General features: G+C 33.8%; 6 protein-coding genes, 1 long non-coding RNA gene and 1 pseudogene across 8 annotated transcripts in view; 4 read left to right on the top strand and 4 right to left on the bottom strand.

Moving 5' to 3' along the window:
• The first annotated feature begins 15,960 nt into the window (after positions 1–15,960).
• Positions 15,961–24,640, top strand: LOC128181134 (4-galactosyl-N-acetylglucosaminide 3-alpha-L-fucosyltransferase 9-like). The gene is made up of 2 exons (XM_052849404.1): positions 15,961–16,073; positions 21,623–24,640. The coding sequence occupies exon 2, from the start codon at positions 21,634–21,636 to the stop codon at positions 22,747–22,749; it is 1,116 nt and encodes a 371-aa protein (XP_052705364.1). The 5' UTR covers positions 15,961–16,073; positions 21,623–21,633; the 3' UTR covers positions 22,750–24,640.
• Positions 24,641–33,173: 8,533 nt separating this feature from the next.
• Positions 33,174–36,082, top strand: LOC128180926 (glycoprotein 3-alpha-L-fucosyltransferase A-like). The gene is made up of 2 exons (XM_052849131.1): positions 33,174–33,457; positions 34,594–36,082. Exon 2 carries the CDS (start codon positions 34,605–34,607, stop codon positions 35,724–35,726), a length of 1,122 nt encoding a protein of 373 aa, XP_052705091.1. The 5' UTR covers positions 33,174–33,457; positions 34,594–34,604; the 3' UTR covers positions 35,727–36,082.
• Positions 36,083–38,460: 2,378 nt separating this feature from the next.
• LOC128181870 (proline-, glutamic acid- and leucine-rich protein 1-like) lies at positions 38,461–52,637 on the top strand. 2 transcript variants are annotated; one of them, XM_052850422.1, is made up of 18 exons: positions 38,461–38,598; positions 40,144–40,205; positions 40,799–40,904; positions 41,435–41,581; positions 41,737–41,808; positions 42,342–42,395; positions 43,419–43,575; positions 43,840–43,936; positions 44,134–44,209; positions 44,497–44,588; positions 44,726–44,833; positions 45,315–45,453; positions 45,826–45,964; positions 49,114–49,169; positions 50,579–50,785; positions 51,167–51,389; positions 51,906–52,354; positions 52,522–52,637. In XM_052850422.1, the coding sequence occupies exons 1-18, from the start codon at positions 38,482–38,484 to the stop codon at positions 52,573–52,575; spliced, it is 2,355 nt and encodes a 784-aa protein (XP_052706382.1). In that variant the 5' UTR covers positions 38,461–38,481; the 3' UTR covers positions 52,576–52,637. The 2 variants fall into 2 exon arrangements, with proteins under 2 accessions (XP_052706382.1, XP_052706380.1); XM_052850420.1 differs by having other exon boundaries at positions 44,134–44,221.
• A 463-nt stretch (positions 52,638–53,100) lies between these two features.
• On the top strand, positions 53,101–64,517 carry LOC128181314 (importin subunit alpha-4-like). Its single transcript, XM_052849674.1, has 14 exons — positions 53,101–53,284; positions 55,190–55,234; positions 56,009–56,172; positions 56,815–56,910; positions 57,064–57,149; positions 57,450–57,536; positions 57,617–57,831; positions 58,399–58,530; positions 58,843–58,971; positions 59,562–59,666; positions 60,300–60,371; positions 61,341–61,503; positions 61,909–62,000; positions 63,073–64,517. Exons 1-14 carry the CDS (start codon positions 53,219–53,221, stop codon positions 63,166–63,168), a joined length of 1,548 nt encoding a protein of 515 aa, XP_052705634.1. The 5' UTR covers positions 53,101–53,218; the 3' UTR covers positions 63,169–64,517.
• A 3,272-nt stretch (positions 64,518–67,789) lies between these two features.
• Positions 67,790–72,750, bottom strand: LOC128181124 (tripartite motif-containing protein 3-like; annotated as a pseudogene).
• A 6,813-nt stretch (positions 72,751–79,563) lies between these two features.
• On the bottom strand, positions 79,564–82,608 carry LOC128181252 (uncharacterized). Its single transcript, XM_052849586.1, has 2 exons — positions 82,537–82,608; positions 79,564–81,434 (listed from the first exon to the last, which is right to left on the bottom strand). Exon 2 carries the CDS (start codon positions 81,399–81,401, stop codon positions 79,764–79,766), a length of 1,638 nt encoding a protein of 545 aa, XP_052705546.1. The 5' UTR covers positions 81,402–81,434; positions 82,537–82,608; the 3' UTR covers positions 79,564–79,763.
• A 12,485-nt stretch (positions 82,609–95,093) lies between these two features.
• On the bottom strand, positions 95,094–97,642 carry LOC128181750 (uncharacterized). Its single transcript, XR_008243361.1, has 5 exons — positions 97,128–97,642; positions 96,035–96,101; positions 95,742–95,879; positions 95,465–95,543; positions 95,094–95,199 (listed from the first exon to the last, which is right to left on the bottom strand). It is a non-coding gene; the product is annotated as an uncharacterized LOC128181750 (long non-coding RNA).
• A 3,757-nt stretch (positions 97,643–101,399) lies between these two features.
• LOC128181960 (probable E3 ubiquitin-protein ligase MID2) overlaps positions 101,400–102,345 on the bottom strand; it is a gene marked incomplete at its 3' end in the record, with an annotated part of 1,671 nt that continues 725 nt past the window's right edge. Inside the window, exon 1 of the mRNA XM_052850545.1 lies at positions 101,400–102,345. This exon is cut by the window's right edge and continues 725 nt beyond it. Coding sequence (XP_052706505.1) covers positions 101,400–102,345 — 946 coding nt within the window.

The raw sequence follows: 102,345 nt of genomic DNA, 5'->3' as shown, positions 1-102,345 counted from the left end.
GGGGTGGTTCAATCTTTGAAACCCATCCCCACCTCTTTAGATCCGCGCATGAAAATGATTACTAAGATATCTTCTAATCTAAACTAAAATTTGTTAGTCGAGTTTTACGAAATAAATGAATATAATCATTACTTATTGTTTTTGTTTACAAACTATGTGATAATAACCAAGAAGCTTAAAAATATAAGAATGTTATCTTCACATATCGTTTATATGGTACACGTAATTCTTAATTTCAATGTGTTCCATTTGTCCCATATCGGAATCGCCGAATTTATACGCCGGTTTATAATTTAAGGTCCGCCCCGTAAAATAGTCCGGCGGATCTTTAATGTTAACATTAAAGGTCCGGCTTTCCCCTATAAGAAAAGGTCCTACCAGTAGTCACTTATATTGAAATATATCTCAGAGCTATTACTCATTGTGCTGATTAACTTTTACATGTACCTAAAAGATGTCTTTGTTTACATAAACGGTCATTTGCGAATGGTACATCTATGACCGTATCACTAAGTTACTTTGTGGAATATTAAATATTGATAGCGGAGTCGATTTTAACGAATTGTTTTAGAATCTGAAGAAAAAATAAACATGTGAGTGTTTTGACAATTATTTGACACACTATTTACATGTAGTCTTTTCGTTTTTAAATCTCTTCCGGTGAAAACGGATTAGCAGAAAGATAGAAAGAGAGAAAAAAATCTCCCGTGTAGTGTTCTACACAACTTAGGTTGTCTTTTTACCTCCTGCTTTGTTTAATTTTCAGTAGATCAGGAACGTATGATAATATACTAACAATTAATACGTCTTTAGGTAGGGTTCATCATTATTTTAAGAAAATTAATGAAAGGTCGCATTATTCATTACCTGGACAGAGGGTATACATTCATAATATAGTGTATACGTAACAGTGGTAACTATTATGTGTTAAAAGACAAAAGAAATTAATTAGATGTTACATGTACTTATAATAAATAAGCATGTTTTGATTGACCGCAATGATGAAATAAACAGGCGTATAAACAAAATTGAGGAACATATTGTAGTCACAAATCTTTTTTTTATCATGGTAACAGATGTAACAAGTCAAATTTAAATACATTTATCTTTAATAATACAGTAGTTTATAGTAGTTTATTCACAACATTTTTTTATGTGCCTTATTTATATCCTAATTATGCATTTTTCTGCCTCTGTTTTCATCGAATGTGAGTAAAGTTGTGTAGTCAAGAGGGATTAAACATTATATTATTTAAGAAATGAATAAAATATTTTTTATTCTGATCGACGTATCAAAGAAAAATTGACCGGAAAAAAATGATCTAAGCGCGTACCATTTAACCTCTCTTGTGCCATGCGGCCAATTTTGGGCCGATTTGAAATTGACACTTTTCAGTAAATGATTTATCAATTATTACGCCAAAAATTATAAAAACATAGTATGCTCGACAAACAAATAAAGGAGTATTTTATAATTTGTCGACATGTTGACTTCACAATACAGGATAATTATCTGGATTAAAATCTAAGAATTGTATACACATTTCAAGGTACAAACTTTTTTTCAAATCATAAAATGTGAAGTGTCAGCGAAAAAAAATGTATTGATATTATGTAAATTAATACAAAACAATAACAGCAACAATATTTTGGGGAAAATGCCGTGGTATTGAGCTCAATTTAATGGATTTAACACAAATAAAAAGTTGAAATCTGGACCTGCTTAGTTGAAAACGGAAGGGAAATACACGCTAATGGTACAAAAAGTTAAGCGACCTAATCGCAGAAGGTAAACAACATCAAATCGATCTTTTCCGAGATTACAATCATAAGAGTTCTTTTGAGGAGCATCTAAAAAATTAGGGACATTTACTACAAGAATAGATAGGAAATAGCTTCATTTTCCCCATGTAAAATGATGTTGATAAAAAAATATTAACTAGTTGAAAAAAAGGCAACTTATTTGCATCATGCATGTCAAGGGCTTTAAAAGATTTCTTCACACTGAAATATAACGGACTTCCCTTTCTAAAAGTTTTATTTGACGAATAATAGTGGTCCTATAGACCTGCATGTTATTGTTGACAGGACTTAAGCATTATTGAACTTGACATGAATATATAATTATTATAAGTACATGTATTCCAAGGGAATTATGAATAGTTAAGATAACCGCAGGCACGTAGCATCATTTTTGAAAGTGGGGGGGGGGGGGGGGGGGCAGACTCCTCCAAAAAATCTTGACAAGCAAAAAAAAAAGAAAAAAAAAAAAAGGTGGGATTTAACTTTTCCAAAATCCTCAAAATCCTAATCCGTTGGGGGGGGGGGGGGGGGGGAGGGGGGGGGGAGGGGGGAGGGTTAGCGTTGTATATAACTTCAATTTCACTCCTCATTTCCTTATTCATTATCAATTTTTTACATACTGCAAAAAAGTGGGGGGGCCAACTCCATGATAATTCAATTTCTTATATGTAAATTTTAAAAAAATTGTTGCTTCGAGAAAAAGTGGGGGGGGGGGGGGGGGCAGGCCCCCCCCCTGGCCCCCCTGATGCTACGTGCCTGAACCGGATGAAATCTTGAATGGATTAAATCTGGTTTTTCCGGGTATATTTGACCAAGAGGATTAATGAATCAGAGTAGTTATTTAATCCGGATTATATTTTGATTACGCGACGGAGTGCTGTTCTTCCGCTTCCAACAGTAGGAAGGAAACGAAGTAAGAATCACAGTATATACAAACCATGGTCTCAAAGTTAATGAATTATGCACCAGAATACACCATGTTAATTAGGTTATAATTAAAAAAACCCGTGATAGTTATTAAATGAAAAGAGTCTTTAAATTTTCACACGACCTTAAAAAATTACAAATTTGGATATGATTCAGAAATTGCTTAAATTTATATTGTATTAATATTAATCATAATAATATTGATATTAATAATATCAATATTATTATTATAAACAAAATTTCTTTAAAATCCAAGCTTTAATTTTTCAGTAAAACTATCTGAAACCAATATTCTATCATATTTTTGAAAATTGTGAACATTTAGTAATGTAAAACAAACTGCAATCGCGACTTCTCGGGCTTCTCGAAAAAAAAAAACCCCACATCTAATGTATAAAATAGGCGTCCATGGCAACCCCCCCCCCCCCCCCCCCGTCATGGACGCCTACACTTTTTCCCCCATCTTTTTTAGATTTGAAATGTAAAAAGAAAAAATTAAGTCATACTTAAATTAGATCAACAGAAAATTATTTTGATATGAATACAACCCATTTACGATCTGTTGAAATGCAACTTCGCACTCTCGCCATCGCACCTTCGCTCTTTTTATGTTTGTGGAGCTCTCTATTGTTTAAAGATAATTTTAGCTGCATAAAAATAACCTCTGAGGCGGAAGACGGACTTTTGAGAATTTATTTTCAAATAATTTTCGGGTAATTGTATTTCCCAAGGGTAGGTGGAGGGGTTCCGAGGCATATTTTTGCAAAATAAATATAAATGTAATTTTCAATTGTGGCGGGAGTTTGGGATAATTAGAAAAACACAGAAAGATTTAACTAAGATATGATACATATGTATGTCCATACATTCATTTCTTTCTTGTTGACAGAATAACAGGTACCAATTAAACAATAAATTTTGAAGAATACGAGCAGTAAATCTAAAAGTTAAAATTTAGCATTTTGAACAAATCGGCACCCCATCATTTACCTTTGATCTTTTATGAATTACCACATGTCATTACATACAAGTACAGTATTGATTAAAACGTAATTGTCCATTGCGATGAGAGTTGGGGGGAAGGGAAAATTATTCAACTAAGGTATGACACACTTTCATTCATTCATTTACTTTTTTGTTTAATTAATAAAATATAACAGTTTAGCACAAATAATCAATGTAGAAAAAATACGAGCAATAAATTTTTCTTCACGTACAAGTTGGCACTGAAAACAAATCGGCGATGTATCGTCTACCATTTGATCTGACAGAATTTTAACATGCATTCTTCGATAATGAAAACGGTGCCAGTATTGTATTTTCCCAGTTCATGCGCAGATCTAGAATCGGGGGGGGGGGGGGGGGGGGGGGTGCAGTGGTCCGGACCTCCCTAAAAAATGAGTTTCCCCACCTCCGACAAACTCAAACAACCGTCGGACTCCCCCCCCCCCCAAAAAAAAAAATTTTTTCTGTATCCGCTTATGCAGTTTAAATTGGGTTGTCAACAAAACAAACAATATGTAGTGATCATATTTATTGGATAAAGCGGACTAATAATTTTGATTTAGATTTAAACATTTTGGATATTAATCTTCATGCGTGGATCGGGGAGGGGGCGGGGGTGGGGGGCGAGTTCAAGACGGCCCCTAGGAAAATTCAAGCATATTAAATTTACATTATAATAAAATTACTGAAAATATGCATCGGATCCCCCCCCCCCCCCCCCGACACACACAGGAAAAGAAAATGATCCTTTCCCCCTTTGGAAAAAAAGGGCACACCAAAATTTTATTTTATGGATCGATAGAGAATCTTTTTTGAAACATGATTCCACAAAACAGACATCAATATCGGCTTTCAGTTATTTTATACGAATTTTTTTGTATTTTTTCAGTGAAATAGGAAAAACTGTTTTGCAGACAAACAGAATATATTAGAGCTTAAAACTTGTTGTCAATTAATGTGTACTATAATTATAAATAAATTCATGCCAAAGATCGTTTGGTCAAGTGTTTAATTTTTTAATTAAAAAAATATTTCTGAAAATCAAAATTGTAATTCTTTATTATCTTTTTAATCTATGGATAAAATTTTAAAAATAACATATAGTCACATAAACTATTTACTAAACAATGATATTTTACAAAGAAATTGAAATGAAAATGCGAAATTTTGAAAAAATTGCTTTTTATCAAATTTGAACCGATCCCGATTGAAAAAAAAACTGATCCCGATCAGAATTATTTTAAAATTGAAATTTTACAAATAAACTGCAGTTTTTTTTCTAAGTAACTGATATGAATTATAAAGTTAGTAAATGACGAAACCATTTTACAGCTAAACAACCTGAAATTTTTGCAAAATTCTGATTCATTCTAACTTTATGTAATTTCGTTCGGGATCAGTTTAATTACAATCGGGATCGGTTCGATTTTAAAATTTTCCATTTATACTTTATTTTCATTATTTGGTTTCAATTTCTTGTTGATATATGATTGTACAGCAATTGTTAAATGCGAGTAACAGTTTATCTGCAGTTTTTATCCATAGATTTAAAAAATATCTACAATCCTTTTTTCTCATTTTCATAAATATTTTTTTTACAAAAATATTTCAAAGTTTATCTGGCCGTTTTTGATATGTATTTATAGATAATTGTATTGTGCATTAATTGATAACAAATTTTTAGCTCTTATATATCTTGTTCGCAGCTAAAACGATGTTTCCGGTTTCTATAAAAAAAATACAAAAAAATTCATATAAAATAATCAGAGGCCGATATAGGTGTCATTTTTGAATAATCATTTCTCAAAGAGAATTCTTCATCGATCCATCAAATAATGCATTGGTGTGTCGAGCCACCTTAAAATGTATTCAGGGTGAAATATACGGCGGACCCAAAGCACTTGGAAACAAGTATTCCTTTTAAAGGAATGATCGGCAATAATGATATATTGATAGCTAGAAGCAATCAACATGATCAGTTTGATGTAAAATAATTTTAAAAGTACTGCATTTTTACAAAATATAGAAAATTTTGAATCTGTACACCATAATTTCATCATTATAAACCGTCAACAAATTTAATTTTGAAATAAATTTGGGGAAGGCCGTTCGTAAACTCCTTGTCTAGTTATATATTTTTCACGTAATTATTAAATGTTAATGTATCTTCTTCGGAATACTGAATAGGGCTCTTCAAAGAGCATTAACACGTATACAAAGAAAGAGTTGTATTAAAATAATTTAATGCGACTGAAAAACATTGAATGCCATCATAACTTGCTATTGAGGTCGCATTATAACGTAACCTTGTTTATAAATCAAGCCGTCTTCCTAGCTACTATTATGCAACATCAATAGATCGAGGTCAGTTCATGGAGCATCTTCTTATGATTGAGGTCAGTTCATCGAGGTCAACTGCATTACTGAATGAATCTTTCGATCGAAATTCTTACGCGTGAGACAAAATATGCATTCTTGAATTAACAGGTCGAACTGTATTTTATTTATGTTTGCATCTCTTAAGGTAAATGAATTGAAATAAAACTGAGTAAAATGTTATATAAATAATAAACCAAACTTCAAGTTTTTATAAGAACTACTTATGCAAGCGGAATGTGTGCGCACGTGGAAGCATTTGCCGGATGCCTCATATGGACACAACAGTGATCGGCCGAAGCCGATCACAAAAACACTTATAGGACAAGCATATTAAAATCACTTGCCTTAACAATAAAAGAAAAACCTGCCTAGAAGGTTCATTTATGAAAGACGAATAGGGTCACCTAAAAATACTTTTATCTAGTAATGACGAGAAAATATCTCGTAATTACGAGAGAATATCTCGTTATTAGGAGATAAGATCTTGTAATAACGAGAAAAGATATCCATAATACGAATTAACTATTTCGTAAGTACGAGAAAATATCTCGTTTTAAAGAGAAAATATCTCGTAACTACGAGAAAAGATATCGCTATTACGATTTGATTATCTCGTTATTACGAGAAAAGATCTCGTAAAGACAAGAAAAAATATCGTTAACACGAATTAACTATGTCGTATTTAATTTATAACGAGAAAAGGTGTCACTATAACAAGAAATATCTCGTAACTACGAGATGAGATATCGTTTTTACGAGTTAATATCTCATTATTACGAGAAAAGATCTCGTAAGTACGAGTAAAGTTCTCGTAAGAATGAGAAAAAATCTTGTAAATACGAGAAAATATATTGATGAAATAGTGCGTTTTATTGTTCTTACCTCTCATTGTGTAAAATGGACAGACATAAGATATTCATTAAATTAGTGAAATTAAAAGTTTTATAAGAAAGAGCAAAGCAAATTGATTAATAGATTAGTTAACCAATTACTAAATATGAAAGATATTTTGTTTTAAGACTCCAATATGTTAATATAAATATGAAAATTCAATATAGGTTGTGCATGAAACTATAAAACACAATTCAGTGTAAATCTCGTATATCCTTTATTTAAACTATATAGACATCTTTAATAAGTAGAATTGTGTTTTTATGACTAGGTTTACCTGATATTTACTTTGAAATGGGATTGTAATAAACATTGAAAAGTAAAATTACATGAAGTTTCCAGTTATTCATAATTGAGTCTACAGTGAAAATTTTTTGTCATAACTATTGTTAGAAATTTTTTATGTTGAATGAAAAAAATTTGACTTTTTCTATAAAAATGAGTGATATTCACTGATTTAGAATGAAATTTGATTACAATCACAAATATGGCCTAATATACACATTAAGGCTTAATTAACATGTTCCGAAAATCTCTCAATTAACACTTCTATTGTAACATTGGGGAACTATCCATTATATATTTTTTTTATCTTTTTTATTCTGATTGCAATTTGCTTTTATTTTTTTCACAATTGCTCATGCAGTTGGTGATATTGCAATTAAGCTTTGCCGATGAAAAATTACAAAGAGATAAAACACACATAAAATGATGAATAACCGAGGAATGCTAAAATATTGTTTAATAAAAAAGCCAATGCAGGCGTTTTATGACTGTATGTAAAGGGAATTGGCAACTTTACCGAATACAGGCATTCGCTTGCACACTCAAGTGCCAGTGCATGAATTCAACGACTCTCAATAATCAATGCATGCATTGAGTGACTCCATCTAGAACCAATGCAGGCATTAAGTAACTCACCAAGCACGTAGCATGGGTGTGGCCTGCCCCCCCCCCCCCCCCCCCGTTTTTTTGCGCAGCAAAGATTTTTCTTAAAGAAAGTGAGCGCACAAGATTGTAAGTTTGCAGGAATCCTCGACACGAATCAATTAAGATTTAAATGTCTATAACCTCGAAAGGCTATGTACAGGTTTCAACAAAAATATATTATGTTGAGAGTCGAAGTACATGGCTATTCCGGTTATTAAAAACCCACAAAGCTTTCAAAAATTGGCAATGAGAGGTAAACCGATAACTAGTTGGAAATGTTAATGAAAACATATTTTAATGAAGTTATATTGTGTATATCCTAAAAAACTAGTAATAAGAACAGAATTTTTTTATAGTGTTCATACAGCAGATCTAGAAATCAATAAAAACAAATTAAAATATACCGGTATATTATAATTCAACATCATGTTATAATAACAAACATTTAAAACAAAATAGTTTAATTTTTTTTAAAAATACCACCAGTTGGATTTGAACCCAAAACACTGAATGTATGTATTCACTAAATCCAGGACGAAACCACTGAGCCACGGAGACTTGTCAATATATGCTCTATAAAGAACTGTTTGAAACAACACTGTCATATCAATGGACTTTGTTTTTTATCCTTCAAAAAATAATTTGAAAAAGTACATAATCAGTCATCTCTGGGTCATCTCTCCATCTTTTTTTAAAAAGCGACATTTTTAATGTTGAAATATGTTACCTTTACACGTTTCAAATTTGTGGAGAGAAGACCCAGAGACAACAAAATCATTTAAAAACAGTTGTAAATAAGTAGGATTTTGCATGAATTGCATCGTGTTGCTTTATTTAGACCCATATTATAATAAAACTTTTTGCATTTCAAATATTTTTCCACTCATTCCACATCCAACAGAAACCAGATAACGGTTATAATTCGAAAAATATTCAAAATCAATTGATGAAATTTTCACTCTCCTTGTGCGCCCAGATTCCTGCCGAATCTACATCTTAAGCGCCCACATTCTTTCATACCAAAAATTGAATTAACCTCGACTTGCCACCCCCCCCAAAAAAAAAAAACAACAAAAAACAAAAAAAAACACAGACGTTTATGGGACCATTATTAATGAATTGAATGCCTTATATAAAATCAATTGACCAAGTCAATAAAATAGATGTTTTGAACTATTTCTTTACAATACTGAGTAAACAGATTCTGATTTGAGGACCTTTTGGAGATATGTACAAATGTCTTGTTAATATTTATTTTGGCCTATTTAAGCCATTTTGTGGTAATGTCAAGGGCTACATAATATAAATGTAGTATGAAAATGATATTGAAAAAAAACTCAGAGACAGGCTCACTTTAAGAAAAAAAAATTATGATTTATAATTGGACAAATTTTGTGACAGAAAGTAGTATTTCTTTTCAAGGATCATTCCCCATCACTCTCAATTCTCTCTTCAATCCAGGTTTCAATGGCTCTCCTGTAAACAAAATTAAGGTATATTGCAGCATTATTTGTGAACAGTGATACACATTTACTTACATGTATTTATTAGAATGAAATTCTGCATATTTTTATCACTGATATACTAATTACATGCTCATAATTTGCAATTCTATAAACTAATTTATAATATTCGCCATTGACCATACCTTTCCCACTATGACTGACTAGTGCTAGATGGCTAGCTTGTGTACATTTTGAAAAGCGATTTGAATAATTATTCCTTCGATTAACATCGTAGTACTCTATGGTTCCTAGCGGCCAGAGCAACACAGGGATTGGAAGTACATGTAAATACCTAAAATGAATATGTTTAATATTTATCAGACTTTTTCTGATAACCTTAACATTTAAAGCATGATTCATTATTTCAATTTTCTACATTTTTTCCAAACTTTCTGACCAGTGCTTAGTTACTCATAATCAACTTACCCAGCTTTTTATTGTGGTCACCACTGACTGACTGGCATCAGCTCCACATCCACCGACTTTTATTGTCTTTAACAATCCCTCACCCCCCCCCCCCCCCCCACATGAGGTGATTTTGATGTTTCCCATGTTTTTCATGTTCCCCAATGTTTCTTAGGTAAAGAGGTCCATAGTGGCAGCAATTCAGACTAAAAGACAAAAATACAGTGTAGTCTGTTTACTCCATAACAGACAAATGTTGTACTGATCATGATTCATCATGGTCATGAAAAATCCCCCTTCATAAAATTAACACTGATATGTGCAAATTTATATAGATTAAAAAAGATATGTTTAAAAAATAAGAGTATTTGTAAAAACTGACTACTTCGATCCTCATTGAAATCAGCAGTGGCTGGACACAACTACATTGCTTTTATTGCCAGACTTAAAAAAAAAGCTGACAGGATCCCCAGGTCTGTGTTTCTTATTTTAACTTTACGAAGACAAATGAACAAAGGTATGAAAACATCATTAGAACAAATAAATATCATTGGTACAAATACCAAAATATGCAATCAAATGTTAATCAATAGCAGTCTTACATATACTGCGATTGATTTTAATCGACTACGTTATAAGATTGTGATTAATTTTATTATCTATATATATTCCTTGGTCTTTGCCCATAAAAAAATTCATTTGAAAGTTATGCATTCATTGCTTTAAATTCTAAATTAACTTTAACAGAAATTTTTTGCGATTATTGTTATGAAAAAATGAGAATAACAAACTGTCAATCATCTCAAAAATCAATAAAACGAAATATAAATTCAAAGTAGAGCAACACGGATCTCTTAAAAAGATAGAGGTGGGATCATGTGCCTAGGAGGATTTAGTATCCTCTGCTGACCGGTCTAATTTCTAATTTAGTATATCCATAGTGTGGCCGTCTATTCATGAAAACTTAGGGTTTTTTTTTTTTATTAACTGCAGTGCGAAATCCAATCATTTCACCAAGACAAGTTTAGCTCTTTTAAAAAAGCATACCGCCTTTAGAACAAACCCTCAACAGCAATTAGTTATCAAAGACAGTTTAAATCTTTTTTTTATATATAAATGTCACCTTCCTCTACAAAGCATAGCGAGTGGATTTATCCGAACATTTTTGTGTCATGTGTCGTTTAAGCCTGCGTGCCTAAAATTGAGAACTGTGTACCAAAGCTTGTAAGTTGAGATCGACTATAGGGTGAAAGAGATCTTAGGTAGGGTCGTAGACTCGTATTATAGTTATACCACTGCATTTATCTATCTAAGTTGCAATTAGCTTTACCGATATTAGGCATACCGCATTTTTTTTTTTTTAATTTTGGTATAAATATTTGAATGAACAATGCTAAAAAAACAAGAGGCCCATGGGGCCACATCGCTCACCTGAGCAACAATGGGCGTTCAAAAGATATTGTGCCATATGGTCCCTCGGTAGAAAAACAAAAAATAAATATTGTAAAGTATTCGAATTTTACACTTTTTTTGTATACATGTAATCTTTGACATTGTGCCTTCATGAAATACTATTTTTTACCAGAATAAGAAAATTCTACGCAAGATATAAAACTAAACATTTGGTAGAGGTATACTGTTAAGTTGTTAACTTCCAAATCCCTATATTTTCGTTCTGCCCCCCCCCCCCCCCCCCCCCCCCACTTTGTAAAGCGATCAAAATATATGAGTGCATATAGTTACATTTTTTTCATCAACTACTCAGTACTTACTAGTTATTGTTTTAAAAAAAAATAATAGTTATTGTTTTTTATTTTAAAAACCCTACATGTATAGATGTGAAGAAGAAAATTGTACCTCAATGTGCTCAATTTCTCAAATTAAAAACATTCAAAAATTTTATTTGTCTTCTCCATTACAATAAAATGACTGTTATTTACTTCGCGTACAAACCAGGATAATTTTCCGCTGTGATATTCTTAGGAATAGCGATAATTACTTTATCCCCGCAACAGAAATGTGTCAGAAATATGGAAACTGTTTTAAAGATGTCGTTTTTATTTACTCGTGTCTGAAAAACTATCAAAATTGATGTAGATTTCACATTATTTATTGTATAAAGAGAGGGAAAGTAGATATATACAGAATACTGTGGAATCATTAAATTTCGTGGGGGCCAATTTTCGTTGATGACTTAAATTTTACAGATTCGTGGGGACGTAATTTCGTGTTTTCATATATATCTACAAAAGGGAATATGACTTTATTACCCTAATTCATCAATTCGTGAAGGATGTTATTTCGTGGATGAGAGGTACCCAAGAATTCCACGAAAAATGAGCCACCACGAAATCTAATGATTTCACAGTATCATTATTTTATTTTGTTTGTACAAGTATTTAACATACTCTAATTCATAGAGATTTTCTAATGTTCAACCAAAATTTCAGCGTCAATTGTAGAATTATAAGCAAGATACAGAGCTCACAGTTCGCCTAGGTTTGATTCATATTTTGTTCACATGAGTTTATTACATTCAGCTTATGATTTTTAACTTGGTATTTCCTATTCAGCATTTAAAATGGAAAAAAAGAATGGCCTAAGATTTTATATTCTTTTATTCACTCAATACCAGTTCACTGGTATTTGAGGTTCAAAATCAGTTTATACAAATGTACACAAACACAGTGAAGGATCACATGTACAGTAGGAGTAATAATGACGAAAAAATGTTAAGTTTACAATACAATAAGATGTTAAAGTTGGTTTCTGAACGAACAGACTTTGAAAATTTTCTCAATAAATATTGACAAATTTTTTACTTTTTTAATCTTTAGTTTTTAAGATCTGTGTTCAAACATAGAATTGTGAGCAAATCTCTGTATCTTGCTTATAATTTGAAGCTTAACACTCAAATATGGTTAGTTATTAGAAATTGAAAACAATTAAACACAAGAAACATTCACTATAACAAATAAAGAACACAATTTATTTTTTCGAAATGAATCATATAGATACATGTATATACCTACATATTTCCGTCAGCAATGTCAAACTTTATTTAAATTGAATAAACTCGAGAAAATGCCGAGCATCGCAACAAAACCTATTGCATTAATCTACCATTACGCAAAAGATAATGCCGATCGAATTACCGGTAGAATGAATTGTATTTCATTATTTTTTAATACATCAGATTTTGCTTAATTTGCGCAGGTAAACAGTTAACTGTTTGATTTACCAAAGTCTCTGTTTGATTTGATACGTAAAAATCACGAAATAATACAGACGATTGTTCCCAGGTTACAAGCAGAAATAATGAAAACGAAACGAAAATCGGAACAAGCTAACACCAACGTCATGTGTGAAAACTGTCAACGCATTGAAATATTTAGCCTCAATTTACTTCACAAAATCGGCAACGATATATTTTGCATGTTTCAAAAATTTCCCTTCATACGCGAACTGTTGCACAACAAGCAAATTCATCATAGTCAGATCGACCCTTTTCCTTATAATGTCATGGCTGCTTTAAACAAAGAACCTCGTTTTAGATGTATGGAATACGAGTCTAGGTAAAATGGGTATGCAAACCCGGGCCGTGGCAAAATAAAAGCCAAGGCAGATCGACAATCGTCAATTCCAAATACGCATTATTTTGCAGCAATATTTACAGCGAATACAAATATACTAGTCCATCAAATATCCTGATATTTTAATGAGATTGGCAGATTAATATCTGCCAATCTTTGTTTTGCCCAGACCAAGTCTTGCCTACCCATTTTACCGGATGCCGGATTTCCGGATGCCGAGCCCGAAGCTATTAAACTGATTGAAACACCCATTTCCTTTATTATTATTTTCGTAATAACTCAAATTTGACACAGAATTAGCACTTAATTTTTGCAATTTATATTTTCCTTCCCATAAGGATAATTTATGCTAAACTACGTTGAATTGGAATCAGTAGTTCTTGAGAAGAAGATTTTTAAAAATGCACCCCCCTTTTTCTAAAGTTTCAAGGTTTTCTCCGCTTTGAATACAGATCGGACTTTTATTTTTGCAATTTATATTCGCCCTCACATAAGGATGCTTTGTGCCAAATTTGGTTGAAATTGGATAAGCGGTTTTAGAGAAGAAGTTCAAAATGTAAAAAGTTTACAGACGGACAGACAGACAGACGGACAGACGGACAGACGGACGACGGACAAAATGTGATCAGAATAGCTCACTTGAGCTTTCAGCTCAGGTGAGCTAAAAACCAAATAATTTCAATAGATATTGTAGAATATTACTTTCAACTAGCTAGACCTGAAAACCAAAGGTTGAATTTCATTTATAGCAATTTGTATTGCTTTTTCGTTTTCTCATCACTTTTTAAGATTTGAAATCTACGAAATTTGTTAAGTTGTACGTGAAAAAGATCATCAGAAAATTATCTCCCTTGCGCCGAACAGTCTTTCAACCAATGAAATAAATGTAAATTTTCACATCATGTATTTTCAACCAATCACAAAAGAGAGGAAGTCCACCACCCGGAGACTGTAAATTATTTCAACTCTTTATACCGTCTTCCATTCAAGGAAGACGGTAATAAACACGTCTGTCTCTGTCTATCTGTCTCTCTCTCTCTCTCTCTCTCTCTCTCTCTCTCTCTCTCTCTCTCTCTCTGATATTTGAGGAATTCTCACAAATGAATCATTAGAGGATTGCACTGAAGAAAGACCATAGTTTAAATATTCAATTCACTTTATAGTGTGTTACTCTATGATCATAGACCCCCTCCCCCAATAAAAAAAAAAATCGTTTTTATTTCAATTGTACAAGTGCTTTTTCTCTAATATGTCATTTTTTAATAAAAAAAAGTTTTGTCTTGTCAACAGGTCAACAGTAGTGTAATATTTATTTATCATGATAATCAACTACTTCGTTAAACCATGTTTTGTTACGTTATGTTAACCAATCGGCTTCTTAGTTCATTACTATAAAGTGAGTATTGAGTAAAGTTCTCTTCATAATTTTCAATAAATGTAAGTAAGATATAAGGTAATATTTTTGGATGTATATCGGGATATAAATACGGGTTTGACGTGATCAAATCCCATTAAGGCAACCCTTATGTATATCCCGGTTTACAACCAAAAATGATACCTTATTTGTTAAATAAATAAATAAGACGACCGGAGGAAATCTTGACTGGATTATGTCTGTTATCCCAGATATCTATGACCGGGAGGATTAATGAATCGGGGGAAGTGAATTAATCCTTATTAAATTTTGATTACACGACTTTAACTGAGTGATGTTCTTCCTCAGTAGGAAGGAAATGAAATAGAAAACACAGAATATACAACGCAAGACCGCAAAATTCCTTGACAACTTTTGTTTAATGTCGACTTTGCTTATTTTGTATATTCATAACAAAGAAGGGCAACACTAGTAAGCAATGGCTAACAGTCTGAATTTTTGCCTGACATGTCTGCATCCTGGAATTTAATATCATGTTGACCTTTTTTATACACGTCAAAAATATACGAAAAATAGATTTTTTATCTATCTTATGAGAGAGAGAGAGAGAGAGAGAGAGAGAGAGAGAGAGAGAGAGAGAGAGAGAGAGATTGTACAAACAGAAATATGGTTATTAAATATAAGATAGTGCTAATTGTATTCTTTTCACAAAACAACACTTCGAAGGTGAGAGATTTTGTTTTTGTTGTTTTTTTTTTGGGGGGGGGGTATTTCTTTCTTTTTTTTTCTTTCCTTTTTTTTTGGGGGGGGGGGGGGTGTTTGTTTGTTTTCTTTATGTGGGGATGGATTCAGTAAAAATGAGCAAATTTCCGATCACTTTTAATATAAATTAATGATTAAAGATAGCATAAAAATGGTACAATTTTGATAATTAATGTTGCGATGTAATAAAATTGAAATCTACACTGTCACAAAATGTGTGAAGGCTATATATGCCTTTGCCGCCGACGTCTATGTAATCCCTTACGTCACAAACAGGATTGGATCAATGTTTGCAGTATAGCAACTTTTCAAAATAGTAAAACATTTATCCGTTTACGTGTTATGTACGTGTAGTAGTGTAAGTACACAGAGATCTGAAGTGCACGTTAAAATCTTTAGAGAGTTACTTACATACGACGTACAGGTATGATTTAAAGGTGATTGTCAGTTGTGGCGGGAGTTTGAGATATTGGGAAAATACAGAAAGATTCAACTAAGGTATGATACAGATGCATGTCTATACATTCTTTTATTTTTTGCTGATAGGATAATAATATAACAATTAAACTAAAACAATAAAGAAGATGGGGGAATAGAATAGTGCAAATGCCGATTTGGTTTAGTCGTAAAATACAATTTCAAATCTTTTTTTTTAATTAAATGTATTTGACAATCTAACTATACAAGTTTTCAAAAGGACAATTTCTAAATATATTCAGTTTTGAATGTTTCAACAAACGATAGAAAAAAAATTCATTAAAGTCTTGGTGATATGGAACCAACAACCTAAAAAAGTCAAATTTTCCAAGGTTACTAATGTCTGGTGCTCTAAGCACTGAGTCATTAAAATCACAACAAAGGACATCGTTTAAGTGCTATATACGACTTTGGTCACGAATATACGGACTTGTATTCTTTTTTCTACAACTAATTAATGGGATACAAAATGATATATTTAAAGTATAGTTGGTCATCTTTTTTTTAATGAAATCTGGTCGATTTCCATCAGACATTATTTAGACTATGAAAATCAAAAGACTGAGAGTACTAAAAGACGGGGTCTTAAAAGTTTGAATTTGTAATTGTCCTGGATTTCCTCGAATATGCTTCCCAAATTTATGAGTTCGAATTAGTTGTTACAATCTATGTTAATTCGGCCTTTTTGCAATTGTCTAATACTTTGTCTAAATTTTACTCAATCCCGGACTTCATAATTGTAGAAAATGGACATAATGGTATATTATATAAAATAAAACCCCAAGGAAAAATTTTAAAAAAAATTACTACTTACCGGGAATATTAAACAACTATATCAAAGTAGATAATTTAAATCATTAGATTTATTTCATTTTGTGATTCAAGAGAAAATCCACAAGTCGGACGGTATCCGTAATTAAAGTTTTATGAAAACCCTGAAAACTCTAAAACTGCTTAATTAACAAACAAAGTGAACATTTGTATACCGATAACAAACACAAGCATCTGACGTTAGAAATATTTTTTTACAATAAGATTCCAAGAACTTTAACAATAAAAAGATTTGTCACGGTCGCCATTTTGATTTTTAAGACCGACTTATCTAACACGTTTTTTTTTCATTTGCGATTCGTGCAAAATTAATAGGTAAAAATAAATCCGCTCACCACTTACTACTTTTTTGTGTAAACTCGTGCATCACCTACACGAATTACGATACAACCGTTCCTTTTATTAAAAATCATACTCCGAAAATCAGAGACATAAATAACAGACATTGTCAACTCCGCCATTAGCGTGTAAATGTTACGGGACCAACTTTACTTTGAGACCTACAAGTGCAACAGCAATCTTGTATAAGTCATTAACTTTATACCTGATAGTGAACATGAACCTGTAAATATTTTAAGCATGTTTTTTTTATGAAATATTTACAAAAACTCTTTATTTACTTTTTAAATTACTTTTTTAAAACTTATTGACTTTTCCCAAAGTAATGGTAATGCATTACTTTACTCATGTAATGGTAATGTAATGTATTACTTCAAGAAAATTAAGTTAAGGTAATGGTAATTTAATGCCCTAATACATAAAGTAACGGTTATGTAATGCATTATTTTACAATGTAATTCATCCCAAGCCTGATTCCAACTAAGCCGGAAAACATGAACGTTAACATTTAACTTGGTTCTTCAATCGATAAGATTGTATATATTATATGATGTATAAGTCTTCCAAAATATATAATCTATTATAGATTTTGCTTACAATGCATTGTTTGAAATTTAAATTCAGTTTACTCAACTAAAGAGCCAACGAACGAGAAGGCAAATTCAGACTTGTTTTTATTTCCTTTGTACAAAATTCCTTTCGAGACGAACAGCAGTCATAGACCGCAAGTAGACTGGAAGCCAATGAAACACCTATTTAATTTGTAAAACATCTGTGTATAACCCGTCCCGATTTTAAACTCGGCTTGCACATGAAGTTTGGTAGTATTAAGGTGAAAGATTGTCAAAATAAAATTCACAACTTTTCAAAAATGGCACATTGCGTTTGGGAACCTTAATTTCGATTCCACCATTAACCTCTTCTATTGATTAATGAGCCCGTACAAAAACTTAATTGTCAACGGCGCTGTGCATTCAGTTACGTAACTCATTCCACATTTGAACTAGAGCAAGAATATTTTGATCTATGAAACTATTTGTTTAATTTCTAAATAGAACTTTGTTTATACACAAAGGACTTAAACAGATTTAATGCGTGTTTTTATAATACGTATTTACTGAAATGTATGAAAACTTTCTGCACTATTTTCTGACGCGTGCCTTCCGGTTTGAGACTTCGGCTGACAGTAAACCAATAAACGGGGTCATGTGACCCCCTCTAAAAATCAAACGCAGACTCACTCTATAAAAATAAAAATAAAGTTCTAGAACATGTCACTATTTTTATACGCATCCGCCCGTTTACTTCAATATATCTCAAGTATTTAAGAGTCGACATGGTACATGTACACATGTATGATACAATATATACATTGTTTTGGCTGTATGTTAAATATACATTGTTTTGAATGTTTTTAAATGAATTATCAGCGTTGATGGTATTCTAAATTGGCAGTATTTTATCTGTCCTTATTGAACCTAAAAACACTTTATGGTTGCATTTACTAATCCAGGTCGAAACCAGAGGGCTATACGAGACTTAACGATACGTGGTTTTAAAAAATGTTTCAAACAACATTGTTATATCACTGGACTTTGTTTTTTTTTCCAAAAAAAAAGTTGAAAAAGTACATAAAAAACCATTTCTGGGTCATCTCTCCGTCTTTAAGCGATATTTTTAATGTAGAAATATTTCATCTTTACACATTCCAAAGTACAGAGAGCACCAAGAGATAACAAAATCAGCCGTAAAAAAGTAGGATTCTCCATCTGTTCCGTCGTTTTGCTCAATTTAGACCCATAATGTGATCAAACCTTTTGCATTTCAAAATGCTTATTTTATGAACCACACTTTCTTACAAATTTTACATGTGAAAACATTCTCTGGTCCTCTTTTTTATTTATTTTTAATAATTCCCTATATGATCAAGATTTAGTATTTGATTCCAATGAGTTTTTGCGGTGCTAGAACCAAAAAGCCCGTGTTTTTACTGCTTTAAAAGAATTGTGTGGTCAATGAAAACATGTCTTTACATTCAATATTAAATTATGGAAAAAGTAAAACCAGTACTTATATTCAATTTGATATCATGTAAAAGAGGATGTCAAAAGCTTGTTTAATGCCGGTTTTTGGAAAAATTGTAGGAAATGAAGATATCTTTCATTAGTTCAAATGAATAAATCTCGAGATTTGTTACTTATTTTTTCATACTTCAAGTAAAGTAAAGTGACAATTTAAAATACAATTTTTCAATGTGTTTACAACAAATTTAGACCCAGGAAAGAATTAATATCTTACATCCCATACACATATAGGCACCTTTCATTTACAAATTTCCCGACCCCCTAATTTAACCCCTCTAGATCCGCACCGAAAGACTATGTTTTAATCAATAAATAAACTTATCAGTCTTTTTTCAAACATGAATATGAGCATTACTTATCGTTTTTCTTTAATGCATGTACACACAATGAGATTATCAACCACAAAGCAGTTAAATAATTTTTTAAAAACATTTTCTCTTCACAATTCATTGTGATTTAATAGGTACTTAAAATCAACGTAATTCTGAACTTCAAGGATTGTGACGTCCTGCATCAGGGATCCCGGACCCCACCCCCAACCCCAACCCTCCACCTCCCCCAAACAGTCGGTAGAAGAACATGTGTATGGTGATGATAAAAACTGATGGACTATACTGTGTCATAGGAAACATTGATTTCTTATCAATATGTATTAACTAATATTAATATGTATTATAACTAAAACAAAACAAACATTCTGAGAGTATTGCACACCCAAAACATGCCCCTGTCCCCTCTCCCAAGTGTGAAACAATTATCGATTTATTTGCTATAAAGCTTTGGAAAAGATTTGGTTGAAGATTTTTTTAACAAACCCGACTAGTAATGGAAAACGAGCTGCTTAAAATCAATTTCACCATGATCTTTAGGTCCATTTTGGGTTTATATTCCATTTGCGTATATAGATGCATCAGCGATATTTTTCTGAAATTAAAACTTTGAAACGGGGGATTAAAAGTAAAACAAGTTGAACTCGATGAGTGATAATTGCTGTGTTTGATGAATGGTACAGTAGGATCTGTACGAAAACGTCCCGTCTTAGACCCAGCATTTCAGAAATTTGTGTCAAACCACATTTTTTTTTTTAAATTTGAAACAACTTATAAACTTTTTAACTTGTTTATATTTCAATCTATAAAACCTAAAAAGTTCATGATATTTTAAAGGTCATGGTCACGATTTTGGGCAAAAATTAATTTTTCGATTTTAATGTTTACAATGCTTTCGTAAGTCATTTTTATAAGGCAACCAAAATTTGAGTGTCATTTGATGAGGTAAAAGCGAGTAACAGAGCTTACAATTATTTGCAATGTAAACAAAGCGTTTGTTTACATTAATAATATTTCGAATGTTGAAGTGAAAATTCCAGTAACTGTTTTAGACCTATATTAAATGTGTTGATCGTTAGGAACTGTTTATTTATGCTTTATATGAATAATAAGATAGACAAACCAGCTTTAAAAAGATTTTTTATTGGTATATTGAACCTATGTAAACAAAAACAGGGCACGAGCCTTGTTTACACGACGAAGAATTGTGAGCCCTGTATCTTGCTTTAAACTCAACGAGACTGGCACCCAAATTTCATTTGATCATTACAAATGCATTCCTAAAGCATTGCAAATGATTGTGACCATGCCCCTTTAAACCTTCAAAGGTCAGTGTTCGATGTGAACAAGAGATAAAAGATAGCTTCACGGTGAAGTTTACCTGTTTACTTCTTAATGAACTTGAAAAATCGTGTACGAGTGTATCTTGAATTATAATAACTTTCTCTCCAATAATCAGATTAAAGTGGTATTGGATACATGTCCATAATGGTGTGGATAAAAGTACATTGTAATAAAAAAAATTCTTTCACCGTTTAAGAATTATCAAATTTTTCAGCATTTGACAACAAAATATGGTGTTTTTTTATTTCTAAAAAGGTAAAAATAATTAAAGCGATCGAGGGATTCGGACTAATAGCTTCCAGATTCGCAGTAAAAGCTGTAACCCATTGTTTTACGCTGTTAGGTAGCAACTTAGGGTTAAAAAAAAGCATAAACTTGATTTTATTGTGTTTTTCTATATGAAGAACGTCATAATATTGAAATGTCCGATACCACCTTAAGATGGATATGCTATAATGTATAATGTATGATGTTTTATACTTATTTCAAACCTACCTTTACTTACAAGAATATAAAGCTCAAATCGCTTATGTTTGTTTAACAAATGAATTTTTTTCCTCATTTTATTAGCTGTGTTGATGGCCATGAGGAACATCTCTTAAACGTATTTCCTCAATAACTTGCGTTATCTTTTTTTATTTAGGTTCGTCGAAAATGAAGCCTACCAACTTGGCGTTCCTTGTGTTTGGTATTACGGGGCTGCTTCTTGTTTTTATTCTGGGATATTTTTCATCGTCAGAAAAAATATATTTCACTGATGTTCATCCACATATAAAGAACAGTGACACACAAACTACTTCATTTAATGGTGAATCAAATTCCATCAATAACAAAACTTTGGTAATCTTGTGGTACAACATTCCATTTTATTTAAAGTCTTCAGTGACATATTTTCAAGCGAACAAGTGTAACAATTTTAGATCTACCTGTATATTATCAACCGTTCATTCTGATATACTTAGAAGTAGTGGTGTTATCTTCACTCATTCAACTCTACCAAGAACTCCTCCCATGAAGAATACATCTCAAGTCTGGATTTTTAATACTCTGGAAAACAAAGCATTCACACATTGGCCAAATACCGCCTGGGACTATAAATTCGAATGGACCATGTCTTATCGTAAAAATGCTGACGTTTCAAGACCGTATGGAAAAATCATAAGACTGGACAAAAGTATACATAGAAATTACTCTGAGGTTTTTCGACAGAAGACAAAATTCGGTGTTTGGATGTCTGGTCACTGCCCTGTTCCATCTCGTCGTAAAGAATACATCGAACAATTAAAGAAGTACATAGATATTGACACGTTTGGATCGTGTGGAAAAAAGAAGTGCGGCGTTCGAACTCCTGCGATGAATGAGTGTCTGAAGAATTTCTCCAGGGATTATAAGTTTTATTTCTCCTTCGAGAATAATATTTGTAGAGATTACTCCACAGAAAAAGTATTTAACTTATATCAATACAATTTGAGCATCATACCAGTTGTAAATGGTCCACCTCAAGCAGGTGAATATTTACCTAAGGGAACTTTCATAAACGCTTTAGATTTTACGTCTCCGGAAAAATTGGCCAAAAAACTTAAAGAAATTGGATCTAGTGAAAAATTATATACTCAATATTTGAGAGAAAAAGATAAATATGGTTCTTTAAATAACTCTGAAATATTTCGCGAGTCAATGTGTTCTGCTTGCAAAAAGCTAGATCAACTAAAGGGTAAAAACATAATAGCAAAACCGAAAGTGATTGACGTGTTTAAAAATGAATGTTAACAGTTCTAGTGAACATTTGGAAGGAGAACTCTCACTATCATCATGAACTCATTCTAATAGTTTCTTTATTATTTCTAACATTTTATTTAATCGCTGATTCCCTGAATTTATTAATAAAACAATTTGATACTCGAAAGGACTATATTTGATATGGGCCTAAACTGGCCCCCTAAAATGATCAACATCAATTTTACTGTAATTCTTTGTTTTCTTTGTTCAGATATATATGTGATGTTTTTACAGAATTTTTTTTACATTTTGATTCAACTGCCCACAATTTAGAAATATGACATCGTAAAGACAACCCATTTCCGCCATTTTTGCATTTGTAGCATAAAACAGCTTGTTTTAAAGCAGTTATTCTTACAGAAGACATAGAGCGCATGTTTGAACAAACAAAATATTTTAATCAGAGATGTATCTAGCCAAGGCTAATAAGTGACAAAAAAATTTCGTTGTTCAAGCATGCGATCTATATTTCCCATTCATAAAAAGAGAAGAAAAATGTCAATTTTTGACTGATTTTGATTGAACTATAGAAACGTCACTTCTGACGTCATATGCTGCCAGTGAGTGCAAATAAATCAAATAAATAGGTGAAAATATTTTTTACATCAACTCCTCTAAAATATAACTTACATTTTATTGTACCAGAAACACTTAAAAAATGGTGAATTATGGGGCCAAATCTTATCATAAGGTTTTTTTTATTAAATCTAAGCTTTTATGACTAATTTTTCTTGCTAAATGTAAAATGTAACTTACCTTAAAATAAATCGTCCGACTTTTCATCAATATCTGATAAAAGTAAATATCGGAGAAGTATTGCTACAGAACAAGTAGCACAGTTTGTACGAGATATATAGAAAAGAGTCTTGTTCGTAAACAACTGTTCTGCTTTTTTGCTATAGACAATGTCAAATAAGAGTCACTAAAAACTAAAGGTGATAAATATTAACTGAGGTAATTCTAATCAATGTACAGAACATCTGCAATAAAATTAAGTACCAGGACCATAAATCAAACATATCAAACATCTGCAAAACAATGATGTACCGAGACCTAAAATTAAACTAAAACAAACATCTACTCTACAAATATGTACCAGGACCTTAAACAATTCGAAAAATATCTATATACATGAATATCTATATCATTCAGAAGTACACTGATCATAGGCGTCAGAACCGCAGGGGGGGGGGGGGCTGCATTTTGCACCAATTAAGAATTTCGTAATTTTGGGGAAATTTTTGTAGTTAAGAATTTTTTTTTTGGAACCACAGGTATACCCCCCACCCCATCCCCCCCCCCCCACCCGGATTAGGACTATCTTGATTTTGGGAATAAGGTTTTTATTTTTTTGCTTGTAAATATGTCTGAGTGTGGTAGAACAGATTTATTACTATCTATTTCATATGTATTTATTCGTTTTTGGATTTTCTATTTTCGTTTTGTGCTGTTTATTCTTAAATGTTATTCATTTAAAGTTTTATTGCGCGCGTATGGTTCTTTAATTTCTAATTATCTATTAGTATAAGTAACCGTTAAAACTAAGTAAAATTGGGCAGTACTAGTATTTCATTTTAAACGACGTCGGACAATCCAGTGTATATCAGCTGCATCTTGTGGTTTGTTAATATTATATTTAGTTATATATTTCATTAATACCATGATAGTGATCTTGCCATTGTAATTTCTGAAACTTGTTTGTAAGTTCTAATATTAAATTGCTACAAAACATGTTTTACCATATAAATGAATACTGAAGTAACGGTTGCATTTTTATGAACAAATTATCGAAACTAAAACATATTGAATGTACATGTAAAATTGTATTTTGTCTAATGTATTTTTCCTTGTTTATAGGTCAATGCTTTAAAACGTTTAATAAATCAGTTAAACGAAACGGCTGTCTTTTAAATTTTCCTTACTGCTCGGTTACATGAGGATTTGGCTACCCCCCCCCCCCCCTCACTTTCAATTTGCTTCCGACGCCAGTGCTGATGTACTAGGATTTACATCAACATCTGCAGTACCATTCTCAGAGTTCAAGGTTCTACTGTATATGTATACACGCCATATAATACGTACCATTATATTACAAAATCCTGGCATCAAGTCTTAAAGCTAATACACATGTACATATTTAGCATAGACTTGTTCCTTTTTTTAATTTTTCTTCGTGAATTTTATTAATTAAAAAATGGTCCCAAGATATTTAAGACCATGTAAAATAAAGAAAGACAACTCTTAAACAGGATCTTTCATACCAAGATTTTTGCAATAATTCAGTATTTTCTTTAATTTTTCAATTTCATTCAATTTGTTTTTTTCATCCTATTAACCAATGAATATTGTTTATATTTTCAGATTTTTGTGGGATGTTGTCAAGCAGTTTGCCTTAAAAGATTTTTTTTATATTTAAGTTTCATATTTATGTGGATTCCAATAAAAATCATACAAACTTCATTCATGATGATTTTGTCTTTTATTTCTAAACTTAATGACATTTCACTTTCATAAGAAATTTAAAACAGAAATGTTTAAAATTTTTATAAATAAGGTGTTATCTGGAACCAGACTGATATTTAAAAATTCTCTAGAAAATAGAGTATTGTATTTTGAGGTCTATTATTGTTGAATATTGTGCCTATTATTAGTAACAAATGCATGCAACAAAAATCTCCTACACTTATTTGGTGTAGAGATCCACCTTAAAACGAATTTCACATTCAGAAGTTTTCAGAGCGTCTCTCTCGAATGAAAAAATAAAAAAAAATCAAATCCAAAAAATTGAAAAATCAAGGTTTTTCATTTCCTTCCGGTGACGACCGGAAGTGACGGCGGACGTTCGGATATGCGAAGGGCACTGCGGCCGTTCACTCTTTACCTTCTCTAAAAATTTGAAAGTCCTATCTTGAATACTTTTTGAGAAAAATTGTGAACAAGCAAAAACATAAAATCTTTAATATCTCGGTACCAGAAGTGACGACCAAAAAAATCTCGTGTAATTTTCTTACAAATTTTGTCATAAATAAGATCTGAAAGTTTTATGAAAATCGGCTGAAGCGTTTTTGAGAAAACGTGACAGAAAAAAAAATTTAATAATAATAATAATAGAGGAAAAGAAACAAAGCAAAAACAATAAGGTCTTCCGTTTCCACCGGAAGACCTTAATAATAGTGAAAAAGAAACAAAGCAATAACAAGAAGGTCTTCCGTTGGAAACGGAAGACCTTAATAATAGTGAAAAAGAAACAAAGCAATAACAAGAAGGTCTTCCGTTGGAAACGGAAGACCTTAATTATCAATGTAAATAGATTCTTTAAAAGAGAGTCTTTTTGCCTGCACTGTGTCTTCTCATCAGTTCACATATTCTAATGGATTACAATTCTGCTTACGGATGTAATCGTTTTCCGGTCTGAGTACATCGATTTTCATCGATATTACCCGATATAAGTTTTAAATGTTTCTTGAGGACTTAATCAATCATTGGGGATACTCTCTCGATTGGTATCCTCAACCGACAACTGTCTACAGCCAACATTATCCACTCTCCTTTCCAGTCCTCGTACGGGAATGCTAATGATAACACCTCATTTAAAAATCTTACACACATTTTTATCAACATCAGGGACGGGGTCAATTACAATGGAAAAATATGCTGCGAGAAAGAGTTGTAGGTTAGGGGTCACAGCCAGCAAAAATATATGAACGAATTTGTTCAATTCTATATTGGATTTCTCTCTCTGTCTCTCTCTGTCTCTCTCTCTCTCTCTCTCTCTCTCTCTCTCTCTCTCTCTCTCTCTGTCTCTGTCTCTCTCTGTCTCTCTCTCTCTCTCTGTCTCTCTCTCTGTCTCTCTCTCTGTCTCTCTCTCTGTCTCTCTCTGTCTCTCTCTCTCTCTCTCTCTCTGTCTCTCTCTCTGTCTCTCTCTCTGTCTCTCTCTGTCTCTCTCTCTCTCTCTCTCTCTCTCTCTCTGTCTCTCTCTGTCTCTCTCTCTCTCTGTCTCTCTCTGTCTCTCTCTCTCTCTCTCTGTCTCTCTCTCTGTCTCTCTCTCTGTCTCTCTCTCTGTCTCTCTCTGTCTCTCTCTCTCTCTCTCTCTCTGTCTCTCTCTCTGTCTCTCTCTCTGTCTCTCTCTGTCTCTCTCTCTCTCTCTCTCTCTCTCTCTCCCTAACACATGAAAAAAAATATGTACAAAAGTGAGATCAAGATCTAGTAAATGAAAGGTGCCTACAGGTTTATGAAATTCAAGAAATAAATTCTTTTAATGATGTTTTTTAACAATAGCTTTGTTTCATAGGGTGTAACGGGGCTTAAATTTTTGGTAAACACAATGAAAAATCATGTTTTAAACAACCATTTTCAATGAAGTATGACGGGTATATTAAACTCAAAGGGGTAAGCTTGTACAAAACATATTTCTGAAGAATTTTAAAATTAAACCAGAGACAACACAGGACTATTTGCTACTGTGGTCTGTAGCACAATTGAATCACTAATTTGTTGTTAAGTTGAATAGGTTGGTTTGTTAATTATACATTAGAACAACAAAGGATATGAATTAATGTTGGTTGAATTAAAACTACTTCAGCAATGGTGATTTTGTCGGTGTAACAAAAAATGTTAACCTGGGTTGAAAATTGACCCGGGTTTGATAAAATTATATCATTAGGGGTCAACATTCTGTCCACTAATGCAACATTATATCGTTAGTGGACGGTGTATCATTAGAGGTTGCTACATACCACGTTTTCAGTCAAATGAAATATCAAATGATTGAACTCAGAAAAATCAACCTTTGAAATGTCAAATTACCCAAGACGGCAAATATAGCGGATAGTATGAAAGAGTTAAAGTTTTGAAACCGAACCTTTAAGTACAAGTTACACTTCTGTTCAAAGATAGTTCTTAACTCATAAGTCGGAATCAATTTTCAACAGGGTCAGTTTTCAACTTGTCGATATCATTAGAAGTTTGAAAAATAATTTTCAAGCTGTTGAAAACTGACTCCAGGTATGATTTCACAACTTTTGGTATCAATTTTTCAACGTTGAAAAATGATATCCGGGTCAAATTTCAACCCGGGTCAAGATTCTTCGTTAGGCCAGCGAATGCGTCATAAATGTCCAATACTCCCTAAACACACCCACGAAAAAGTTTCTGTGTAGTGTTTGTATCTGTATTGAACACAATATTTTTTCTGTCAAATCAAGATCAGTAGCTAATTATTCGTCATTTAATTTTGTTAATCTTGCAAGTTTAAGAAAAGTTATTGTTAAGTTGAATTAATTAATTAATTAATCACTGTTCGTGACTTGTCTGATAAAAATATGAAAACTGCTCATTATTGTGCTGTCAGTTAATTATCATGACTTCTCAAAATAAATTAAAGTTGAAGCGATTTACCGGAAATATTACATAAACGGCCGGTATTGGTTTGACAATGTTAGCAAACCACGGTCATCATGAGCGATCTTGGTGGAGAGAGGTATATATAAACGGACTCCGGACCATGGTATGAGACGATGTTGTTTGACATATATTCCTTTTAGCTCTATCTACACAGTTTAACAACAAGAGACAGAGTTCTTAGTATAAGCTATCGGAAACCCCCCCCCCCCCCCCCCCAAAGAAAAAAAAAACCCCAAACAAAAACAAAAATCCATATCGGCATGAATATCGGACAATATTAGAAATTAAAACATGGAGCTGAAATTTTTTATCAGATTCATAATAATTGCGTAGAGCAAGTTCCATTTCAGAGACAGTTCAAAAACCTGTAGTTGGTCAATTTCCAACGTGTGAGGTCATCAGAGATTGGAAAAAAAAACTTTTTTAAGCTGTTGAAAAATGACGTTTAGTCGCAGTTTTAACGTTAGAAAAGCCCCCGCCCCGCCCCCCAATATCCCAAATCAGTTATCAACGTTGAAAAATTAAATCCGGGTATACATTTCACGACTTTTGGTCTCAGTTTTCAAGGTTAAAAAAGCCCCCCACCCACACCCCCATCCCTTCCCCGAATCAATAATCAATGTTGAAAAATGAAACGCGGGTCAATTTTTAACTCGGGCTAATATTCTTTGTTATAACGACATGATCCCTATCGTTTAAGTAGTTTTAATTCAACCAACTTATATTGATATTCTTTGTTGTTTTAATCTATAATTAACAAACCCATATATATATAATCTTTTATCATGTTATATCATTAAAGGTTTCAAATCCATCCACAAATGCAATTGAAAATGTGTGCAAATGTGTATCATTAGTGGTCAAGGTAGTACTTATCTCTCATTTTTTTCCATATCATAAGAGGTTACGGTTTTTGACCGCTAATGATATAAATCTGAAATTATATCATTAGCAGACGGTTAGGTTGTTTATTAATGATAAAATTATATCATTAGTGGTCAACATCCTGACCACTAATGCAACATTATATCATTAGTGGACGTTGTATCATTAGAGGTTGCTACAATGGTATAGGGCTATTACAGTAGAACTGTATACGGTGAAGGATTAGTCATGGTGGCTGAATGTTTCCTGTGTGTGTGTACAGATTACGGGTACAGTCGATGAATTGGAGGGGGTGTTAAAAGATTTATTTTTATCAAAAGCATGGATAAACATTACGATTTCTTTACTTTTTTGCTGGTAAGATCGGTTTTGGCTAGTTTAGCTACTGATTCAAAATGTCCAGAAGTGTCCAACAATATAATAAAGAGGTGGTGTCTTAATTAGGGCACCTGTCGTGTTTTAATGAAAAATATATTTTGTAATACAGATCTGTTTTCTGAGACAATCTTCTTTCTGCTGATACCAAAGAAACAAACAATAAACATGTCATTTGTTACAACCAAGTAGTAATAAGTGATTCGGAACACCCCAAATTACTGTTTTGTGCAAATGTTTTGCGTTATGTATTCTATTTATTGTTTATTTTTTTTTTTGGTAAACTGTCGGTTAGGACATTAAGGCGCATTAGAAAAAATTTCCCTCTAACCAAGGAGGTAACAAGACTATCAGCCAAGGCCTCATTTGCCTCTTTAAATTTAAGCTGTAACCCCATCCCACCCCATTATCTCGTTCATTGTGTCTCAGACACTGATAAAGCCAGCCAAATAACACGGAATCAACTAAATATATTTACACTTTTTATTTGTGTACCCATAAACAGGTATGACTGCGTGCTTGATTTCACGGGACATCCTGAAATAGCGCGCAAGTTCCTTGCTCAAAGGGTGATTTTTTAAATAAAATTATTAAAATTCATTTTGTTGTATTTACACCTAAAATTCGGGTATAAAATGCACATAATAACACCTGCAGTATACGTTTTAAATTTTGAACATTACAATTCATCGGTGACGTATTAAACGGTACCACTAATTTCTGCATGAATTAAAACATGACCCGAAATGAAGGAAGGTTGTACATGAGGCTTAGCCATTTTTTTTTTTAAATATATATAACTGTGTCGATCTCTGTTCTTATGCCACCTGCAATACTTTTTAACAGAGAGAGAGAGAGAGAGAGAGAGAGAGAGAGAGAGAGAGAGAGAGAGAGAGAGAGAGAGAGAGAGAGAGAGAGAGAGAGAGAGAGAGAGAGAGAAACTTTATGACTGATACAAGTGTATCAGCAGTTAATACTCTCTGCACATTTTTGTGAATGGTTTCCTATATTATGTTACATGTATATACTTTGTATATTTTCCTTTTATTTCAAACGTTATTTTCATAGCATAATGTTTCATTCTATCATTCTCTATTTCTTCTTCCCAGAGATTGTGAACACATGCATATCAAAACTACATTAGTAAAAGTGAAACATCATACAATATATTAGGGGGAAAAAAGAAAAAAGTAAACTACATAAATTCGCTTGTTTCTCCACCTCGACTGGTGACTTACTTACATACTGGTGGGATCACCTTCGATGTTCACCTCTCTGCGGACCTGTGTGCCATGACTGATGATGATATATTCTTCTTCCTTCTAGGTGGGAAATATTTCACATGTTTGCCAGAAAATGACATACCTGCAGCAGTTAGCATATTTAACTGTTGATACATCCAAAACACTGCTGCACGCTACAATCGGACCCTCAAAGCTCAACCTAACCAAATGTTAGAAGCACAGTAGGACCCCCCGCCCCCTTTTGTGTATATATGTAAATACGGATGCTTTGTCTTATAATTATATGTGTTGCATGTATGTATATCTGTATGTTCTGAAATAATCCTCATATGAGGGAAATAAAGTATGAATGCACTGAGATATTTATTTTAAAAATTAGTAAATTTTACATAATATGCAAAAAAATTTAAATATATACTCCTTTTTACTAATATGATATACCTTTCAAAATAAAGTCAATTGTCAAATAAGCTTCACAGAACAGCTTAGTATTTTATTGACATGATTCAACATGTTTTGACGTCCTACCTGACACCTGGGAGCGTTTTAATTACACAATTTGAACGGTGCTTATTGGGGCTACTTATACTTATTGTTATTTGTTCATTTCATTAAATCCCCGCCCATAAGTGATTAAATAACCAATTATAAACCAATTATAAACGCAATGTTTTTACCTTTGAAATTTTGATTATTATAATTTTTTGGCTTATATCAATAGCCACAATTACTAGTATTTTGGCTAATGCTATGTCGTGTATTTGGTTTTATTTCGAAGGTAAATATATTTCTTTATTTTATTTCATTTTATTCTTTTTTTTTTTTTTTTTTGGTCAATTTTTAAAGAACTGTTTTTATAATTCTATAGACCTTTGACATTTGCTATTTGATTTCATAAACTTTATATTTTGGTTTATTTGGTAATTATTTCGAAGTTCGATATACACTATAGATCCTTTTTTTCCCGGTTCCACAGCAAGCGCATTTTAGCGCAAAATATGTTTTTGACTTTAGTGCAGCCAATCGATTGCAGAACTGTTATGCTACTAAAATTACTCATAGGTTAATCGTTATTCGTTCCGACCAATTACTAGTAACCGGTTACACAAAATGTCATGTTCCAAAAAAAAGGTTTACAACTAGATCAATGGATTCCTTTAAATTTCTGTGGAATAAGTTTACTTCCTGCGGTAGCCAAATTTATACAAATATAGTTCTTTTTTAAACAGTAGGCTTAAAAAATGTCTGGAAGATAACTCCATTTTAGCTGATGATCTAATAAATCATGTTTGCGTTTAAAAGTATAATACAGAATTGAAAGTCGAAATTCGCAACGTTTAAAGATGTTCAAAAAGCGTTTGATTTGGTGGACAGGCAACTGTTACAGTATAAGCTTAGGTTCAACATAACTGATGGTAATATGTATAATGCTATATCTCGCCTTTATATGAACAATGAATCATAAGTTTAGACACGTTGGTTTATTTGTAAAAACGGGGTTCGCCAGGGATGTACTATATCATCCCAACTGTTCTCAGTTTTCATTAACGTGTTATGTTGTAAATTTTGAATTTACTGGGTGGGTGTAAATACAAAATTTACAACATGACAACTTGTAAATTTTGTATTTACACCCACCCAGTAAATTCAAAATTTACAACATGGCAAACGGTTAACTGTGAATATTAAAGAAATAAATATTGGAACTAATTTCTAACCATATTTAGTTTTTAATATTTTAACAACGATAAAAAAATAAATGTCTTAAGTGTTGGTGGTATCGAACCCTCAACCTAAAACTCCTAGTAATGTAAGGTTACCTAATATATGGTGCTCTCTAGCCTCCATTTCAGTCACGACAGATTGTGTTGATTAATTGCAATATCCGACTTTGGCTACGAATCTACGGACTTACATTAATTTTCTAAACCGTTCATTTGTTGAGATACAAAATTATATTTTTAATGTACAGTGGATTATCTCTCCACGTTTTGTTGATTGTAATTAGTTTGTTTTACATTTGAACTTATTAAGATTTATGACAAAAATATGGAACACAGACCCACTATATAAACGAAAAGGCATGGGGGTTTTTGATAAGCATATTCTAGTTTAAATCAACATATTCCAATCATTGAACATATATAATGGTTTCAAATTGATGTCATTTTAAATGTAAAATATACATTGTATTGAGTGATATTCTTATATTTTAATTTTACAGTAGTTTATCCATACTAACTTACATATGCATTTTACACTCAAGAACTATTTCATTGTTAACGACCTTTTAAGGAATGATTCTCTATACCGCTGTTTTTATCCTACGAGCTCTGTTTAAAAAGGATTGTTACTTCGTAGATCATTTTTTCTCCGACGAAAACTGACCATAATCTTTTAATCGCCCAACAACAAAACAGTTTTACACCAGGGAGCATCATAAGTAGCTTATTGCTGGAGAAAAACCCCTTACATATAAACGCCGTGATTTAAATTTCAGTCTATAGTCTGTCTCAAATTCTTGTTTACCTCACATTTGGACAATTTTTTTTTTTATAGAATAGACATTTTTAGCTGTGAATAAAGTACATTTGAAATCGATGGAAAGGAAAATATCAAAGAAGTCTTCATTAAAGCATAATGTGTCAAAGAAATTAACAGGAACGACGACAGATTTCTTACGGAGAAATATAATGTGAAATGTTGACATCTTTTCTCCATTCCGGGTACTTTTCCTGATCCCTCTAGACTCCGTCATTTCTAACCGTGTATTGAAACCTGGCACACTAGAGGTATTTATGAATCAAAACGTAAATCAATTAATCAAAACGTAAATCAAATAAATCTTAGGACAGGGTTTAGTTTATATTGTAGAAGGAACCTTTTATTTAGCTGTATCTTATCAATATATTAAAGTTCTTGAAAAATATAATCAAAACAAACGTTGGAAATGTTTTTTTCTAATCATGCGTCGCCCACGTGTGTCTTCCAGCATTCCAGACATATAACTTATTTATGTTGAAATACTATTAACCTAACTGGTCACAGTATTTATCTAACTGGTTACAGTATTTATCTTATTTTTTTTCAGTATTTATCTAACTGGTTACAGTATTTATCTTATTTTTTACAGTATTTATCTAACTGGTTACAGTATTTATCTTATTGGTTACAGTATTTATCTTATTGGTTACAGTATTTATCTAATCGATAACAGCATTCATATCAAGTAGGTTACAGTATTTATCTAATTGTTGACAGTATTTATCTAACTGGTTACAGTATTTATCTAACTGGTTACAGTATTTATCTTATTTTTTACAGTATTTATCTAACTGGTTACAGTATTTATCTTATTGGTTACAGTATTTATCGTATTGGTTACAGTATTTATCGAAATGATTACAACATTTATATTTAGTTGGTTAAAGTATTTATGTAGTTGGTTACAGTATTTATCTAGTTGTTGACAGTATTTATCTAACTGGTTACAGTATTTTTCTGACTGGTTACAGTATTTATTTCTAATTGATTACAGTATTCATATCTAATAGGTAACAGTATTTATCTAGTTGGTTACAGTATTTATCTAATTGGTGACAGTATTTATCTAGTTGGTGAAAGTATTTATCTAGTTGGTTACAGTATTTATCTAATTGGTGACAGTATTTATCTAGTTGGTGAAAGTATTTATCTAGTTGGTTATAGTATTTATCTAGTTGGTGACAGTATTTATCTAACTGGTTACAGTATTTATCTAATTGGTGCCAGTATTTGCTTTGCATGTGTAAAACAACAACTTCTGTACTTTACTAAGGTCTTAATATTAATTTGTACAATTGGGTGAGCTTCAAACCTTAAAAAAAAGTGACAAATGCAAACAAAGCTGAAAACAATATCTGTTAATAATAAAAATAATTTCATTTAGATTCTTTGAAGATGGAACCTATAAAGAAAGTTTTCCTTGTCCTCGGCTTGTCTGTTCTGCTTGGCATATTCATTTTGGGATGTCTCGCAACCCTTGAAGATAGAAGATTCGTTTACATTGCTCCCACAATCAAGAGAAATACAGCGATTAATACACAGGTCACGTTATCCACCGTCAAAAATGGTTCCAGGGATACTATAATTTTATGGTATAACATTCCCTCTTATTTAAGGTCGTACGTAAAGTATTCCAAAACGAAAAAATGTGAGAATGTCAGATCAAACTGCGTTTTGTCAATGGATAACTCCGATCTCCATAAGAGTAGCGTTGTGATTTTCACCCATTCATCTCTACCAGGTTCTCCTCCCACGAAGTCTAAATCTCAGATCTGGATGTTTAATTCTCTGGAAAACAAAGCTTATACACAGAGGCCCAGTCCCGCATGGAAAAATAAATTCGATTGGATAATGTCTTATCGTAGAGATGCTGACGTTTCAAGACCCTACGGTAAAATCATAAGACCGGACAAAAGTATAGAAAGAAATTATTCTGAGGTTTTTCGTCAGAAAACAAAATTCGGTGTTTGGATGTCTGGTCATTGCCCTGTTCCATCTCGTCGTAAAGAATACATCGAAAAACTGCAGAAGTACATTGATATTGACACGTTTGGAGCATGTGGGAAGAAAAAGTGTGGGACTCGAACCGTCTTTAAAAATGATTGTTTAAAGAATCTGGCTCGGGAATATAAGTTTTATTTTTCTTTCGAGAATAACATTTGTAGGGATTATTCCACAGAAAAAGTATTTAGCATATATAAATATGATTTCAATCTAAGCATCATACCGGTAATAAATGGTCCACCCCAAGCAAGTGAATATTTACCCAAGGGAACCTTCTTAAGCACATTGGATTACACCTCTCCAGAATCTTTGGCAAAAAAGCTCAAGGAAATTGGATCCAGTGAAAGTTTATATACTCAATATCTGAAAGAAAAGGATAAATATTCTTCGCCAGATGAACCTGAGATTTTTCGACAAGCGATATGTAATGCTTGCCAAAAACTAGATCAGATTGGAGGGGAAACAGTTTCGCCTAAACCGGATGTGATGGACATCTATAAAACTGAATGTTAAGTTATACCCGGTTTATCCTGTTGTGACATGTTTTGAGTTGTGTTTAAACAAAATACATCTCACTTTTACATACGTGTTGATAATTATGATAAACTACATGTGATCTCGATTGTCTCTTATTTTTGTTCATTAAATACTCTTTTCATTGCTTAATTTGCTGCGGGTCTGTAGCTTCCGGTCTGAAAAAAAAATTGTGTGGAAACCAGATCGACAATATCCGATTTTTTTTTAGACCGGAAGCGACAAACCTGCAGCTATTTATTGCTACGGATATAATGTGCCACTTTCACTTGTTTTGTGGACAAGCAGTGCCTTCTACCCACTGTGCGACACTTGTTAAATACTTTCCATCTGTTTTTGGTGTTTTTTTAATTCTCAATGTTTTTCATTACATTTGCGTTTTGCACTTTTTTGCTTAATATTTCAGTAATGTTGAAAACAACAACTGTCGGCATTTATTCAGAATGAGTACAAGCTAGCATAGTATGTATATGTACATGTTTATTAAGCATTTCCTTGTTGCAGCAACAAATTCATTAACAAACAAAAGACTTATATAATAGACAATGAGTAACAGTACTGATCAATATCGAGCCGCAATAGGAACATTTTTACTCAGTGTGTAGGCACGTTATTTGTTCAGAAAATTTCATTATTTTTAAATTACAACCTATTTTGTCATTTAGATTCATTTTAATAAGACCTTGGACTTTCGGTATGACGTACATATAACTATCTTTTTTTGCGTCAAAACAAGTTTTTAAAAAATGGCGTTTATTTCTTGGGAGTGAGATATTCACAGATTGCGTACATGTAGTGTTAGCTCAAAAATCAGACAAATCTTGTTGATTTCAAAGAGCAATGGCCGATTGGCAAGCAATAAAATAGAAACGCCTATGTCACATTACTGTTTGACACAACTACACAAAGTCCAAGCACCTATGAAATGGTTCTGTTAATATGTAGATGTTTTAAAAAACTTTCCTACAGTGTATGGTAAGTTTCTTCACACATCGTAATTTTCATGCACTTTTTTGCTTTAGTTTCGATATAATCAGGTACTATTGAAATCAACCCCTCACCTATCTATGTAAGTGTAGTTGAAATTAATCATTTAAACTTTCTAATTTTTCTTTAATTATCAGAAACAAAATAGATTCCCTTTGACGCTATTATAGTGATTTCATCTGTTGACAGAAACGCGTCTTAACCATAAAATTTCAAATGATGACGTACGTGCATGTATTGCTAGACGGTTTTGATAGCGTTTCACGAAAAGATCGAAATTCTTTTGGGGTGGGGTCATTATCTACTAGTATACTATTAGCAATATTCGATCTAGAAGACCCAATGATTTAGAACCAGGTAATCCTGAATGTATTTGGGTATAGAAATTGATAATCTCACTTCGCCACTACCTGTTAGTTTCAGTCGCTGTAGGTTTCGATCAATCCATAGAGTTTGTTTTTGGTTTTTGGATGTAAAAAATATATACTAATGCACGAACTGAACTGTTTTCAAACCTTTTAAATTTAAACCATATTAACTTTATAAATTTTCATTTACTTTTGTGGGGAGAGGAATCACTGGCTGCCGATGTAACCCAACATATATATTTTTAGCTGTTCAACGATTCATCAGAGATTGTGGTAGATTCTAAGTGTTTAATTACTACCAGGATCAAATTCAGATAAAACTGTTTAAATAATTTAAATACATGTACGTTTGTTCAATAATTTAGCCATCATAATGATATGCATTTTTATTTTCTTTCAAATATAAACCATTAATCAGACAGTAAAACTGTTGTAAATTGTTACACATAGCAAGAACCCCGTAAGTTGTAAGAACTTAATTGTGTAATTGTGTTCGAACCATTTGTGTAGCTAGGTTTATTGTCTGACATCATGATCAGACCAAACTTCTACAGACAACAAGAGTCGAATCTATAACGACCACTGTATTCACAACCTGGATCAAGACGGACAGTTCCTCCGCTACATTGACAACTGCGATCTATGCACTCCCTGGGATTTGTGTGTGGACACCAGAGAAAATCTCTTTTAACAGCTGATGCATGCGCAGATATCCAGAGAGGGGGTCCAGACGCCCCTCCCCCTACCCTTTAAAAATTCAAATTTCTTGTCCAACTACCCCCCCCCCTCCCCCGGGCGAACTCAAATAACCCCCCTTTCCCTGAAAAAAATTCTGGACCTGCGCATGAAATCCAATAAAAAATGCTAGTATAAACATACCTGCTGTAGCCAGGTTATGCTCATGCAGGTCACATATATAAATATATATTTAATTCGTCTCATAACGTACGTTATACAATTTACAAAATATATGTAGCAGCCGCGAAAGCGGATCCGCATCGCGTCGACTTTGTCGCAGGGGAATAGACGCATAATTATGCATTTACAAATTTTTTTGATTAAACGGGTTCGTTAAGACACCTGTCATTTTAACGACAAAACATCATATCTAGGACCAATTCACCCTGTTGGGGAGCTGGATGGGGTTGATTGTTAAGCACCTTCATAGACGCAGAAGAAATTTTAATACACTGGAAAAATACAAAATGCTTACCTATAAAAATAAAGTTTTTCTTTCGTATGTATGGCTTTATTTAGTTTCTTTGTAAATAGAACAATCAGTTGCCTTTCCGAATTTACGATATTTTCTAGGGTGAAAAGTATACAATGGAACAAAACGTTCAGACACCGCCTAAGCGTCTGATTGATGAAGATCAATAATGGCAGCCCCCATGAAAAACATGATTTCCAAACACTTGTTTGACAATAAGTTGTCGCTCGATGATTTGATTGCATATTTGAAAAGAATAGATGATACACAATCTTTGCAAATCACGGTAAGTTTCCTTGTGGATTGTTCAAACGTATCTAGATTGATCGGCCACCGGATTTTGGGCCGTTAGTGTTAACCTGTTAACATGGTCATTCATAGAGATAAAATGTTCTATCGTTAAAATGACAGCTGTCATACGGTAGCCTGGTCACGGTAAGATTATTCTTTCTAGTGTTGATGTACAATTTCTTTCATGCCACATTTGGAATTTATTTTTTGCGTTTACGTCCATGTCTGGATGTTTGTCTCTGCACGGTACCAGGTAATCCGAGATTCCTCTGACTCTAACCCCCGCTTTTATATTGGGACGCGGAGGTTAGAGTCAGAGAAATCTCGGATTAGGTACTGGGGAGGTACGTGGAATCAGAGACATAATTAATTATGTCTTTGGTGTAATCTCATGTAAACGCATGGCTATCTGATAGGAAATTACCCCATGCGTCATATTTTACACGTCATAAGAACATCTCTGTAATACCACAGAAATCGACAATTTTATCAATTTGTTGTTAAACAAATGAGAAACAGGCCAACTTTACTGAGTAACCAAAAAATATGTTGACACCTGTGGTAATACCCTGAGGTATCTACTCTTTCGTACATAAAATTTTCTCTACCCCCTTAAATTCTGATAAACTAGTTGACATCAGTCACAGGGTTACCATGAATATCTTACAATGTCTTGACTTTAATTAAATCAATGTCTGATTGTGGAACTGGCTAGCGAAGATGGATCCGCCTGCGTACTCAAATCATAAGCCAAACTAAAACTAAACTTCCCAGACTCAGTCTACATTTATGAAATCATATTTCAAACGTAAAATAAGTCTTGTCTTTGTAAATATCTGATTTGAAGGAAATTGGTTGCATAATTTTTTAATTCTTGATAATGGACATACACATAGAACAGTGCTATTAATTTAATGAAAGAGTTAAATTTTCAAACAAAATGGGGGCCAATATGGCAGGCCAGCGCCTTTTATTTTTCACTTATCTGATTTTCTTATATATATATGTGTTACCATTAAGCCTTGCTCTCGCTGCGTTGGGTATAAATCTATCTATAGTTTCTTTAATTTTTGGAAGAAATGACCATTGGAAAATTAACACATCCAACTGGGAAAAGAAGTACCCTTCTTAAATTGGGAGTGGGGCCCTTGAATAGTTTCAATAATAGACTGTCCAATTAAGGGCCCTCATGAAGCAGCTGGGTACAGTATGATACTTGCAATTATGGTATCTTTGAGTGTACTCACATACTGGTACCTGGCCATTTCACGACTATGTTAATTATTAAACTAAAAACACTTTGAATCATTCAAGTAAATATTATTGCATTGATTGTTGAGTAAAAGTGAATAAATTTATTCGCAAAAATCACATAATCTCTGATGTATATCCTCATGAATGAGAAAATTTAGGATAATCTATGTAAAATTAACTGCTGATCATGAGGATTAGTGGTTTTAGCATGAATAGATATTAATTACCATCTATATTCACTGCAGCACTTTTATTTATTCTAATAGTCTTTGTTGTACTGTTTTAGAAATTAAACCTATCGGAATTAACGGGACAAACGCATACATTTCTCCACACGTCCAGTAACAGGTGAGAGTAGTTTTATTGTGATGGTTGGCTTGGTACAAGGGTCTAGAATTGGCACTCATAAGCCTGGATATCATTGCATCTAAGTAAAACATGCACAAGGCCACACCAATTTAATTTCTTGCTTGTCAGACTCGCAGGCTCGTATATAAACAAAACTATATGAATAATATTATTTTAAATTTCCTCCATCCAAAATTCTGTTCTATTTCTGCTCTTTTTCTCATATTTAAATCGTTTTAATTCACAAATCAGAAAAAAAGTAGAAAACATAATTGTCTGCTTATTTACTTATTTACTGCACAAAGTTTTGCCAACAAAAATATTAATTTCATTATTTAATTGCTCACCTGCTCGTACCTTTTTCATCAGATGTCCAACGTAAAAGAAACTAAATTGATGTGGCCAAAGTCTAAAACTTTCCTCATTAATGATATATACCGGTAGATATCCAGAATTTTATTTTAAGTTTACTTATTCAAGTTTGCATACCAGTAATGAAGTGACAGGCTGTCTCAATATTTACAGAGGCTTTGTGTACCAGTAATGAAGTGGCATAAGTACATATATATAACTATATAACTATATAATTACAGACTTCGAGGTTTGTTCATATTGTCAAGCCTCTTAAGAAACTATGATGTGCAGGAGTTATCTCCCCATCTGGACACTTGGATGAAAATCATCATTCAGATTTTACAGGTAATCAATTTTTTTATCATTTATATGAAAAAAGGTTGGTCATTGTATACTATAAAAAATATTAAATTGCATAAAATGACTTATGCAAATATAAAACATTTATTTTAGGCAGTCTGTAGTTTTCCAGACAGAAAATTTTATTATGAAGTGCATTTATGTTCGGCATGTTTTTTCAATTTAGCTGTATAAGTTTATTGCAAGTCTTCAAAAAGAAGATACCATGTCTCAATTTGGATTTTTGTTTACTTAAAATTATGAAATTAATAGCAATGAAATTAACCATTGCTCCAACATTGGCCATAATTCAGCAGAGCCTGAGACATGAACAATTTCCAGTACCTCATTGTCACTTTTATTTAAACTTGTGAAGAAGAAAGAATAGAATGAAAGCTGCTAGAAAAGGTCCATTAACTTCTTTTGGTTGATTTGTGTGTACTTGCCGCCATTGTTTTAGACTCACAGACTTTTAGATTACGGAAGTTGTCCATACTGACACACTGGCATTATGATCCTGATTTTTTGTCACTCAGTCCAGAGACCCTGCTCCTGTCCACAAGCTGACCTGTCATGTCTGTTGTCAACTCATCAAAATGTCCAACGAGATCCAGACGGCCAGGAAAGCCATGCAGAGTTATCTCCCTCAGTTGATCCCTCTTGTCATAGCAGCATCACCAGAGGTATGTTACATGTATTACTATCATAAATTAGTCGGTACCTTTTTGTCATTACAATGAAATCATGTGTTGATACTTTGCCTGATTGTTGTCCGATGTTTTCTTTTCATGGAAAATGACTTTGTTTATGTCTGACTGTTGTCCAATGTTTTGCTTAGTGGAGACGACAATCCCTGGCTGTACTGAACGCCTGTATCACACACTATGGGGGAACCTGTGGACCATTCAAGGTGAGGTATCGCACAGGTAATACACAGGTAATACACAGGTATCACACTAGCTGCAATAATGTAGCGTTTTCCGATTTTTTTATATCATTTTGATGTTTACTCTCCCAAAAAAAAAAAAAAAAAAAAAAAATCGGGAGAGGGCTACATTATTGCAGCTAGTATCACACAGGTAATACACAGGTATCACACATGTTATACACAGGTATCACACAGGTACCACATAGGTAATACAAAGGCCAATGACAAATGACAAGTGTGTGTGGTAATTATTTTGGCATCAGTAGAAATTTGCCCAGATATGAACGTTTTTGCTATTTTTAGCTTCATATACGGAAACATATTTGCAAATGTTAAATAACAGTTTTGATTCCGTACTTTATTTTTATTTTACAGGCTATATGTTTGTTTTGGGATAATGGTAGAAAGTCCCAAATATTATTAATGATGTACTAGTTCTCTTTGGTGATTTTACAAGCATTGTCTGATGTGAGATAATCTGAGTTAATCCTGTTGTACTTACTTTTCTTTCACAGAGTAAGATTGAGGAAGTGGTCACCCAAGAGCTGCAGTGTGTCCCAGTAACCAAGGTAACCTTGGCTGTTGATTTATGTGCCAGATCAGCAGTTTATATTAACAAGTTTCAGTCTGAAAGTAACAAAGTATAATTGTGTAGATGAGTAAAAAGGAACTGTCCCATGTTGAATTGCAAGAAATGTTTGCATAGGAAACAATTAAAAGTACTGTCTCAACTTCTCTAAGACAGCTTTTGATGTCTAATAAACACCTGTTAAAAGGCCCTTTCCTAGGAAATATAAATATGATGTAGAATCTTAATACAAAAAATTATAGAAAATTAATGTAAGAGTAGTATATTCTGTGGTAGGAGGCAGTGCTGTGTGACTATCAACTGTTCTGATAATCATATTTTGTGGTAGGAGGCAGCGCTGTGTGACTATCAACTGTTATGATAATCATATTTTGTGGTAGGAGGCAGTGCTGTGTGACTATCAACTGTTCTGATAATCATATTTTGTGGTAGGAGGCAGTGCTGTGTGACTATCAACTGTTCTGATAATCATATTTTGTGGTAGGAGGCAGTGCTGTGTTACTATCAACTGTTATGATAATCATATTTTGTGGTAGGAGGCAGTGCTGTGTGACTATCAACTGTTATGATAATCATATTTTGTGGTAGGAGGCAGCGCTGTGTGACTATCAACTGTTATGATAATCATATTTTGTGGTAGGAGGCAGCGCTGTGTGACTATCAACTGTTCTGATAATCATATTTTGTGGTAGAAGGCAGTGCTGTGTTACTATCAACTGTTATGATAATCATATTTTGTGGTAGGAGGCAGCGCTGTGTTACTATCAACTGTTATGATAATCATATTTTGTGGTAGGAGGCAGCGCTGTGTGACTATCAACTGTTCTGATAATCATATTTTGTGGTAGGAGGCAGTGCTGTGTGACTATCAACTGTTCTGATAATCATATTTTGTGGTAGGAGGCAGCGCTGTGTTACTATCAACTGTTATGATAATCATATTTTGTGGTAGGAGGCAGTGCTGTGTTACTGTCTAATATGGAGATGATTTTATTTATTGTAGGAGGCGATGCTGTCATACTGTCTACTGTCGTGCTGTGGTACCAGTGGTAATCAGAAGTGTAAGTACACGGAGGGATGGGGCGCCAGACTCTCCCACCTCCTGTCTGACCTTCACGGCATCATTGACCTCATTACCACTGACGATGTTTCCAACACAGGTAAGACGTTCGTTCTCTGCCTTTCTCCTGAACACCTTTCTCATTTGTGCCCCATTTCAAAATAAGATTTTCAACTTTGAAATTATAAAAAAAAATTTATAGCTCCTTACTTGTTAACTTAATATTTGTAATGTTAAGTTTTTGCATAAACATTTGCTGACCTATGGAAAGCTGCAGTATTGCTGTATTTTAACAAGAAGTTAATTGACCAGCTGTATTAATGTGAGACTCCTTGAGCTGTATTCAGATGTGTTTTTTTTCTAGCTGTCTCGCTGTCAGACCTGGACGCTGAACCCCTACATGCCGACCACTCTGTGACCTACTTTAGGACACTCATGCAGTGTCTGCAGAAGATGCTCAGGTATCAATCTTTTTCGTGTTAATATATATTTTTACAAAGAGATATTCTTCAAATATGACTTGGTAGTTTTAGATGTACAGATAAATTACACAAGTATCCCATTGAAGGTTTGTGGCTGATATTACATGTATCATTTAGTCACAGGATAACTCCACAGAACAATTATTTAATATGAGTTTTCTGGTTTTCATTTTCAGGAAGGCATTCAGTGCCCCGATAAAGCTCCCACTGGAAAAGATTCTAGATTTTGTGGACAAAGTTCTGTCTATGGATGTCAGTTCAGTGGTAGGTCAAGGTCAAGGATATTTATCTAGGTCACCAATATGTCATGAAGACTCACGCACATTTTGTATTAATATTAAATATCTGAGTTTGTTTTATTTTGTTATCAGAAAATGCATGTACATTTAAAATTTAAATTAGTTTGTATGGTAATTATTATAATGTATTGAAATGGTTATTCATGTATTTGAACATTTTGGTGAACATTTTTGCATGCAACCTTTTGATGAGCATTTCAGTAAATTTTTTTGTAATCTATCTTATGATGAACATTTCAGAAGTCCTCAAGTTCCAAAGACTCTCTGTTATTGGGCTACCTCCCCATAATCCATACGGACGCTATAGGCATCATCAATGTCCTGTATGAGGGGTATGACTATTTAGTCCAAATGACCTGTTTTGTACTGTATTTACACCATTGTATCAATTTGGTACATGATCAATTGATTCTTATTATAATGGATGAAATTCCCTTAGCAATGAAAAATTTGTGTTTTTGTTTTTCAGCTGTAGGAAGTTGATGTTGCAGTATAACAAGAAGATTGTGCGGGTTCTGAGTAGAGAACTGATGTGGAGTCACTCCAGCTCTTCAGTCACTCAAACCAGGCCTTACAGGTATTTAGCCCTATCTTCGTAATGGCCGAACAGCAGGGTGGATACTTTTGGAAGGCGATGTTGAAGAGATAAATACACCCTTATATAACTTGTATTCTTTTAATATATCGTATTCTTACAACATCTAATTTTGAATACTGAATGAATGTAAAGTGGTTAAAAACTAGCATTGATTATTCACTTCCTTACATCATTCCAACTTGATAGTCTATGACTTTCATATTCATTGTGATATTTTGAACATCCTTCAAAAGTTAATTCTGGAAGTGCATATAGCTTCGTTCATTTTTTCCCTCATGATTGTACATGGTGCTATATTTATGAATATATATACAACTTCAAATTTAAGGTGAATATTATTAATATAGATCATTTTTTCCCCTTTAATTGGCAATTTTAAAACCATTAAAAAAACAGAAGGTAAAGGTTAACACAATATTATTAGGTATATGTAACTACCGTGGGATTTTTTGTGACACAGGGAGCTGAGGGTGGCGGTGTACCGGACCCTCCAGTCCATGATGATGACCACAGGGTGCTTCCTAGAAACTCTGAGGGAGGAGGACAGTGTGCTACAAGTACTAATGACCGACTGTCGACCAGGGGAACTCACTCTGAAGGTAAGTACTTATTATAATAATTACCATGTGCTACAAGTACTATTGACCAACTGTCACCGAGAAAAACTAACTCTGAAGGTAACTACTTAATTACCATGTGCTACAAGTACTATTGACTTACAGCCAAACAGGGGAACTCACTCTGAAGGTTACTGCCTAATTACTGTGTGCTACAAGTACTATTGATGACGAGGCTCTTGCAAACCTTGCAAAATTTCTCGCATGCAAATAAAAGTTGGTTTACAGTAATTTAAGAAAGCTAGTCAGTACGGTACTTTGATTATCTTTATTAAAACAGTTTTCCAATAAAAACAACAGATTCCTGTAACTCTGTAAAAACCTACTTGTTTTTATATGAAGGCATTTTTTCAGACTTCTCTAAAACCATCTCACACCATGGGGCCAACACCAGCCAAGAAAATGAAGACCCCAGACAGCAGCGGTGACCTGGGGCGACCCATCGGTCATCCCCCCGGGGGAGACAGCGTGGTCACTCAGGGGGCTCTGCAGGGTAGGTAACTCATCACGTTTGGCAAAGAAGACTTGATCTTTAACAATAGCAGGTTAAACATATAAATAAATGTCCTACTTTATAAACAATACAGCTAAAGTGATATATAGATGTAAAGATTCAAGCTTTATGTATAAGAAGCAGTGTTTTCCCCAGGCCGTTTTTGCATGGCGGTACCGCCATGCATTGAAGATCCCCCGCCATGCATCACACAGTGCCGCCATGCTTCCCGCTATGCATACTTATTATAAAGCAAAATATCTTTTTTTAATTATTTCACATCTTAACAGTGATAAGTAGAAGTAAAATTGTCGTTATTCCGTTCAATCTTCATAAAAACGCTTGCACCCGCAGAGAGCGTCGCTTACTTCGACATCGATCTCGGCAAGGGGACACACGTGGTTAACGGTTAAAAGACTTGGCTTAATATGATTGAGATATATTGAAAGTGAGTTTATTAATCGGTAATGAATGCATAATTAGAGATGTGATTACTTCTAGGTTTACTAAAATGTGCCTTCTTTGACACATCCGCCATTATCGAATGTTGTGGATTTTCCAAGATCTAAAAATAGCACAATGTTCACTCGATGGTGTTAGCTTGGTTGCGACATGCTTGAACTGTTTATTTGCCGTAAAAATATTGGAAACTTGAGCAAATGTACCCAATAAAGAAAAAAAATACAGTTAACTGCAAGTAATACATGGAAGCGATATCACATGACTCGAGACATCGTATAGTACAGTAAAGTATGCCTCTGAAAATGATTGTGTGGAATCACATGTATAGGGACTGACTGCCAAGTTATAGTACAGTAAGTACATTAAATTTAATTTAAATTATCAAATTATCACAGAAACTTTCATATAAACCCCAAATTTAAACAAAAAATGTCGACTGTCCAGAATAAGTTGAAACAAGATTGCTGTAATTTCATGGTTCTGCCTGTTTCTTGTAACCCCCCCCCCCCCCTCCCACACACACACACACAAAGTAAACTCCTCTATATATAAAAGGAAAATGAATAAAACAGAAGGTGTTAGAACTGCTTTTTGAATCTATATTTCTTGTAAAAGTCTCTTGAAAAAATTTAATTTTAAAAAAATGCAATTAGTTTTGCTAGAAAAAACCCACAAAAATTAAGGATAAATATATATATTACAAATAAAATGAAATAATACATGTTGATGTAGATTTCATGAGAATGCATCAATTATAGTACACAACTTGTAGTACATGTACTATTACGCGCAGTGATTTCGCGCTGGCTGGGGCGCTGTTCCGTTGCACCGCGCACCAACGCTGCCAAACTTCCCCCCATGCATCAAAAATTTTCTGGGGAAAACACTGAGAAGTGAATAATTATAAACACGTTCTATTCTTCTATTCTATTGGCTCCTTTTGGATCGTCATTCCCGACTCAACAAGTTGTGTGAGAACTCGGTTATAGCGAGGTCCTAGGGACCAATGGAATTACTGCGTTATATCCGTAATTCATTATATCCATATAACGAATTCGTAATAATATCTGAAGCGAATTCATTTTACATGTATATGTTTTCTTTCACAAGACAGTAATTTTTGGGAGTTGATTTAATCAGTTACTCAGACAAACCGAAACAGTGTTTGGACCTCAGCACAAATCATTGCTGCTGACAAGACTTAGTTCTTGAAAATAATTGATAAATTCAATGTAATGTATGCTAAAGCATTGTTTTTCAAGTAAACTTATTTATAAATACCTTGAAAATAGTCAGATTTTCAATGGTACGAACAATTTTAATATTTTTTATTGTCGTATGTATTTCTACGCCAGAGTTCAATACAGTCTCATTCAACTCAACGCTCGGCTGCCTCCGTAAATCCTTGTCGGAGATTTACGGTGTCAGCCGAGCGTTTGGTTGAACGAGACTAGAGTTCAATATTGCTTGGATCCATACAATTTTGAGAAATATTTCTATTACTATTACATAGTTTGATTGAATTAATTTTATCTTTAGATATTTTTTAACATGATTCATATGGGGGTTTTTGACATTCTTATCGAAAAACTTCATATTATAAAAATGTGCGTAATTCAAATTAGAAACTACTTATACTTGTCATGCAAAATAACATATCATTGATTTTAAAATAAATAAACATCGACAAAATCAACTCCCGTCAGTTCTTCAGTACTTTGATTTATAATTGGGGCTTAAAATAACAAAAACATTACTTTGATACCTTTAATAATCGGATTGCGAATTAAAAAAATTTTATGAAAATAAATTCATTCGACTATTTTTATAAATGGTATTGCAAACTTTTTTAAACTTTAAAGAAATTCGTTATTAAGCTGTTTAATTTCGTTTTTATTCACCTCTACGGGTCTCAAAATCAGTTTGCTATATCTGTAAATTTGTTATATCGGAGTTCATTATAACTGTAAAGTTTTGCAAAGATTTGTTAAGAATTTTACCAGGGACTCAAAAAACTTTGCTATATCCGAGAATTCGCTATATCCGTGTTCGTACTAAACGAGTTTTACTGTAGTCTGCTCAGAATAAGGTGTTACTTTGTACTAAGTATTTAGAACACAAATTTGCAGATGTACATATTACCAGGAAAATTCTGATACCTTTATCTTTTTTGAATTTTGGTCCTTTGTTGGCCTCATTTTGTGTAGCATTATCAAGAAGTGGGGGAGTGTGGAGTATGTGAGCTTGCTTGTTTCTCCTGTAATTCTGTAATATAATGAGCTTATCATAAAACAACATTACCCCACTATTACTCGTGAAATGCTGTGCAATCTTGTTGTGTATTTGTAGGCTTCTATACACTGTAGCGCTGTATTGGTGGTTTGAAGGATTACCGTAGCTTGAACTAACAGTAAAACTACTGTATATAGGGAAATATTCGTCCCTGTTTTATTTTTGCCCCTTTCACCCTCGTTTTCAGTGGTCGAATTAAAGACTGGGTGAATTCCAATGTCTCAAATTATCTCTTAAAACATAACCTAATATAAGTGAATTCAAGACGGGGCGAAACTGTTTTCAAGTGTATAAGGGTGAAAATTACACATGGTAAATAATTACACGGGGCTAAAATAATCCTGTATATAGTCTTTTGTTTGATTTACTGTAGCCCTGTATTTGATTTATTGTAGCCCTGTATTGGTGGATAGTGGCAGGTGGTGTCAAAATGAAAGGGAAAAACTATCAGGTAAGGGCGGACAGATTGTTGTTTACTCTCAAAGAGAGCAGGATAAGTATACATCAGCCAGTAAGTGTACATCAGTCAGTAAGTGTACATCAGCCAGTAAGTGTACATCAGCCAGTAAGTGTACATCAGTCAGTAAGTGTACATCAGCCAGTAAGTGTACATCAGCCAGTAAGTGTACATCAGTCAGTAAGTGTACATCAGCCAGTAAGTGTACATCAGCAAGTAAGTGTACATCAGCCAGTAAGTGTACATAAGTCGTGTACATCAGCCATTAAGTGTACATCAGCCAGTAAGTGTACATCAGTCAGTAAGTGTACATCAGTCAGTAAGTTGTACATCAGCCAGTAAGTGTACATCAGTCAGTAAGTGTACATCAGCCAGTAAGTGTACATCAGTCAATGCCTCAGAGGTCTACCTTAATCTCGGTACCATGATGCATTTTAGAAATAAAGTAAGAGATTGAAATTATGTAATTTCAAAATGCAGAGAATACTTTGAAGGGGTGTAATGTTCCATTTACTATTTGAGTCAAATGTTTATGAGATACTGTACAATACACATTACATATCAAACAGCCCGTACAATACACATTACATATCAAACAGCCCTCATATGTAGACATGTTAGATGGAGAAGTCTTTATCACAATTCCTCATTCATGCTGTTTTATAGCCATTGTATGTAGGAGCGAGCTGCCTTGGTTTCTGATAGGTCCAGTGTATGATTTTAGGTCTAGTGTATGATTACAGGTCCAGTGTATGATTTTAGGTCTAGTGTATGATTACAGGTCCAGTGTATGATTATAGGTCCTATGTATGTTTATAGGTTCATTTTATGATTTTAGATATAGTGTATGATTTTAGGTCCAGTGTATTATTATAGGGTTGAGTGTTTGAGTATAGGTCTAGTGTATGATTATAGGTCTAGAATAGTGTATGGTTATAGGGTCCAGTGTATGATTAATGATCCAGTGTATGATTGTAGGTCCAGTGTATGATTGTAGGTCCAGTGTACGAGTATAGGGTCCAGTGTATGAGTATAGGGTCTAGTGAATGAGTATAGGGTCCAGTGTATGAGTATAGGTCCAGGGTATGATTGTAGGTCCAGTGTATGATTGTAGGTCCAGTGTATGATTGTAGGTCCAGTGTATGATTGTAGGTCCAGTGTATGTGTATAGATCCAGTGTATGATTAATGATCCAGTGAATGAATATAGGTCCAGTGTATGGTTTTAGGTCCAGTGTAAGATAGTTGTCGCACTAGTTCAATGTTCACCATCCCAGACTTTAAAAAATCACAGCCGCTAGTTTCCTTGTAATTATATGATGTAGTTTAAATCAAGATTATTGATCTTTAACACAAAATAATTAAGTGCATAGTTTTAATCTGGGAGATTTGCTTTTATTGCAGAAAGTGTGTGACTTTGTTATCACCACGTTGCTAAGCGTGTACAGGAATCGGTACGACCCTTCGGTTCCATACAATGACTGGAGCTGTCGCCTCCATCTTCTGAGAGTCCTTCAGGCCTGTCTAATGACCCCACACACCGAAGGAACCTCACCCCTGCAGTGCGCTATTACAATATTTAAAATGGCTGAACAGGACAATAATTTGCAAGTAAGTACATGTACATTTGGTAGAGGTTTTTATGATACAAACCACTGAAAAGTTCAATGGCAACTCCAAGAAAACGTTATCAATTTATGAAACAGAAATCAATACCTGTTTGTCATTTTTATCACTGATAGTACTTTGACTATAGATTTTACACTTGGAAAATACCAAACAGTGCATAAATTCATGTATTTTTTATTCAAGACATATGAATAATTTTTAAGATTTCAATTGATAATTATTTAAAATTGGGGGAGAGGATATTGGTTACCAGATCATGCTAACAATTTAGCTGATCAACATTCTGTTTTGCATGAAGCAAAATTATATGTAAGCTGTGTCTATTACAAATTTGATGTTTATTGGTTTTGTTTTATCCTGTAGGTTTCATCATTTTGTATGGAAGCACAGAGACTCTGTGAAATACTGATTCACTCGCGAGCTGTTTGCTTAACGACTCCACGATATGTGACTCAAGAGAGAACTTCCTCTTCTCCAATGTTAACTACAGACTTTTCTAAAATATCCGAGGATGAACCAACGGAGCATCTTCCCAAGAGTCGGGAGCCTGAAGCTGAGACGCAATTACCAAGCAATGATGTTGAAGGTAAGGGTAACTAATGGGAAGGCAAAGCAATGTGTGGCCGATAATTGTAAAATGTTAGGCTGCAGACAGGCATTATTTTTTATTCCAACATATGTAGTAAAGGGGAATAACTTAGTTTTTATTTTTGAAATGATTGAAAAAAAATCAACAATTGAGTTATTCTCCTTTTGAAAATAATTAATATGGCAGCATTTGATTTCTGCCAATGAAATGTCAGTGATTGAGCAATACAGTACCGATCAGACCCAACCTAACAGAAAGTAAACTCCAACTAAACTCTGGGTTTAGATGGGGTCTATTCTGGTGTTAAGTTGGGTCTGATCGGTACTGTAAACATATACCGGTACTGCATGTTTACCAGATATTTTGTAGCAATTTACAAAAAAATAGTTTGAGCTTAATGGCATTTTCTCCTAGAGATGAAAAAGTAAGACATACTGTTCATAACAAAATAGATTTCTACAATTTGCTGTTTTAGCAGACCATTGATATCCTCTTTGTGTTCTTTTATGTTAGAGGTTGGAAATGAAGATGCAGTAGTTACAGGGGAGAATGAAGCAGACAGTGATGTGGAAATGGAACAGCGAAGGGAGGAGGAGGAGGATGGGGAAGGTGACCGCGTCACAGACCTGCCCACCTCTCTACAGGAGCCCCCCTGCCAGGAGGCAACTGACCCACAGACAGACTTACAGAAACAGGCCGAGTCCATCGTGGAGGACTTGCCTGAAACAAGATTGAGCGTGGCTGAAGGACCGGTAGCAGACTCGGAGGCCACTGACCATAACTTGGACCCCCAGACAGACAGTGACTGCCCGAATGTTAGAGGTGAAATCGAAGTAAATCGGAGCCCAGCCCCCAGTGGGAGTAGTGACATTGATAAAGCCATGGAGGACTCTAGTCAACCAAAGGACAATCTTGCACAAAGTTCCTCATCATCTTTTGTCAAAGAAATCAATAAGCCTCAGGTACTATATATATGATTGTTTGATGTGATTTTATTAAGCAGAGTCACTTGGTGGAGATTTTAAACCACATGATTAGTGAGAATAGTCCTGATTATGTGTTTTAAAATTTTTTTAATGAGATTTAGGAGCTGGAATTTTTTATCCTGATTTTCCTTTGCAATATACAGGATGATGATCTGAAGGACATGTTGATGACGTTTGTGGACGCAGATCCAGAGTGAAGACCAATAATTTACTGTGTCTGATGATGCCTTATGTTCAAATAAATATTGATATATACCAACATTTTTCTCTGTTTTCTCTTTGGACCATTGAATTTTTTAATTGGATTATGAATAGGTACAGGCAAAAGGGTCCAGAATTTCGAAATAAAATCATCTTATCTTAGATGCTGAAATCAAATATAAAAAATCTTATTTCAAATTTTCATTGCAAGTGTATTTATTTAAAGTGCTTGATATGCAGATGAATGGCGTTATAATTTAGTGCGACATATTTTAAGTACGATTTGTTTAGATCCCACGTGGCGAAGAGAATCCGAATGAAAGAGTTCCGAATGATTGAATAACTGTTAGAAGTCATTCGATTGGTTCAATTGATGCAGTTAAATTGCAGTAAAAAAGCAATATCGCACTAATTCAAAGTAAATTAAAACATTGCAAAATAATTTGTAGAATATATTTTAAATGTAGACACAGTCATCTAACATCAAAACACTTGTTATACACGTGTACCATGAACGCCACATTGTCATATTGACCAATCGGAAAGCGTTTTAGTGAAGTCGCATGGCAGAGATTTAATTCTTGGCCAGGACATTGTGATTCTCGTTTTCGAAAGGACTGCCTGTTAAAAATTTGTGAAATGGCGACAGAATTGAACAGCAAAGGACGGACCCATTTGTTTAAAAACAAAGGGAAGGATGCAGATGTAAGATTATATCAAAGTTATCGTTCATAATTGATTCATAGACACGCCATTTCGCTACGAAATTGCGCATGTTAAAATGAACAGTTTAAACGGAAAGATGATATGAAAGTTGTAGAGTTGTATTTTTGCTTCTTGATTTTAACCTTTGATATTGCTGAATCAGAGAAGAAGAACATTTCAGATCCTGTAGAACTTAAAGAATCTTCTTTTGAAGATTTTGTCTTTATGGTTTCTAAACCACATGAAGGACAAACATGGGTGTCATAAAAGTTTATAAAACCTTTATTTTTATTTTATTTTTATGTATGTTTTGCATTCAAAAACCATCGAACAAAGAAAGTGTCATAAACATTTGAGAGTTGCTGTATATCCCACTCATTTGTCAATTTGACATCTAGCTAATTACTAAATCAATACAAACCCAATGAACCCTGTATGGGGTTTTCAGAGGGGTATTATAAGGTTTGGCTTCAGGATTTTGTTTTCCCAACCATGTATATATAAATAATAATATGTGAACGATGGACCGAGCGCAGATTTAACACAGTGCAGTTTTGTAGAACAACATTTATTTGAAATGCACAAAGTATGATTCGCCTGGTTGCCTGCTCAAATCATTTTCCAAATTTTAATTAAACGTTGCGTGCTCAGTGTACATTATGACGTCATGTTTCAGACGTAAAACGTACACGTTTTGTCTTTGGAAATAGCCGAAGAGAGATTCGTTATTCCGAACTTTTTTTTTTATTTCTTCTTTCATTGTTTATCAATTTAATTCATATATAAATGCTGCGGTAATAAAATTGAATACTTTATTCAGTATCTGTAAGATCAGTTCCTTGATGTAAATGTTTTTTATTTTGTGATAATTTGATAATTAAGACATACATAGACATACATAGAACTAGTCGTGTTTCTTGATTGAAGCACTATTGAGACTTATCTGGTGTCGTCTTTTATTTCTCTTAATTCAAAATACCTTCTATTGAAACACTGGAGTGTATGGGGAATAAACATCGATAAGTACCAGTCAATCAATGATCGAACTAACTTTTTAAAAACAAAATGTCTGCCATTATGGCGGCGCCCAGGGCTGGAAGAATTTTTTGGGGGTCTTAGTACCCCTGACTCAACTTTCATTTTTTCACTGATTTTCTTATATATACGCGTTACCATTAATCCTCACTTCGCGAGGCAGGTTTCGCCCGCCTCTAGCTGCGCTCGGTATTAAAATTAATTGATTAAAATAGTGAACATTGGTTTATTGATGACAATTTTTTATTTCTGTACCAAAAGATGTGTTTACAATAAAATGGAACTACATAATGATTAGCATGCATGATGATATAGAAATTTGGTTACTGATCAAGCTGATGCTCTAATTAATTTTAATCAAAAGACTATTATATATATGATGATAAAGGATGCTTATTTTCATAGATAATGGTGAGAACAACTGCTCATATAGTTGTTCATCAATGATAAACACAATATTTATTTTCTACAATTTATTAAAAGATATGAAAGAAACAAGTAAGAAAAACTTGTCTTGATTAAGCCACCTTTTCAATACCTAAAATGAGATAATAAATCAAATGAATTAAAAAAAAATTAATGGCTGAGCAAATGAATCAGAACTTGCTTTGTTTCAAATAATTTAGCCAAGTTTTACATCAAACATAGGATCAAAAGGAATTTATTCAAATCATGTAATTTAAATCGGTATTTTGTCAAATAGAATAAATAATCTTGTGTATCAACATTGCTTAACTAGGAAAAAGATTAAATAACATTGTCATAATTGAGTGATTCAAATCTTTTACCAAAGAACATGTAACATTTAAAGTCCATATTCCATTTAAAGACGATATAACTTTATTTCACATTTGTAATTTTTTCCTTCAGGAAATGAGAAGGCGGCGTACTGAAGTAACAGTTGAGATCAGAAAGGTAAGACGGTGCTTATCTGTCTCCATGGTCTGGAAAGTTAGAAAATATTTCTCATAGATGACATATGATTTATTCGTCAAGTCTGCCTTGGGATCAGGAAACAGTGTGTGTAAAGTCAATGATATAAAAGTACAGTGAAGTCTCTTATTCATCTCCTTTTAACTCTTCACCCCATAATGCCACCTTTTGATGCATTAACCACCAGCTATATCAAAAATTTTAAGACAATCACATGATTTGTCAACATATAAACTATCATTAATGAAAGAACAAATTCATAAATGCTAACTTTAAAATTTGGGTATTTTCTTATATTTTTATATAGAGCTTTTCTAAAGGAGATAAATACAGTCTAAAAATGGCCTTGACGACCATCAAGCCCTCTTAATCTCTCTGTTAATTTTGTATTGGGGTCTTGGTGTTACTGTACCAAGTTGAAGATAAACAAGTGAAGGTGGAATATATGTACCGGCATTTATAGTCAAACCTTGTTACCTCTGACTCAGTGACTTGTTAAGGAAGAGAGAAAAAAACTTTAAGGAATCATTAGGTTTGAGATATTTAAGAAATTAATTTATATTCACTTGGAGAAAATTAATGGTAGTTTCACTGGTGTATGCATGTTGAGATATCAATTTGAGGTACAGAATTTCAGCTTTATGTGAAGCACTAGCCTTTAAATTCCCGATTTGAAGTGAAAAAAGAAAGACTATTTGAAAACTGTTATATTTTTTATCCCATTAAAGTTTTACATATTTTGCTTGTGGGTTTCAGAACAAGAGAGACCAGCATGTGTTGAAGAGAAGAAATGTACCAATACAGGACAGTACTGACTCTGACGACACAGAGAAGCCGACCAGCCAGTCCCTACAGTCCATAGTGGAGAACGCAGCAAGCCAAAACTCCACAGTACAACTCAACGCTGTACAGGCCGCCAGGTAAAACTATATACAGGGTAGCACTAAATCAGCAAGCTCAGACCCCACAGTACAACCCACTGCTTGCTGTACAGGCCACAAAGTAAAGAGCAAATCATGCCAGGTGTAAAAGTCACACAGTTGACACTGGGGAGCTCGCCACCTAGTCCTGTATATCTGTCCCTCTTGCGATCAGATTCCAATTTCTATCTCGCATGTTGAGTGTTCAAGAATCAGACTAAAATATTAATGTGAAAGGGAAAGGATCAAGTTCTAGCTTTTCTATCTGAATGTACTCTGTTGAAACAGTGATCAAGAATCTAACCTTAAATAATACACTCTCATCACTGTGTAATGTAACATTGAGAAGTTCCAATTGATACGCTATAGCTAGCTGTATTTTTCCCCTTCTTCACCTTCAACAGTTTCGTCCCATCTTGATTAAGCCCGGACACAGTTAGAAATACAAACTCTTTCCAATTCATACAGTTGTTTTAGAATTGTTTTGAATTTGCCCAGTCTTAAATTCACCCACTACTAAAGGGGCAAATATAAAACTGGCGAATATTTCTCGTTATACAGTATTGACATCAGTGTAGTATTGAGAGGGTCCACTATTTGTTGAGAATGTACATTTAATGCTGCTTCATGGTTCTATTACAGAAAGCTGCTGTCCAGTGACAGGAACCCCCCAATAGACGACCTGATCGCCTCGGGAATCCTCCCCATCCTAGTCGAGTGTCTTCTGAAGGACGACAAGTAAGTCACTCATATTGTAGTATTTTAAGTTTCTACCTAAATAACCTGACAAGTCTTAATCTCCCAGATGACACAGCTAAAAGTAATGTTTTTGACTGTATAGATTCATTAATACTTCAGTTTTTATACTGATTGTTTTTGTTTTAATTTCAGCCACAATCTTCAGTTTGAAGCGGCCTGGGCACTGACAAACATTGCATCAGGAACCTCCCAACAGACACAAGCAGTAGTGAATGCTGGTAAGGCCCGCGATATATGTAGAAGATAAAAAGTAAAACACTGGTAGGCCTTGCAGATCATTATGTGGAGATTAGTAATGTGGGTCAAGTTCCCTACAACATCCAAAATTTACAATATTCCTGAGTGTGTAACTTAAGGAAAGACAATTTAATTGAGTTTCTCTTGAAGTTAACTTTCAAAATCTATGTTTTGTTTAATGGCAATGGATACCCATTAAATCTTTCATACTTTAGTCCAGTACTTGAGACTTTGATTCTGTCATTTTCCTGATGATATCTGACATGTTTACTTTACTTCAGGGGCCGTGCCATTGTTCCTGAGACTGCTCTCCTCCAATCACCAGAACGTCTGTGAGCAGGCTGTGTGGGCCCTGGGGAACATCATAGGTATGTAATCACCTGTCCTTGTGAGATATTACACAAGTCTTTGTTAGTGGATATACATTTACACGTACCTGGATTTACAGGTGACGGTCCACAGTGCAGAGACTACGTCATTAACTTGGGCGCGGTGAAACCACTGCTGAACTTCATCAACCCCAACATTCCTCTGCCATTCTTAAGAAACGTCGCCTGGGTGATCGTGAATCTCTGCAGGAACAAGGAGCCCCCTCCCCCACTGGAGACCATTCAGGAGATCCTGCCCGCCCTGTGTCAGCTGATCCATCACACAGACATTAATGTAAGCTCGCCACTATAGCTCACTCCCTCCTCCCAAAAAATTAATAATTTTATTGCATGATATGCAGAAGGGAATAACTTTCAACTTAAATTGAAATGTCAGCAATTCTCCTTTTCAACTTTGCAATAAAATGAATAAGTGCGCCAGCATCTGTCCTGATGTGGCTGTGCATGGTGAACAAAACTTAGACTTTGTGAAGCTTAATCCACCACATTCTTTGGTGTTTACTAAATAACATTCCATGACAAAAAGATAAGGGCAGATCTGCTTCATTAATATAGAGTAGCATTCCTTGCCAGAAATATAAATACAGATCTCTAATGCTACTTGTACTTCATGAATCACATCGTATCTTGGTTAATTACATCTCAAGATTTGTCATGCAGTGACTTTTACATCCCTGTATCTATGTAGGAGGATGATTGTTCAAAGGAAGATAACTGTTTTTCTGTGCAAAAATTATTTACAAGTCTGGTAGAAAAAAAATGTTTAACTCAATGATGAAAGTTGATTAATGAATCGATATTTTGAAGTTTAATTTAAGACATGAGATGAATGATGTTACAGATCCTGGTGGACACTGTGTGGGCGTTGTCCTACTTAACGGACGGCGGCAATGAACAGATACAAATGGTGATCGACTCCGGGGTGGTGCCCTTCCTCGTCCCTCTCCTGAGCCACTTAGATGTCAAAGTGCAGGTACAGTTTATTTTGATCCATAGAGTTCAGAAGAAATCTTAACAGATATGTAGTGTTTAGAAACTTTTATCCATACCATGTTTTTAGGCAGTTTTTTTTTTTTTTGAAAATTAATATTTCTGCAATTGACTATATATTGCATGAATTTTGTTCATTTAATACAGGGAATGACTTTTTACATGCAAGAACTTTATGTGTAATTATGCAAGGCTTGAACACCCCCCCCCCCCCCCTATAAGATTTAGGTATTGCAGAAGCTAATAGATGTACCTTTATGAATTTCCCCGTGTGATGTTTTTGTTTGTGTTACAGACGGCAGCCCTTCGAGCCGTCGGGAACATTGTAACAGGAACTGATGACCAGACACAGATTGTCCTCAACTGTGATGCCCTCTCTCACTTCCCCTCATTGCTGACCCATCCCAAAGAGAAAATTAATAAGGTAAGTGTAACATACCCGAGCGCAGTTTGTTGTAAGCAGTTTCAATGAACGAGAAGAGATGACGAACACCAATTATTCTAATAGATGAATTTAATTTAACAAACCAGTAGGCTAATTGTTCTCAAACAATTTGAGGTCTTCCACCTTATTATTTTTTATGTTTTGTTTCAATATAATTAATTAAACATTTTCACAGCTTTTTCAAAAAATGTCAAAAACTTAAATATGCAATATTTTTTTTTTTTGCTTGACCGGCCATCACATGGAAAGTTGATCTCAAACATGTTTTGTTAAATTAGATGGACATGTTTATAATTGCACATGTAATCAATTAGTAGTTATGTCTATCAACAATGATCAATCAATAGACATTTGTTGTTCGTAGAATATCAATTAATCTCGTAATAATTTTAGTATAATGAGTGTTACTAATATTTGACAGCTGAGCTGTCACAGTAAGCCTATCAGGTGGGAATTCCTTGTGCTCAGAGATAAAGTTGTTGAATAGCAGACAGTGCTGTAATTGATTTATTTCTGTTTATGTTATAGCAGACAGTGCTGTAACTGATTTATTTCTGTGTATGTTACAGGAGGCAGTGTGGTTTTTATCTAATATAACGGCTGGAAATCAGTCCCAAGTGCAAGCTGTGATAGATGCCGGTCTTATCACACTCATAATTCATCATCTGATGAGGGTAAGTTTTATCTCACTCATAATTCATCATCTGATGAGGGTAAGTCTAATCTTACTCATAATTCATCATCTGATGAGGGTAAGTCTTGTCTTTCTCATAGCTCATCATGGTGTAAGTCTTACCTTAGGCCTAAAAAAAAAGTTGTGTGTTTAGGGTAACCCGACCTAACCTACAAAAATGCCCCAATCCTACCATTTTTAGATGTCTGTTTTTATCCGATTGTGAATTTAATGTTATTTCTAATAAAAAAAACCTGTTTTTCAATATGACACAAACAAACATTCTTAGGATTCATGCAGAAAAAAAATATGATAAAATAAAAAAAAATCCCTACCTACCTAACCTAATTTTTTCATCAGTGTTACCGTAAACACACAATTTTTTTTATAGGCCTTACTCATAACTCATCATGAGGGTAAGTCTTATCATATGTTATTGGGAGGTAAATCTTATTTCACTAATCATATCAGGAGGGTAAGTCTTATTCTCAATTTATCACCTGGTGAGAAGAAGTTATAGTTTTGAAGAGATCACTGGGCAGAGGAAATTCACTAAATCTATTCTTGACAGCAGTGGCAGACAATAGCTAGTTTTTATACAAGTTCATTAAGTTCCTTTCTTGTCTTTTTTCAGGGTGACTTCCAGACAAAGAAAGAAGCAGCCTGGGCAATTAGCAATCTAACAATTAGTGGTAACAAGGAACAGGTAATTAAGAACCTTTAGATTTTACTATTTCTCATGTATTCCTTTATGGTTTTTCCTGATAATCTGATGGGGAAGAATGCAGTTTCGGTTATTTGATAGGATATCTGGCGTTTGGTAAAATATAACTCCCTGTCTGATAACGATTTCCCACCTTTCTCACCTGTTCCTTTGTTTTATTTGATAATACCTGTCTTGTTCACAACACCTGAGATATGAGACCAGAGTTTATACTTCAGCGCACATGGTATGCTAAATTCTACAGTAAAGGAAAGAAGATGACATATTTTTCTGGATGACTGTACACAAAACTCACCTTCCCTGTGCACACAAATTAATGCTTGATTTTATCATTCACAATTGTTTATTTGAAGCATGGCTTGCATCCTTATCAGTAAATATAAAACATATTACAGACTAGAATAAGACTTGTGTTTGTGTTAATTTAAATGACAGGAAATTCTTATCACTTACTTTCAATTTTTGCATCAGGATTAAAGTAAGAAATAAAAATGTTAAGAATTTTTTATATTTTGATTGAATATTATTTGTTGAAAAAGCAAAAGAGAAATTCTAAAGGAATTCTAAATTTAAAAAAAAGTTGTATATGAATTAAGGGAAGGAAGTTATACAGCATGTTTATAAGCATTGCACTAAATAGAAACAATTCCTATTGACAAATGATTGAGCATTGAAAAACAAAAGAAAGACATGACAATGCAATTTGACTGATGTTTGAAAGTAAAACAAAAAATTACATGTGTACTCAATCACTGTCCAAACAATTTCTGTATATAGATTTTCAAGGCTTACAACAAGTTAAATTTTCTTGCAGTAAAATCTTAAGGCCTCCAAAATGAAAAGCAACTTAATTTAATGTTTAGTTATTCTGGTAATTTGCCTCGGACAAATTGACTCTTGTTTGAAGCAGAGTCCATTGTATTTGTTTATTTATTTGTTTATCCTTTACAGGTGGCGAAAGTGGTTGAGAACGGAGTGATTTCCCCTTTCTGTGATTTATTGGGAGTTAAGGACACTCAAGTAGTGAATGTTGTGTTGGATGGAATTAATAATATACTGAAGATGGCCGGGGAGGATGTAGAAAATATCTGTACAATGATAGAGGAATGTGGGGGTAGGTATCCTACAAATAATATACTGAAGATGACAGGGGACAATGTAGAGAATATCTGTACAATGATACAAAGCAAGAAAAGGTATAAATTGTCCCAACAAAGTTTATGTAACATAAAAAATGAAATTCAAGCTATTGAATTCCTGATAACATATTTATATCATTATCATGATTAGGCCAAGAAAAAAAATTGATTCCTTCTGCAGATTGACACCTTTAGATGCATGACATAAGATGAAGTCACTGTCATAGTGTGTTGTCATAGTGTGTCATCAAGAAATCATTTTTGCAGAGCTTTATTATGAAATTTTTAATTTATGCAATACAAATGTACAATTAAGACTTCATGAATGTGTTAGAAATTAAAGAACTCCAGACTGAGCACGGATTGTTTTGTAATTTCAGGATTAGACAAAATAGAAGCTTTACAGAACCATGAAAATGAAGATATTTACAAGTTGGCGTATGAAATAATAGATCACTACTTCTCAGATGATGTAAGTACAGCCTATTGTCACTAGATTTGATATTGTACATGTATTTGTGGGGGCTGATTTTCATTTATGGATTGGTGTACAAAGTATACAGGTTTACAAGGGTTTAATAAGCAGTATATGGTACTTTTCGATGAAATGGTAAAATTCATCATATACCCATCAATTTTCCTTCCTTGATACTGTAAATTTTACAGTGTGATCTGTTTTCTAAATACCACACACTGTGGAATTCCAAATCTATAACACCACTCTCTGAAACTGATGGCGTATTACACAATAAATTTAAAAGAGTACATTTAAAAATAGCATTGTTGAAGAAAGTCATACAATGGATTTAAAAAAAATTGATTATAACTGGAACTTTTAGATGGACAAGGTTATAAAATAAATTTATCATCATAACCAACTTGATCCAAAGATCCAGATCACGTCTCAATGCCAGGAGCAGATCATCAGATCTTCGTGTCTCATTTGATTTGATCCATACCTGGCAATGAGAGTGATCTTTGGATCAAGGTACTGTTTTAATAATACATATGTATGTTAACTGGGCTACCACACATTCTGAGGATTCCCGAGTTCACAGTACTTGGTAGTTTGTTCAAGGATATTATGTTATAAAAACTAATCTGTTTATGATTTGTTAAAAAAATCAAGGTCTGAATTTAAATTATGCAAATTATCTCCCTTGCAATAGAACTTACATTGTAGCATATATGTGTTCTTGTTCTTAAGAAATCAGCATATTAGTTAAAAGGAAAACATATTTTATTTGTGTAAAGAGGAAATGAATGCTTAGCCTGGATTAGATCTGAGGGGATGACTTTCGCTTTTACAATTTTATCGGGCATTTAGCATTTAGATTATTATATTATCAACTTGTAAAGACCGGGTTCTCCATTAAAGATTATGTACAAGTTGAGAGGCAGAGGTAACTTTGGATGGATAGCAGGGTGATTTGAAGATGTTTATTATCACACCCGTATCCTGTGTGGATAGTAGAAGATGGTGAGTCCTGTGTTACTACTGACACTGTTCTGCTTATGACATTGTTTCTCATTTCTGTTTGTAGACTGAAGAAGACCCTAACCTTGCCCCTGAGGTGTCCAGCCAGGGCTACCAGTTTGATCCGAGCGCCAGTGTTCCGCAAGAAGGCTTCAAGTTCTGACACAGTGTGGTGGTCTGTGAGAGGGTCCTGCCGTGGTGCGGACTTTTGGTGGCTCCATCGGCGGAGAGAGTGTGTGTGTGAGGTCAACCACTGACTCCCAGTGTATTCTCCAGTGAGTGAGAGAGGGGAGAGAGACACACAGACAATAGCGGGCGGTCACTGACCGACCCCCGGGAGACTTGGGTCAGCTGAGGTCCAGCTGACCGCAGTCCCTGCTTGTTTTCACCGTGAAAACAAATTTGGTGATAGCTTTTTTATAAAAAGGGAAACACTCGTGTAAAGCTATTTTATAATCGTTTTAACCTTCTACGCGTAGGAGTGTGAGATTCCAGTCCTGGACACGACGAAGTGTCCGAATGTGAGGCTTGTACCGGTTTTAACGCTGAACGGAAACACATGTTGTGTCTTCCCTTGAGCTTCTGTTAAAGTGTGTATTGTGTTCCTAGATGAGTACTGGTGTGATAGGCATTATCTCCTCTTTCTTCTTTTTGTTTTTATCCTCGCCTGAATGCATTTAATGACATGAAATTGAGAGTATTGGTGTAAGAGAGTATGGGAATTGTGTTAGATACAATGTTACCACATTGTAGGTCCACTGAATTCTAGTGTGCATTTTTTGATTAAAGAGTGTGTGTATGTTTGTTGTTTAAACCAATTTATGACTTTCTAAAAATCATCTTTTTTTTTTTTGTTGATGCCAACTCAAGGTGGCAGAATACATCCATATTTAGTGGTGCTTTTTGTTTTTAGACATCAGTCAAGGGGGAATAAATTATGGGGATTGGGATAGGGTATTTTAAAAATTCTGTTTGTGTTCTACAAATATTTGTACTTGAGACAAGTGTTGAATTCTTCCTTGTATGATGTGCATGTAAAATTAGTAACACCTGTGAATTATCTCTGGAAAGAAATACTGGATGTATATGTACACTTGTGAATTAACTCTTTAGTAAAAGAGAAAGCATAACTGATTAATGGCTTGCTCTAGTTAATAAATTAAGTATGTATAAAATTGTGGTATATATACAAAAGTCATGTAGTTTTCTTTACAATTGAGAGTTATGCCCCTTGATTTTCAAGTTTTTATCTACACTTTAAGCTTATTGCTTTGATTCCTACAGAGCTGATCGTTTCTTGCTACGATGCACTTAAGGTTTCTGTTAACAAGAAATGCCATTGTACATTTTAGTAGCAAGAGTTTATATGCAAAGATATTAAATTGTACCAAAATGTTTTAGGAATTTCTTTTAACTACAATGTGCATGTTATTGTGATAAGGCAGATGGCTTTTGTCATCTCTTGTTCATTTTCCTTTGAGCTATGGATAGTAAATCTTGTTAAACATTTTGTTTTAGTTTTTCAGTTTTTTTTGTTGTCTATTACTACATCTCACAGTTTGTTTAAATTTAGAACAAAAATTATTTTAGGTCAAGGTCATGGAATGCATTGTCAAGGTTATTTTAATGTCAGAACCTGTCCGTCACAATGGTCATACTCGCACAGAACGGTCCATTGTATTATGTTTGAAATATTGTAAGAATATCAAACTTTATTTAAATAACAATCTTATTATTACATTAATAATATTAGATTAAAAGAGGTCAAATTGATTTCCTTGATGATACATTCGATGATTTTCATAATAAATTTGTATTGAAGAAATGATAAGTTTGTGAATAATGTCATTGTGTCCGAATTTCATACACACATTACAAATTGGTCTACTGAGTAGAAATCTATAAGTTTATTTAGCTTGTTACATCCACTGAAATGCATTTTTACATTTTACAAGATGTATACTGAGCATCTTTTCTAGCCAAACGGGGGTGTTCCATGGATGTTTCATTATTTTGAAAGGTACTAAATCTGACAGGGGGGGGGGGGGGGGGGGGGAGAAACGCATGGGATTGTCTCCCTTGGCGGATTGGAAATTTACGTTTATGAAGCTAAAACGTCCACTGAAATGAACTTGTACATTATACATGCAAGCATATATTCAGCAAAAAGCATCTTTTATGATGGTAGGAACATTTCCAATTTGAAGAAGTTTTGAAGATTGTTGGGAGGGGGGGGGGGGTTAAAGTCAAATATGCATGTTGGAAATTTTCCCTGGCCATTTCTAGATTAACCTTTGATGCAACATAAAACAATTATTGCTAGTATTTAAGTGTTATTGTCTATCATTTGTTAATACAAAGTGATTCCATCATTGAAATTCAGATGAACCTTGTGCATATTTTAACTTTTGGTCAGATTGTGCTTTTCTTTTGTTAGTATTAAATTATTAATAAACAGTTGTGCACAGTCAATAGAGTTGACGTTGATCATTTTATTTGACCTGCAGTCATCCGTTTTCCTTCGTCGTGGTGTACAAATGGTTGGTTTTAAGCGTTTTGAAAAGTTTCTGCATTTTCATAACAAAACCATCTTAGTGTGAAGTATTTTGGGAAAGGAGAGCAAAGCTTGGCGGGCGATTTTTTTAAGGAATAAGAAATCATTTTTTTTAGTATTATGAGGTGATAATTTTGGTTGGGGCGTGATCAAATCCAATGAAGCCCTTATGATAGATTTGACCACGCCCCTACCTCATAATAATCAAAGAATGATTCCTTATTACTTATATTTATACAATTTTACAGTCATTTCATGCATATCTTTTACAATTCCATGCTATGCTATTTTATGCAATTTTAATGATATGCTATGAGATTTCAATGCAATGCTATGTGATATGTATGCAATGCTATGAGAAATTGAAATTGTAACGGGATGGGAGAAATAATGATGGACCAAACTGGGATTCGAACCCGGGCCCCCTGAATCTCTAGTCGGGTGCTTTACCAACTGAGCTATTTGGCGCCGGTATTCAAACCGGTCTGGCCGTCACAAAATGATATAGTATGCTAAGCCATGCTATGAGATTTGAACAAAAGCGCGTCCAGACACAGAATAAGACCAGTATATTGATTGATAAACTGGAACATATGATAAACATATTTGCTATTGTAACTTTTGAAGTCAATTTCCAGTGAATAGTTTGAACGAACTTGACACATTAATGAAAATAGAAAAGTATGCTACAATAAGTTCATGTTTCAAAATTTTCAGCAAGTGATACAAATATCGCAATGATTATAGAACTATTACACTTCGAGGTAAATAAACACCCAATTGCTTCCAATATACCAATACTTGTTAGAAGTCACAGAGTCTACATATACTGACCACTCCTGGGGACAGGACAAATATGAGGGGGTCCTGGTTGTTGAGTCCTTCACCACCTGCTGCATGTCAAGGACAGGTTCATGGTTCGGTGCACATAGGACTGGTGTTATCTCTTGTGGATAGGGACAGAGGTTGCATGTCAAGGACAGCTGGTTCTGTGAACTTTGAATCCTAATTTCAGAATAGCTAAGCGGATAAGTCACCGACTCCCTTTGTATGGTACACCAGTCCATCATAGGTCACCCCCCCCCCCCCTCCCCCCAAACACACACAGAATCCACTATGAGTAGACTTATGGAAATGCTCTGTAGATTCCTATTTAAAAGTGAGGAATTAATATACACGTAAAACCGCTAGAGGAGCATCTCGCAAGTTTTAAAATGTCACTTTTATTTTTTAGACACATTTAAACTACATGAAACTTTGATAAAAATTTGGTATCCCATTTTTTTTATATCTCGCGATTCGATGGAAAACGGCTGGATCGCAGAATTAAGCACTTGCGTGCAATAAGGCATCTACAGTAGATAAAATGCCTTGTTTAAAGGCACAACACACAACATGTGGCTGCATTGGTTATTTAGATCAACAATTATAATATGTGACCTTGTGACATCTCCCTTTGTTGTTTCACTATATGCCTTGTACAGTGGCAACAACACCTCCCTTCACACTTTATGCCACTATATTTACATTTCCCAGTGTCTTTGCCTGTGATAACACTACGTACTGATTTTGTACTATAAAACCCATAACTACAAGTTGGGGCGCCAGCGGGGTTTTCTTAGTAATATTTAAACAGTTAATCGTACAATGGCTTAAATTATATAAATATAAGTAATAAGGAATCATTCTTTGAATATTATGAGATGATAATTTCGGTCGGGACGTGATCAAATCTATCATAGAGCCCTTCCGGCTTTATTGGATTTGATCATGCCCCGACCGAAATTATCACCTCATAAAACTCAAAGAATTATTCTTTATGTATGTTTGCTGATAATCAACCCATTACTACTTTGCTGTGATTCAGGGGTTGTCTTCCCTGTCCCCTTTAAGGAATGATCCAGTTTCAGAATTCCCTCATGGGGAGGTCAGAATCACTCACCCAATATACCGGCGTAATTACCGCGGATCAATTAATGTTCTGTCTCTCTTATTGACCCCTGAATGATAATATCAACATGTAAAAACATCTTAATAATTGATCTTATTTTGTATTTATTGTTCATTTTATCACTACCATCAAAATCCCCCACCCCATAACAAATTGATTGGTAAGGAAATAATGAGATTGATAATTTTCAATTCTGTAATTGCTACAACATAATTTACCGATTTTATCTAAATAAACTTCCAATATCAAGATGGAGATACAAATGATGTACAACTCAATTTTATTTATAAAATCAATGCATGTACAAAGATAATGTTATGTTCTGGTTTACACAAAGATAATACAATAACATGACAAAACATTTTTTTATTTAAAAAAGATAGATACATATATATACATAAAGTCTGTTAAAATGTTGTATACATGCAGTACAGTCGCACATAATGTTTGTGTTCACCTAAACAAAACAGTTTATTTACACATGTTACATGTTATATTGTAATTTCTTCACTTTACCTGTGAAGTACTCAGCCACAAAGAGGTTGTCTCTGGTGTCCACACATAAACCCCGTGGATTCTGTAAATGACAGTTGTCAATGTAGCGGAGGAACTGTCCGTCCTGATCCAGGATGTGGATACGGTTGTTGTTATAGTCTGATGTCAGGATCCGACCCTGGCTGTCTGTTGTGATGCCCCGTGGACCAAATGATTCCTTGGTAGTAGAGGGAGGACCAGTGTAGGTAAACCGGAGTTTCCCGGCCTGATTGATCACCACTACTGCACGGGCTATAGGGTCTGACACACAGATATCTAGGTTCCTGTTCTCACTAATGTATTTATATCTACCAGATGAATAGAGAGTTTGTCCTTTGTCATCGTACTGAATACTTTGTTTCTCTATGGAGCCAGAGTAACGCACAACTTTTGTTTGTTTATCATCATCACTGTCCATGACAACCAGGAGGTCACCAGAGGAGGTACTACAGACACCCCAAGGTCTCCACCCCCGTAGCCTGATCACTGTCTGTATCTGTGTATTCTTCACTATGTTCACAGTTCTATCATCGTCATCAGTATAAACTAGATCCCCACTCCTTGTCACTGCTATGTCCTGTGGATAGTTCCCTGACATGGTTTGGACTGACTTCACTAGTTCCCCCTGCAGGTTGTAGAGACTCATCTTGTTGTCATTATAACCACACGTCCAAACATCTTCATCACTCACACAGGACACACTGCGTAGTCCATGTAAGATTCCTCTAATGGCTCTATACTCAGTGTTTATCTCTGTGATGATCTGTGGTACATCAATGAGCAGTCTGTCCAGGGGAGAATCTATTGTGTAGCCAGGTTCTTCTGTTTTGATAGATGACGCTGACAGAGAACCAAACTGTTGATAAAGCTGTTCTGTGTTGATCCTCTGAGGGGTAAAACTTGGGTATGACACTGTGAGTTTAGGAGGCAATCTTCTGAATTCAGCATTCCTGGATTTGTAGGCAGAGACACGGCTGACATCACTGGAGTCCAGTAACTTCTTCAGATCAGCAATGCTCTGTGTGATTTCAGAAATGGTGTGTTTGATTTCATCTTCCTGTTTGCTTAAGACAGCCAGGTGTTTGGTGTCCATTTCATCAAGATCAGATTTCAGTTTTGGGATCATGGTGTCTATTTCTCTGTTGTTGTCAATTTCTGGGAGTTTTCATTCAGATCTGCCTTTTGTTTTGCAATGTTTGATATAATTTCTTTATATTTAGGATAAATGAATTTTTCAAAATCTTGTAAATCTCTCTGTAAGAATTGTGTTTTGTTTTCTAAAGTTTTTAAAATGCCAACTACATCATGAGTTTGGTGTTCCTTAGAGGAAAAACAGAGTTCACAAATAGGAATGTTGCATTGTTCACAGAAATGGTCACATATTTTTGTGGAATGTTTTTGACAATAAGGAAAATATCTCCGATATTTGAATGGCACCGTTTGTGTTGTTTGGATTTATCAGAGAGATGTTTCCCCTCACAGTCTTCACACAGATGTATGTTACAAACAATACAGTGTAGAGGGGGGACCGGGGTGTCACAGAGATGACACCGTACCACATCCTGGAGGCTGTACTCAGGGTCCATGGTCAAACAACTCCTTCAAAACTGTGGACAATTCTGAAATTAAGAGAACAACCCGAACAATTCTAAGATCTGTTTTCCAATTAATCAAACAATCATGCAAAACTTAGCTTCCTGACTAATAACTATAATTTGAAGACGAGTTAAGCAAAACATTTAAATATGTCATGAAAGTACTCAGTGGTTAAAAATACTAAAAAAGATAATTTTAAGATTGAAAATAAGGGTTTGTTTTATTTTTTAAAACAATGATTTCATATATACCTAATATATGCACGGGTTCTTTTAAATATAGAATAAACATTAGACAGTCCAATAAACATTTTGATGACATAAGCCTGATATCATTATTAGGCTCACAAATTCCACTGTAGGAGGTTTTTTTTAGCCATATCCTTTTAATTTTATTTTAAAAAGGTTACTGTTATGTACATTTATCAATTTCTGCTCCCATATGACCTAATTAGTGACCTCCTTTTACAACCTTTTCTGAAACCTTTTACGGAAGGAGGTATATATGTGTGGATCCAGGAATTTTTCCTGCAAGGGGGCGGAGACAATAGATATTTTGATTACTAAGGAAATGGAGAGGGGTCCAAGGTCTATTTTCATAACTTTTAACCTCTGTGTGTAAATTTAAGAAGTTCAAACTTTCAAAAAGGGCCCAGACACTCCCCTCTAAGACTCCACTTCTAGATCTGTCCATGAAGCCAACAGGGACCTGTTTCTGCATTGAGAGAGCTAGTAGATACCAATGACTTCTTTTCATATTTTTGAATTTTCAATTAAAGTCTAGAGTCGTGCAGTTCGAAGTAATTAAAAACGCATTTTTTGGCAATTGTGTGTACAATTTGCAGCCAAAACCCTTATCTTTATAATATATTCATATGTCAGAGGACAGTTTTTGAGAGAAATTCATGTACAGGTTTTCATACTAGAAATTTTTTTAATAATAATAATTAAATCTTCAACAGTGTTGACAGTAACTCTTTCAATTATCTTTCAATTATCAACAAATGTACATTATACAAAAACAGATCACTTGCTTAATTATCAGAACCATTCTCCTCTCATGGGAATTTGAAATTTAAGGAAGGAGTCTTTTCATTATCAAACATACTTCTTATAATAAGAAATGCATGAAATTTTGACACAGTCAAACGGATCATATTACTTAATGATTCTATCAGTTTAATTAAATTTGACCTTTTTGTTTTCGGATAAAGGTCAGGTCAAGGTCACTACCTTTTTCCTCAACGTAAAGAATGATAAAAATAAGTGTAGCTCTTTATAGTTCTGTAGACATTTGTTTAAGATTTGAAGATTCAAATCTTCAATGAAATCATAGACCATGAGAGTGTCTATCAGCTTATACTACTAAATTGGAATAAATATTTATACTAAAATTGATATTGCTTAGCCCGCATTTCCTCTAATTTTCTTAAATTTTGAAGAAATTTTGATTATTTTTTTATGCTTCCAATAATAAAATATTTCTAATTTTTATGTATTATAAAGACTTCATATAAAGATATAAATTGACAGAAAAGCTAATATATTGACCATTTCATAAAAGAGAAAAACTGATTTTAGTGATATTTTCACAAAAATCAATGTATAGAATGGGCGCTTTAAAAAGCTTATAAAAATGTTATTTGATAGGCAAATCATATTTTAAAAACATATTCTGAAACCCAAGTATCATATTATTAGTTCACATTAGTAAAAAAAAAAATCCAACATTATTGTTATTGTTTTTAAAATGCTAAAACAGACTCATTATATATATAATCTGCAGCAATTCTGAATTGCGCAACATGTGATATTTTCCTACGCCAATATTACGCCAAAAATATAGTCCTTGTTCCATTCTAAACATTGATTACATTTTTCTGTGTCAAGTTGTATGATAGTAAAAAAGAAAGAAAAATATACTATTTTAATTTCCTTTCATCTTGATTTAATGAACAATTAAACAAATTTACGTTTGACAAGTCGAAAACCAGAAAAGACTCCTTCCTTAATGATACATCTTTTATACTGATATGTCATAAATACCATACCTGTTTATGCATATATTGAACCTTTGCCAATTATTGTTATTGTGCTTGTGCCAATAAGATATTTGTATTTATTGGGGGATTTCTTATCTTTTGACAGCAGCTTGAACAGTTTTCGGAATAAACAAGTCAATTCAAGAAATATTATTACTTATTAGGTTAGTTACTGACTCGCTACGGAAATATATTGGGTTGATCAATCTCATAGATGGCGAGGCGAAGTGAGTCAGTAACTAACCTAATAAGTGTTTTGTTTTCCCGAGGACTATCAAGCGACATATTTATTCACAAATAGCGATGATCTACTTAAACCATGTACAAGATGCCTAACATCTCGTCCAATTTAACTTATTTAAACTCTTCAAAATTTTCAATCTCACCTTTCAAATATTCTTTAAAAATCCTTGCTTCACCTATGTTTACTAACAATGTTTTGTTGCTATTCAATTTTAAATGTTTTCTCCCTGTCCTCTTCAGAGATTTGAGCAAATTTCGACGCTGCCATTTTGTTCTGCTACAGACAAAACAATGTGACGTCAATATTCTAAGGGCAACTACTCTAATTTTAAAGAATTTCAAAGGGCAACTACTCCAAATACTTTTAGAACTTACGGCATGCGGTTTATGTATTAAATACGATGAAATGTCGAAATGAGTAAGCGAAGCGTCGACCAATGACGGCCATATTGCCTAATATTATTTCTCATTGACCAAATATAGAGATATATGAGGCAATCACGTGCTATGTTTAAACCAATGAAAATGTGACATTTCAGTCCAAGGGTTTTGGTCCTCATATAAGTCTAGCCTCCCCACTTTCAATTTCCTTCCGACGCCAGTGTACAAGATCCCTCAAGTTTTCTCTTATAAAAACTGATCGCAGAAACAGGTGCTTGTGATTATTAAGCCTTATGTAACATAACTACCGGTAAGGTGATTATATGTAATCCGATATTATCATATTCATTTCGTATTTACTTGTGCTTTGTAAATAAAATGTGTTATAACTACAAACCCCTCTAACATGGCGATCACAGGTATGATATTACTTCCTGGTCTGCAGGTTTGTTTGCTAGATTACGGTAAACACGCATAGTGGGGTAAATTCGGCACTAGGTTGATTCGGCACCTAACAAACTCGACCCTTGTAGTAAGGAAACATATATATATATATATATATATAATGTAATGGTTGACTTTCACCAGTGTATCTCGTCGCTTGATACAATTATTTTTTAAAGTAATTTGATGCGACAATGATATGACATAAAGCCTAGATAATTAATTTTTCTCTCACCAATTTAAAGCACGACATCTGGTGAGAGAATATTGTGTTAGAGTATTTACGTTATCATATCGCATCATATTTTTAATTATTGTGCTAGTTTTATAGATATAACTTTGTGTTTCTTAAAATAAACAATATGAGGTTATCTTGAATTTCAAAAATAAGTAGTTAATCACACAAAATTTACATGCTCAAAGATTCCTCCAAATGCAATATGCAGTCTATACTTCTTTATTAACAATGGGGAAATCTATGCGTGCATGATAATGAAAACTAGTTATGAAACAACAAAATCGAACATTATGTCATAAATTTGTTTGCCCTACGTATACAGCTGTAACAACATACGTCCCTAAAGTTATAATCAAATCACTTTATTGCATAGTATATAGTATGTTTTCCTAATTTGGTTCTAAACTTCATGAATGCAAAAAGGATTGTATACATATATAACTTAGAAAACTTGTCAGTAAGCACTAAAATATTTGGGCCTTAACTTTATTTGGAAACCCTACATGAAGAAAATCCTAAATCTTATTGGAAACTAATAAAAAAAAAACTGAGAGGTATTGAAAGAGATAACTTCTCAGAAGCAGTTGACCCACCAACTTGGGTCTCCCACTTCCAAAATCTAAACAAACCAAAACCCAAATTTACCCATCGTTTAATACAACTAGAAAATATTCTTGCAGAACTAGCTGGGAAAAAAATGTTTTAGCATACCTGATAGTCACTAATTGATGGTTGAAAATGCTATTTCAAAATTAAAACGCAGGAAAGCTCCTGGTTTAGACAATATCTCTAACTACATGATTTAATGCCGTTAAACTCTTTTATTACTATCTTTTCATAAGTTATTTACGAGGCTGGGTGGTGGCTGCCATTTTAAAGCGTTTTAATCTCTATAGAAAAAGATTTTCACTTTAATGTTCTATAACTCTTACATCATACTGAAATTGTCTTTAGAAAGAAATGGATATGATGGTATTGAAGCATCTTTAAAGAGTCAATTGATGACAAACCAAGGGTTACAATACCGATCAGACCCAACCTACAGTACCGATCAGACCCTACCTAACAGAAAGTAAACCCCAACTAAACCCTGGGTTTACTTTCTGGGTTTACTCGGGGTTTACTTTGGGTTTACTAGAGTGGACCCAGAGTAAACCCAGAGTAAACCCAAAGTAAACCCAGAGTGGACACTAACTGTGTATTAAGAATATACAAGAGGCAGGAATTACAGGCAGCGGGATGGTAAGATAGAAGACAGGTATGCTTCACACTTCAATGCATACATTTAATCTCAATAGCAATTTCCAAGTAAACCCAAAGTAAACCCTGAGTGGACCCAAATTTTCAAAAAGTAAACCCAGAGTAAAGGGTTTAATTGGGGTTTACTCTGGTGTTAGGTTGGGTCTGATCGGTACTGTAACACCAGAGTAAAACCCAACTAAACCCTGGGTTTACTTTTGGGGATTTACTTGGGGTTTACTCTGGGTTTGATAATGTCCAACAATGGTGGTTATTACATTTTTTTACATGTATTACATTACAAGTTTTGATCATCAGTGAGATAATGTCTAACAATGGTGGTTATTACATTTATTACATGTATTACATTAGAAATTTTGATCATCAGCGGGATGTTGTCTAACAATGGTGGTTATTGCATTTATTACATGATTGTATTGCATTACAAGTTTTTATCATCAGTGGGATGTTGTCTAACAGTGGCGGTTATTACATTTGTTACATTACAAGTGTTGATCATCATCAGTGGGATGCTGTCTAACAGTGGTGGTTACTGCGGAATCATCATTGTTCGTGGGGGACCAATGTTCGTGGCTTTCGTGGGTTACCCTTGCCCATGAATTTACATCACTATGAACCTATACACAAGCAACTGTTTAATATTTATTTACAAAAATGAACTTGCCACCAACGAAATTTTGTCCCCACGAGCTAGGATATTTTTAGCTACCCAATACGACTCCCACGAATAAAAATGATTCCAAAATAAGATTAAGCTTGAATATTGATATTGCAACTATTTTTTAGTTTTCATTCTAAATGTTTTTGTCTGTTTGTTTGTGTGTAAAATACAGCGTGTTTATTCATGTTCTGATTTTTTAAAATATTATATATTAAATCGAACACAATTAACAAATAAAATAAAGGTAAACGTATTTAGATTTTTAAAAGAAAATTTTACATTTTTAACCATTCTCGAAATATACTTAGCATAATTTGTTGCATTTTAATATTTTGAGATGACCCATACTAAAAAAACAAGAGGGTAAAATTTAGTATTTTTTCACATTTAACGTAGCTCGCGGGTTTGCTGACGTCACAATAGGAATCGACGTAAAGAGTTGACCGTCATATTAAACTCATAATTTTTTTTTAAAATGACAAATGAGATATTTAGAAGTATAAAAGAAAATATTTTAAAAAGCTTATATGCGGTTTATGACTGTTTATACAAAGATTTATAATATCAAGTGCTGAAAATTTAAAGATGTCACATACATTGTCACATTTTGTTCTATAAAGATAAAGAATGAGTGTGCGTTAGAACTCTTCCATTTAAAGTCATGTTTTAAAATAGAATGTATTCATTAACTTCGCTTTTTTTTTTTACAATTATAACTTCCGTAATCTGTACTACCGATTAAATTCTTAAATTTCTTTTGGCTTGAAATAACTGTTTTATTCGATTACTTACTTATAATGTCAGTAGTTGCCTGGCATTTTATTTTTGCATTGATTGACTCAGAGTTTCATAAAAACAAAAATAGCAATTTTATGTATCTTTACAGCCTTACATTAATTGCATTTGATAACATTCACAATAATGTTTAATAAGCATTTACATGTTCTAAAATGTGTTAAACAGCTAGTCTTGTCAATAAATGCATTTCAATTTTGGTGTTCTAAGAAGTAAGGAAATGATGACGTCAGGCTAACGTCGTAATGAAAATACAAGGTTTTGAGAAATCTTTTAAATCTTTAAAGTTTTTTTGCCAAAAATTGGCCGAGAACACATACTGATATTTTTTTTATGAATTGATTCATAATTATCTCCTTTGTTTTTGTGTTGAGTATGATTAATTTCGTCTGAATCGTTTAAAAGTTTGGAGCATAGTTTTGTAATGCGTTTCTCGGTTAAAATGTGCATTTTACTATATATTTCATTGAAATGGCGTTGCTTGATTTTATTGATGACACTGTATTTGAAACACAATAACATTATTACCGCGCAGACGAATCTTAAATAAATTTTAGAAATAAAACTATAAAACCTATGGATCACGTGGACAAATTTTCAAGGTAGGTTTTCTCACAAGCAGGTAAACCCGCGAGCTACCTTAAGGTAGAAAATGATAATACTAATCACATAATTCAATCTGAGGAAAATTTCTATTGTAGTATTTTTCATATCTGCTTCGAAGTGCGGAAAATGACAATTTCCTAAATATTCCTATTAACAGTAAACGTACCTGTATTTTGAGATGGCCCCTAAATAGAACAATAGATTGTAGATTTTCTTAAAACTTCGCAAATATACTAGAGCTTGTGTAAAGTACATATGGTTAAAAAACAAAGAGTTAAGGCTATTATAGTTCTTACTTAAAAAACAAAAACAAATTGGCCTCCTTAAATAATAATTACATGACAAAAAAGACACTATAAAAAACAACCAACAAATAACTAATATATTTTATTGTTTGTGTGATAGAACAGTGCACAAAAACTCACACAATTTTCAAGAATTCATTGCAAAAAAACATTTAAAAAAAGGGAAGTAAAAATGTATGTGGAATTAAAATAAAAAAAGAATTTGTATCGATGAGCGTCGGTTTCAGCCCTTGGTGATGACACAGTCCCCCTCCACGTCTATCCCCACCACATTCCCCTCCTCGTCCAGTTTGAGATCCGCCTGGTTGACATTTTTGAGCGGGTTTGAATTGTCTCTCGTATTATTGATCACCACGTTTTTGAACTTGCCGGCGTTGTCCGTCACACTGATCTTGAGGGTATGGGCGTCCAGAGGCGTGGAAACCTGGTAAAACAATGTTATATAGCCAATGTATTAAGTTTAAGTTTCAATCATTTATGATATTAATTTACGTTATAAATTGTTCTCATGATAAAAATATATACCCATATCTAATAATACATAATAATAATAATAAGTTATTTATTTTTTATTAGGAGAAAAAATTAAAATGGCAGGCGCATGCGTTGCAAATACATTTTTCATATGAACATACATTGTACATAAGAGCAAAACTAAAACGTTTATTTCTGTGTGAACCTTTTAACGGGTCAAGAGGTCATATTTTTGACGTCACAATGATAAGTATAACAATGATAAAAACAGGAGCAATCTTCTGAAAAGCCCTTTGCTATGCAGATGATTTGATCCGTCTCTTCTTGAATCCATTTGTTGTAAATTTTTAAAACTATCATTCCATGTTTTCACTTAAACCATAAATATACATAATTTTTTACTTTTTTATCAATGTTTTGTCCCATGGCAACTACCCATTAATTATTGTTAAACAGCAATCTTAAATAAATGCCAAAGCACCTTGTTAAAGTGACATAGTGATCCCAAAAGATATTTTACTTTTTGGTTAAAAAGCTTCTCATTTTCATTCTCTAACACATTCTTTTTCAGAGGCAGTCATTTTCATCGTAACGTGATATAAAACATGACTTTGCACTCCACAGCCAATTAAACAGCGCGTTTCAATAAAATATACACCTTATCTATTTTTCCGTGATTGCATTGTCTTCCCTTCTCCGCGGTCAGAAGAATTTACTTCCACCTATTTTGTGTCGTCCAGATTGTGAATAAGGCTGGCCATTATTCTATTAACCGCACTTAAAGCCTAAAAAAGAGAGAGGAGATGTAAGTTGGTATATCATATCATACACTACACCACATTAACTGTATTCTGTACCTCGGCCTACATGGGGTCCGTGAATTAAACATCAAATAAAAAGGCCAATGCATTATTTACACAGAATATGCACATAAAATAGGAAATAAGTGCATAAAATTAAACGACCACAAAAAAAATACTACACGTCAGTCTCGAGTCACAGATGTGCAATCGGGTTTAACGAAATGAAGGGTTTATATACCGGTACCTGACCAGGGTGACACTGACTTTTTACGAACGGTTTTCACCTTTACTGATCATCCCTAACTGAGAAGTATATGTCATTACAAATGAAACTCAACGCATCAATAGAAACAGAAAAGTATGCTACAATATGTTCATGTTGCAAAATTTTTAGCAATTGATAAAAATATCACAATAATTATTGAACAATTAAAGTTCTTAGTAATTTAACACCCAAATGCTTCCAATATATCAATACTTGTTAGAAGTAACTTAGTCTACACATACTGACCACTCCTGGGGACAGGACAAATACTAGTATGAGGGGGTCTTGGTTGAGGAGTCCTCCATCATTTACTGCATGTCAAGGAGAGGTGCATGGTCCCGTTAAATTTGAATTCTTCTCCAAGCCTTAATGCACATAGGACTGGTGTTATCTCTTGTGGATAGGGACATAGATTATCTCCAGTTCCCATGACAATTTGAAGATAAGAGTCGTTGACTCCCCCTGCATGTCAAGGACAGCTGGTTCTGTGAACTTTGAATCTTTCTCCAAGACAAAGGGTCAGTGCTTATCTCCAATTTCAGAAAAGCTAAGCGGATAAGAGTCATTGACTCCCCCTGGCTGGCACATCTGTCCATCAAAGGTCACCCCTCCACCAACACACACATATTTTACTATGAGAAGACTTAAGAGACCATAGATAAAAAGCCTTGTCTAATGGCACAAAACACAACATGTGACCATATTGGTAATTAGACCAACATTTTAAGTGCCCTCGTGACATCTCCATTTGTCTTTTCACTGTATGCCTTGTACAGTGTCGACATCACATTCCTTTAAACCTTTATGTGTGACTATGTTTGCTGATAATGAATCCATTGGTACTTTAGGAAGATGTCCTGCAACCACTTCTTTTGTTTATATCCATTTGTATATCCCCTTCATTAAGGACCACACAAAACTATATCTATAATTAATCAAATACGAGTAAGTTCAAAATAAGGCACACATTTTACAAAGTAAATGCACAACACACAACTGACCATTAATATCTAAGCATTAGCTTTTTCATCTATACTTCAGAAGTGTTCACAAAAAATATTCATAAGGGTTTGTCTTCCCAGTCTCCTTTAAGGGATGATCCAATTCAAGAATTCCGTGGGGAGGTTAGAATCAGTCATTAAATATACCACATGTCAATTTATGTTTTGTCTCTCCTACTGACCCCTGAATAATAAAAACATGTATATTTTGTATTTATTGTTCATTTTAAAATTCAAATATATTGATTATCATGTAATTAAAATCCCCCCACCCAAAACAAAAAATTGATTTCGAAGGAAATGATGAGAATGATAATTCCCTATTCTGTAAATTTATAAGTAGCGAAATGCTACAACATAATTTACCAGTATATTTAAATACAAAAGATCAAGATGGAGAAACATATGATGTAGAACACAGTTTAATTTATAAAATCAATGAATGTACAAATATAATCCAGTTATGGTGTACCGATTACAATTACATAATAAACATGATGTTTTATATATAAAAAAAAATAAGTGTATACATATAGTCTATAATATTGTACACATGCAGTACAATTGAACATAATGTATGTGTGTGTTTTAACACATACAGTTAATTTACACATAATATTGTATTTTCTTCACTTTACCTGTGCTGTACTCAGCCACAAAGAGGTTGTCTCTGGTGTCCACACATAAACCAAATGGATCCTGTAAGTAACAGTTGTCAATGCAGCGGAGGAACTGTCCGTCCTGATCCAGGATGTAGATACAGTCATTGTTAAAGTCTGCTGTCAGGATCCGACCCTGGCTGTCTGTTGTGATGCCGTGTGGACTAAATGCTATCTTGGTAGTTGAGGGAGGACCAGTGTAGGTAAACCGGAGTTTACCGGCCTGATTGACCACCACTACTGCACGGGCTCTATTGTCTGACACACAGATATCTAGGTTCCTATTCTCACTGATGTATTTATTGAAACCATATGAAAAGAGGGGTTGTCCTTTGTCATCGTACTGAATACTTTGTTTCTCTGTGGACCCAGAGTAATGCACAACTTTTGTTTGTTGATCATCACTGTCCATGACAACCAGGAGGTCACCAGAGGAGGTACAACTGACATTGCGAGGTCTCCATCCCTGTAGTCTCAACACTGTCTGTGTATTTGTATTCTTCGCTATGTTCACACTTCTATCTGTGTAATCAGTATAAACTAGATCCCCGCTCCTTGTCACTGCTATGTCCTGTGCAACTTTCCCTGACTTGGTTTGGACTGACTTCAATAGCTCCCCCTGCAGGTTGTAGAGTCTAATCTTGTTGTCCCAGCCAAACATCCAGATATCTTCACCATTCAAACAGGACACACTGTATAATCTTTCATACCCAGTCTTTATCTGTGTGATGATCCGTGGTACATCAATGAGCGGTCTGTCCGGGGGAGAATCTATTGTGTAGCCATGTTCTTCTGTTTTGATAGATGAGGCTGACAGAGAACCAAACTGTTGATAAAGCTGTTCTTTGTTGATCCTCTGAGGGGTAAAACTTGGTAAGGAAACTGTGAGTTTAGGAGGCAATCTTCTGAATTCAGCATTCCTGGATTTGTAGGCAGAGACAGGGCTGACATTATTGGAGTCTAGTAACTTTTTCAAATCAGCAATGCTCTGTGTGATTTCAGTAATGGTGCGTTTGATTTCATCTTCCTGCTTATTTAGGACAGCCAGGTGTTTGGAGTCCATTTCATCAAGATCAGATTTCAGTTTCTGTATAATGGTGTCTATTTCTCTGTGCAAATCTTCTCCATGTTTGTTGATTGCTGTTGTCAATTTCTGGGAGTTTTCATTCAGATCTGCCTTTTGTTCTGAAATGCTAGATAACATCTCTTGATATTTAGGATTAATAAATTTTTCAAAATCTTTTAAATCTTTTTGTAAGAATTGTGTTTTGTTTTCTAAACTTTTTAATATATCTTCCACATCATGAGTTTGGTGTTCCTTAGAGGAAATGCAGAATTCACAAATAGGAATGTTGCATTGTTCACAGTAATTGTCACATATTTTTGTGGAATGTTTTTGACATTTAGGAAAAGATCCCCGATATTTGAATGGCACCACTTTGTGTTTAATGGATTTATCAGAGAGATGCTTCCCCTCACAGTCTTTACACAGATGTATGTTACAAATGACACAGTGTTGAGGGGGGACCGGGGTCTCACAGAGATGACACCGTACCACATCCTGGAGGCTGTACTCAGGGTCCATGGTCAAAATACCTCTTCACAACTGTGGACAATTCTGAAATTAAGAAAATAGCAATTCTTAAATCTTTATTTCCAATAAATTACCAGTATAAGTGTAAAACCGGCAGGCAACACCTACCTTCATGACTTAACCATAATTTTAGTTAAGCAAAACAGTTAATTATGTTATGAAAGTACCAAGTAATTGAAAATACTGGAAAAGAAAGGTTAAAAAATATGTTATTTTTTTCTTAGTTTTAATAATTTTAAACAATGATTCCATATACCTAATATGTGCATGAGTTACGTTAAATAAAGAATAAACATCAGCCAGCCCAGTTAACATTTTGATAATATAAGGCTCACAAATCTATATCACTAAAGGAAGATTTTTAACCATTTCCCGTTAAATTTTTTTTACTCACATACAATAGCCGATTCCTGCTTTGACATGACCTTATAATTGACCTCCATTTACAACCTTTTTCTGACACAGACATTAAAACTTGTTACTGGATGAAGTATGTATGTCTGGTTCCAGGACTTTTTTCTTAAAGGGGGTGAAAACTAGGGAAAATTTTTTTTATTTAGGAAAGGGGGAGGGGTCCAAGGTCGTTTTGGCTTGACTTTTAAACCTCTGTGTGTAAATTTAAGAAGTTATAATTTTAAAGACTCTCCTCTCCAAAAGTACCCTTCTAGATACTTGCATGAAGCCCACAGGCACCTGTTTCTGCATTAAGAGAGCTTGTGGTCACCAATGACCTCCTTTCAAATTTTCAATTCTTCAATTAAAGTCTGAAGATGTGCAGTTCGAAATGATTTTAAAAAGACCTTGTTCAGCACTTGTTTGTACAATTTGCATGCAAAACACGTATATATTTTTTTTTTATCTTTTAACAGCAGTTTTGATCATTTATTGGAATAAATAAGTCAGTTCAAGAAATATTTATTGGTTCTTATATGTACAAGATCCCTCACGTTTCCCCAACACCATTTCTATATTATTTTACATATAAATACTGATCGCAGAATCAGGTACTTGTGATTGAAGCCTTATGTAACATTACTAAGGTTCGTGATTAAATGTAATTTGGTATTATCATATTCAATTCTTATTAACTTGTGTTTTGTAAATAAAATATGCTATAAATACAAACCACACGAACATGGTGATTACAGGTATGGTATTACTTCCTGGTTTGCAGGTTTGTTTACTAGGTTACAACTCGGCATCCGGTAAATTCGGCACCTGCGTAAATAGTGAACTCGGCACGTGGTGAATTTGGCACCTGGTAAATTCGGCATTATAAATTTGGTGAATTCGGTACCTTGTAATTTTTTATCTTCACAAATCACAAAACAATTCTGTGCAAATGACAAATAAAAATTTCACTTGTCACTATGCGTGAATAAAAAAACAGCTAAAAACAAATATAACTACAAAAAGTGTTCATGTTTGATACAATAATTAACTACAAAATTAAGTAAGAAATAAGGAAGATTTTTAAGCACATTAATTTATTCCTTTTATTACCTGCTTTGAATTTATAATCAACATTTTAAAAAAAAGAGTATGTACACTCAACATCAAAGGTACTTAACCATGTGTTATTCAATGTTTACCTTGTTTAATTGCTTAAACAATATGGCAGTGGTGTATCCCTAATACACGGAAGTGGTACAAGGTGCTATTAAACAGTGTATTCCCTGTACACATAGAAGGGGTCTAGTACTGATCATGAGGAGGTTCATGAAGAGACCCTGTCAACACATAGGCTTCCCTGTGTCACTTGTTCTTGTGACTACAAGAAGACAACAGCAGTGGATAACAGCACAGTATAAATTATATCAATTTATTTAACTCAAAAATAAATGTTAAACCTGTAAATGAATTTGGTAATAAAACAATAAGATACTTTGTAAAACTTACACTCAGTATAAATAATACATTGTGTAAAAATAATAAATTTTTTTCGAATTTAAAAAAAAAAATGTGTGTCTAGAAACAAGGAGGTAAATGAATAATCTACAGGTGCCGAGTAAATAAGATGCCGAATTCACCAGCTGCCATTTTTACTAGATGCCAGATTAACTATACTCGGTGCCGAATTCACCAGGTGCCGGGTTTACCAGGTGCCCAGTTGACCAGCATTCACATTAATAGTGAACTCGGCATCTGGTTATTGGCACCTGGTGAATTCACAGTAGGAATCTGGTGAAATCGGCATCTTGCTACATGTATTTGTTTATTATTACTGAAGGTAATAAAATATATAAAGAACACAAAATCATAATGTGCTTATTACCAGGGACTTATAGACGTCCTGTTATGACAAATACGAAATTTCACTTACCATAAAGCATGAATAAAAAACGGTTAAAACAACTACCTACAAAAAGTATATATGTTTATTATAATAATTAACAATAAATTAAGGAAGAAATAAGGATTGGTTTTTAAACACATCAATTCATTACTTATATTATCTGCAATGTATTTATGATAAACATTTTAATAACAAATACTCAACATCAAAGGTACTTAATCATGTGTTATTCAGTGTGTACCTTGTTTAATTGCTAAAACAACAAGATGACAGCGGGGTATTCCTAGTATACATGGGTACCAGGTGCTGTTGGACAGTTTATTCCCCGTACACATAGAAGGGTGGGGTACTAATTATAAGGAGGTTAATAAAGACACCCTGTCAACACATGGACCACTTATCTGTGTCAGTTGTTCTTGTGACTTCAAGAAGACAACAGCAATGGATAACAGTTAATTAAACCAGTAACTAATGAATTAATTTGCATCTGTGAATAAATGTGGTTGTAAGTAATAAGTAACTTAACTCACCTTTTTTCACAAACAGATAGTTCCATGATAACAGTACAAATCAAACATTGTGTAAAAATAATAAATATATAAGATTGTTTTAAAAATAAGTGTCTAGAAACAAAGAGATAAATGAATGATATACAAGTGCTGAGTTAACCAGTCTAGACGGACTCTCAAAACGGAGTCAACAGAAGTGAATTTTTGCAAGTATTTTGGACTCCGTTTTGGGAGTCTACGTTTGAGCACTTGTACAAAAAATGGCGATTTTTCGATAAAAACATAGGGTCCACAAGAAATCATCTTGCAAAGTGTTGCATGTGTTGGCAGACTTCTAACATGTTTTAAAAGACCCAGGATATAATTTACTATCGACAGGCACGTAGCATCAGGGGGGGGGGGGGGGGGGGGGGCAGGGGGGCCTGGCCCCCCCCACTTTTTCTCGCAGCAACAATTTTTTTAAAATTTACATATAAAAAATAGATTTATCATGGAGTTGGCCCCCCCCCCCACTTTTTGGGGGGTATTTAAAAATTTGATATGAAAAAAGGAAGTTATATACTTCGCCAGTCCCCCCCCCCCCCCCGGATTAGGATTTTGAATTTTTTTGGATGAGTCTGGCCCCCCCCCCCCCCCACTTTCCAAAACGATGCTACGTGCCTGATCGATCGTATTTGCACGAAATAGGGGTTTATTCGCACTTAAGATAGTTATTTATCTCCGAAGTTGGATGCTTGCACGATACTTAAAAAGTGATATTTTTGTGTTTTTCATGGAAATTTATCGTTACTAAAAGGTAAATTGCATTAAATTGTACGTTTTTCGTATTGTGTTCCAATTTAAGTCACCAAACACACAAATTGATAAGTGCATAAACAAAAAGATCCCGATTAATAACTAATAAAGCTGGCTGTTCTAGCGATGATTTAAAACGACTTATTTGTATTGAAAATTGTTTAAAAACCTAGAAAAAGAAACAAATTGTCATTCTAGATACAATAACTCTTTAAACTAGAACTTTTTTTGTCTTCAACAAAAAGTAAGGGCTTTTCGACAGCCCCATTATCCCTTTTTAATTAAATGTTAAAAAAAAAATGATTCTCTAATTTATTTCCAAGTGTTCTAAACGCCTTGGTATCCCCAGTTGCTTAGATAGGAACTTACGAGTAGTGCAATGGGAAAAGAAAGATAACTCCAGTTCTTTACAGGTAGCTACACGTCTAATTTCCAGAGGAATATTTTCAAAAAATCATATTGAAGTATTCCTTCCTCGGACGCAAAATTTGGTATGCCTATAGTATTTATGCTATACATTCTTACAGCAAAGTGAGATAACTCTTACTTTAAAAAAAATTTGAAATTTAAACAAGTGATGATCTTTGGGCCCTCCAAACCCCTATAAGGAGTCAAAAAGTAGCCCCTCGGACCATAATTTTAAGATTGTACTCTTTATTCTGAACAATAAACTGAAACGATTTTTAAAATCAAAAGAGAGATAAAAAAAAGTTACAGCTAAAGGGCTGTTCTGTACGTTGGCCCCTGCAGATCCCTTATTCTTTCGAAAGCGATATAACTCTTTCTAAAAAAAAGTTTGAAATTTAACAAGTTGTGATCTTTAGGCCTTTCAAACCCCTATAAGGAGTCAAAAAGTGGCCCCTCGGACCACAATTTTTAGATTGATCTTTTTGTTTTTAACAATAAACTGAAATGATTTTTAAAATCGGACAAAAAATAAAAAAGTTATAGCTAAAGGGTGTTTTAAACGTTAGCCCCTGCAGACCCCTTATTTTTTCGAATTGTCTACCCAAAATTTTTTTTCGGTCTGCGGACTGTGTGTGTCATTATGTAGATGAAATATTGTAATATTAACTTGAAAACTTTTTGAGAAAACGAATGACGCGTAATTTTTGTTTAACATTGAAACTCCCATAGACAATTTTCATTGACCTATTAAACCGAAAGTAGTCAACCTATTTTTACGAAACTCAGAATGTATGTTAATTTCTTCCATTTTAATAATATTCAGGTCTCACTTAAACTTTTAAACGTCATTTGAATTTTTTTGTTTTTTCATCCCCCCTTTTCTAAATTTGTGGGCTTTATATTTCAAAAACAGTAAGATACAGATACTAGTCAGCGCTTACAATTTTGTAAGGCTAGACAAGCTACATCTTATTCTAAGATCTGAACGTTCAAACTTAAAAAAATAAACAAAATATTGCGTTTTCTTTTATTTTTAGAATTGTCCCTCTAGGTTCCGTAAGTACCGGAACCGGAAGTCCAAAACCTTACATTCCATAGATTGAAAGATTTGCTGTATAACTGTTGCATAATTGAATCGATATATCTGACACCCTTTAAAAAATCGCTGTCAGAAAACTGTCTAGTATAATAATAAAAAAAAGACGAAAACATTAGGTCTTTTCGACAGAAAGTCGAAAAGCCCTAATTAAACAGATAATTATCATAAAAACAATTTATAATCACTCCCGGCGTTCCCGACGTTAGGAAATCATGTTAAATACAAAATTATTCAAGATAATGGAATAATTAAGCCTGAAATGATGTAAATGTGGCTATACATTAAGAAACAATGATAGATAATCATATCCAAGCATTTAATCTATTTCTAAAAAGTTATTTATATGCGCGATCGAAGATATGGGCGAATTTTTCATTTTAAAAATTTATCTTACGTAATACAAGTAATTAGTTATAAACATGTGACATAAGTATGACACATAAAAGTTCAAAAATGTTTTTGAAAGTTTAAAATTAATTTTTTTCGTGTTTTTGGCAAATTTTAGAGATTTATTTAAAACTAAGGGGCATAACTCATACGTTGTTTACATTAGAAACGCCATTTTACCGCAATGCATGATAGAGCCAAAGATTTAACTCCGTTTTGGGAGTCCCGTCTAGACTGGTTAACTAGATGCCAAATTCACCAGGTGCCAAATTCACTTGATGGCGTGTTTACAAGAAATCCCGCCTACTGAATTATTTTTTTACCACATTGCATAGAGTTTTGTTTTTTTTTTTTAAAAGCCTGATTTAACCCAGATTCGTTTTTTTATTAAACCTTTTATTACATCTTTTTCGTTGTACAGTCATATTGTTTGCCTTTATCACCACAACGGGTAGAATACTCGCTTTATGATCGATAATTTCGCCGGAATTTACTCCGAATGAAAAGTTAAAGTCGCCGGTGATTCGAGTTCCAGATCGTGTAAATTATACATATTAACACAAAGGACATTAAAATGATGAAAATTTAATTCAAAGGCGTTTCCATAGCCCTAGTTAACCACTGATGTGATTAATAGTTTGCGATATTATCTTATCTTTTATGGGTTACAATAAATTAGGGTGATGCAACATATAATTAACCTACTGTGCATTTAAAATTACAACCGCTGTTTATTTTTTTAGTGCTGATATTACAATAAGTTGGTAACTTGTAAATAATTAGTTAATAAAATTTGCCAAAGTAATGCTAAAATAATCATATAACACCATCTGTCTACAGTTTTCTTAAAACTGAAAATGACGGTTGTAATTGGGGTCATAGGGTTGAACTAATACCTCCAAAATACATAGAAGTACAGAGACGGTTTTATGTGTCATTTAGCTTACGCAATTACAAAAACATGTATCTATAAAATGTATGAATATATCAAATATATAAAATTCAATAGATTGGGTAAGTTTTTAAAACTTTAATAAGTTGTTTAATATTTTATCAACTTGCTTAAATTCTAATCCAATTTTAATTAAGGTTGAATCTGTGTATATCATTATTCCGGTAGGTTATGCTGTATCAAAAATATTGACAATCTCCCTGATTTCTAAAACTACTCTCTTATAACTTTTCTGTTGGGAGAAATAATTCTCCCAAAAATTATGTTTGTACTGGTGATATGAAAGACTCTTTACCATAATATAAACTGTTCTCTTAATTTTGTCAAATTTCAGATAGAGTTGGTTTTGGTAATGACTATAATTAAAGTGAAATTGGGAAAATTTACAAAAATCTTTATCATCAGAATTTTTTCTTCCCAGACATTATGTTCAAATTTTTTTTAATATTTCTTTGTATGGACACATATTTCCTTGTCAAAGATTTTTTGTAAACTTGATATTGTAGAATCATTAAATATGATTTCACAAACATTTGAATTTATAACTTTACCTTAATTTTATCAAATATTATTCTTTCAATATACTTTTAGACATTTTTAACCAAATTTTGAAAAATTGATGTTTTGAAGTATATTTACATTTACATAAAAATGATATTCAAACATAGGTTAACATGTACATCTACATACAAATCATATTTAATCAATTCATGCACATGAGTTATCCGTACAATGAGGGTACCCTATATGCAATATTTTGCCAAAAAATGACTAAGTTCAAAAGCTGGTATTTTTTTCAGAAATTATCAGAAATCAAAATCCTAGCAATATGCACACCTCTTATATATGTACAATTGACCTGCAAAAGAACCACTTCCTACCTTGAAAACTGTAGGAGAAGTTATCCGTACAATGAGGGTACCCTATATGCAATATTTTGCCAAAAAATGACTAAGTTCAAAAGCTGGTATTTTTTTCAGAAATTATCAGAAATCAAAATCCTAGCAATATGCACACCTCTGATATACATGTATGTACAATTGACCTGCAAAAGAACAACTTCCTATCTTGAAAACTGTAGGAGGAGTTATCCGTACAATGAGGGTACCCTTTTGGCAGCCGCCCGCCCGCCATTTTCACCATTTTAATAACCGGATTTTTCCTTCGGAAAACCCGGTTAACAATAAAATCAAGCATTATTTTTCTATTTGCCCTACATATAACAACATACTCTAGGTCCCTATAGCTTTAATTTAATCACTTTACCGTAATGCATGATTTCTAATTAAGTTCTAAACTTTGTGAATGCAAAAAGGATAATACACATATGTAGTTTAGAAAACTTGTCAATAAGCATTCAAAATATTTTGGCCTCATGTTTATTTGGAAACCCTACAAGAAGAAAAATTATAATAAATTTTATTCTTATTGGAAACTAATAGACAAACTGCGAGGCATTGTAAGAGAAAACGTCTCAGAAGCAGTTGACCCACCAACTTGGGTCTCCCAAAACCAAAATTTACCAATCGTTTGATACAACTCAAAATATTCTTTCAGAACTGGAAAAAATGATTCAATGAACTTGACAGTCACATATCGAGGGGTGAAATATCAATTGCTATTTCAAAATTAAAACGTGGTAAAGCTCCTGGTTTAGACATTATTTCTTCACTTCATGATCAAATGCGGTCAAACTGTTCAAGTTATTTAAAGGCTGTCTTAATGTAATTGCGAAGCTCTTTAATAAAATACTGGATATTCGGCTTGATATAATTTTTTTTATGAAAAGTGTCCCATTATTGATGATCGTCAGACTGGGTTTACTCGAAAAGTGAGAACGCCAGGCCATACTGGCACTGTACCAGTTATCGGCTAAAATTTAACGTTTTCTTTTCGTAATTCCTTATTTCTTGATATTTTTCGATAAAACTTGACATACTTTAAAAAGTGAACTCCTTATTTATCAATCTGTTAGTTTATATCATTATTTAGAACCCAAAACATCTTTTTTGTGCTTTTTAGCTCACCCCGAACTTGCCGAGTTTTTACGATTTACTGTACCAGTTATCGGCTTCAAGATAATAACATAGTAAAATCCGTGTTAATGTCGATTTTATACTCTGCTAAATGTAGTTTGAATTATGCCCCTTTTGGGGTCAGACTATAGTAGTCGGGGTCATGATACATTATAAACAAAACTCATAAAATGATTCGTTTATTATCAGACGGTAATACACCAAATCGTAGACTATTCAAAGCATAATTATGCAATCAGGCGTTCAATTGCGCTACAAATCTGTTGGAAATTTGTGAATTCCTTTTGTTTATACATGTTAAATGTATTGATTTTATATGTGAAATCGAAGAAGGGATATAATAACGTATCACAAAGAGGTAATATTCTATTTTTAACTTATAACGTCACTTCCCCCACTGCTGAAAGTGCAAAGATGCAAACTCAGCGGTAAACAATGATCGTTAAAGCTAAAGTATAAAACATATTCAAGAAAGTTTTCAAGCAAACTTACTTTTCTTTATTTGAATAAGACGACTGAATTAAAAAATCTTGGATTGTTGCGTGCTTTAAACCCGAACTCTAAGTTTAGCCGATTACTGGTCTTAGCCGATAACTGGTACAGTACCAGTATGTATATTCTTAAGACAATTATTGATAAGTATTGTAAAACTAAAGTTAGGAGAATGTATGCCTGTTTTGTTGATTTTCAAAATTTAAAAGATTTCGATAGAGTCGTTCGTACAGGAACGTTATTCAAACTCCTCAGAAATGGTGTAGAAACAAACTTTTATAAAACTATTAAAAGTATGTATTCATCAAACAAATCTTGTGTCAGACTAGAACATAAGACCACAGACTTTTTCAATGAAAATGGATATAAAACAAGGCGACAATCTTGGTCCTAAATTGTACCAAAATATTTTAGGAATTTCTTTTAATTTTGATACAGTGTGCATGTTATTGTGATAAGGCAGATGGCTTTTGTCATCTCTTGTTCATCTTCCTTTTGATTTGAACTCTTGATAGTAAATCTTATTGGACATTTTGTTTAAGTTTTTTTTAGGTTTTTGTTTAAATTTAGAGCAAAAATATTTTTATGTCAAGGTCATTAAATGTATTGTCAAGGGTATTTTAATGTCAGAATCTTCTATGTGAGACTTGTCTGTCGCAGTGGGAAGATTCACTCAGAACGGTCCATTGTATTATGTTTGAAATTTGTTAGAATTTCTACCACATTTTATAAGTAATTATCTTATTATTACATTAATAATATTAGATTGAAAAAGGTCAAATTTATCTCCTTCATTATACAGTTAATGATTTTCAAAATAAATTGATCTTTAAACGACATTTCAAGAAATGTTAAGTTTGTTTGTGATTAATGTCATTGTGTCCGAATTTCATACACACATTGCAAATTGGTCTACTGAGTAGAAATCTATAAGGTCATGTAGCTTGTTACATCCACTGAAATGCATTTTTACATTTTACAAGATATCTACTCAGCATCATTGCTAGACAAAGGGGGTTGTCCACGGGTGGTTTGCTATTTTGAAAAGTAATAAATCTGACAAGGGGGGGGGGGGGGTAAAGAAAAGCTGAGGATTATCTCCCTTGGCCAAGTGGAAATTTACTTTTATGAAGCTGATATGTCAACTGAAATTAACTTGTACATTATACATGCAAGCATATATACAGCAAACACCATTTTTTTTATGATAGTAGGAATATTTCCAATTTGAAGGTGTTTGGAAGATTGTTTGGTGTGTGTGTGTGGAGGGGGGGGGGGGACTGGAGGGATTAAAGTCAAATATGCATGTTGGAAATTTTCCCTGTCCATTTCTGGATGAAACTTAACTTAAGAAGTATTTTATTCAAGTATATAGATACACTGAAATGAGTTGAACAGCAGGCATAATGCCTATTTATATTCTCTCTCTATCATTTGTTATTACAAAGTGATTCCATCATTAAAATTCAGATGAACCTTGTGCATATTTTAACTTTTGTCAGATTGTGCTTTTCTTTTGTAAGTATTAAATTATTAATAAACAGTTGTGCACAGTCAATAGAGTTGACGTTGATCATTTTATTTGACCTGCAGTCATCCGTTTTCGTTCGTCGTCGTGTACAAATGGTTGGTTTTAAACTTTTTGAACAGTTTCTGAATTTTCATAACAAAGCCAATCTTTGACAAATTTGGTGTGAAGAATAGAAGCATGTTGGGAAAGGAGAACGAAGAGTGATATCAAAAACTTGGAGGACAATGTTTTAAGGAACCATTCGTTGAGTATTATGAGGTGATAATTTTGGTCGGGACGTGATCAAAACCAGTAAAGCCCTTATGATAGATTTGATCACGCCCCGACCGAAATTATCACCTCATAATATTCAGAGAATGATTCCTTATCATATTAATATAATTTTCAGCCATTGTACGATTAAATATTTGAATATAAATAAGCCAACCCCGCTGGCGCCCGAATTATACGTCATTTGAAGTAATGGGTTATATAGAACAAAATCGATACGTAGTGTTATTACAGGCAAAGACACTGGATAATGTAAATATTATGGTTTAAGATGCAAATTTTAAACAAGACGTTGATACTGTGGTAGGTAAATAAATAACACCAGTTTATTGATTGATAAACTAGAACATATGATAAACATATTTGCTATTGTAACTTTTGAAGTCAATTTCCAGTGAATAGTTTCAACGCACTGATCTAGATGTCTGAAACTCTTTTTGGAAAATGACTAAAGAAAAGCTGAGTTAAAACATAGTTTGTTTACAGACAAGAAATAATACAATAATAAATGATAAAATGAATGATAAAGAAAACGGGCTATTAATAATATATTTTGATATATACAGGTAAAATTGCAACATATGTTCAACATATGTTTAACATATGTTGAACATATGTTCTGAAACATATGTTCGCCATAAAAAACGAGCACCATATGTTAAACATATGTTCATAAACATATGTTCATCATATGTTTAATATATATTAAACATATGTTTTTGATAACCATATGGTTACCATATGTTTATAAATATATGTTAGACATATGTTGAACATATGTTAATTTCATTTTTGTGTTTACTCATTTTCTTTATATTTTGGGATTATTTACACAACATGTATCACATATGTCATGCATATTTGAAAATATGCCGTTGAATATTTTTTTTTATTTTTGAATTCATTGTTGGTACAAATTTTCTTTCTGAATTACCCTCTTCAACTGATTATCCTGTTTTTACAACACTGAGTCTTTTAAAAATTGCATTAATTTTGCAGCTCCAGCTATCTGATGAAAAAAAAACAGAGATAAAAATACATATCATTTTTATTGTTGCAAATATCATATAGACAAGTTTGTTATTCTCCTGTGAATGTTCTCACTCACTGCAGCTTTAATAGTTTCTGAAAAAGAAACAGAGAATGTAACACTTTTTAAGATGGTTTATAAGTTTATAAATGCCTATGTTGTTCCATTATTAAAATAAAAGTTTGAAGAGTATCAAGATCAAGTTGCAAATACAACATGATTTAAGTTTTTTCATTCTATTCCTTAAGTAAATTTTGTTGAAATCTAACATCATTGTAAGTTCTGGAGAGAGAGAGAGAGAGAGAGAGAGAGAGAGAGAGAGAGAGAGAGAGAGAGAAATTAATAACTATATACCTGCATTAATCCCACTTTTTGTCCAACTTCTTTTTCGATGTGCTGTTTATTATTTCACAAGTCAACTCTAAACTTCTGTCTAAAATATTAATACAAATGCAAGTAACCACAATCAGACCTTTTAAAATTTTGCAAATTAAGAAGTGGTAAACCATTAATTTATTTGTGTTATGTTTACAAAGTGAGAGGACTAAAAATATCTATATTTAGAATAAATGAAAGTCCTTGGGCCAAGAATACTCTCTGACAACTTTAGCAAAAAATGGCAATTGGCAAATAGGTACAAATAAGGCACACGTTTCAAAAAGTAAATGTATAACACACAACTGACTACACAAAACACACAACCATTAATATCTAAGCTTTGCTCTTTGATCCTTTAATTCAGAAATGTGCATGTGAAATATTAATTAGATCTGTCTCCCCTGTCCCCTTTAAGGAATGGTCCAATTTAAGAACTCCCTTGGGAGGTCAGAATCACTCACTAGATATTAATTAACGCAGATCAATTTATGTTCTGTCTCTCTCATTGACCCCTGAATGATGTCAACATGTAAAAACATGTTAATTATGTATTTAATGTTCATTTTATCATTCAAATATATTGATTATCATATTTTCAAAATCCCACCACCGCCCCGAAAAATAAATAAATAAGCCAACCCCGCTGGCGCCCGAATTATACGTCATTTGAAGTAATGGGTTATATAGAACAAAATCGATACGTAGTGTTATTACAGGCAAAGACACTGGATAATGTAAATATTATGGTTTAAGATGCAAATTTTAAACAAGACGTTGATACTGTGGTAGGTAAATAAATAACACCAGTTTATTGATTGATAAACTAGAACATATGATAAACATATTTGCTATTGTAACTTTTGAAGTCAATTTCCAGTGAATAGTTTCAACGCACTGATCTAGATGTCTGAAACTCTCTTTGGAAAATGACTAAAGAAAAGCTGAGTTAAAACATAGTTTGTTTACAGACAAGAAATAATACAATAATAAATGATAAAATGAATGATAAAGAAAACGGGCTATTAATAATATATTTTGATATACACAGGTAAAATTGCAACATATGTTCAACATATGTTTAACATATGTTGAACATATGTTCTGAAACATATGTTCGCCATAAAAAACGAGCACCATATGTTAAACATATGTTCATAAACATATGTTCATCATATGTTTAACATATATTAAACATATGTTTTTGATAACCATATGGTTACCATATGTTTATAAATATATGTTAGACATATGTTGAACATATGTTAATTTCATTTTTGTGTTTACTCATTTTCTTTATATTTTGGGATTATTTACACAACATGTATCACATATGTCATGCATATTTGAAAATATGCCGTTAAATATTTTTTTTTATTTTTGAATTCATTGTTGGTACAAATTTTCTTTTTGAATTACCCTCTTCAACTGATTATCCTGTTTTTACAACACTGAGTCTTTTAAAATTGCATTAATTTTGCAGCTCCAGCTATCTGATGAAAAAAAAACAGAGATAAAAATACATATCATTTTTATTGTTGCAAATATCATATAGACAAGTTTGTTATTCTCCTGTGAATGTTCTCACTCACTGCAGCTTTAATAGTTTCTGAAAAAGAAACAGAGAATGTAACACTTTTTAAGATGGTTTATAAGTTTATAAATGCCTATGTTGTTCCATTATTAAAATAAAAGTTTGAAGAGTATCAAGATCAAGTTGCAAATACAACATGATTTAAGTTTTTTCATTCTATTCCTTAAGTAAATTTTGTTGAAATCTAACATCATTGTAAGTTCTGGAGAGAGAGAGAGAGAGAGAGAGAGAGAGAGAGAGAGAGAGAGAGAGAGAGAGAGAGAAATTAATAACTATATACCTGCATTAATCCCACTTTTTGTCCAACTTCTTTTTCGATGTGCTGTTTATCATTTCACAAGTCAACTCTAAACTTCTGTCTAAAATATTAATACAAATGCAAGTAACCACAATCAGACCTTTTAAAATTTTGCAAATTAAGAAGTGGTAAACCATTAATTTATTTGTGTTATGTTTACAAAGTGAGATTTTAAAATCTTACAAAAAATCATTAGAACTAAGAAAATTTTATAATTAGCATCAATCATACAGTCAGAGCCATATTTAAATTTAATTACCATAACTTGTATAGAAAATGTAGTGCAGATATCTTTGAGCTCAGGACGAATATCTGGATCCTGGATCTTTCATTTATTCATTGTCTTCAGACTGCATTCAAGAAATCTTACAAACCTCTGCACTACTACATCCATTTGCTACAAATTATAATACTCTGTCAAACAGTGTTACTCATTATTTGATATTCATTGAACCTAATTAACTTTACTACAATAATATTACATGTTTGAAAAATAAACATCATGCTGCAGTTTTGAAGAAATGTAAGAAATTTTTGTAATTATGTACTGACTTCTTCATAATCTCTGACACTGTGTTATTTGATGCCATCTGTGATGTGTCCACTAGTCACTGCATTCCTAAAATAAAAACACTTTTTTTCAATTTGCATGTAATAAAAATTACACTATAAATATTGATAAAGATTTTTTAAAAAGAAAAATAAATTGAATTGATATAAATATTTCAATGAAAAGATATAAATCATTGTACAATTTGTGTTGACACAAAATAATTCATTAGGAATTTCCCTGTGGGATTGTAAAGACTATTTCCATTAATAACTGATTTAAAACAGCAATATAAGACATACTCGTTGCTTTGCAATGAGCTTTGCTCTAGTTTTGGGGGCTACTTTCATTTTCCAAGTTTTTAAATGCGTCTGATCTTAATATATTTTTCAAATCTACATTTTTATGCTTGTTTACCATTAAACTTGTAAGGTCTAAATAAACTATAGACAGTAAGCTGTTGAGTTGTAGCTTTGTGTGAAGAAATTTACAGACCTAACCTTTTCTGAGATATTCTACATTCTCTTATTCGTAAACATGGTAATTACTGTATGATTTATTCACTGTATTTTTATAACAATTTCAACAGCCTTAGAGGTTCAATTATAGAGCTGGTTTTTAAAAAGTTTAACAACAATGATGACCGTCGGTTGCAGTTGTTGACATTACATTATTTTATACAGTATGGTTTTTCAATTCAAATTTTCTAGAAGAACACAACTACAGCCCGTAGATTGACTCATTGCCACTATATAATTTTAAATAGGTAAATAAAAACGCATTCTTACCACTGGCGTCGGAAGCAAATTGAAAGTGGGGGGGCTAGAAAAATCCTCAGAAATATTTCCCCAAAATCATGAAAATCCTAATCGGGGGGGGGGGGGGGGGGAGTAGGCCTATTACTCCAACCTTATCAATCTTTCACGGTTAATTTAGGAACAACTATACTACCGGCGATAAAAAGTGGGGGGGGGGGGGGGGCTAAACCCTCTATAATGCTATGTGCCAAATGGATAGGTCTACATTTGCAAAAAAAGGGGGGGGGGCTTAGCCCCCCCCCCTAGCCCCCCCCCCGGTTCTGACGCCTATGCTTACCTTATAAGTACAAGTTTAAATCCATCCTGCAGATTGATCTTCTGCCTCCGTGACGTAAAATCTGACGTATGTTTATGAACACTAAATTTAAAACCGATTCAAGCTTAAATCTGGATTTGTTAACGAAACACTTCATATGAAAAAAATGCATGGCTAATGTTGATTATATAATTTGTTTATACACGCATTCATTACTACATATCTAAAAATTTAAGCCAACAAACTTGTTTAATCAACATAACGCAAATTGAAAACATATGCTGATCATATGTTTTAAACAAACATATGTTCAAAATATGTTAAACATACGTTGAACATATGAATACCACAAATATATGTTCAACATATGTTTTGAGTCTGTAATATGTTTAACGTATTTTTCAAACATATGTTAACAATATATTTCAAACATATGTTCAACATACTGTGAAAAATTCATATGTTCAACATATGTTCAACGTATGTTCAACATATGTTACTCGAAACATATGTTGAACATATGTTGCAATTTTACCTGTGTAGGCTGCATGGTGAGACCATTGAGGCTCAGCGCATAAAAATCAGTGGTACGAAAAGTCCCTCATAGAATTTTTGGTCTAAAAATGTGCATTGAGAACCCAATGTTTTGGCGCTCAGTCAGAGCGGACAGCTAAAAAATTTAAAATAGCAACTAAAGAAAAACATTCATGTAAGATTGCACTTATGGGGAGATTGATGGGCTCTCCCTGGAGATCCACGTGTAGGAGTGGGCAATGTAAGCGCTGATTTGTTCAACAGTACAGTTACTGCTAAAATTAGATTCAATAGCAATAATGCAATGCTTTATCCTTTGCGTGAATGGGGCCGTGATCTTATAAGTTGCATGTATGGTTGTCGTATGCCTAAATACATTGCACCAATACAAATCGTATGTTCCGACAATATTTTCATTCAGTAGAGATCCTCCCTTATGAACTGTAGTGTACTTCTTCAGTTACAGCTTTTTTACATGTATTTTTTGCAAATGCGCTAAGTTACTGAAAATAGGCAATTTAAGCACTTTAAATGCTTCATGAAGCCAAACTCATTTTAATTACTTTCTTTTTATTAAGTAAGCACGCTTTTAGTGGAAACATATAAAATTAATAAAAGATTTTTTTTAACTGACCATATCTTTTTTTTTTTTTGAACAAGGTGAAAACTATGGTGTTCCGATGGGGCCACTTCGACCTTCGCACTTTCGCCTTCAGGTCGAAGATGCAACAGTGCGAAGTTGCGAAGGCGAAAGTGCGAGAGCGAAGGAGGGAAAGTGCGAAGATGCGACGGCGAAGCGCGAAGATGCGATGGCGAAAGTGCGAAGGTGCGAAGGCGAAGGAGCGATACTACTGTCGCTCCTTCGCCTTCGCACTTTCATCTTCGCCTTTTTTGATAGCATTCAGAAAGTCTCGGTCGACCACATAGAATTTGATGCAGGCACCGTACTTGCCAAGGTTTTCCGATTAATCCATGATATTATTGGTACGCATGCGCTAGACCATTTTGCTTACTATGAATGTTTATAAATATTTTATATATATATATATATATATATATATATATATATATATATATATATATATATATATATATATATATATGTTTACCAGTGTTGGCTATGCCTAATTATTATATACTCCGTATAAAATGTAATGTCTGCCAGAATGTATACATATGCACTTCCAGACTCCTGTCACTTACCAGCTGTCTGTTTACCGTGGATCAAACACAGAAACATTCTAATTTCATTATGCGACAATCCTTGTTTATGTATGGACCTAGAGGGGGGGGGGGGTCCGCCCCCCCCCCCGGAAAATCCAGTATTAATACTTTCACACATGCAGTAAAGGGGGAGAAAGGGTCCGGATTTCATTTCCCCGGAAAATGTAATTTTATTAATTATATATAATAAAATCTCTCAAATATGTCTCGGACCCCCCACCCCACCCCCCTTCCTAGAAAAAGTTTTGGATCTGCGCAGGCTGTTGAAAATAAATTCTAAAAAGTTAATAGTCTACTTCATATGTCCTTTTATACAGCTAAAATTGTCTTTTAACGATTGAGAGCTCCACAGTTATAAAAAGGCGAAGGCGAAAGCGCGAAGATGCGAAGGCGAGAGTGCGAAGTTGCGATGGCGAAGGAGCGATAGTAGTTTCGCTTCGCACTTTCACCTTCGCATCTTCGCACTTCGGCGTCGCATGTTCGCACTTTCGCCCCTTCGCCGTCGCACCTTCGCACTTTCGCATTCGCAACTTCGCACTCTCGCACCTCCACCTAAAGGCGAAAGTGCGAAGGTCAAAATGGCCCCATCGGAACACCATAGAAAACACATATGTTGCAATAATTTACAATGATTATAAAACTATCATATCACTTTAAAGTATTTAAACACAGAAATGCTTCCAATATATCAATACTTGTTAGAAGTCACAGTCTACAGATACTGACCACTCCTGGGGACAGGACAAATATGAAGGGGTCCTGGTTGTTGAGTCCACCACCACCTGCTGCATTAAGGACAGGTGCATGGTTCTGTGAACTTTGAATCCTTCTCCAAGCCTTAATGCACATAGGACTGGTGTTATCTCTTGTGGATAGGGACAGTGGTTACCTCCCGTTTCCATTACAATCTGCAGAAAAGAGTCTTTGACTCCCCCTGCATGTTAAGGACATCTGGTTAGGTGAACTTTGAATCCGTCTCCAAGACAAATGATCAGTTCTTATCTCCATGCAATTTCAGAAAGCTAAGTGGACAAGAGTCATTGACACCCCCCCCCCCCCCCCCCCCCGGATAGTACACCAGTCCATCATACCACCTCCCCATACACAAACAAATAATCTTCTAAGGGTAGACTTACAAGAACATATAAATAAAATGTCTTGTCTGAAAGCAAAACACACAACATGCATTTGTGACCATATTGGTTATTTAGATGAAAAAATGACAATATAACAAACCGTGAACCATCTAAAAAATCCATAAAACGAAATACAAATCCAAAGCAGAGCAACACGAACCTTCTAATAGATAGAGGTAAGATCATGTGCCTATAGGAGGAGTGAGCACTCTCTGCTGACCGGTCACACCCGCCGTGTGCTCTTTGTCGTAATCGGGGGGGGGGGGGGGGGGGGGATCGGAAAAGTCCGTATACAATTAGGTGATTAATTATGGTCTAACAATTAGTATGAAAACGTCAGTCAGCATGCGACCCAGTGGAAGATTGTATTTGCTGACCAGGTCGTTGTAGATCAACATTTAAGGGACCTTGTGACATCTCCCTTTGCTCTTTCACTATATGTATATCTAGCCTTGTACAGTTTCAACAACACCTCCCTTAACACTTTTTTTATGTTTGCTGCTAATCAACCTTGTGGTAATTAAGGATTATTTTCAGCAACCACTACTATTGTTTATATTATATTCATAAGTATATATATACCCCCTTGATAAAGGACTAAAAATATCTATATTTAGAATAAATGAAAGTCCTTGGGCCAAGAATACTCTCTGACAACTTTAGCAAAAAATGGCAATTGGCAAATAGGTACAAATAAGGCACACGTTTCAAAAAGTAAATGTATAACACACAACTGACTACACAAAACACACAACCATTAATATCTAAGCTTTGCTCTTTGATCCTTTAATTCAGAAATGTGCATGTGAAATATTAATTAGATCTGTCTCCCCTGTCCCCTTTAAGGAATGGTCCAATTTAAGAACTCCCTTGGGAGGTCAGAATCACTCACTAGATATTAATTAACGCAGATCAATTTATGTTCTGTCTCTCTCATTGACCCCTGAATGATGTCAACATGTAAAAACATGTTAATTATGTATTTAATGTTCATTTTATCATTCAAATATATTGATTATCATATTTTCAAAATCCCACCACCGCCCCGAAAAATTAATTTGAAAGGAAATAATGAGATTGATACATCCCAATTCTGTAATTTTATAAAACTTTTGATTATTTAAGAAATGCTACAACATAATTTACCAGTAATATCTAAATAGACTTGCAATATCAAGATGGAGATACACATGATGTAAAACACAATTTTATTTATAAAATCAATGTTTGTAGAAAGATAATCCCATTGTTATGTACTGGTATACACAAAGATTACAATATATGACAATACACTTTTCTTATATACATAGTTACAGCTATAATGTTGTATACATGCAGTACAGTCGCACATAATGTTTGTGTTTATATACCTAAACAAAACAGTTTATTTACACATGTTATATTGTATTTTCTTCACTTTACCTGTGTCCCTCTCAGCCACAAAGAGGTTGTCTCTGGTGTCCACACATAAACCCCGTGGATACTGTAAATGACAGTTGTCAATGTAGCGGAGGAACTGACCGTCCTGATCCAGGATGTGGATACGGTTGTTGTCACTGTCTGCTATCAGGATCCGACCCTGGCTGTCTGTAGTAATACCGAGTGGATAGAATGATACCCAGGTAGTAAAGGGATGACCAGCGTAGGTAAACCGGTGTGTCCCGGCCTGATTGACCACCACTACTGCACGGGCTACATAATCTGACACACAGATATCTAGGTTCCTGTTCTCACTGATGTATTTAAAGTTATATAATCCACCAGATGAATAGAGAGGTTGTCCTTTGTCATCGTACTGAATACTCTGTTTCTCTGTGGAGCCAAGGTAACACACAACTTTTGTTTGTTTATGATCAGCACTGACCATGACAACCAGGAGGTCACCAGAGGAGGTACTACAGACACATAGAGGTCCCCACCCCCGTAGTCTGATCACTGTCTGTATCTGTGTATTCTTCACTATGTTCAAAGTTCTATCTGTGTAATCAGTATAAACTAGATCCCTATTCCGTGTCACTGCTATGTCCCATGGAATGTTCCCTGACTTGGTCTGGACTGACTTCATTAGCTCCCCCTGCAGATTGTAGAGTCTCACCATATTGTAAACATAACTACTTATCCAGATGTTTTCATCACCCAAACAGGACACACTGCATAATCTTCGGTACTCTGTGTTTATCTGTGTGATGATCCGTGGTACATCAATGAGCGGTCTGTCCGGGGGAGAATCCATTGTGTAGCCATGTTCTTCTGTTTTAATAGATGACGCTGACGGAGAACCAAACTGTTGATAAAGCTGTTCTTTGTTGATCCTCTGAGGGGTAAACCTTTGGTAGGACACTGTG

The sequence above is a fragment of the Crassostrea angulata genome, chromosome 4, assembly GCF_025612915.1.
Source record: "Crassostrea angulata isolate pt1a10 chromosome 4, ASM2561291v2, whole genome shotgun sequence".
Taxonomy (NCBI): domain Eukaryota; kingdom Metazoa; phylum Mollusca; class Bivalvia; order Ostreida; family Ostreidae; genus Magallana; species Magallana angulata.
The sequence above is the reverse complement of the archived record's forward strand: the minus strand, read 5'-3'. Positions and strand labels throughout refer to the sequence as shown.

Coding starts and splice junctions, on each gene's coding strand:
- LOC128181134 (XM_052849404.1), top strand. CDS start 21,634: ATGAAGCCTACCAACTTGGCGTTCCTTGTGTTTGGTATTACGGGGCTG.
- LOC128180926 (XM_052849131.1), top strand. CDS start 34,605: ATGGAACCTATAAAGAAAGTTTTCCTTGTCCTCGGCTTGTCTGTTCTG.
- LOC128181870 (XM_052850420.1), top strand. CDS start 38,482: ATGGCAGCCCCCATGAAAAACATGATTTCCAAACACTTGTTTGACAAT. Junction 45,965..49,113: donor CACTCAGGGGGCTCTGCAGG/GTAGGTAACTCA, acceptor GATTTATTGTAG/CCCTGTATTGGTGGATAGTG. Junction 50,786..51,166: donor AACAGGACAATAATTTGCAA/GTAAGTACATGT, acceptor TTTATCCTGTAG/GTTTCATCATTTTGTATGGA.
- LOC128181314 (XM_052849674.1), top strand. CDS start 53,219: ATGGCGACAGAATTGAACAGCAAAGGACGGACCCATTTGTTTAAAAAC. Junction 58,972..59,561: donor CCAAAGAGAAAATTAATAAG/GTAAGTGTAACA, acceptor TGTATGTTACAG/GAGGCAGTGTGGTTTTTATC. Junction 61,504..61,908: donor AATGATAGAGGAATGTGGGG/GTAGGTATCCTA, acceptor TTGTAATTTCAG/GATTAGACAAAATAGAAGCT.
- LOC128181252 (XM_052849586.1), bottom strand. CDS start 81,401: ATGGACCCTGAGTACAGCCTCCAGGATGTGGTACGGTGTCATCTCTGT.